The 139,677-nt window shown below is 40.4% G+C and overlaps 4 protein-coding genes across 4 annotated transcripts; 3 read left to right on the forward strand and 1 right to left on the reverse strand.

The window, feature by feature from the left end:
* The first annotated feature begins 4,104 nt into the window (after positions 1-4,104).
* On the forward strand, positions 4,105-28,161 carry LOC128068856 (organic anion transporter 7). The gene is made up of 10 exons (XM_052662095.1): positions 4,105-4,506; positions 5,193-5,296; positions 14,426-14,580; positions 14,684-14,852; positions 16,141-16,264; positions 23,723-23,838; positions 24,513-24,727; positions 26,213-26,321; positions 27,001-27,204; positions 28,101-28,161. Exons 1-10 carry the CDS (start codon positions 4,105-4,107, stop codon positions 28,159-28,161), a joined length of 1,659 nt encoding a protein of 552 aa, XP_052518055.1.
* A 6,734-nt stretch (positions 28,162-34,895) lies between these two features.
* On the forward strand, positions 34,896-79,326 carry LOC128068890 (organic anion transporter 7-like). The gene is made up of 10 exons (XM_052662155.1): positions 34,896-35,297; positions 36,278-36,381; positions 58,299-58,468; positions 58,571-58,739; positions 62,946-63,069; positions 73,788-73,903; positions 74,576-74,790; positions 77,584-77,692; positions 78,152-78,355; positions 79,266-79,326. The coding sequence occupies exons 1-10, from the start codon at positions 34,896-34,898 to the stop codon at positions 79,324-79,326; spliced, it is 1,674 nt and encodes a 557-aa protein (XP_052518115.1).
* Positions 79,327-85,492: 6,166 nt separating this feature from the next.
* LOC128068873 (organic anion transporter 7-like) lies at positions 85,493-100,608 on the forward strand. Its single transcript, XM_052662118.1, has 11 exons — positions 85,493-85,894; positions 86,516-86,619; positions 87,548-87,702; positions 87,801-87,969; positions 89,366-89,489; positions 93,374-93,489; positions 94,702-94,916; positions 98,972-99,080; positions 99,534-99,737; positions 100,152-100,160; positions 100,557-100,608. Exons 1-11 carry the CDS (start codon positions 85,493-85,495, stop codon positions 100,606-100,608), a joined length of 1,659 nt encoding a protein of 552 aa, XP_052518078.1.
* A 21,030-nt stretch (positions 100,609-121,638) lies between these two features.
* On the reverse strand, positions 121,639-125,158 carry LOC128068610 (phospholipase A and acyltransferase 5; the record flags this gene model as incomplete). The annotated part of the gene is made up of 3 exons (XM_052661718.1): positions 121,639-121,731; positions 122,267-122,529; positions 125,050-125,158. Coding segments are annotated over 3 exons (465 nt in total), but the record flags the coding sequence as incomplete, so codon positions are not given.
* Between the last annotated feature and the right edge of the window lie 14,519 nt (positions 125,159-139,677).

The following is a 139,677-nucleotide window of genomic DNA, read 5'->3' on the forward strand; positions in this document are numbered from 1 at the left end:
GGGATATAAATGGGAAAGAAATGAGATTTCTAGTGAAGGAATAATGTTAGGACACACAGAGTTAAAGTCTCTCTTTGAAAATATAATAAAGAGAAGGTAATGGCAACTCACTCCAGTACTCTTGCCTGGAAAATCCCATGGACGGAGGAGCCTGGCAGGCTACAGTCCATGGGGTCACAAGAGTCTGACACAACTTAGCGACTAAACCACCACCACCACCACCATAGACAGAAAGGGTGTTCATTATATTAAATGTCCCACTTGCATAAAATGATGCATACAAAAAGGCCAGGTAAAAAGTTCTCATCTATTTTGAAAGTGAAGTCTCTCAGTCGTGTCTGACTCTTTGCAACTGTGTGGACTGTAGCCCACCAGGCTCCTCCTCCATGGGATTCTCCAGGCAAGAATACTGGAGTGGGTTGCCATTTCCTTCTCCAGGAGATCTTCCCAACCCAGGGGTGGAACCCAGGTCTCCTGCATTGCAGGCAGATGCTTTAACATCTGAGCCACCAGGGAATCCATTCATCTATTTTGAATGGAGGTATAAAAAACAAAACTGTAAATGTAGAAAGCTCAAAACTTACTTTTATGTCTAATAAATTATGAATAGTACACAATGCATGTATTTTCAGATCTTTATGCCTGGATAGGAAAGATTCATGTGTCAGCTGAAACATCTCCTTTAAGTGCGTTCCCTGAGCACTCAATTTAAAACAGCCCAGCCAGTTATAACTCTCCATTTAACATCTTAACTCATTATATCGACAGAACTTACCACTCTCTAAAATAAAGTATATTTTAGATTAGATAAAAAAGGAAATATAATAAAGAAATCAATAATTCTTGTGTTTGCCTCTATAAGATTTGGCAACTTTGCTACCATAACTAATAGAAATATTGAGGGTAGGGAAAATAAGAAACCAGTAAAAGGTATTTTAAAATAATAAAAATGGTGTCTTAGTTTTCTAGTGCTTTCATAATAAATAAAGCTCCCCAACTGAGTGACTTTAACAACAGAAATGTATTTGTGTCATAGTTCTAGAGGCTCAAGCTGTTGGCAGGGCCATGCTTTCCTCTGTAGGCTCTAGGGAAGGGTCTGTTCCAGGTCTCTCCTGGGGAAGAAAACAACATAAGTTAGGAAAGCAGGGAACAATGAAAGTATGTAATAGGACTCTGTTCTTGTGGGGAAAAGAAATGTCTAGGTATTAGTCAAAATATTAACATTAGTATCTATGTGTATTACTACTGCCAAGAGCATTCATGAAGTAAATTTTTCTGTTTCTAACTTTTTATGATGAATTTTTAGTTCAAAATTAATCTGTGTCTATGCTGTTTATAAGAGATCTTCTTCAGGTCTAGGGACATGTACAGACTGAAAATGAGGGGATGGGAAAGGTATTCCATGGAAATGGAAATAAAAAGAAAAGTGGAATACTAATACTTATATCAAACAAAATATACTTTATTTATTTTTATTTTTTAATTAATTTATTGTATTTTTAGTATAAATTTATTTATTTATTTATTTGCAATATTGTATTGGTTTTGCCATACATCGGGGAAAATGTGTACACCCATGGTGGATTCATGTTGCTATATGGCAAAATAGACTTTAAAATAAAAACTGTTACAGGAGATAAGGAAGGGATCAATCCAAGAAGAAGATATAACAATTAGTCACTCAGTCAACCTCATGGACTGTAGCCCACCAGGCTCCTCTCTCCATCGGATTCTCCAGGCAAGAATACTGGAAATGGTTGCCATTTCCTACTCCAGCGGATCTTCCCAACCCAGGGATTGAACCCATGTCTCTTGCATTGGCAGGTGGATTCTTTACAACTGAGCCTGGGAAGTCCCATACACCTAACATATGAGTGCCTCAATTTATAAGGCAAATGCCACTGTGATCAGAGAAGAAAAGGAAATAAAAGCAATCCAAATTGGAAAAGAAGAAGTAAAATGGTCACTGTTTGCATGATCACATGATACTATACATAGATACTATACATAGATCACATGATACTATACATAGAAAATACTAAATATGTTATCAGAAAACTACTAGAGCTCATCAATAAATTTAGTAAAGTTGCAGGATACAAAATTAGTACACAGAAATCTCTTGCATTCCTATACACTAACAATGAAAGATCAGAAAAATATTAAAGAAGCAATCTCATTTACTATCATATCAAAAAGAATGAAATACCTAGGAATAAACCTAACTAAGGAGGCAAAAGACCTGTACTCCAAAAACAGTAAGACACTGGTGAAAGAAATTGAAGATAACACAAACAGATGGAAAAACATACCATATTCCTGGGTTGGAAGAATCAGCATTGCCAAAATGACTATAATACCCAAGGCAATCTACAGATTCGATGCAATCTCTATCAAATTACCAATGGCATTTTTCACGGGAGTAGAAGAAAAAAAATTTAATGTGATAGAATCATAAAAGAGTCTGTATAGATAAAGAAATCCTGAGAAAGAAAAATGTAGCTGAAAGAATCAGGTTCCCTGACTTCAGACTGTATTACAGAGCTACGGTAATCAAAACAGTATGTGGTACTAGCATAAAAAAAGAAATATAGCTCAATGGCACAGGGTAGAAGGCCCAGAAATCAACCAATGCACCTATGGTCATCTAAGCTATGACAAAAGAGGGAAGATTAGGAAAGAATATACAATGGAGAAAAGACAGTCTCTTCAATAAGTGGTGCTTGGAACACTGTACAGCTACATGAAAAATAATGAAATTAGAACATTCTCTAATACCATACAGAAAAATAAATTCAAAATGAATTAAAGACCTAAATGTAAGATGGGATATTGTAAAATTCCTCTAGGAAAATACAGGCAGAAGACTCTGACATAAATCACAGCAATATTTTTTGGTTCCACCTACTAAAGCAATGAAAATAAAAGCAAACAAATGGGAACTAGTTAAACTCAAAAGCGTTTGCACGCAAAGGAAGCCATAAACAAAATCAAAAGACAGCCCACAGAATGGAAGAAAATATTTGCAAATGAAGCAACTGACAAGGAATTTACTTCCAACTATACAATACAGCTCATGAAGCTCAATTAAAAAAAAAAAAAAAAACCACAAAGGAAACAATGAACAGAAGACCTAAACAGACATTTCTCCAATGAAGACATACAGATGGACTAACAGCTTGTGAAGATGCTAAACATCAGTAATTATCAGACAAATGCAAATCAGAACTTGCAATGAGGTATCACCTCGCTCTGGTCAAAATGGCCATCATCAAAATCAAATAACAATAAATGATGGAAGTACCTCTCTCTTACTCACCACAGTCTTACACTTGAAGACCTTATCTTACACACTGCCATATTTCTAGAACACAAAACATCCTCACAAATGTTATCTGAGTGAATCAATAAGCCTGTAACAAATAAAGTGGTAAACACACTAACCACTGGCTTATCCCTCTGTCCTCCATCATTACCTGTCCTGACCCCATTTCAAGTACTTTATTTTCAACAGGAATTCATGGTTTGATTTGACTTGAAGCAGAATAATATAATTTACCCAAAGAAAAATATTGTACCATATTTCACCTGCTATAAATTAACTCAGGACTATTCATTAACTTTTTAAATGAAATTCAATACTAAGCAAGCAAAACACCTACTTTCAGTAATTTTTACAGTAAAATAACATTTCACTTTCTAGTCTGGCAAATGACATGTTCTGAAACAGACTGCAAACCATGCAGCAGGTTTATTTTATTTTATTTACAGATGTGGCGCTCAAAGTCCAATGCCACTTTGGGGCACTGCTGACAAAAAGAATTTTCACAGAGTAGACCTTTAAACAGTTTTGTCAATTACTGGAAGCATCTCAGCAAAGTATTTCTCTGTGACTTTAAAGAAAACAGTTACCAACCTGATCCCGAAACAAGCTGGAGAACTGGCTTCCATGCCCTTGCTGTGGAGGTGACCCAGGACCCACTGAGCTAACATTGAGATCAGGATCAATACACACTTAGTGTGTGACATAGTGAAAGTTTTCCTCTCTTTGAACTCCTCTAAATAGTCATTTTGCTTCCACTTGGGGATCACTGCTCAGCCTCGATGGCCTTTCAGGACCTCCTGGATCAAGTTGGAGGCCTGGGGAGATTCCAGATCCTTCAGATGCTTTTCCTTTGTATCTCCAGCCTCATCACCTACCCTCATATTCTACTGGAGAACTTCACTGCAGCCGTCCCTGGTCATCACTGTTGGGTCCACATTCTCGACAATAACACTGACTCTGCTAATGACACTAGGACCCTCAGCCCTGATGCCCTCCTGAGAATCTCCATCCCACTGGACTCAAACCTGAGGCCAGAGAAGTGTCGTCGCTTCAGCCGCCCCCAGTGGCAGCTCCTTAACCTGAACAGGACCTTCCCCAACATAACTGACCTGGACACAGAGTCCTGTGTGGACGGCTGGGTGTATGACCAAAGCATCTTCACCTCCACTATTGTGACTAAGGTAAGAGGCCTCATTTACATCTTGTGAGGACATGGTCTAAGTCTTTAAGGGTAACTGAGTAACAAATAAGTTTCTAGCCTTTTTAGTCACTATTAGGTGCTCATTCTTCAATCTTTCAGCAAATATTAATTACTTCTTTATTGAATGCCAAACAACTATATATTTAATAAATTTAATGAACTCAGAAACAGATGTGACCTTGCTATTATATGGCTTTTATTGTTAGGAAGACCTAAGATTAAGAAAGTAATTTATGTGATGTGTTTAAAAGATCATTAATGTTCAGCCTTGCTTGTAAATTAGAAATATCAGAGATATTGATGGAAACCTCCAAGCACTGTATCCCAAAGCAGCCATAGAAGAAGATCTGTGATAAAATTCTAGCATCAGGAAACTTTTTAAGACCCTCAAATATTGCACACTATGGCCAAGATTGAGGACCACTTAATATGGAACAAAACAAGGCGTTGTTAAATCTAACAGGTTTAGAGAAGGCTTCCTAAAAGAAGTTATATTTAAGCTGAGACCTGAATAGTAAAAATCAGCTAATGTAAAAAAAGGAAGCTGGAGAGGGAAAAGGGAATAAAATAAACAACCATGCGAATTGTTTAAACTGCTTCAATCAGGTTTCTACTGAGAGGTTATAAATCATGGAGCTCTCCTTTGCTGCTTTCTTTCTCTTCCAGTGGGACCTGGTATGTGAATCTCAATCACTAAAATCAATGGCCAAATTCTTATTCATGGCTGGAATGCTGGTGGGAAGCATCGTATATGGCCATTTATCAGACAGGTGAGTGTCTCTGAATCACAGCTCTCTTTACTCAGGTATTTTCAAGAACTCATAAATATTCTTCCATTAAGAAATATTTATTGCAAATTACACTGTCCTGGGGCTCCCTTAGTCCCCAGGGATCTAAAAACACAAACAAATGGAGAATTACTGTCAGTGTGGTGAGTGCTATTTTATCAGCTGTGAGCGTTGTGTATGGGATACAGAAACAACATCTCCATCAGACATGGGAGCAGTTTTAGGATGAGGTTTGGAGCAGAGGTGCCACATCATAGCTTATAAAGATAAAAAAAGAGGTTCCTATGGGAACAGAGAGGAAGATGTTTCACGTCATGAGATTCAACCTGTGTTCACTCCCTCCTGACCTCTCTTATCTGAATGCTTGTGGATTTTTAGAGTATGGTTATCATGTCCTTATTTCTCAAATATGCTGTTAGACATTCCTATGAATCCTGTGTTATACATAGCATTGTATCTTGGTGGTGTATAAAAAAGTATTTCAGTGGCCTTGATTTTTATTTTTCTAAAACACTACAATAAACATAAAATTTTCAACCATTTAGGGGAATTAATCTAATGACAACTTCTGTCACAATTTGTGGTCTTAGAAATGGAAGTATCCTGTACCTGACAGTGTACTTCTGAATTAGACAATCCAGCCAATTCCACCAACCACCCAAGTCTGTCTTCTCTAAAGGGTATGGGGAATTAAGGTGCTCCTTACCATCTACTAGCATTATGTCATCTATTATCTCAGCTGAAAATCATGAATTCTGAGTGTATGATCTTATAAAAGGTAAGATTATTTAAAAAGGTACCTTATAAAAGTGTTCAGAGTCACAGTGTTCATTTCTAACAGTTCTGTAATACATATGAAAGTGAAAGTGAAAGTCGCTCGGTCATGTCTGACTCTTTGCGACCCCATGGACTATATAATCCATGGAATTCTCCGGGCCAGAATACTGGAGTGGGTAGACTTTCCCTTCTCCAGGGGATCTTCCCAACCCAGGGATTGAACCCAGGTCTCCCACATTGCAGGTAGATTCATTACCAGCTGAGCCACAAGAGAAGTCAGGATATGAAGCATTATTCCATTGATCCATTCAGTAATGCAGAACTGTTAGATTATACATACTATATAAAAGTGTTCAGAGTCAGAGTGTTCATTTCTAACAGCTCAGTTACACAGAACTGTTTACCTTGCAGAAATAAAAATTAAACAATATATCTATGCTGACTGATTTTTGAAAAAGTTTCCAAGCCTGTTTAATGGATAAAATATGCCATTTAGCAAATGGAACAGTGCCAATTAGACATACACACCCAAAAGATGCAAGTAAACATAAAACCATAGCAAATATTAACACAAAATGGATTCGCAACTTTAATAAGAGACCTAAAACCATAAAACTCTTAGGAGAAAACAGGGGTAAATCTTCTTGACTTTGGGTTTGACAATGGATTCTTAGATATAACATCAAAAGTGTGAGTAATAAAAGGAGATATAAATAGGTGGGCCTTCATCAAAATTAAAAACTTCAGCACATCAAAGGGTATTATCCATAAAGTGAAAAGATAATGTGTTTAATGGGAGAAAATATTTGTAAATCATATATAGAGAATAAAGATAGGTGAATAGACCGATGGAATAAGGTTTAATATCCAGACTATATAAAAACTCTTACAGGATTCATGTTAATGTATGGCAAAACCAATACAGAATTGTAAAGTAAAATAAAGTAAAAATAAAAATAAAAAGACAAAGAACTCAATTTTTAAATGAGCAAAAGACTTGAATATACATTTCCTTTATACAGTTATATATATGGAGCATAAGCATATAAAAAGATGCTCAACATGATGTCATTTTAAAAATGTAAGTCAAACCACAATAAAATGCCACTTCACACATACTAGGATTGCTATAATCCAAAAAAAAAAAAAAGGAAAATAACATGCTTTCACAAGGATGTAGTAAAACTGGAATCTTGTACATTGTTGATGGGGAGGTAAATTGGTACCACCACTATGACAAATACTTTTGGAGTCTTCAAAAAATTAAATTTAGAGAAACCATATGACCTAACAATTTCATTGCTCGGTATAAAATCAGATGAGTTGAAAACAGGGACTCAAACAAATAGCTTATAAAACAATGTCGTTGCAACATTATTTACAATAGCCGAAAGGTGAAAACTACACATATCCATCAACAGATAAATGGGTAAAATGTGATATGTACAGCCATAAAAAGAAATAAAGTTCTGTATATCATGCTAAAACTTGTAGGACCATGAAAACATGTAAAGTAAAATGACAGACAAAATATAACAAATATTTATGATCCCACTTACATAAAATATATAGACTAGGAAAATTAGTGAAGAAAAATGCAAATTAGAGATACCAGAAGCTGGGGAGAAAAAGGAATGAGGAGTTATTGCTTAATGGGTACAAAGTTTCTACAGAGGATTTTGAAAATTTTGGCAGTAGATGGTGATGATGGTTGCCTAACATCATGAATGTAATACCAGTGAGTGACCAATATAATCAAAAGTGGTTAAAATAGCCAATCATATTTTATGTATTATACTACAACTAAAAAGAAATATGAGGCTTCCCTAGTGGCTCAGATGGTAAAGAACCACCTGCAGTGTGGGAGACCTGAGTTCAGTCCCTGGATTGGGAAGATCCCCTAGAGAAGGGCATGGCAACCCACTCCAGTATTCTTGCCTAGAGAATCCCCATGGACAGAGGAACCTGGAGGGCTACAGTCCATGGGATTGCAAAGAGTCAGACACGACTGAGTGACTTAGCACACACAGCACAAAAAGAAATATAACCAAAAGAATGAGAAGACAAACCACAAACTGGGAAAATATACTTGCAAAAGATACTTGAAAAAGAATAATTAACCAAAATACACAAAGAACTCTTTTTGAAATTTATTTATCTATTTTTAATTGGAGGATAATTGCTTTACAACATTGTGTTGATTTCTGCCATATATCAACATGAATCAGCCATAGGCATATGCATACAAAGAACTCTTAAAGAAAAATGAACATTCTAATTAAAATATAGTCAGAAAATTTGAAAGACGTCTCCAAAGAAGTTGTACAGATGGCAAATAAACATATGAAAAGATGCTCCACAACATATATCTTTAGGGAAATACAAACTAAAACAATGATATACTACTACATACCTATTAGAATAACAAATATAGATAGATAGATAGACGATAGATAGATAGATAGATACACATCAAATGCAAAGGTGTAGAGCAGCAGGAACTCTCTCTTATTCATAGCTGATGGGAATGTAAAATGATATAGCCACTTTTGAAGACATATTAACAGTTTCTTACAAAATTGAGCACATTCTTGCCAAATAATCTAGGAATCAAACTCCTTGGGAATTACCAAGGAGCTGAAAAGTTATGTCCACACAAAGCCTACCCAGGGATGTTCATAGCAGCCTTATTCATATCTCCTAAGCTAAAACTTAGAAGATGAATGCATGAATAAATGCATTTATTTTAGCAAATGCATACATAAATAAATTGTGGTACATCAAGCCATAGGATCTTATTCAATGCTAAAAGGAAATGAACTATCAAGCCATGAAAAGATAAGGAAGAACTTTAGATATATACTGCAAAGTGAAAGAAGCTAATCGGGAAAGTGTACATACTGTATGAGTCCAACTACATTCTGGAAAAGATAAAACTATGGAAACAGTAAAATGATAAGGGATAGATAGGAGGAAAACAGGGCTTCCTTGGTGGCTCAAATGGTAGAATCCTCCTGCAATGTGGGAGACCTGAGTTCTATGCCTGCATTGGGAAGATCCACCTGAGGAAGGCATGGCAACCCACTCCAGTATTCTTGCCTGGAGAATCCCCATGAACAGAGGAGCCTGACAGGCTACAGTCCATGGCGTCGCAAAGAGTCAGACATGACTGAGCAACTAAGCACACAGCACACACAGGAGGAAAATAAAAGAATAGGCAGAATACAGAGGTATTTTAGGGCAGTGAAACTACTCTTTATGACACTGTAACAGTGGGCACATGTCATTACACATTTGTCAAAACCCATAGAATGTACAATAGCAAGAGTGTATCCTAATGTATTCCTAATGAACCTTGGAAAATAATGACATATCATTGTAGGTTCATTAGTTGCATCAAATGTGTCTATTGGTGCAAGAAGGTAGGGACACTGCATGAGTAGGGGCAGGGTATATTGAGAAATCTCTGTATCTTCCTTTCATTGTTGCAGTCAACCTAAAACTGCTCTAAAAAATAAGTTTTTTAAAAAACACCAAATTAGGAGCACCTAAATACGTAAAGCAAATATTAACAGACATAAAGGGAGAAACTGACATGACACAATAATAATAGGGGACTTCGGCACCTTGGTTATACCAATGGAGAGATCATCCAGACAGAAAATCAATAACGGCATTAAATGGCACATTAAACCAGATGGTCTTAATATATATATATGTATGTATATACATATACATATGTATATATAGATTAGCTCATCAAAAAACAGAATATACATTCTTTTCAAGTACATATGTAACATTCTCCAGGATAAGTCATATGAGAGGTCACAAAACCAGTCTTAGTAAACTTAAGAAAATTGAAATCCTATCAGGCATCTTTTTTGACCACAATACTATGAGAGTGGAAATCCACTACAAGAAAAGAACTGCCAAAAACACAAGGATATGGAGGTTAAACAAAGGCTGCTGCTGCTGCTGCTGCTAAGTCGTTTCAGTCGTGTCCAACTCTGTGCGACCCCATAGACGGCAGCCCACCAGGCTCTTCCGTCCCGGGGATTCTCACTGGAGTGGGTTGCCCTTTCCTTCTCCAATGCAGGAAAGTGAAAAGTGAAAGTGAAGTCGCTCAGTCGTTTCCGACTGTTCGCGACCCCATGGTCTGCAACCTACCAGGCTTCTCCGTCCATGGGATTCTCCAGGCAAGAGTACTGGAGTGGGGTGCCATTGCCTTCTCCGAAACAAAGGCTACTGAACAACTAATGGTTCACTGAGTATATCAAAGAAGGAAAAAAAAAAACACCTAGAAACAAGTAAAACTGAAAACACAGCAATCCAAAATCTATGGGAATCAGCAACAGTAGTACCAAGAGGAAATTTATACAAGTCTACTTCAGAAAACAAGAAAAATCTCAAATAATAACCAAACCTTACACCTCAAGGAACTAAAAAGAAGAACAAACAAAACCCCAAGTTAGCAGAAAGAAAAAAATAATATCAGAACAAAAAATCAATAATACATTAAAAGGATCATACACCATGATTAAGTGGAATTTATCCCAGGGTAGGGATGCAACAGTGGTTCAGTATCTGCAAATCAATCAATGTAATAAAACACATTAATAAACTGAAGAATAAAAATCATATGATCATCTTGATAGATGCAGAAAAACCTTGAAAAATTCAACATTTATTTATGATAAAAGGTCTCAACAAAGAAGTTACATATCTCAACACGATAAAGGTCATATGTGACAAGCCCACAGTGAACTAAAATCATACTCAATGGTGAAAAATTGATAGCATTTCCAGTAATATCAGGATCAAGACAAGGACACCTTCTCTCACCTCTTTTATTCACTTTTATTTACATAGTACCGGAAGTCCTAGCCACAACAATCAAATAAAGAAAGAAAGAAAAGGAATCCAAATTGTAAAGGAAGAAGTAAAATTGTCACTGTTTTTAAATAACATGACACCATACACAGAAGATCCTAAAGATGCTACCAAAAAGCTACTAGAACCCATCAATGAATTTGGCAAAGTTGCAGGATATAAGGAGAAGGCAACAGCAACCCACTCCAGTACTCTTGCCTGGAAAATCCCATGGACGGAGGAGCCTGGTAGGCTGCAGCCCATGGGGTCGCGAAGAGTCGGACACAACTGAGTGACTTCACTTTCACTTTTCCCTTTCATGCATTGGAGAAGGAAATGGCAACCCACTCCAGTGTTCTTGCTTGGAGAATCCCAGGGACGGCAGAGCCTGGTGCGCTACCATCTATGGGGTTGCACAAAGTCAGAGATGACTGAAGCAACTTAGCAGCAGCAGCAGCAGCAGGATATAAAATTAATTTACAGAAACCTGTTATATTTCTATATGCTAACAATGTATACACTAACAATCAGAAAGAAAAATTAAGAAAGCAATCCCATTTATAGTTGCATCAAAAAGAATAAAAATCCTAGGAATAAGCCCAAATGAAGGGGTACAATATCTGTACTTGGAAAACTATTAGCCATTGATGAAAGAAATGGAAGACAACAACAAAAGAGGAAAGATAAACTGTCCTCAAGGATTAGAGAATAAATATTGCTAAAATGAACATACTGCCCAAGGTGATGCCCAAAATCAATGCACTCCCTATCAAATTACCAAAGTTATTTCTTACAGAAATAGAATAAATAATTCTAAAACTTATATGGAAGCATGAAAGACCCCTCAATAGCCAAAGCAATCCTGAGAAAGAAGAGCAAAGCTAGAGTACCATGCTTTCTGGTTTCAAGCTACACTACAAAGATACAGTAATCAAGGTTTTATACGAGCTCAAAACCAGACACACAGATCAATGGAACCCAATAGAAAGCCCAGAAACAAACTCATCACATGTATATGGGCAATTAAAGAATATACAATAGAAAAAGATGGCCCTCCTCAGGAACCAGTATTGAGAAAACATGTCTGACTCTTTGCAAACCCATGGACTGTAGCTCTCCAGGCCTCTGTCCATGGAATTTTCCAGGTGATAATACTGAAATGGGTTACCATTTCCTGCTCCAGGAGATCTTCCCAACCCAGGGGTCAAACTCACATCTCTTGCAGCTCCTGCATTGGCAGGCAGGTTCTTTACCACTGTGCCACCTGGGAAGGCCTAAAATGGAATATTTCTCAGCCATGAAAAAGAATGATATCTTGCCATTTGTGACAACATGGATGCACCTAGTGGGTATTATGCTGAGTGATACAATTCAGACGGAGAAAGACAAATGCCAACTTCGCTAATATGTGCAATATAAAAAGAAAACGATGAACAAAACAGAAACAGTTACGGAAAAAGAGAAAAAACAGGTAGTTCTAGAGGGACAGGGATGTGGGGGAAAAGATAGATGAGGAGACTAAGAGGTTTAAACTTCCAGGTGTGCAATAAATGAGTCAAGGGTATGAAATGTACAGTGTGGGGAGTATAGTCATTAACTATGTAATATCTTTGTATGGTGACAAACTAGACTTACCATGGTGACCATTTTGATATGTATAGAAATACTGAATCACTATGTTGTGTAATAGGAACTAACCTAGTATTGTAGGTCAGTTAGACTCCAAAAGCAAACAAACTCACAGGAAGCTTTGTTACCAGAGGCAGACATGAGAAGAGGGGAAATTGGATGAAAGCAGTCAAAAGGTAGAAACTTTCAGTTATAACTACTAGGGATGCAATGTATAACATGATGAATATAATTAACATGGCTGCATTTTATATATGAAAGCTGTTAAGATAATAAATCTTGAGTTCTCGTCACACAGAAAAAAATTTCCCCTTCCTTTAAATTTGCATCTATATGGGATGATGAATGTTCACTGAATTTATTGTGATAATCATTTCATGACATAAGGCAAATCATTATCCTGTATACCTTAAACTTGTCCAGTGCTGTATTTCAATTATATCACAACAAAATTTCATTGCAGCACTGTTTACAAAGCTAGGACATGGAAGCAACCTAGATGTCCATCGGCAGATGAATGGATAAGGAAGTTGTGGTACATATACTCAGTGGAATATTACTCAGCTATAAAAAAGAACACATTTGAGTCAGTTCTATTGAGATGGATGAAACTGGAGCCTATTATACAGAGTGAAGTAAGCCAGAAAGAGAAACATCAATACAGTATATTAACACATATATACGGAATTTAGAAAGATGGTAATGACAACCCTTGTATACAAGATGCAAAAGAGACACAGATGTAAAGAGCAGACTTTTGGACTCTGTGGGAGAAGGCAAGGGTGGGATGATTTGAGAGAATAGCATTGAAACATGTACATTACCATTTGTAAAATAGATGACCAGTGCGCGTTTGATGCATGAAGCAGGGCCCTCAAAGCTGGTGCTCTGGGACAACCCAGAGAGATGGGGTGGGGAGGGAGGGGGGAGGGGGGTTCAGGATGGTGAGACACATGTACATCCATGGCTGATTCATGTCAATGTATGGCAAAAACCATCACAATATTGTAAAGTAATTAGCCTCCAATTAAAATAAATAAATTTAATTTTTAAAAAAACAAGGTAGAGGGAAGAGAAACAGAAAATCGAGGAAACCAGAATTGAAAGAGACACATGTACCCCAATGTTCATCGCAGCACTGTTTATAATAGCCAGGACATGGAAACAACCTAGATGTCCATCAGCAGGTGAATGGATAAGAAAGCTGTGGTACATATACACAATGGAGTATTACTCAGCCACTAAAAAGAATACATTTGAATCAGTTTTAATGAGATGGATGAAACTCGAGCCGATTATACAGAGTGAAGTAAGCCAGAAAGAAAAACACCAATACAGTATACTGACACATATATACGGAATTTAGAAATAAGGTAATGATGACCCTGTATGCGAGACAGCAAAAGAGACACAGATGTATAGAACGGACTTTTGGACTCTGAGGGAGAGGGAGAGGGTGGGATGATTTTGGAGAATGGCATTGAAACATGTATACTATCATGTAAGAAGCGAAGTGCCAGTCTATGTTCGATACAGGATACAGGATGGTTGGGGCTGGTGCATGGGGATGATCCAGAGAAATGATATGGGGTGGGAGGTGGGAGGGGGATTCAGGATTGGGAGCTCGTATACACCCGTGGTGGATTCATGTCAATGTATGGCAAAACCAATACAGTATTGTAAAGTAAAATAAAGTAAAAATAAAATAAAAATAAGAAAATTAGAAAACATCCCCTAAATTTCAAAGTGTGTATTCTTTTTTTTTTTTTTTTCTTTTCATTTCTACTATACTGTTGTTACTACTACTGTATCTAACCTGTTTCCATTTCTCAGGTTTGGGAGGAGGTTAATTTTCAGATGCTGTTTGCTCCAGCTTGCCATTGCTGACACCAGTGCAGCCTTTGCTCCCACCTACCTCATTTACTGCTCACTACGCTTCTTGGCTGGGTTTTCTACCATGAGCATCCTGACAAATTGTACTGTTCTTAGTAAGTCAAAACTTTGGGTCTTTGACATTTTCCAAGCCTTAAATTTTATTTTTTAAATTCTAACTTTGTCTGAAGTCAAGATCCTGTTTGTGTTTTCTTTCAGTTGTAGAATGGACAGTGCCCCGATTCCAAGTCATGGGAATGACCCTGTCCATCTGTGCTGCTTGCTTGGGCAAGATCATCCTGGGAGGACTCGCTTTTGCCATTAGAGACTGGCGCACCCTTCAGCTGGTGTTTTCTGTACCATTATTTGTCTTCTTTCTCTCCTCAAGGTATAAAATTTCTTTCTTTATCTGAGAAGATCCTAGATCCAAGGTACCAGGAGTTAGGATGCAAGAATTCTGATTGGTCTTAGTCAATATTTGAACACATGCTTAACTAATCTGTGCCCTGTGTACAATTAAAGAAGTAGAACAGTTAGTGTTACAAGATAATACCAAGGACGTTCAGGTAAATGTGAATTTTAGATAAAACATGAAATTTTTATATCATAACCCCAAATATTGAACGGAGCCTAGTTACACTAAAAATCACTCATTGTTTACATGAAATTTCTACTTACTTGAGAGTTCTGCATTTTTATTTGGGATTCCCTGGTGGCTCAGATGGTAAATAATCTGCCTGCAATGCAAGAGACCCGGGTTTGATCCCTAGAACAGGAATATCCCCTGTAGAAGGGAATGGCTACCCACTCCAGTATTTTTGCCTGGAGAATTTCATGGACAGAGGAGCCTGGAGGGCTACCGTCCAAAGGTCGCAAAGAGTTGGGCACGACTAAAATCTAACACTTTCACTACTTTTCTGTATTTTTATTTACTAACCTGATAAAAATATAGTGTCTCGTTAAAGTAAAATTTCAAATAAACAGCAAATACTTGTTAGTATATGTACAAAATACTGCATGGGATGCAGTGGTACTCAAGGTTTACTCATATTCACCATTAATCTAAATTCAAATTTAACTAAACACACTATTTTATTTGCTAAAACTGATACTATCCCTCTGAATAATAGAAAGGGAACACTATGACTCCAAGTCTATATTCTGGCAGTAAAGGTCTCTGAACGTAGAGGTCATCTTCACCGTTTCCTAATTATGGTGAAAGTGAAAGTCGCTCAGTCATGTCTGACTCTTTGCGACTCCATGGACTGTCCATGGAATTCTCCAAGCCAGGATACTGGAGTGGATAGCCTTTCCCTTCTCCAGGGAATCTTCCCAACCCAGGGATCGAACCCAGGTCTCCCGAATTGCAGGTGGATTCTTTACCAGCTGAACCTCAAGGGAAGCCCGAGAATACTGGAGTGGGTAGGCTATCCAGAGGATCTTCCCAACCCAGGAATCAAACCAGGCTGTCCTGCATTGCAGGTGGGTTCTTTATCGACTTAACTATCAGGAAAGCTCCTAGTTATGGTACGAGAGAATATGCATTATATTTTCTGGTGTAACAGAACAAGAGATAGGTATTAGATGGGAGGGAAGAGGTATTTCCGGAAAAAAAAGGTATGTGAAAAAATGAGGAAATGAGAGTTGGTTACAGCTCTGTTCTCTTCTTTGGTCAGGTGGCTGGCAGAGTCTGCTCGGTGGCTGATTATCACCAACAGACCTGAGGAGGGCTTAAAGGAGCTTAAAAAAGCTGCACACAGGAATGGAAGGAAGAATGCTGGAGACTCCCTAACCATGGAGGTGAACAGAAGAGGGGATTGGGATGACGTGACCTGACATACACTCTAGTTGGTGTCCAAGTGAATAAAGGGTGGGAACACAGGTGTGATTGGGGTCTACTTAGCTTATTGTCCTGGTCTTCAATAGCTGCCCACATTGTTTGAGTGACTATTAAGAGAGAGCATGATGATGCTGAAGGGACTGAATGCAGATATTTCACTCAACAAAGGCAGAAAGCACTTCATATGTATGATTGTAAAGACTGTGTATTCGCCGCCCTTTGTGTTATAGAAAGTAAAAACAAAACAAAACAAAACAAAACCGAATCCATTTCTTTCCAATTAACATTCCAATGGCTCTTTTGTCAAGATGGTAAGGCAAGAAGGGCAGCTTAGTGACCATGCAGAAAAGCGCATGTGAAAGTGAAAAGCAGTCGTGTCCGACTCTTTGAGACCCCATGGACTATACAGTCCCTGGAATTCTTTAGGCCAGAATTCTGGAGTGGATAGTCTTTCCTTTCTCCAGGGGATCTTCCCAACCCAGGGATTGAAGCCAGATCTTCCACACTGCAGGCGGATTCTTTACCAGCTGAGCCACCAGGGAAGCCCAAGAATACTGGAGTGGGTAGTCTATCCCTTTTCCAGTGGATCTTCCCAACCCAGGAATTGAACCAGGGCCTCCCGCATTGCAGGTCGATTCTTTACCAACTGAGCTATGAGGGAAGCCCATTATTAACTTTGTCTGCAATGATACGAGAATGGAAAGCATGCTAATAGAGACAAGGAGAAATCATCTGCCCTTGTTAATAGGAAAAAGAGAAGGTTAGGGGCTAGACAGTCAAACAAGAACAATAAAACATTTCTGCAAATTTACTCATTGGCACATCTGATCAATTTTTTGAAACCACTTTATTGAGGTTTTAACATACAAAGAGCTGTACCTATTTAATGTACAACTCGATGGATCTGCAAGTTAGTATACATCTGAACATCATCACCACAGTTTATACAATAAACATATCCATTACCTCTTAAAACTTTCTTCATCCTTCTTTATTTATTATTTTTTGTGATAACACAATATAAGACCTCCCATCACAGCAAATTTTGAGTGCACAGTACAGTATTATAACCCTAGACACAATGCTATAGAGTTCTTTAGGATTGATTTATCTTGCTCAACTTAAACTTTGTACTCTATGATAAATATTGCCCCATTTCTCACAACCCCCAACACCTGGCAAGCACTATTCAGAAACTCTCTGCTTCTTTGAGTTTAACTATTTTAGATTACTTGTATAAGTGATATCCTGTAGTATTTGTTTTTTTGCACATGGCTTATTTTTTGTAGCATAATATCCTCTAGGTTAATCACACTGTGACAAATGGCAAAATTTCTTTACTTTTATTGCTGAATAATATACCATTTTGCATATATATAGATGGCACTTTCCTTTTCTATTCATCCGTGGATGGACATTTGTTTCCATATCTTAGCTATTGGCAATAATGATCCAATGAATATATGAGGGCAGATATCTCTTCAAGATCCTGATTTCAATTCCTCTGAATGTATATCCAAAAGAAGGATTACAGGATAATATATTAGTTCTAATCTCAATTTTTTGAGGAACCTCCATACTATTTCCATAGTGGTCACAGCATTTCGCATTCCCAGCAACAGTGTACAAGGATACCCTGTTCTCCACATCTTCACCAATACTTAATACTTTTTTTATAATAGCCATTCTAACTGGTGTGCAGTGGTAACTCATAATTTTGATTTGCCTTCCCCTAACAATTAGTGATGTCAAGCATTTTTTTAGGTACCTGTTGGCCATTTGTATGTGGTCTTTGCAGAAATGTCTATTCAGTTTGTATGCCCATTTTTTGTTGCCACTCAGTTGCAAAGTCATGTCCAACTCTTTTCAAGCCCATTGACTGCAGCATACCAGGCTCCCCTGTCCTTCACTATCTCCTGGAGTTTGCTCAAACTTATGTCCATTGAGTTAGTGATGCCATCCAACCATCTCATCCTCTGCCATACCCTTGTCCTCCTGCCTTCAATCTTTTCCAGCATCAGGGTCTTTTCCAATGAGTCAGCTCTTCACATCAGGTGGCCAAAGTATTGGAGCTTCAGCATCAGTCCTTCCAATGAAAATTTAGGGTTGATTTCCTTTATTTTTATTTTTTTTAATTTTTATTTTTACTTTATTTTACTTTACAATACTGTATTGGTTTTGCCATACATTGACATGAATCTCCTTACTGTCCAAGGGACTCATCAAGAGTCATCTCCAGCATCTTCTGAAGCATCAGTTATTCATTGTTCAGCCTTCTTTATAATGCAACTCTCACATCCGTACATGACTACTGGAAAAACCATAGCTTTGACTAGACAGAACTTTAATTGAGTTATTTGGGTTTTTCACTACTGAGTTGTAGGAGTTTCCTATATATTCTGGATATTAACCCTCTATAAGACACATGGCTTGCAAATATTTGCTTCTAGTCTGCAGGTGTTTTTTCATTTTGTCGATTATTTCCTAACTTTTTAGAAGCTTTTCAGTTTGATATAGTACCATTTGTATATTTTTGCTTATTACCTGTTCTTTTGGTGTCAGAACCAAAAACTCATTGCCAAGACCAATATCAACAAGCTTCTCTCCTATATTTTCTTTAGCAATTTTACAGTTTAGGTTTTTAGTCTTTAATCTATTTAAGTTGATTTTTTATTTTTCTTAACTTACTTTATTTTAATTGGAGGATAATTTCTATACAATATTGTGGTGGTTTTTGCCATACATTGACATGAGTCACCCACAGGCGCATAGTGTAAGGTAAGTTTCCAATTTCACTTTTTGCATGTAGATATCCAATTTTAATAAACACCATTTATTAAAAACAATCTTGTCCCCATTGTGAATTCCTGGCACAATTGTCAGAAATCAATTGTCTGTATATGCATGAGTCTATTGCTGGGCTCTCTATTCTGTTCTATTGGTCTATATGTCTTTATGCCAGTATCATGCTCTTGGTTACTGTGGCTTTGTTATATATTTTGAAACAAGAATATGTGATGCTTCCAGCTTTGTTCCTGTTCAAAAATGCTTTGACTGTCAGGGGGTCTTCTGTATTTCCATGTGAATTTTAGGGTTTTTTTTTTTCTATTTCTGTAGAGAATGTCAATGGGATTTTGACAGGGATTTATTGAATCTGCATATTGCTTTTTGTTGTATGGACATCTTAACAATACTTGTTTGTTTAATCCATGAGCTTGGAGTCTTTTAAGTTTCTAGTATTTGCCTTAATTTCTTTCTTCAGTGTTTTCGATATGCAAGTCTTTCACCTCCTTGGTTAAATTTATCCCTAAATGCTTTATTGTTTTTGATGATATTGCAAATAAGACTGTCTTCTTAATGTTATTTTTAGATAGCTTGTGGCTGGTATATAGAAATACAGCTGATTTTATATGTTAATTTTTTATCTTGCAAATTAACTGAATTCACTTTTAACAACTTTTTGGATATGTGTTTAGGTTTTTCTACAAATAAGATCATGTTGTCTAAAAAAAAGATCATTTTACTTCTTTCTTTCTGATTTGGATGCCTTATTTTTTTCTTACCTAATTGTTCTGGCCAGGACTTCCAATTCTATGTTGAACTGAAGTGCGATCCTTGTCTAGTTCCAGATCTTAGAGGAAAAATTTTCAGCTTTTCACCACAGAGTATGATGTTAGCTGTGGGCTTTTCATACATGGCCTTTAATGGAAGTTCCTTCAGTACTTAATTTGCTGAGAATTTTGCCATGGAAGTGTCTTGAATTTTGTCAAATGCGTTTTCAGCGTTTGTTGTGAGAATCATATGATCTTTAGCTTTCATTCTGCTACTTTGGTGTATCACATTTATTTGCTTGTACTGAACCATCCTTGCATCCCAGGAATAAAGCCCAGTGGGTAATGGTGTATGATCTTTTCAATATGCTGTTGAATTTGGTTTGCTAACATCTCGTTGCTTATTTTTTCAACCATACTCTTCAGGAATGTTGGCCTGTATATATTTTTTTTCTTTTCTTTCCTAATGGCTTCTTTGTCTCACTTTGCTGTTAGGATCATCGTGGCCTGACAAAATTAATTTAGAAGAATTTCTATCTTCTATTTTTTGGAAGAGTTTGAGAAGATTCATATTAATTCTTTAAATGTTTGGTAGAACTCATCTGTAATGCTATATAATTTTAGGCTTTTATTTCTGGGATTTTTAATTACTGCCTCATGCTGTTTATTAGGTATTCATCTATTGAGGCTTTCTAGTTCTTCTCAATTCAGTCTTTGTAGGTTATATGTCATATACTTGTGTCAGATTGATCCTTTTGCCATTATAAATTACCTTCTTGGACTCTTGTGACAGTTTTCAATTAAAGTCTATTTTATCCATACAAGGTGACTATCCCTGCTCTGTTTTGGTTATCATTTTTATGGAATGTCTTTTTTCATCCATTCATTTAAAGTCTATTCTGTATACTTGTGGTGGATTCATGTTGATGTATGGCAAAACCAATACAATATTGTAAAGTAATTAACCTCCAATTAAAATAAATAAATTTAAAAATTTTTAAATTTAAATAAAGAAATGGAAAGAGCTTCTATATTCATTTTGTCAGGCCAATATGATTCTGACACCAAAATGAAACAAAGATACCATGAGAAAAGAAAAGAAAAAAAATAGGCCAACATTCCTGAAGAGTATAGTTGAAAAAACCATCAACAAGATGTTAGAAAACCAAATTCAACAATTAAAAAGATCATACACCATTACCCAGATGATGTTTTTGAACTGTGGTGTTGGAGAAGACTCTTGAGAGTCCCTTGGACAGCAAGGAGATCAAACCAGGCAACCCTAAAGAAAATCAATCCTGAATACTCATTGGAAGGACTGATGCTGAAGCTGAAACTCCACTATTTTGGCCATCTGATGCAAAGAGCTGACTCATCGGAAAAGACTCTGATGCTGGGCAAGATTGAAGGCAGGAGAAGGGGATGACAGAGGATGAAATGGTTGGCTGGCATCACTGACTCAATGGACATGAGTTTGAGCAGCTCTGGGAAATGGCGAAGGACAGGGAAACCTGGAGTGCTGCAGTCCGTGGAGTCACAGGGAGTACAACACAACTGAGTGACTGAACAACAGCAAACCTGAAGTGATTCTCTTACAGACAGCAGAGAACTTATAGCGGGGATCAAGCCAGGGTGTGCTGGGAAATGTTTAACACTTTAGTTACAGGAAGAAAAAAAGCCATAGGTGTCAGATTTGTGGTGCTGATCAATTGCTGTGATGTGAATATTACCACCATAGTCAGTTTCAAGCCACCAACAGGATGGTAACTGCTTAACAAACCATCTAAAAATTTGGCAAAGGGCTTTTATGAATTTTCACACTGATTCCAGGACACAACTGGGTAAGGGTTCAAACAGGGGCTGTTTCACGCATTTTAATCCAGGATAGTGTTATGAGTGGTATGAATATTTAGAAAAGGCCAGAGACTGAATTTCCAACATCTGCTGGATCATTGAAAAGCAAGAGAGTTCCAGAAAAACATCTACTTCTGCTTTATTGACTATGCCAAAGCCTTTGACTGTGTGGATCACAACAAACTGCAGAAAATTCTGAAAGAGATGGGAATACCAAACCACCTCACCTGCCTCCTGAGAAATCTGTAAAGTGTCGGACTTTATTTTGGGGGGCTCCAAAATCACTGCAAATGGTGACTGCAGCCATGAAATTAAAAGATGCTTACTCCTTGGAAGGAAAGTTATGACCAACCTAGATAGCATATTAAAAAGCAGAGACATCACTTTGCCAACAAAGGTCCATCTAGTCAAAGTTACAGTTTTTCCAGCAGTCATGTATGGATGTGAAATTTGGACTATAAAGGGAGCTGAGCACCAAAGAATTGGTGCTTCTGAACTGGGTGTTGGAGAAGACTCTTGCGAGTCCCTTGGACTGCAAGGAGATCCAACCAGTCCATCCTAAAGGAAATCAGTCCTGAATATTCATTGGAAGGACTGATGCTGAAACTGAGGCTCCAATATTTTGGCCATCTGATGCAAAGAACTGACCCATTGGAAAAGACCCTGGTCCTGGGAAAGATTAAAAGCAGGAGGAGAAAAGGATGACAGAGGATAAGATGGTTGGATGGCATCATCAGCTCAATGGACATGAGTTTGAGCAAGCTCCAGGAGTTGGTAATGGACAGGGAAGCCTAGCCTGCTGCAGTCCATGCAGTTGCAAAGAGTCAGACACGACTGAGTGACTGAACTGAACTAAACTTACATTATCATCCATGATGCAATCCTGCTCCTCTCTTCTAAAAGCCTAAGTCCAATATTTTCGCTACTCAGGTTATAACTGAAAGGATGTTATTGCGTTTGTAGGTTCTCAGTTAAGGTGGCTTTTCACTTCCCTGAATTCCTCATGAAATTATTCCAATTGACTTTATGGTATTTTTTCCTTTGTAGAGATGGGATAAGAATTAAGACTGTATTGTTTGAATAACTGATAAATAGGTATCTGAGATAAATTGGATACAATTCCATATGCACATTTATAGCCTCATGTATGGCCCTGGAAATCCTTGTGAGAGAAATGCTATTATTTTTCTCCACCTCCTCTGCTCCTACTCTGATTCTCTACTCGTTCTTTTTGTTGTTGTTATTGCTGTTCGGTCACTAAGTCGTGTCCAAGTCTTTGTAACTCCATGGACTGTGGCACTCCAAGCTTCTCTGTCCTCCACCATCTCTTGGAGTTTCTCAAATTCATGTTCATTGAGCTGTTGATGTGAATTGAGTTTTATAAATATTTAATTACATTTCTCAAGGTATATACCTAGCATATTGCAAGACTATTAAGTAACTCCATATTATAACCAGTTCTGAATATAAATCATCCTACTCCAAGATCTCTCCTGATTTCATCCTCAGATTTAACTCTAGGCGTCTCATTCATGGAGGCACAACATGCCAAGAATTCCCCAAAAAGTGACTGAACAAAGAACCAAAACAAAAAAACTCAGGAAATGTTCTTTCCCTGAGATAAACAGTTTTTCTGCAAGGGACAGCCAGCTAATAGCCAAGCTTAGTTTCCAGGTCTTTCATGCCCATCTGGCACAAATAGAGCTTTGGACAATTATCCAAGAAAGCCTGATATGATTCCCTTTCTTATCTGCATATCTGACATATAATCCCTTTCTAATGCCCTGCAGCCCTCTCAAATCCTGTGTTTAAGTATTTTTGTTGCTACATAATTTCCTTCAGTCCCTTTTAACTCAGCAATTCTCTATTCATATCACTTTTACACCCATCATTGCATTTTCAATGACTATATTTTCCAGTAGACAGAAAGGGAAGTTGTCTATCTTGTCCTCTGTTGGGGGCCTCACAATGCCTACCACTGTGTGACAACTGAACAGTTTGTTGTTGTTGAAGGTCCTGAGATCTGCCATGCAGGAGGAGCTGGAGGCAGCACAGATCAAGCCTTCTGTGTTTGACTTGTTCCGCACACCCAACCTGCGTAAAAGGATCTGTCTCCTGTCCTTTGTGAGGTGGGCTTCACACAGTGCATGAGAGATGTTAAAATAGTGGAGACATGAATCTACTCCTTATCAAAAGAGCAACATGGTGGGAACAGATCTGAGATAAAACAGAGAAAAAGCCATAATGATAACTGTCGTGTTGTATAGTCAAAGGGTTATGAAAAGACTGACCCAGAGCTAGGTATACAACATAGAGTTCTGTTTATCATATCACCCTACCAAGTTCATCACTGGAAACTGAGGCTAAGAACTTCCAATGTTCTCATGATACAGTGTTGGCTTTAACTCTCTTCACTTGTTTGTTTTCATTTTAATTAAGGTAAGATTACAAACCATAAAATGAAGAATACATAGCCTGATGAATATTTCCATATGTAAATATGCAACCATCACCCAGATAAAGATACAGAAAAACTCTAAATCCCTGGAAGGTTCCATCATGTGTCCTCCACAAAAATACTCCAAATCCTCCTCCAAAACTTAACAATAATTAGGAGCTCCAAATATATAACTATCTTATAATTTTAAAATCATCACTGTATGAGGAAATATTTCATAAAACCTATCATGTTTTTATACTTTAGAACCAACTACTGGCTGCTTGGTTAATAGTTATGATCATCATTTGTAAGACAAAGGCTCTAAACCTTATGGTAAATGTTGTTCATCTTTGTTCACCACAGATTTGCAAACTTCATGTCATTTTTTGGTCTGATTCTCCACCTCCAGTATATGGGAAACAATGTTTTCCTGTTTCAAGTTCTTTTTGGCGCAGTCAACCTCCCAGCCAATTATGTTGCTTTTTTGGCACTGAATCACCTGGGCCGTCAAGTAAGCCAGACACTCTTCCTGTTTCTTCTTGGAATCTCCATTCTGGCCATCACATTTGTGCCTCAAGGTGAGAAAAGAGCACAGGTTGAAATAAGAAAATGTCTTACCCCAGGTATTTGAAGACAGAATCTGAAGCCAGTAGGAAGTGAAGGCTAGGTTCTAAGGATTCTCCAAAACCAGTCTGAGGATTTAGGATAGATTCTGCCATTAAGTGGCTGCAAAATAGTTCAGACAGTTCAGACAACTAGTTGTCTTCATCATATCTGACATGTGTTTGGTAATTGGTACCTGGGACAGCAATTGATTACTTACCCTTTGGCCAATCACACTTGTAACTGTAAATGGTAATATTATGTCATATATCAAATTGTATCTCATGTGAGGACACAATACTGCCACTTTCTCTGTTTGGTCTCTTTCCTATTATGACAGTGTCAGTGACACTTTACTACCTGACTCTATGTATCCACTCATGTGTCCGGAATTAGGTCACCATAACTTCAACCTGGTTCTAGGTTGTCATCTTGACTCCAAGGTATTTTTAATCCCTTCCCTTCAAGCATAGTAGATGTGTAGAATAGGGGAAAATTCATTAAGCTGTTAAGAGCCTCTCTTAAAATCCATGTTACTAAGTTGAATGACCATATGCAATGAATAGGGGAAGCCAGATGGTCACCATGCTTCAGGTAACTTCCAGTGTACTGGTGTTTATACAGGATCCCATCTTGAATATCAGCATCAATGCAAATTTGCTGCCTTTCAACAGAGCCCACTCAAATGTTGTAACACTTTCATGATTTTTTTTTTAATGGGATAGAAAACTGACTGTCTGAAACATCTTTTCAGAGGTTTCCAAAGTCTATTTTCCCCCTAAAACAGGTCCTTATTCTTGAATCTTAAAATATTATTCTAGATCAAGATATTTTCCAGCTTATCTGTTAACATGAGCCCATTCTTTTATGATTCTCTACTGCATTACTAGCCCTATGGCAATATTGTGTAAACACATGAGTTTTAAAGGATATTGATGAGTCTTAACATCTGTCAATAATTGCTCATATGATAGTCCTATGTTATACATGAAAGACAGAGGAGACACTGGCCAGAATAAATGAAAGCAAACCCTTTCTGGGATTTTGTTCCCCCCTCTATCTTTAGGAAACTTCTAAAATCTCTGGTATGCAGATACAGTTGATTCAAATACTCAGGTTTTTAAATTCTCATTTAGGCTGTAATATACAGATAAGTCACATTCCTCAGCTATTAATCTCTGCACATTCTCCACTCCATGCATTTTCTCTACTATGTATTTTCCAGGCAAGAGTGCTGGAGTGGATTGCCATTTCCTACTCCAGGGGACCTTCCCAACCCAGGAATCGAACCCGGGTCTCCCGCTTTGCAGGCAGACGCTTTACCGTCTGAGCCACCAGGGAAGCCCACTGTGTATTTAACACATGCAAATGTTTCCAACTATGTCTTTTTCACTTATAATTTGGGAGATGTTGATTTCTTCAGCTCAGATTTCCTGAGTCTCACTCATCTTCTCCTCCAGAAATGCAGACCCTGCGTATGGCTGTGTCAACTTTGGGAATAGCGGTTTCTTCTATGACGCTCATGTGTTCTTTTGTCCATGGAAATGAACTAATCCCCACCGTTCTCAGGTACACAAGCTCATGGAAGCTCTAGCAGAGTCAAAACAGACCTTTCCCAGCTAATTAAGACTTATAGAAGGAAGAAAACTAATCTGAATCATTATCAAAAGCATTGATTGTAGTAGTATTAATAATAAAAATTAGAGCCAAAATTTTAATCAAATTCTCAATTTTGTTAGGCATGTTAAGCCCTTTAATGTATCATCTCCCTTAATCTACTGAGCCATTAAGGTGCTGTGGGAAAGAGTATTTTTAAATAACAAAGACTTTTTAAAAAACACGTGCACTTGAAAAAATTTGTGGGCAAATAAGAGTATATTTTAAATGTAAAAGTACATCATTAGTCTTCATGTATCTAAATACTGCTGTGATGTCTCCCATGCCTGTACGCATGCTAAGTTGCTTCAGTCATGCCTGACTCTTTGTGACCCTATGGACTGTAGTCCACCAGGCTGCTTTGTCCAAAGGATTCTCCAAGGAAGAATACTGATGGGTTGCCATGCCCTCCTCCAGGGGATCTTCCCAACTCAGGAATTGAACCTGAGTCCTTTACACCGGCAGGTTCTTTACCTCTAATTCCACCTAGGAACCCCATGTGGTCTCCCGTAATCAAAGCAAAATAATAAATCTCATATTACATGTATGGATTTATACCAGATTATCTTTGTATTGTTGTTTTCACTCCAAGGGTAACAGCTTCAGGACTCTTGGGAATTGCTTCTAATATTGGGGCAGCCCTGGCTCCCCTCTTGATGATCTTAACAGTGTATTCCTCCCACCTGCCTTGGATCATCTATGGAGTCTGCTGCATCCTTGGTGGCCTTGTTGTCCCACTTCTACCTGAAACCAAGAATAAGCCTCTACCTGACTCCATTCAGGATGTGGAAAAGGAGTGAGTAAACCCCTGGTTGTCCCTTAGAGTTGCTATGTGATACAGGTCTGTGCTAAGAAGGCCAAGGCATCATACAAGGTCATTGTCACCAGGGGAAGGCTTATATCTAGATGTCTCTAGGTGGTCAGTGCCTTCACTTTAGCTACAGCCTCATCCCTCCCCACAGTGACCTCAGACTCCCCCAAGACTCCCTGGATCACCCAGACTAGCACCAGTAGGCACCAGTAGGTTTAGTGATGAAGAAGTCAAAATTAGGTGCCCTACTGTAACATAAACAATCCCTGAAGGTGTTTTACAAACATGCACAGATTTAAACATCAGATTCTTGCCCCTCAGGCCCAGGCAGCCCTCAGCCCAGTGAGGGCAGTAAGCTCTCTGAGATTACTGGTGTCTGTAGCTCTGTGACCTGCCCTGATCACTAAAGCAGGTCCCTAAGGGAGACCAAGGAGAGGGCAGGAGCCCCTCCTCTATCTAAGATGACAATATATCTTAGGAGAAGGAGTCATGTTGTGCTGCCTGTGAGATTCAGACCATCTGATTTTCACTAGGAATGAAAGTGTTGAAAAAGAGATGAGAAGGATGGTAATTACTGGTATTTTTAAAAGATCAAGAATTTGAAAGGATTTTGAAACTTCTGTATACTTCCTTTGCCTCTTCCAAAGACCCAGTTAGCCATCACCTTGGTTTCCAATATCAAAGCTGCCTTCCCAGATCCTGTCCTGGGAGCATGGCTTTTTTCTTCACAAAACTTACTCAGATCCTCAGGACAGGTGTCAGTGTTTTGATCAATACTCACAGACCAACACAATCCATTTTCTCTAAAGAATTAAGGCATAGGTGCCTTTTCCATGTTTTTTAATCTTGTTCTTTTGTTGTTTTCATTGTATTTGCTCTAGGAGAAAAGACTCAAGAAAAGCAAAGCCGGACGGTACTTTCATGAAAGTGACACAATTTTAAGGAATTCCATTCCAAGCACTATCTGCTAATCAAAGAGCAAGATAAAAAAGAAAAATTGGGGTCATTCCCAAATATTGGTAAAATTTGGAAAACAAATAAATAAAAAGATGTAATAGGAAAATGGACCTCATTTACAATTGCAGTTCTAAATAACTACATACAAAATGCCTATGACTGATCATAATATGAAGTTTAAGGAAAGTCATGATGCTTTTAAAGGAATCATAATAAAACATGTATGTTTCTGGATAGAGAGACAAAACAGCATTAAAAACCATTGATTCTGTTCCAATTAATGGCACAGTCATTGATGGAATAATTATTAGGGGAACAACTTGAAAAATAGTTACAAATTTATCTACAGGTTTATAATAGGCAAGATTCAAAAAATGAAGTTAATGGAGGGAAGGTGGTGCAAGTATTTGAGGCAGTACATGCTGAAATGAAATGCAGATGCATTTATAACTCAAAAGACATCCAGAATAGGCTTGTGGCATGTAGAACACTTGAAATTTGGAAACTGGGACAGCATAAATCACTGATGGAAATAAATGATTATGTAATAAGTATCATTAACTTTGGAAATAAATGACTAATAATTTGAAAAAGTACTCCACATGTTTAAAATGATGAATGGAACAATTAAGTCACATTATTCAATAGAAAATGTGGGTACAAAATCTCAGGATTAAGAAAACTTTCTGATTAGTAAAAACAAATACCAGCAGTTTAAATATAGGTATATTTGACTAAATACTCATTTAAAACCTCTATTGGACAAAACTCTAAAAACTTATGGGATAAATCTAGAAAAATATTAATATTCACCAAAATGATAAAGTACCTTTATGATATTTTATTTTCTTTATCAGTTTCTATATTCTAAGTTTTAAAAGGATAATGCAATATTTTAAAATATTGTGCAGTCATCAAAAATAAACTGGAAAAAGACCAAATAATAATTTTCAAAATGATTACTTATTAATATGTGGGATACTAATAATCATTGAAAGAATATGTAATTCAATATTAGATGGTCAAAAGGCATATACTTTTCAAAAGAAAAAACCCTATGACTAATAAATTTATGAAAATGTACAAAACCACTGGAATTTAAAGACACACAAACTAAATAAAATACCAACTTTTATTTTCCAAAAGAATGTAAATGAAAATTTGTAAATTGATGGTTGAATTAGAAAATAACATATGCCATACAGTTGTGTAAAACAGAATTGTGTCATTATAAGTAGCTTTAAAAATATTTCATTGATTCAGCAATAATTTATTCGGCATGTAAGTCATTAAGCAGTGTGCTAGGAATCTTGGATACACAGACGAAATGAAAAAAAATTAGATATTAGCAGATATTAATCTACATGTGACAGATATTAGTCCATGTGTACTGGTGTGGCATCTTATTTTTATTTTATATGATCAAAAAAGATTTATTTTAAAGTCCTCATTCCCTCCAGGCTGGTGAAAATTGCAAATCAGTTACTTTGGGAAGTTATTTCCATAAGTCTTCCACACCAGGGCTATTTAGCTTCTAGGAGTATATTCAGTGGCAAGGTGATAAGGTGATTACAAGGAGGATTGCACTGGTTATCAGTCGTCTGTTCAAAGAGATTACCAGGTTACTACTGGCCCAAGGGACACTCGGGTGCAGCAACTTTACCATTCACACCATAATGAGATGTTGGAATCTGGGGCTTCTCATCTGACAGCTTAGCTTCTTATACAGATATAGACATAGGAGTCTTCTGTTTCCATGCAAAGAGTCGGGCACGATTGAGTGATGTTACTTCACTTCACTTCACCCCTTAATAGAGACCCTTCAACCATACCCTTCTAAGCCAGGAGGCTGTATATAATTTTTGACAATTTTTGTTTGTTTGTTTCATTTTGTTTTTTTGTATTTTTTTAATCTTTTTTTTTTAAATATAAATTTATTTATTTTAATTGGAGGCTATTTACTTTACAATATTGTATTGGTTTTGCATTTTATTTATTTTAATTGGCTATTTTTATATAAAACATGAGTCTATTAATTATTGAGAAATAGCATCATGAAGTCTAGTCAAAAGTTCTTAAACAGGCATGGTACATAAAGCCAGTGCAGATATAATAGGACAGCAGATGATTTATGTAAAGACATGGCAGGGAAATCTCTGCTGAAAGAGGTTTCCACCAGTATCCTTGCTAACAAGTTATTGACTCTTTATTTTCTCAAAGTTATTGAATGGAATATAGTCTTGTGATGGACCTAAGAAAAGGAAATATGTGAAAACTAGAGAGCTGGTCTGTGTCACCACTCATGCAGTTTAGTAAAGCTGGGGTTGGTTGGTTGGTTGGTTGATTTTTCACCATCCCATGGACACATAATCTTTCTTTCCAGAAGACTCAGAGACATTAGTTGAGCCTTGTTCCCTTTGTTCAGAGTCCATGAGCTGCTGTTGATCACATGACAGAGGTTAAGAGGCTAAGTCACCATTAGCCATTGTCTGCACAGCATGCTCTGTAGGAGCTAAAAACTCTTATATGAGGATATCTCAACTACAGAGCTGCCATTTGTCATCTGTCAATGTTTTACCTCCTAGATATAGTGTTTATTGTTTCACTTTAGATAACCTGTGGTAATAATAAAAAAAACATATCATCCCTCTGGGCAAGATAGATGGGCCACAACAAGAGTATGACTTAATGCATACATCTATTCTTTGGGTCCTTGGTTAAGGGGATGTACATCCTTCAGTGTTACACCTATTGACATCCTTTACAACAACCAGAGTACTACACATATGTAATACATCTAGTGTCACAACACATTCAGCAGTATCAATCACTACTACTTGATGGCCCAAAAGTTCCAACCCACAAAATTACATTAGCAACATCTTACCAAGATGGCAGAAAAAGAAGCCCTAGACCTTCCTTCCCCACAGATTTAACAACAAAATTACAAAATACTTCTCTGAGAAATCCAGAATCCAGTTAAAATATTCATGCACCCCAGATGAGCATGAAGCCAACATCATCAACCAGTAGGAAATTCCTAATACTATCCACCCTCTCTGATCAGAGCTCCTCTATACACCTCACACTGAGGGGCATTTGACTAGAAATCACCAAATTCTCTCTTCTTTCTAGAGAAGAAATTAAAATATTGTAAGTTCAACTGATTTACACCAGGTATCTGGAGAGATTATCATCTATATGAACAGGAACGGATGCCAGGTTGAAGAGGGTGTCTCTGAAAATGCAGACATAAACCTTGCACCAGGATATGCAATACCATAAACAGACACTAGAAGGAGACCCAGCACAGTGATTTACCACAGCACCTGCTAGCCTCAATACTACAATGGGGAGAAGTCCTGAGTAAAAATCAGCCAGCTTCTTCAAACTGGAAATTAGACACAGAAGTCAGAGAGGACATATATCTAGAAAAGGCTTGAGAGGTCTCCAGAATCTCTAGCCAGGCTTTGTTAAAGTCCTCCCTGTATGAGACCAGATTACAGAGTTTGAAAGAGCTAGCTGATTCTTCAGATGTTAAATGGCATTGAAACATGTATACTATCATGTAAGAAACGAATCACCAGTCTATGTACAATACAGGATACAGGATCCTTGGGGCTGGTGCACGGGGATGATTCAGAGAGGTGATATGGGGTGGCAGGTGGGAGGGAGGTTCAGGATTGGGAACTCGTGTACACCCGTGGCGGATTCATGTCAATGTATGGCAAAACCAATACAGTATTGTAAAGTAAAATAAAGTAAAAATAAAATTAAAAAAAATTTTTTAATCTCAATAAGAAAAATAACAAAATATTCAATGAAACAGGCAATCATGACACATTTAAATGAACCACTAAATCTCCAGAAACTGGACCTAAAAGAAATAGAAATACATGAATTGTCAAAAAATGTAAAATTACCATGATAAGAATGCTCAGTGACTTAAAGAGAGCACAGACAATGAAACAAAACTGGGGTTGGGGGAGAAATGTGTGAACAAAATGACACTATCAACAGAGGTGTAAACTGTGAATGAAAACCAGACAAATTCTGGAACTGAAAAATAGAAAAACTAAATTGAAAATTTTATGGGAAGGACTAAACACCAGACTTGACCAGGCAGAAGACAGAATCAACCAACTCGAAGACCGAACTTTTGAAATCACTAAAGCAGAGGATCAAACAGAAGAACAAATAAAGAAAAATGAAGAGAGCTGAAAGGACTTATGGAACACATTCAAGTGGAACAACATGAACATTATGGGAGTCACAAAATAGGAGAGAAAGGAGCAGAGAAGCAATCTGAAGAAATAATAGCCAAAAATTCCCAAGTCCAAGGAGACAAATAGAAAATCAAGTTGGGACTCCAATTGAGATAGGTCTAAAGAGACCTATCCTGAGGGACATTATAAACATATCATCAAAAGCCACAAGCAAAGAGAGAATCTTGAAAGCAACAAGAGAGAAACAACTTGTTATGCACAAGACAGTGCCTCTTAGATTATCAGCAGGTTTTCAACCGAGATCTTGCAGTCTAGAAGGAAGTGGAATGATAAAAATCAATGAAAAATACACTGCGAATCAAGAATACTATATCCAGCAAAACTATCCTTTAAAAAAAAGAAGAAAGACTTTCCCAAACAAAAAATGAAGTTTATCATCACTGGATCAGGCCTATATGAAATGCTTAAAGAAGTCCTACAAGTTAAAGCAAAGGGACAATAAGCAGCAACAGAAAACCATGTAAAAGTCTAAAATCCCTGACAAAGTTAAATATAGAAACAAATATAGAATCCTGTGGCTTGTATTGTAGATGAGTGTCTTTTCATTTGTTTGTATCTTCCTCAATTTCTTTCATTAATGTCTTTATTGTTGTCTAGTTTTTCAGTCATGTCCAACTCTTTGCAAACCCATAGACTGGTCCACCAGGTTTCTCTATCCATGAGATTTCCCAGGCAAGAATACTGGAACGGGTTGCCATTTCTTTTTTCCAGGGGATCTTCCCAACCTAGGGATTGAACATATGTCTCCTGCTTGACAAGCAGATTCTTTACCACTGAGCCACCTGGTAAGCCAGAGATTAGCATGATGTGATGTCTTATGTTTTCCAAATACAACTCTTTCACCTAGCTAAATTTTCTTTTGATGCAATGTTTAAGGTGATGTTTTCTTAATTTTTCTTTCTAACAGATTTTTAATTTATAGAAATGCAACAGATTTCCATATATTAATTTTGCATCCTACAACTTTACAAAATTAGTTTATCAGTTGTTCAGTTTTATAAATCATCACTTCAGGATTTTATATATAGTTTTATGTCATCTGCAAGTAGTGACAGTTTTACTGTGGCCTTTTCAGTAAGGATCCTTTGAATTATTTTCTGTCTGTTTTCTATGGCCAGGACTTCCAATACTATGTTTAATAAAAGTGGCAAAAGTGAGTATCCTTTCTTGATCCCAGTCTTAAAATGTTTTCAATATTTCACTAAGTATGATGATGGCTGTATGTTTATCATATATAACCTTTACTTATGTTCCTTTTCTACCCACTTAGTCAACTGTCTTTATCATAAATGGATGTTGAATTTTGCCAAAAGATTTTTATGCATCTATGGACTTGATCATAAGATTTGATTTTTTTCTATTCTTCAATTTGTTAATGTTGCATATCACATGGATTCATTTGTGACTATTGAACCATCTTTGCATCCTTGAGCTAAATCTCACTTGACATGGTGTATATTTATTTTGAAGTCAACATGAATCTGCCACGGGTGCACATGTGTTCCCCATCCTGAACTCCCCTCCCACCTCCCTCCCCATCCCATCCCTCTGGGTCATCTCAGTGCACCAGCCCTGAGCACCCTGTATCATGCATCAAGGACTGATGCTAAAGCTCCAATACTTTGGCCACCTGATGTGATGAGCTGACTCATTGGAAAAGACTGTGATGCTGGGAAAGATTGAAGGCAAAAGAAGAGGACAACAGGATAAGATGGTTGGATAGCATCACCAACTCAATGGACATGAGTCTCAGAAAACTCTGGGAGATGGTGAAGGAAAGGGATGCCTGGTGTGCTGCAATCCGTGGGGTCTCAGTGTTGGACATGACTTAGCAACTGAACAACAACAATTTTCATTGTGTTGATTTTCATTGATCTGATTTGAACTGAAGCAGTTACTGGAAGAGAAGGATTTCATCATATTTCACTTGTTTTAATTTAACTCAGGATTATTTTCATTAACTCTTTTAATAAAGATTTAGTACTGAGCAAAAATCTGCTTTCACTTCTTTTCACACACAAAAAGTCATAAAGCACTTAACATTTGAGTCTCACATATTTTGAAAAGGACTGTGCATACAATACAGAAGGTTATTTTAGTTTATTTACTAGAGAATCTACAAGTCAAAGTTCAATGCTACTTTGGATCTTGCTGGAAGAATTTTTACAAAGTAAACATGTAACAGATGTGATCATCAACTGCTAGAGTTACTCAGCAAATTATTTATCTCTAATAAATCGCTAATTACTTACCTGACCTTAAAACAACACGGAGAAACAGTTTCCACTATCCTGATGGAAGAGCCAGTTGAGGAGAAAGTGTGGCCAGGATCAATACAAACTTAGTGTGACATTGCAGCTGGAAATATTTTTTCCCTTGAACTTTTCTAGATAGTCATTTTGCCTCCTTTTGAGGATCACCGGCTCATCCTTGATGGCCTTTCAGGACCTTCTGGATCAAGTTGGAGGCCTGGGGAGATTCCAGATCCTTCAGATGGTTTTCTTTTGTATCTCTAGCCTCATAGTGTACCCTCACATCCTACTGGAGAACTTCACTGCAGCCATCCCTGGTCATCGCTGCTGGGTCCACATCTTGGACAATGACACTGGCTCTGCTAATGACACTGGGACCCTCAGTCAAGATGCCCTCCTGAGAATCTCCATCCCACTGGACTCAAACCTAAGGCCAGAGAAGTGTCGTCGCTTCAGCCGCCCCCAGTGGCAGTTCCTTTACCTGAATGGGACCTTCCCCAACATGACTGACCTGGACACAGAGCCCTGTGTGGACGGCTGGATGTATGACCGAAGTTCCTTCTCCTCCACCATCGTAACTGAGGTAAGAGGCCCCATTTACCTCTTGTAAGTACATGATCTGGGTGTTTAGGGGTAACAGAATAATGAACATGCTTCTATCCTTTAGTCACTAGGTAGGTGTTCATTCTTCATCCTTTCAGGAAATATCAATTACCTCTCTATTAAAAGCCAGGCACCTACATATTTAATGAGTCTGCTGTTGCTGCTGCTGCTAAGTCGCTTCAGTCGTGTCTGACTCTGTGCGACCCCATAGACAGCAGCCCACTGTCTAACAAATTCCAAAATAGAAATGAACCCTTCTATTATAGTACTTTTATTCTTGGGATGACCAAAGTCTAAACCAGTAATTTGTGTAATGTGTTTAAAATATTATACCAGGTCAGTAATGTTCATCGTTTGATTGTATATTACAAATATTTACTAGACTGATGAAAAACTCCATTCCCAGACTATATTCTGGAGCAGTCATATTACATCTACTGTAAAGTTCTAATTAGTAAAATTTTGCATCTCCTCAAATGAGTTCACTCTGTGGCCAAGACTGAGAACTACTTAGTTTGATGTAAACTAGAGATTATTAAAACCAACAGATTTAGAGTACACTTCCCTAAGGAAGTTATGTTTAAATGAGACCTGAACTAATGCAGAAAAAAAGAAGCTGAAGAGAGTGATAAAGGCCCAAAATATTGAACTTTGCAAGTTATATTAAGAAGTTTTGACCAGATTTCCACTGAGAGATTGTTTATTTTTTATCAGAGGATAATTGCTTACAAAGTTGTGTTGGTTTCTGCCATACAACAATATGAATAAACCCTAAGTATGCATATTCCATTCCGTCTTGAATCTCCCTCCCACCTCCACATCCTACCCCTCTAGGTTGTCACAGAGCACTGGGTTGAGCTCCCCGCATTATATAGCTGTTTTCCACTAGCTATTTTACATATGGTAATGAGATTTTAAGCTGCTGTGAAGCTCTGCAGTGATGGTGTCCTTCTCTTTCAGTGGGACCTGGTATGTAAATCTCAGTCACTGATCTCAGTGGCTAAATTCCTAGTCATGAGTGGAATTCTGGTGGGAGGCATCATATATGGCTATTTATCAGACAGGTGAGTATCTCTCAATCATAGCTTTCTTTATTCTCAAGTACTTTCAGCTTATAAATTATACTTTCATTAAAGAAATATATATTTCAACTTAGTTTTCAGTTCAGTTCAGTTCAGTTCAGTCACTCAGTCATGTCCGTTCTTTGCGACCCCATGAATCACAGCACGCCAGGCCTCCCTGCCCATCACCACCTCCCGGAGTTCACTCAGACTCACGTCCATCGAGTCAGTGATGCCATCCAGCCATCTCATCCTCTGACCTTCTCCTCCTGCCCCCAATTCCTCCCACCATCAGAGTATTTTCCAATGAGTCAGCTCTTTGCATAAGGTGGCCAAAGTACTGGAGTTTCAGCTTTAGCATCAGGCCTTCCAAAGAAATCCCAGGGCTGATCTCCTTCAGAGTGGACTGGTTGGATCTCCTTGCAGTCCAAGGGACTCTCAAGAGTCTTCTCCAACACCACAGTTCAAAAGCATCAATTCTTCGGCGCTCAGCCTTCTTCACAGTCCAACTCTCACATCCATACAGGACCACAGGAAAAACCATAGCCTTGACTAGATGGACCTTAGTCGGCAAAGTAATGTCTATGCTTTTGAATAAGCTATCTAGGTTGGTCATAACTTTTCTTCCAAGGAGTAAGCATCTTTTAATTTCATGGCTGCAGTTTTATGAAGCATCAATCATAACAATTGAGAAGTCTTTTATTTAACTTTGTTTTTTTTTATTGTCTTTTTTTTTTTTTTTTACTTTATTTTGCTTTACAATACTGTATGGTTTAGCCATACATTGACAAAATCTGCCACAGGTGTACATAAGTTCCCAATCTTGAACCCCCCTCCCACCTCCCACCCCATATCATCTCTCTGGATCATCTGCATGCACCAGCCCCAAGCATCCTGTATCCTGTATCGAAAGTAGACTGGCGATTTGTTTTTTACCATAGTATATATGTTTCAATGCCATTCTCCCAAATCATCCCACCCTCTCCCTCTCCCACAGAGTCTAAAAGTCCGTTCTATACATGTGTGTCTCTTTTGCTGTCTCGCGTAGAGGGTTATCATTACCATCTTTCTAAATTCCATATATATGTGTTAGTACACTGTATTGGTGTTTTTCTTTCTGGCTTACTTCACTGTGTATAATAGGCTCCAGTTTCATCCACCTCATTAGAACTGACTCAATTGTATTCTTTTTAATGGCTGGGTAATACTCCATTGTGTATATGTACCACAGCTTTCTTATCCATTCATCTGCTGATGGACATCTAGGTTGTTTCCATGTCCTGGCTATTATAAACAGTGCTGCGATGAACACTGGGGTACATGTGTCTCTTTCAATTCTGGTTTCCTCGGTGTGTATGCCAAGCAGTGGGATTGCTGGGTCATAAGGCAGTTCTATTTGCAATTTTTTAACGAATCTCCACACTGTTCTCCATAGTGGCTATACTAGTTTGCATTCCCACCAACAGGGTAAGAGGGTTTCCTTTTCTCCACACCCTCTCCAGCATTTATTGCTTGTAGAATTTTGGGTCACTGCCATTCTGACAGGCGTGAAATGGTACTTCATTGTGGTTTTGATTTGCATTTCTCTGATAATGAGTGATGTTGAGCATCTTTTCATGTGTTTGTTCCCATCCATATATTTTCTTTGGAGAAATGTCTATTTAGTTCTTTGGCCCATTTTTTGATAGGGTCATTTATTTTTCTGGACTTGATCTGCAGGAGTTGCTTGTATATTTTTGAGATTAGTTGTCAGTTGCTTCATTTGCTATTATTTTCTCCCATTCAGAAGGCTGTCTTTTCACCTTGCTTATGGTTTCCTTTGTTTTGCAGAAGCTTTTAATTTTAATTAGATCCCATTTGTTTATTTTTGCTTTTATTTCCAGAATTCTGGGAGGTGGATCATAGAGGATCCTGCTGTGACTTATGTCAGAGAGTGTTTTGCCTATGTTCTCCTCTAGGAGTTTTATAGTTTCTGGTCTTACATTTAGATCTTTAATCCATTTTGAGTTTATTTTTGTGTATGGTGTTAGAAAGTGTTCTAGTTTCATTCTTTTACAAGTGGTTGACCAGTTTTCCCAGCACCACTTGTTAAAGAGATTGTCTTTAATCCATTGCATATTCTTGCCTCCTTTGTCTATGATAAGGTGTCCATAGGTGTGTGGATTTATCTCTGGGCTTTCTATTTTGTTCCATTGATCTATATGTCTGTCTTTGTGCCAGTACCATACTGTTTTGATGACTGTGGCTTTGTAGTAGAGCCTGAAGTCAGGTAGGTTGATTCCTCCAGTTCCATTCTTCTTTCTCAAGATTGCTTTGGCTCTTCGAGGTTTTTTGTATTTCCATACAAATTGTGAAATTATTTGTTCTAGCTCTGTGAAAAATACTGTTGGTAGCTTGATAGGGATTGCATTGAATCTGTAGATTGCTTTGGGTAGTATGCTCATTTTCACTATATTGATTCTTCCAATCCATGAACATGGTATATTTCTCCATCTATTAGTGTCCTCTTTGATTTCTTTCATCAGTGTTTTAAAATTTTCTGTATATAGGTCTTTAGTTTCTTTATGTAGGTATATTCTTAAGTATTTTATTCTTTTCGTTGCAATGGTGAATGAAATTGTTTCCTTAATTTCTCTTTCTATTTTCTCATTACTAGTGTATAGGAATGCAAGGGATTTCTGTGTGTTGATTTTATATCCTGCAACTTTACTATATTCATTGATTAGCTCTAGTAATTTTCTGGTGGAGTCTTTAGGGTTTTCTATGTAGAGGATCATGTCATCTGCAAACAGTGAGAGTTTTGCTTCTGCTTTTCCAATTTGGATTCCTTTTATTTCTTTTTCTACTCTGATTGCTGTGGCCAAAACTTCCAGAACTATGTTGAATAGTAGCAGTGAAAGTGGGCACCCTTGTCTTGTTCCTGACGTTAGGGGAAATGCTTTCAATTTTTCACCATTGAGGATAATGTTTGCTGTGGGTTTGTCATATATAGCTTTTATTATGTTGAGGTATGTTCCTTCTATTCCTGCTCTCTGGAAAGTTTTTATCATAAATGAATGCTGAATTTTGTCAAAGGCCTTCTCTGCATCTATTGAGACAATCATATGGCTTTTATTTTTCAATTTGTTAATATGGTGTATTACACTGATTGATTTGTGGATATTGAAGAATCCTTGCATCCCTTGGATAAAGGCCACTTGGTCATGGTGTATGATCTTTTTAATGTGTTGTTGGATTCTGATTGCTAGAATTTTGTTAAGGATTTTTGCATCTATGTTCATCAGTAATATTGGCCTGTAGTTTTCTTTTTTGGTGGCATCTTTGTCAGGTTTTGGTATTGGGGTGATGGTGTTCTCATAGAATGAGTTTGGAAGTTTACCTTCCTTTGCAATTTTCTGGAAGAGTTTGAGTAGGATAGGTGTTCGCTCTTCTCTAAATTTTTAGTAGAATTCAGCTGTGAAGCCGTCTGGACCTGGGCTTTTTTTTTGCTGGAAGATTTCTGATTACAGTTTCCATTTCCGTGCTTGTGATGTTTCTGTTAAGATTGTCTATTTCTTCCTGGTTCAGTTTTGGAAAGTTGTACTTTTCTAAGAATTTGTCTATTTCTTCCACGTTGTCCATTTTATTGGCATATAATTGCTGATAGTAGTCTCTTATGATCCTTTGTATTTCTGTGTTGTCTGTTGTGATCACTCCATTTTCATTTCTAATTTTATTGATTTGATTTTTCTCCCTTTGTTTCTTGATGAGTCTGGCTAACAGTTTGTCAATTTTATTTATCCTGTCAAAGAACCAGCTTTTGGCTTTGTTGATTTTTGCTATGGTCTCTTTTGTTTCTTTTGCATTTATTTCTGCCCTAATTTTTAAGATTTCTTTCCTTCTGCTAACTCTAGGGTTCTCCATTTCTTCCTTTTCTAGTTGCTTTAGGTGTAGAGTTAGGTTTTTTTTTTTTTTTTTTCTTGTTTCTTGAGGTATGCCTCTATTGCTATGAACTTTCCTCTTAGCACTGCTTTTATAGTGTCCCACAGGTTTTGGGTTGTTGTGTTTTCATTTTCATTCATTTCTATGCATAATTTGATTTCTTTTTTGATTTCTTCTGTGATATGTTGGTTATTCAGAAGCATGTTGTTCAGCCTCCATATGTTGGAATTTTTAATAGTTTTTCTCCTGTAATTGAGATCTAATCTTAATGCATTATGGTCAGATAAGATGCTTGGAATGATTTCAATTTTTTTTGAATTTATCAAGCTTAGATTTATGGCCCAGGATGTTATCTATCCTGGAGAAGGTTCCGTGAGCACTTGAAAAAAAGGTGAAATTCATTGTTTTGGGGTGAAATGTCCTATAGATATCAATTAGGTCTAACTGGTCTATTGTATCATTTAAAGTTTGCATTTCTTTGTTTATTTTCTGTTTAGTTGGTCTGTCCATAGATATGAGTGGGGTATTAAAGTCTCCCACTATTATTGTGTTATTGTTAATTTCCCCTTTCATACTTGTTTTGTCTTAGATATTGCGGTGCTCCTATGTTGGGTGCACATATATTTATAATTGTTATATCTTCTTCTTGGATTGATCCATTAATCATTATGTAGTGGCCTTCTTTGTTTCTTTTCACAGCCTTTGTTTTAAAGTCTATTTTATCGGATATGAGTATTGCTATTCCTGCTTTCTTTTGGTCTCTATTTGCATGGAATATCTTTTTCCAGCCCTTCACTTTCAGTCTGTATGTGTCCCTTGTTTTGAGGTGGGTCTCTTGTAGGCAGCATATATAGGGGTCTTGTTTTTGTATCCATTCGGCCAGTCTTTGCCTTTTGGTTGGGGTTTCAATCCATTTAGGTTTAAGGTAATTATTGATGAGTATGATCCCGTTGCCATTTACTTTATTGTTTTGGGTTCAGGTTTATATGCCCTTTTTGTGTTTCCTGTCTAGAGAACATCCTTTAGCATTTGTTGGAGAGCTGGTTTGGTGGTGCTGAATTCTCTCAGCTTTTGCTTGTCTGGAATGCGTTTGATTTCTCCTTCATATTTGAATGAGATCCTTGCTGGGTACAGTAATCTGGGCTGTAGGTTATTTTCTTTCATCACTTTAAGTATGTCTTGCCATTCCCTCCTGGCCTGAAGCGTTTCTATTGAAAGATTTGCAGTTATCCTTATGGGAATCCCCTTGTGCATTATTTGTTGTTTTTCCCTTGCTGCTTTTAATATTTGTTCTTTGTGTTTGATCTTTGTTAATTTGATTAATATATGTCTTGGGGTGTTTTGCCTTGAGTTTATCCTGTTTGAAACTCTCTGAGTTTCTTGGACTAGGGTGATTATTTCTTTCCCCATTTTAGGGAAGTTTTCAACTATTCTCTCCTCAAGTATTTTCTCATGGTCTTTCTTTTGGTCTTCTTCTTCTGGGACTCCTATAATTCGAATGTTGGAGCGTTTCATATTGTCCTGGAGGTCTCTGAGATTGTCCTCGTTTCTTTTAATTCGTTTTTCTTGTTTCCTCTCTGATTCATTTATTGCTACCATTCTATCTTCTATTTCACTAATCCTATCTTCTGCCTCTGATATTCTACTATTTGTTGCCTCCAGAGTGTTTCTGATCTCATTTATTGCATTATTCATTATATATTGACTCTTTTTTATTTCTTCTAGGTCCTTGTTAAACCTTTCTTGCATCTTCTCAATCCTTGTCTCTAGGCTATTTTTCTGTGATTCCATTTTGATTTCAAGATTTTGGATCATTTTCACTATCATTATTCGGAATTCTTTCTCAGGTAGATTCCCTATCTCTTCCTCTTTTGTTTGGTTTGGTGGGCATTTCTCCTGTTCCTTTACCTGCTGGGTATTCCTCTGTCTCTTCATCTCGGTTATATTGCTGCATTTGGGGTGGCCGTTCTGTATTCTGGGAATTTGTGGAGTTCTCTTTATTATGGAGTTTCCTCCCTGTGGATGGGGTTGTATCAGTGGCTCGTCAAGGTTTCTTGGTTAGGGAAGCTTGTGTCGGAGTTCTGGTGGGTAGAGCTGGATTTCTTCTCTCTGGAGTGCAATGAAGTGTCCAGTAATGAGTTATGAGACGTCTATGGTTTGGGAGTAACTTGAGCTGCCTGTATATTGAAGCTCAGGGGTGTGTTCCTGTGTTGCTGGAGAATTTGTGTGGTATGTCTTGCTCTGGAACTTGCTGGCCCTTGGGTGGTGCTTGGTTTCAGTGTAGGTATGGAGGCATTTGATGAGCTCCTGTCGATTAATGTTCCCTGGATTCAGGAGTTCTCTGATGTTCTCAGGATTTGGACTTAAGCCTCCTGCTTCTGGTTTTCAGTTTTATTTTTACAGTAGCCTCAAGACTTTTCCATCTATATAGCACCGATGATAGAACATCTAGGTTAAAGATGAAAAGTTTCTCCACATTGAGGGACACCCAGAGAGGTTCACTGAGTTACATGGAGAAGAGAAGAGGGAGGGGTAGTTAGAGGTGACTGGAATTAGATGAGGTGGGATCAAAAGAGGAGAGAGCAAGCTAGTCAGTAATCACTTCCTTATGTGCGCTCCTCAGTCTGGACCGCTCAGAGATGTTCACAGACTTATACAGAGAAGAGGAGAGGGAGGAAGGAGACAGAGGTGGCCAGGAGGATAAAAGAGGGAAATGAAAAGGAGAGAGACAGATCCAGCCAGTAACCAGTTTCCTAAGTGTTCTCCATTGTCTGGAACACACAGAGATTTACAGAGTTGGGTAGAGAAGAGAAGGGGGAGGGAGGAGACAGAGACAACCTGGTGGAGAAAAAGGAGAGTCCAAAGGAGGAGTGGTCAAGCCAGTAATCTCGCTCTCAGGTAAAATTGGGTACTGAAGATTGGGTTTTTAAATGTACAAAATTGACAACAAATACCAAAAAGCAAAGATTAAAAATCTAGAGTAGAGGTTGGATTTTCAAAAATACAATATTAAAGAAAAGAAGAACAAGAAGAAAGGAAAAAAAGTCACCAGAATTATTAAAAAAAACAACAACAACCACAAAAAATACATATATACGGCATTTGCTTTAAAAATAGGGTCTTTTTTTTGAAAAGTGATAGTAGGTTATAAAAATTAAAATTAAAGGAGAAATAGAGGACTTAAAAATTTTTTAAAGTTTAAAAAAAAGGAGAAGAAAAAGAAAAGAAGAAACAAACAACAACAACAACAAAAGAGAGAATGGTCATAAAAATAATAAAGATATTTTTGGGACTTTCTCTGGTGTTGCGGGCAGTGTGGGGTCACTTCCAAGGCGGTTCCCTCTGTTTAGCTTCTTCTGTTTGCTGGTCTCTTCAGTGTCTGATTTCCGCCCTGACACATGGGGGCAGTGGTGGACACTATTTTTCTTTTAGGCTCAACTTGTTCAGTCGCGCTGTGGGGAGGGAGGGATGCTGCAAACAAATAACACTGGCGTGTGTTTGCAGTGTCTCAGCCCCGCTGGGCCTGCCCCTGCACATGGCACACACCGCTCAGGCTCTACGTTGCTCTGCCGGGAACCGTCTGAGGCCGGCCCTAGGCTGCATGCACCTTGCTGGTCTAAGCCACTCAGGCTCGGCTCTCAGGTAGCCCTCAGAGGCGCAGATTCGGTTGGGCCTGTGTTTTGCGCCCTTCCCAGGACCGAGTAGCTCAGGTGTTTAGCGAGCGCGGTCGCTGCGACTTATCACCTTTCCCTGCTGCTCAGTTTTCTGGGTGTACCGCTGGCGCCGCTTGTCAGGCAGATGATGACTGTCCAGAACCCCAAGAAGTCTTAGTTAGCAAAGAAGCCAGCTTGCAGTTTGGTAAGTAAAGTCTCTCCGGGGCTGCAATTGCCCCCTTCCTGCCCTTACAGCTCTGGCTGCCTGTCACTGGCGGGGGATGGTCTGCAGCTGGCTATTTCTGTTCCATCCTTTGTTGTGTGTGTGGTCCTGGTGGTGTCTTATGTTAGAGCTTTTCGTATGGTAGCTATCCCACAGTCTGGTATGCTAGCCCAAGTTAGTTCGCTCTGGTTACATTCTGGGCATTCCAGCCCAATTCTTAAAAAGCACTGCCGCCTGTGCCTTCCTGCCCAGCCCCCACTTGCTAGTGGCGGATGCAGGCATCTGTGCTGCTTCTCCACTGGGGGAGTTACCATTGGGCTCATAATCTGTTGATTTTAATTATTCATTTATTTTTCTTCCCTGTTATATTGCCCTCTGTGTTTCCAAGGCTCACCACAGACTCAGCAGTGAGAGTGTTTCCTGGTGTTTGGAAACTTCTCTCTTTTTAAGACTCCCTTCCTGGGAAGGAGCTCCCTCTCTACCTCCTTTGTCTCTTTTATCATCTTTTATATTTTTCCTACCTGTTTTTGAAGATAATGATCTGCTTTTCTGGGTGCCTGATGTCCTCTGCCAGCATTCAGAAGTTGTTTTGTAGAGTTTACTCAGCGTTGAAATGTTCTTTTGATGGATTTGTGGGGGAGAAAGTGGTCTCCCCGTCCTATTCCTCTGCCATCTTAGGACAGCCCCCTTTTATTTAACTTTGAATAATCATTGTGTCCATATAGTTAAATATTCAGAAAATTACAACAAAAAAAGAATACTTATTACAATTACTTCAGTATTACAAATACTTCAGTATTCTTGCCTTGAGAACCCCATGAATAGTATGAAAAGGCAAAAATGTAGGACACTGAAAGATGAATTCACCAGGTCAGTAGGTGCCCAATATGCTACTGGAGATCAGTGGAGAACTAACTCGAGAAAGAATGAAGAGATGGGGCCAAAGCAAAAACAACACCCAGTTGTGGATGTGACTGATAATAGAAGCAAGGTCCAATGCTGTAAACAGCAATATTGCATAGGAACCTGGAATGTTAGGTCCATGAATCAAGGCACATTGGAAGTGGTTAAACAGGAGATGGCAAGAGTGAACATTGACATTTTAGGAATCAGCGAACTAAAATGGAATGGAATGGGTAAATTTAACTCACATGACCATTATATCTGCTACGGTGGGCAGGAATTCCTTGGAAGAAATGGAGTAGCCATCATAGTCAACAAAAGAGTCTAAAATGCAGTACTTGAATGTAGTCTCAAAAACAACAGAATGATCTCTGTTTTTTTCCAAGGCAAACCATTCAATATCACAGTAATCTAAGTCTATGCCCTGGCCAGTAATGCTGAAGATGCTGAAGTTGAACGGTTCTATGAGAACCTACAAGACCTTTTAGAACTAACACCCCCAAAAGATGTCCTTTTCATTACAGGGGATGGGAATGCAAAAGTAGGAAGTCAAGAAACACCTGGAGTAACAGGCAAATTTGGCCTTCGAGTACAGAATGAAGCAGGGCAAAGGCTAATAGAGTTCTGCCAAGAGAATGCACTAGTCATAGCAAAAACCCTCTTCCAACAACACAAGAGAAGACTCTACACATGACATCACCAGATGGCTAACACCAAAATCAGATTGATTATATTCTTTGCAGCCAAAGATAGAGAAGCTCTATACAGTCAGCAAGAACAAGACTGGGAGCTGACTGTGGCTCAGATCATGAACTACTTACTGCCAAATTGAAGAAAGCAGAGAAAACCGCTAGACATTTAGCTGTGACCTAAGTCAAATCTCTTATGATTATACAGTGGAAGTGAGAAATAGATTTAAGGGACTAGATCTAATGGACAGAGTGCCTGATGAACAATGGATGGAGGTTTGTGACCTTCTACAGGAGACAGGGATCAAGACCATCCCCAAGAAAAAGAAAAGCAAAAAGTGAAATGGCTGTCTGAGAAGGCCTTACAGATAGCTGTGAAAAGAAGAGAAGTGAAAAGCAAAGAAGAAAAGGAAAGATATACCCATTTGAATGCAGAGTTCCAAAAAATAGCAAGGAGAGATAAGAAATCCTCAGTGATCAATGCAAAGAAATAGAGGAAAACAACAGAATAGGAAAGATTAGAGATCTCTTCAAGAAAATTAGAGATACCAAGGGAATATTTCATGCAAAGATAGGCTCAATAAAGAACAGAAATGGTATGGACCTAACAGAAGCAGAAGATATTAAGAAGTGGCAAAAATACACAGAAGAACTATACAAAAAAGATCTTCATGACCCAGATAGTCACGATGGTGTGATCACTCACCTAGAACAAGACATCCTGGAATGTGAAGTCAAGTGGGCCTTAGGAAGTATCACTATGAACAAAGCTAGTGGAGGTGATGGCATTCCAGTTGAGCTATTTCAAATCCTGAAAGATGATGCTGTGAAAGTGCTGCACTCAATATGGCAGCAAATTTGGAAAACTCAGCAGTGGCCACAGGACTGGAAAAGGTCAGTTTTCATTCCAATCCCAAAGAAAGGCAATGCCAAAGAATGTTCAAACTACCGCACAATTGCACTCATCTCACACGCTAGCAAAATAATGCTCAAAATCCTCCTGCTGAAGCCAGACTTCAGCAATATGTGAAATGTGAACTTCCAGATGTTCAAGCTGGATTTAGAAGAGGCAGAGAAACCAGAGACCAAATTGCCAACATCTGCTGGATCATCAAAAAAGCAAGAGAGTTCCAGAAAAACATCTATTTCTGCTTTCTTGACTATGCCAAAGCCTTTGACTGTGTGGATCACAATAACCTGTGGAAAATTCTGAAAGAGATGGGAATACCAGAGCACCTGACCTGCCTCTTGAGAAACCTGTATGCAGGTCAGGAAGCAACAGTTAAAACTCGACATGGGCCAACAGACTGATTCCAAATAGGAAAACGAGTATGTCAAGCTGTATATTGTCACCCTGCTTATTTAACTTATATGCAGAGTACATCATGAGAAATGCTGGGCTGGAAGAAGCACAAGCTGGAATCAAGATTGCTGGGAGAAATATCAGTCACCTCAGATATGCAGATGACACCACCCTAATGGCAGAAAGTGAAGAAGAACTAAAGGGCCTCTTGATGAAAGTGAAAGAGGAAAGTGGAAAAGTGGGCTTAAAGCTCAACATTCAGAAAACGAAGATCATGGCATCCAGTCCCATCACTTCATGGGAAATAGATGGGGAAACAGTGGCTGCCTTTATTTTGTTGGGCTGCAAAATCACTGCAGATGGTGATTGCAGCCATGAAATTAAAAGACGCTTATTCCTTGGAAGGGAAGTTATGATCAACCTAGATAACATATTCAAAAGCAGAGACATTACTTTGCCAGCAAAGGTCCTTCTAGTCAAGGCTATGGTTTTTCCAGTGGTCATGTACGGATGTAAGAGTTAGACTGTGAAGAAAGCTGAGCGCCAAAGAATTGATGCTTTTGAACTGTGGTGTTGGAGAAGATCTTGAGAGTCCCTTGGACTGCAAGGAGATCCAACCAGTCCATCCTAAAGGAGATCAGTCCTGGGTGTTCATTGGAAGGACTGATGCTGAAGCTGAGACTGGAATACTTTGGCCACCTGATGTGAAGAGCTGACTCATTTGAAAAGACCCTGATGCTGGGAAAGATTGAAGGCGGGAGAAGAAGGGGATGACAGAGGATGAGATGGTTGGATGGCATCACTGAGTCAATGGACATGAGTTTGGGTAATCTCTGGGAGTTGGTGATGTACAGGGAGGCCTGGCGTGCTGTGGTCCATAGGGTTGCAAAGAGTCGGACACAACAGAGCAACTGAACTGAATTGAACGGTATTACAATTACAATATTGTAGGACTTACGTAATTGCCCCAGGGATATAGATACACAAATGGAGAATTAACCAGTGTGATAAATGCCATTTTGTCAACACTAAGTTCTGCATACAAGATACAGAAGCAACATCTCCATCAGACCTGGAAGCGTTTCTGGACAGAATTTAGAGAGGGAATGCCATAACATGTAATTTGAAAATTAACAGCTATCTATGGGAACAAAAAGATGTTCCATGACATGGGATTCCACTTCTTTGCAGACATCATATGGCTAAAAGTGTTTTTATCCTTGGCCATGAGTATTGTATTGATTTGTTCCTAAGCTCTGTTAGCTGAATGGTTATGGATGCTCAGAGAATGGTCATCACATCATAGTTGCCCATGTGTGATGGGTATATATCCTATTAAACTAAACATATGGGTACACAGCAATGTGTCATTAGTGGTCTATTGAAAAAGTATGCCATAATTTTGATTTTTGCAAAAACAGTTCTCTAAAGATAACTTTGACAACCATACAATTAATCCAATAACTGCTGTTTCAGTATCTTTAAGTCCTGTGACAGTACTTCTTCTGAAATAGACAATCATTGCCACCACTGAAGTATGTCTCCCACAGACACATTGGAGAACTGAGGAGAGTCTTATCACCCATCTGCATAATGGTAACTGTTGCTCAGCTAAAAACTATGAAACTGGAATTAGTGAAGCTCAGTCGTGTCCGACTCTTGCAACCCCATGGACTATACAGTCCATGGAACTCTCCAGGCCAGAATACTGGAGTGGGTAGCCTTTCCCTTCTCCAGAGGACCTTCCCAACCCAGGGGTCAAACCCAGGTCTCCCACATTGCAGGCAGATTCTTTACCAGCTGAGCCACAAAGGGAGCCCAAGAATACTGGAGTGGGTAGCCTATCCCTTCTCCAGCGGATCTTCCCGACCCAGGAATCAAACTGGGGTCTCCTGCATTGCAGGCGAATTCTTTAACAACTGAGCTATGAGGGAAGCCCCTATGAAATTGGAATATATCATAATAAATGTAAATTTGATAACAGTTCAGAATCAGAGTACTCACTTTCAACAAACCTGTAACCCAGGCATCTGTGAAAATGTCATGAGAAAATGCAGAGATCAATATTCTTATTGAGTTATAATTGACAGATACAACGATATATATTTATAGTGTACAACATGATGTTTTGACATATGAATACAATATGAGCTACATTACCTGTATGTATTGAATTGGTCATACTATTTTTATCCTTCTTTACGTTAATGTGATGTATCACATTAATGATTGTGTATGTTGAACTATTCTTGCATCCCAGGGATAAATCCCACTTCCCACTTTATCAGTTCAGTTCAGTTCAGTCACTCAGTTGTGTCCAACTATTTGTGACCCCATGGACTGCAGCACACCAGGCTTACCTGTCCATCACCAACTCCCAGAGATTACCCAAACTCATGTCCATAGAGTCAGTGATGGCATCCAACCATCTCATCTTCTGCATCCCCTTCTCCTCCTGCCTTCAATCTTTCCCAGCACCAGGGTCTTTTCCAATGAGTCAGTTCTTCACATCAGGTGGCCAAAGCATTGGAGCTTCAGCTTCAGCATCAGTCCTTCCAATGAATATTCAGGACTGATTTCCTTTAAGATTGACAGGTTTGATCTCACTGTCCAAGGGATTCTCAAGATCTTCTCCAACACCACAGTTCAAAAGCATCGATTCTTAGGCGCTCAGCTTTCTTTATGGTCCAACTCTCACATCCATACATGACTACTGGCAAAACTGTAGCTTTGACTAGATGGACATTTTCAGCAAAGTAATGTTTCTGCTTTTTAATATGCTAAGTTTGTTGTAGCTTTTCTTCCAAGGAGCTAGCACCTTTTAATTTCATGGCTATAATCACCATATGCAGTGATTTCGGAGCTCAAGAAAATAAAGTCTGCCACTGTTTCCATTGTTTCCCAATCTATTTGTCATGAAATTATGGGACTGGATGCATGATCTTAGTTTTTTGAATGTTCCATTTTAAGCCAGTTTTTTCACTCTCCTCTTTCACTTTCATCAAGAGGCTCTTTGGTTCCTCCCACTTTATCAGGGTGTATGATTCTTTAAGTGTACCATTAAATTAAGCTTGCTAATATTTTGTTGCTTCATGATTGGTTCTTAGTAGGTTGTATGTTTCTGAAATTTATCCATTCCTTAAAGGCCATCCAGTTTGTTAGCATATAATTATTTGTAGTACATGCTTATGATCCTTTGTATTTCTGTGGTATCAGTTTTAATGTTTCCTCTCATTTCTGATTTTATTCATTTGAGTTTTCTCAATGAAGAAGTCTAGTTTTTGGTCAGTCTAGCTAATAGTTTGTCAATTTTGTTGATTTAAAAAAAACCCTCTGCTTCATTGATATTTTATATTTTCTAATCTCTATTTTATTTATCTCTGCTCTGATCTTTGTTACTTCCTTCCTCTGCTAGCTTTAAGTTTAGTTTCCTGGTTCCTTGAGGTGTAAAGTTGGGGTGCTAATTTGAGTTCTCTCTTTTTTAACATAGGAATTTATTGTTATAAACTGTGTTAAAAATTGTTTTAAAATGCTTTTGCTGCATTCCATGGCTTTTTTTATGTTGTACTTGCATTTTCCTTGGTATCATATTTTTGTTTCTCTTTTGATTTCTTCTTTGATCCATTGATTGTCCTGGAGAGTGCTGTTTAATTTCATCATGCTTGTGAATTTTCAGTTTCCTTTTGTTATTAATTTCGAATTTTATAATAAATAACTTCCAATTTCCAAAGAGGTTGGAAAAGATACTCGATATAATTTTGTTGTTGTTTAGTTGCTAAGTCATGTCCGACTCTGAGACCCCATAGACTGTAGCACACCAGGCTTCCCTGTCCTTCACCCTTTCAGATATGACTGCAATCTTCTTAAATTTGTTAAAGCTTATTTCACGACCTAACTTATGATCTATCTTTTATGTGCACTTGAGAAGTATGTATATTCTGCGGTTGTTACATAGGATGTTCTATATATTCTATTAAGTTCCTTTAATCTAAAGTGTACTTCATATTTTCTATTTCTTCCTGATTTATTTTTAGGAGACTACTCCTGTCTAAGAATTTATCCATTTCTTCCAGGTTGTCCATTTTATTGGCATGTAGTTGCTTGTAGTGGTCTTTTACAATCTTTTGTATTTTTGTGGTGTCCACTGTAACTTCTTTTTCATTTCTAATTTTATTGATTTGAGTCCTCTCTCTTTTTTTTCTGATGAGTTCAGTGAAAGGCTTATCAATTTTGCTTATCTTTTTGAACCAACTCTTAGTTTTATCTTTGCTATTGTTTTCTTCAATTCTATTTTATTTACTTCTTCTCTAATCTTTATGATTCTTTCTTTTTACTATCTTTGGATTTTTTGTTGTTGTTGTTGTTCTTCTTTCTCTAGTGGCTTTAGGTGTAAGGTTATGTGGTTAATTTGTGATTTTTCTTGCGTGCTTAAGCAAGATAGCATTGCTATAAACTTCCCTCCTATAATTGCTTTTTCCACAACCCATAGGTTTTGGATGGTGATGTTTGTTTGCAGATGACATGATTTCTATACATAGAAAATTTTAAAGGTGCTAGAGTTGAACTATGAAGAAGGCTGAGCACCGAAGAATTGTTGCTTTTGAACTGTGGTGTTGGAGAAGACTCTTGAGAGTCCCTTGGACTGCAAGAGATCCAACCAGTCCATTCTGAAGATCAACCCTGGGATTTCTTTGGAAGGAATGATGCTAAAGCTGAAACTCCAGTACTTTGGCCACCTCATGCAAAGAGTTGACTCACTAGAAAAGACTCTGATGCTGGGAGGGATTGGGGGCAGGAGGAGAAGGGGACGACAGAGGATGAGATGGCTGGATGGCATCGCTGACTCGATGGACTTGAGTCTGGGTGAACTCCGGGAGATGGTGATGAACAGGGAGGCCTGGCGTGCTGCGATTCATGGGGTCGCAAAGAGTCAGACACGACTGAGCGACTGAACTGAACTGAACTAGAAAACTACTAGAGCTCATCAACGAATTCAGTAAAGTTGTAGGATACAAAATTCATACACAGAAATTTGTTGCACTTCTATATGCTAACAACAAAAGAACAGAAAAAGAAATTAAAGAAACAATCCTACCTAAGGAGAGAAAAGTGGCAAGAATACACAGAAGAACTGTACAAAAAAGATCTTCACCACCCAGATAATCATAAAGGTGTGATCGCTCACACTCACCTAGAGCCAGACATCCTGGAATATGAAGTCAGGTGGGCCTTAGGAAGCATCATTATGAACAAAGTTAGTGGAGGTGATGGAATTCCAGTTGAGCTATTTCAAATCCTGAAAGATGATGCTGTGAAAGTGCTGCACTCAATATGGCAGCAAATTTGGAAAACTCAGCAGTGGCACAGGACTGGAAAAGATCAGTTTTCATTCCAATCCCAAAGAAAGGCAATGCCAAAGAATGCTCAAACTACTGCACAATTGCACTCATCTCACATGCTAGCAAAGTAATGCTCAAAATTCTCCAAGCCAGGCTTCAGCAATACATGATCCGTAAACTTCCAGATGTTCTAGTTGGATTTAGAAAAGGCAGAGGAACCAGAGACCAAATTGCCAACATCTGCTGGATCAACAAAAAAGCAAGAGAGTTCCAGAAAAATATCTATTTCTGCTTTGTTGACTATGCCAAAGCCTTTGACTCTGTGGATCACAATAACCTGTGGAAAATTCTGAAAGAGATGGGAATACCAGAGCACCTGACCTGCCTCTTGAGAAACCTGTATGCAGGTCAGGAAGCAACAGTTAGAACTGGACATAGGAAAAGGAGTACGTCAAGGCTGTATATTGTCACCCTGCTTATTTAACTTATGTGCAGAGTACATCATGAGAAACGATGGGTTGGAAGAAGCACAAGCTGGAATCAAGATTGCTGGGAGAAATATCAGTCACCTCAGATATGCAGATGACACCACCCTAATGGCAGAAAGTGAAGAAGAACTAAAGGGCCTCTTGATGAAAGTGAAAGAGGAGAGTGGAAAAGTGGGCTTAAAGCTCAACATTCAGGAAACGAAGATCATGGCATCCAGTCCCATCACTTCATGGGAAACAGATGGGGAAACAGTGGCTGCGTTTATTTTGTTGGGCTGCAAAATCACTGCAGACGGTGATTGCAGCCGTGAAATTAAAAGACGCTTACTCCTTGGAAGGGAAGTTATGACCAACCTAAACAGCATATTCAAAAGCAGAGACATTACTTTGCCAACAAAGGTCCTTCTAGTCAAGGCTATGGTTTTCCCAGTGGTCATGTATAGATGTGAGAGTTGGACCTGAATAATTGATGCTTTTGAACTGTGATGTTGGAGAAGATCTTGAGAGTCCCTTGGACTGCAAGGAGATCGAACCAGTCCATCCTAAAGGAGATCAGTCCTGGGTGTTCATTGGAAGGACTGATGTTGAAGCTGAAACTCCAATACTTTGGCCTCCTTATGCGAAGAGCTGACTCATTTGAAAAGACTCTGATGCTGGGAAAGATTGAAGGCAGGAGGAGAACAGGACAACAAAGGATGAAATGGTTGGATGACATCACTGACACAATGGACATGGGTTAGGGTGGACTTCAGGAATTGGTGATGGACAGGGAGGCCTGGCGTGCTGTGTTTCATGGGTTCACAGAGAGTCAGACACGAATGAGTGACTTAACTGAAGGAGACAAAGACCTACACTCTGAAAACTATAAGACCTTTATGAAAGAAATTGAAGACAATACAAAGAGATGAAAATATATACTATGTTCTGGGATTGGAAGAACCAATATTGTCAAAATGATTATACTAGCTAAGGCAATCTACAGACTCAATGCAACCCCTATCAAATTACCAATGGCATTTTTCACAGAACCAGAACAAAAAAAAATCTTAAAATGAGTATGGACACACAGAAGACTCCAAACAACCAAAGTAATCTTGAGAAAGAAAAATGGAGCTGGAGGAATCAGCTGTGGTCATCAAAACAGTATGGTACTGGTACCACTAGATAGATAAATCAATCAATATGGAGCAGGATAGAAAGCCCAGAAATAAACCCACACACTTATGGTCAATTAATCTACAACAAAGGAGGCAAGACTATACAATAGAGGAAAGACATAAGTGGTGCTTGAAAAACTGCAAAGCTCCATGTTTTAAAAAGATGACATTAGAACATTTTTTAACACCATACACAAAATGTAAAATCAAAATGGATTAAAGACCTAAATGTAAGACTGAATACTATAAAACTCTTAGAGGAAAACATACGCAGAACACTCTTTGACATAAATCACAGCAATATCTTTTTTGAGCCATATCCTAGAGTAATGGAAATAAAAGCAAAAATAAACAAATGAGACCTAGTCAAACTTAAAAGCTCTTGCACGGCAAAGGAAACCATAGACAACATAAAAAGGCAGCCTTTGCGATGGGAGAAAATATTTGCAATAGATGCAACCGACAAGAGATTAGTCTCCAAAATTTACAAACAGCTCATGTGTCTCAATATAATAAGAAATTTAGAAAGATGGTAATGATAACCCTGTATGCGAGACAGCAAAAGAGACACAGATGTACAGAACAGACTTTTTGACTCTGTGGGAGAGGGAGAGGGTGGGATGATTTGGAAGAATGGCATTGAAACATGTATAATATCATATAAGAAACAAATCCCCAGTCTAGGTTTGATGCAGGATACAGGATGCTTGGGGCTGGTGCACTGGGATAACCCAGAGGGATGGTATGGGGAGGGAGGTGGGAGGGGGTTCAGGAGTGGGAACTTATGTACACCCGTGGTGGATTCATGTTGATGTATGGGAAAACCAATACAGTATTGTAAAGTAAAAAAAAAAATTTTTTTTTAATTAAAAAAAAAAAAAATCAAAAGAGCAAACAACCAAACAATGGGCAGAAGACCTAAATAGACATTTTTCCAAAAAGACATATAGAGAGTCAGGAGGCACATGAAAAGATACTCAACATCACTAATTATTAGAGAAATGCAAGTCAAAACTACAATAAGATATTGCCTCACACTGGTCAGAATGTGTAGTCTTAGTCAATCAGTCGTGTCTGACTCTTTGCTACCCCACGGATTGTAACCTGCCAGGCTCCTCAGTCCGTAGGATTCTCCAGGCAAGCATACTGGAGTGGGTTGCCATTCCCTTCTCCAGAGGCCCTTCCCAACCCAGGTCTCCTACATTGCAGGTAGATTGTAGTCAAAACGGCCATCAACAAAAAAATCTACAGACAATAAATGCTGGAGAAGTTGCAGAGAAAAGAAAACCCTCCTATACTGTTGGTGGGAATGTAAACTGGTATAGCCTCTATGGAGAATAGTGAGGAGGTTTCTTTAAAAACTAAAAATATAGCTATTATAGGATCTAACAATCTCACTCCTGGGCATACATCAGGAGAAAAACACTGTTCAAAAGGATACATGCTCCCCTGTGTTCATAGAGCACTATTTACAATAGCCAAGACATGGAAACTATTTAAATATCCATCAACTGTTGAATGGATAAAGATGTGGTTCATATATACAAAGGAATACTACTCAGCAACTAAAAAGAATGATAATACCATTTGTAGCAATGTTGATGGACCTGGAGATTATCATATTAAGTGAAGTTAGTCATACAGAGAAAGACAAATATATGATATTGCTAATATGCAGATGGTGATTGCTGCCATGAAATTAAAAGACGCTTACTCCTTGGAAGGAAAGTTATGACCAACCTAGATAGCATATTCAAAAACAGAGATATTACTTTGCCAACAAAGGTCCGTCTAGTCAAGGCTATGATTTTTCCAGTGGTCATGTATGGGTGTGAGAGTTGGACTGTGAAGAAAGCTGAACACCGAAGAATTGATGCTTTTGAACTGTGATGTTGGAGAAGACTCTTGAGAGTCCCTTGGACTGCAAGGAGATCCAACCAGTCCATCCTAAAGAAGATCAGTCCTGGGTGTTCACTGGAAGGACTGATGCTGAGGGTGAACCTCCAATACTTTGGCCACCTCATGCGAAGAGTTGACTCATTGGAAAAGACCCTGATGCTGGGAGGGGTTGGGGACAGGAGGAGAGGGGATGACAGAGGATGAGATGGCTGGATGGCATCACCAATTCGATGCACAAGAGTTTGGGTGATCTCTGGGAGTTGGTGATGGACAGGGAGGCCTGGCGTGCTGCAATTCATGGGGTTGCAAAGAGTCAGACACGACTGAGCTGAGTGAACTGAATTGAACTGAACTGAACTGAATATGCAGAATCTTAAAAAAAAATGATACAAATGAAGTTATTCACAAAACACTGACTTACAGAATGAACTTATGGTTTCCAGTGGGGAAGGGTGGGAGGGAGGGATAGACTGGGAGAAAAAATATATATAGTTCATTATTTTCTATTGATTTTCCATTTCCATTTTCCACTGTTGAAAGTGGTATTGAAGTCCCCTGCACTGCTGTCTATTTCAGCCTTCAGATTGTTAATATTTGCTCAGTATTTTATTTTGCCCTTCTCTTAATTTGTCTTTCTCTTTCTCTTCTTCTTTTGGGACATCCATAATGAGAACAGCATTTTATTTGTTGGTGTTCATAATCCAACAGGCATTCTGTACTCTAATATTTTTTCTTTGTTCTTCTCTGATTGGAAAATTTCAAATGACTTGTCCTTGAGTTCATAGATATTTCTTCCAATTTATACATCTTTTGTTGGTGCTCTGTATATTGTTTCACTTACTGTATTCTTCAGCTTTAGAATTTGGTTCATATTTATCATTTCTAGCTCTCTGTTCAACTTCTCATTTTGTTCATGTATTATTTTCTTAATGTCATTGAATTGCCAACCTGCATTCTCTTGTAGCTCATTGAGTTTCCTTAAGACAGTTTCCTTGAATTCTTCATGAAGCAGTTCAAAGACATCCACTTATTAGAGGTCAGCTGCTGTCAAACTATTCTGTTTCTTTGCTGGTGTCCTGTTTCCTTGATCTTTTATGTTTCTTATAGTGTTGCATTGATGTATGCACATTTCACAGAACAATTACCTCTTCCAAACTTTATAGACTAGATTTGTTGGAGAAAGACCTTCACTTGTGGGGAAATGAGCAGGTACCAGCTGGGTGGGATGTGCCAATTCCAGCTGTGAGGAAGGTCCAGTAGTGTAGTCTCCATGCAGCTCCGCCAAGTGAGCGCTGCATTGGGAGCAGCCCTCTAATATTATTGGTGCAAGGGCTGTTATGTGTATGGATGCCTACCACATCTTTCCTCAGAGTGTGCTGGTCATTTTGCCCTTGATAGGAGGTGTAATTGTTGTTGCAAGGTTCACAGCCTGCACTGAATGTTGGGTAGATCCTCCTCTTTGCTCCGTGACAGTCATAGCCCTGTCAAGGGTGGGATCTGATCCCCAGTTGTTGGCATAGAAGCCCTAAGGGTCAGATTCCATAACGCTCCATTGCCCTTAAGTGCAAGCTTTGTGCCAAAGGAAGTGAGTCCTATAGCAAGTGGGGCCCATGTGATCACAGTGAACTTATGTACCTCCCATGCAAGCATTCACAGTTCTGCCCAGTAGCAGCCCAAATTTTCATCCCTGCTCTGTTGTGTTCATCCTGACATAGTACTATAGTGGCTCTGGGAGCTGGCATGCTGAAGCTGCAGGGATCAAGGTGGCTGTCCTTCTGCCTGGGACTTGGGGGCCTGCCTCTTTAAATCCCTCTTTTAAAATATTTGCTTCTGTGTTTCTTTCTTCTCCATCTTATCAAATTCCTCTCAAAATTTTCCTCTCTGCTTCTGTCATGACTGTCTTCTATATTGTTTTAGAAGGAAACCTGTTGCCCAAAGCCAACAAACCCAAAGTCAGCAAGGAGGGTCTCATATGCAACCCATCAGCCACTGTGATGGATTTATTCCACAGACATTGTTTTCAAATAAGTTCTGTTGTAAACTGTGTGAGCCTAAATTAGCAAGTACAACTTTAGATTCCCTGAGTGTAGGTTTTATACAGAATCCCTATGCTAAAAGCATGTGTTAGTAGAAGGGACAGTTATGATATTTTAAAATTCCAAAATATTGCAACCTGCCTATATGATTTGAAATGGTGTCGACCCAATACTAGTAACAGAATAGAGAAGAGGCTTTGATACATTCAGTTTCTGTTTACACACAGGAAGTTTTCTTCTCAGATCTGCCATTTATTATTGATTCTTTAAGGATTCAAAGTGCTTTCTTTTTGCTAGTTTTTACAAGAGGTTGTTATTGTTCCTGTTTGGGAGGAAGTTTATAATCAGGTTGTGTTTCCTCCAGCTTGCCATTGTTGATACCTTTACAGTCATTGCCCCCAATTTCATCATTTACTGCTCACTACGTTTCTTGGCTGGAATGTCTGCTACATGTCTCCTGACAATTAATGTTTTGCTCAGTAAGTCGATGCTTTGTATCTTCAGTGTTTTCCGAGTCTTAACTCTGACCTTGAAATTCCATGTTTACTTGAATTAAAATTTCCACTTGTGTTTTCTTTCAGCACTGGAATGGACAGAGCCCCGATTCCAAGCCATGGCAACAACACTGTTGATGGCTGCCAGTAGTCTGGGACAGACAATCTTTGGAGGCCTGGCTTTTGCCATTCGAGACTGGCACACTCTCCAGCTAGTGATGTCTGCACCACTCTTTGTTTTGTTTCTGGCCTCAAGGTATAAGCCTTCTTTCCTCCTTTGTCTTGTGAGAGTCTGGGGTGAGAATGTACATGGAATCAGATACAAGAATTCTGTTTGGTCCTGGTCTATCCCTGAGTATTGAAGAAGGAAATGGCAACCCATTCCAGTATTCTTGCCTGGAAAATTCCATGGACAAGAGCCTAGTAGGCTACAGTCCATGGGATTGGAAAGAGTTGGACATGACTGGGTGACTTTCATTTCACTTCATACCTGAGTATGTACTCTCCTTATATGTGCCCTATGTACAATTCAAGAAGCAAAATTGGTAGAGTTGCCAGATAAAATTAAGGACACTCAACGAAATTTGAATTTAAGATAACCAGCTAATATTTTTGTGAAATTATATCCCAAATATTGTAAGATACATAATTATACTGAAAATTGTTCATGATTTATATGAAATTTCTAACTGGGTTCTGTATTTTTGTTTGCTACTGAATAAAACACAAGAAATCCCATTATATCCAAATTTCAAACAAGCAACAAATAATTTTTTATCTAAAATATTGCCAGGATTGAAAGAGACACGTGTATCCCAATGTTCATCTCAGCACTGTTTATAATAGCCAAGACATGGAAACAACCTAGATGTCCATCAGCAGATGAATAGATAAGAAAGCTGTGGTACATATACACAATGGAGTATTACTCGGCCATTAAAAAGAATACATTTGAATCAGTTTTAATGAGGTGGATGAAACTAGAGCCGATTATACAGAGTGAAGTAAGCCAAAAAGAAAAACACCAATACAGTATACTAATGCATATATATGGAATTTAGAAAGACGGTAACGATAACCCTGTATGCAAGACAGCAAAAGAGACACAGATATATAGAACAGTCTTTTGGACTCTGTAGGAGAGGGAGAGGGTGCGATGATTTGGGAGTGACATTGAAACATGTATAATATCATATAAGAAACAAATCACCAGTCTAGGTTTGATGCAGGATATGGGATGCTTGGGGCTGGTGCACTGGGATGACCCAGAGGGATGGTATGGGGAGGGAGGTGGGAGGGGGGTTCAGGATTGGGAACACATGTACACCCGTGATGGATTCATGTTGATGTATGGCAAAACCAATACAATACTGTAAAGTAAAAAATAAATAAATAAATAATTTTTTAAAAAGAAAAGCGAAAATAAAATAAAATAAAATATTTCATGGGGCATAGTTCTAATTAAAAATTTACCTTTTTAACTTGAAGTTCAAATTTAATTAGGCACACTATTTTTACATGCTAAAACCAGCAATCCTAAAGACAGAGGACAGCAAAGAATCTTCTTCTGGGAATTCTGTCTTTTGAGGTCTTTCCATCCTTACTAATAAGACTTAACAAATATGATGCAAACAGAATTGATACAAAAACATTATCCCTACAGAGAAAACATCTGAAAGTGAGCTAGCCTCCATTACAATCTGTGATTATAGGTATGACTTTGCAAGAAAATTATGTGATACAGAAGATATGGACATTTTTCATTTTTTTAACTGATATTGGAGAGGAATGGGAAGCAAATTCACCTCCACAACTTCGTAAAGAAAAAGCAGCATGGTTACTCTAGTTTAAATTAAGTCAGATTGGATCCGTTCAGTTCAGTTCAGTCACTCAATCGTGTCCGACTTTTCATGACCCCAAGGACCACAGCACACCAGGCCTCCGTGTCCATCATCAACTCCTGGAGTCTGCTCAAACTCATGTCCATTGAGTTGGTGATGCCATCCAACCATCTCATCCTCTGTTGTCCCTTTCTCAAACCGCCCTCAATCTTTCCCAGCACCAGGGTCTTTTCAAATGAGTCAGCTCTTCGCATCAGGTGGCCAAAGTATTGAAATTTCAGCTTCAACATCAGTCCTTCCATTGAACACCCAGGACTGACCTCCTTTAGGATGGACTGGTTGGATCTCCTTGCAGTCCAAGGGACTCTCCAGAGTCTTCTCCAACACCACAGTTCAAAAGCATCAATTCTTTGGCGCTCAGCTTTCTTCACAGCCCAACTCTCACATCCATACATGACCACTGGAAAAACCATAGTCTTGACTAGACAGACCTTTGTTGGCAAAGTAATGTCTCTGGTTTTGAATATGCTATCTAGGTTGGTCATAACTTTCCTTCCAAGGAGTAAGCATCTTTTAATTTCATGGCTGCAATCACCATCTACAGTGATTTTGGAGCTCCCAAAGATAAAGTCAGCCACTGTTTCCACTGTTTCCCCATCTATTTCCTATGAAATGATGGGACCGGATGCCATGATCTTCGTTTTCTGAATGTCGAGCTTTAAGCCAACTTTTTCACTCTTCTCTTTCACTTTCATCAAGAGGTTCTTTAGTTCTTCTTCATTTTCTGCCAGACGCATGGTGTCATCTGCATATCTGAGGTTATTGATATTTCTCCCGGCAATCTTGATTCCAGCTTGTGCTTCCTCCAGCCCAGCGTTTCTCATGATGTACTCTGCATAAAAGTTAAATAAGCAGGGTGACAATATACAGCCTTGACGTACTCCTTTTCCTATTTGGAATCAGTCTGTTGGCCCATGTCGAGTTTTAACTGTTGCTTCCTGACCTGCATACAGGTTTCTCAAGAGGCAGGTCAGGTGCTCTGGTATTCCCATCTCTTTCAGAATTTTCCACAGGTTATTGTGATCCACACAGTCAAAGGCTTTGGCATAGTCAATAAAGCAGAAATAGATGTTTTTCTGGAACTCTCTTGTTTTTTCAGTGATCCAGCAGATGTTGGCAATTTAATCTCTGGTTCCTCTGCCTTTTCTAAATCCAGCTTGAACATCTGGAAGTTCACGGTTCATGTATTGCTGAAGCCTGGCTTGGAGAATTTTGAGCATTGCTTTATTAGCGTGTGAGATGAGTGCAATTGTGTGGTAGTTTGAGCATTCTTTGGCATTGCCTTTCTTTGGGATTGGAATGAAAACCGACCTTTTCCAGTCCTGTAGCTACTGCTGAGTTTTCCAAATTTGCTGCCATATTGAGTGCAGCACTTTCACAGCATCATCTTTTGAGATTTGAAATAGCTCAGATTGGATGGTTTTTATCATTTGTTCTATGCACACTCTGAGAGTCCCTTGGACTGCAAGGAGATCAAACAAATCAATCTTAAAGGGAATCAACCCTGAATACTCATTGGAAGGTCTGATGCTGAAGCTGAAGCTCGAATACTCTGGCCACCTGATACAAACAGCTGACTCACTGGAAAAGCCCCTGATGCTGGGAAAGATTGAAGACAGAAGGAGAAGAGGATTACAGAGGATGAGATGGTTGGATGGAATCACCAATGCAATGAACATGAACTTGGGCAAAGTTCAGGAGATGGAAGGGGACAGGGAGGCCTGGTGTGCTGCAGTCCATGGGGTCGCAGAGGCAAACACAACTTGGCAACTGAACAGCATGCACAACTTTGCCCTTCTCTTTAAAAAGACTTAGAGTTATCGTTACCATCTTACTAAATTCCATATATATGAATGGCAATTACACCCCTCTCCCTAAGAAGGCTGTTCAGAAGATTATTGTCTGAAAATGACTCTCCCTCAGAGAAATGATTACAGATATATTAATAATATAGTGAGGTGAGTTCATTTAGACTGGAGGATGTAGTCTCTCTCAGGCTCATCCATTATGTCACTACATCCTCATGACAATTCTACAGAGTATGTGGGGACTGCTTCCTTGTTACACAGATGATAAAATCAAGGCAGCTATAAGTAACTCTCTTCTGTAGCCAGATTCCATCATAACTGGTAGGAGCAGGAGTGATTCCCATCTGTGTGAGACTTTGGCATACATAAAACACTTAAGGGCCCTTATTTTAGAAAAATGACACATTATGAGGAGACATTTCTTATGCCCTTAAGAGAATCTTGGCAAAGGCCTGCACAAGTAAGGATCCCTCATGTTTCAGCTTCATGAGCTCCCTGGTAAATTTGCCTCTGGTTGAGAAGGGAGTCAATATGACTCCAGCCTGCAATCTCAATAGTGAAGGTAAACGCCACAGAGAGGTCATCTCATTTTTCCCTAGTTATGGCACAAGAGAATGTAAATTTATAAATTTTGGTATAATCCAACAAGCAGTAGGCATCAGACTGGAGGGGAAAGTCATCTCTGGACAAAGGCTATGTGCAAAAAGGACAAGTGAAAGTTGACTACACTTTTGTCCTACTCTTCTTTTTTAGGTGGCTGATAGAATCTGCTCGGTGGTTGATTACCATAGACAAACCCAAAAAGGGCTTAAAGGAACTTCAAAAAGCAGCCCACAGAAACGGAAGGAAGAATACTGGAGATACCCTAACCATGGAGGTGAGGAGGCTGGGAGTTGGTTACAGAATGCAAGAAAAACATATATGTTATTCTTTAAATTATTTATATGTCATATATATCATTCATATCCATAACAGGAAGGGAAAGCAAGATCACAGTGGTGGTTATGAGGCTTCTTACCTCACTGTCCTATTTCTCAACGAGTATCAATGTCGTTTGTGTTGGCATTGGCTGAGAACACGTTGCTGCTAAAAGTAGACACAGATGTTTTACTTAACAGAGGAAAAGATCACTAATTATTAACAAGTGGAAAGACTGAGCATCGGCCACACATTAACTTGGTAAGAGAAAGTAACCAAAACTAATTTATTCTTTCCAGTTCAATGTTTTGATAGCCTTTTTTCAGGGCAACAAGACCAGAAAGAAGGTTCCACGACTGTGCAAAATAGAGCATACGGAACTTCATATTTCTGTTCATTCACTCACAAACACTTTGATCCATGAAATCTACTGAGTGCTTACCTATGGCAAGTTTGGTTCTATCCCTGGAAATATGACAGTGAACACAACAATACAAATCTCTGTTTTGTGAAATTGACAGTCAACTTACCACAAGTCTCAAGGGTAGAACTGAATAGGTATGCCTCAAAGAAGTGATTTTCTTTTTTATTTTCCTTCCTAGGTAAGTAAAACATTGTAGACCATTAAGTGATTCATTCATCATATCATGCACATACATAAAATACTTATCAAAAGATTACAGTGTGTGAGACACGTTACTTGGTCATGAATAACAGAATAAGCCAGGATTCCAGCCTTCCAGAATCTTTCATATAGATATGAGGGGGAAAATAACAGATATTTTTAAGTCTAAATATTGCAATGACAGGGGACAGAAAGATTTCTATTGAAGACCCTGAAAAAAGAGTCTACCTTCATTTTCTGGGAAAAAATAATAATTAGCTGGTTCAGGAAGAGAAATGCAACATTTTTGGAAGCATATTCAATGACATATCTAATGAAAATTTTTATACTCCCCAAAGAATGCAGAGGCTCTTTTTAAAAGAGATTTGAATAAGGAGAAACAAAATGCTTCTGAGAGTTAAGATTCGACTGAAGATGGGGGAAAGTAATCAAAGGATGCTCAGTTGTGTCTGACTCTTTGCAATTCCATGGACTGTAGCCTGTCAGGTTCCTCTGTCCACGAGCTATTCCTGGCAAGAATACCAGAGTGGGTTGCCATTTCCTTCTCCAGGGGATCTTCCTGACCCAGGGATTGAAGCTGTGTCTCTTACATCTCCTGCTTTAGCAGGTGGGTTCTTTACCACTGAGCCACCTGGAAAGAAATCAAAATTTCTCCCATAATGAAGTCATTACACAGGGATAATACCCCTGAGGGTCCTTGATATGTTGGAGAATGTTGGTACACACTTCTGAAATAAAAAGAAAACCTCTAAATTGGTATTGACCTATGATTCTTTTAAAACTGCATTGATATAACCCTCATACAAAATTAAATTGTACTAACTTACTTCTGAGGAACTATCTTTATAGTCAAGCCCAAATCTAACATTTTGCCTACCAGTTTGGCCCAGTACAGAGAATGAAAGATTTGATCTTACAAGGGCCAGGTACATAACAAAAATAAGTGATACAAGCAGGAAGTAAGACAAGAATAAAGCATTATCAAAGTGAAAGGCAGCTGACAATCACCTCAGTGCCAGGGGAAGAAAGGGAGATTTGCACAAGAGAAACAACTGAAACTTGGTTTACAAAATGGATTCACTGCATGAATGACTAGTCAATATTGTTTAATTTTATTTTTTTTATTTTGTAAAAATAATTTAGAAATTTGTTGTCTTAATCTTGTTTTAACTTCATCTGATGAATTGCCTGACACACAAACTTCAATCATTACTTAAATTTGTTCCACTTATATCCACTCAAATGTCATTTTATCTTTTAACAAGAGTATAATTGTTTTACAATATTGTGTTAGTTTCTGCTGTACAATGAAGTGAACCAGCTATATGTATACATATATACCCTCCATCTTGGACCTCCCTCCCACCTTCCATCCTTCCCACTCATCTAGATTATCACAGGCACCCTGTGCTATGCAGCTATCTATTTTATACATGGTAGTGTATATATCTCAATCCTAATCTCCCAATTCATCCACCCTCCCCTTCCTCTACTGTGTACATATGTCTGTCTTCTACATCTGCATCTGTATTCCTGCACTGTGAATAAATTTATCTGTACCATTTTTCTATATTTCACATATATGCATTATTGATTACTCCAGTCTTGAATGTCTGACAGCCCAGTATATAACACATCTCCTTTCCCCAAAACACATACAACTTAGGTACAATTTTAAGATCACAGAAAGATAGAAAGCAAAATCTTTGTTTTTCACTCCAGTGAAAATTGAAATAATAGATGTGACTTTAAATATCTAGCAGCAGAGTGTCATCAGCAAGATGAAGGGCTAGGAGAGGCCAACACTTGTCTTCCCCTTAAAAACAATAAATAAACAGCTTGTTGTTGCTGTTTAGCCACTAAGTTGTGTATAACTCTTTTGCAACCCCATGGACTATAGCCCACCAGGCCCCTCTGTCTGTCTGTAGGTTTCCCAGGAAACAATGCTGGATTGGATTGCCATTTCCTTCTCCAGGGGATCTTCCTGACCCACATTCCCTGCATTGACGGGCAGATTCTTTACACTGAGCCACCAGGGAAGCCCAAAATAAACAATTACCAACTGAAAAAAACAGCTCTGGAAAAGGCTGGAAAACAAAGATGGTGTGATCACTCACCTAGAGCAAGACATCCTGGAATGTGAAGTCAAGTGGGCCTTAGAAAGAATCACTATGAACAAAGCTAGTGGAGGTGATGGAATTCCAGTTGAGCTGTTTCAAATCCTAGAAGATGATGCTGTGAAAGTGCTACACTCAATATGCCAGCAAATTTGGAAAACTCAGCAGTGGCCACAGGACTGGAAAAGGTCAGTTTTCACTCCAATGCCAAAGAAAGGCAATGACAAAGAATGCTCAAACTACCGCACAATTGCACTCATCTCACATGCTAATAAAGCAATGCTCAAAATTCTCCAAGCCAGGCTTCAGCAATACGTGAACCATGAACTTCCAGATGTTCAAGCTGGTTTTAGAAAAGGCAGAGGAACCAGAGGTCAAATTGCCAACATCTGCTGGATCACTGAAAAAACAAGAGAGTTCCAGAAAAACATCTATTTCTCTTTTATTGACTGTACCAAAGCCTTTGACTGTGTGGATCACAACAACCTGTGGAAAATTCTGAAAGAGATGGGAATACCAGAGCACCTGACCTGCCTCTTGAGAAACCTATATGCAGGTCAGGAAGCAACAGTTAGAACTGGACATGGGCCAACAGACTGGTTCCAAATAGGAAAAGAAGTATGTCAAGGCTGTATATTGTCACCCTGCTTATTTAACTTTTATGCAGAGTACATCATGAGAAATGCTGGGCTGGAAGAAGCACAAGCTGGAATCAACATTGCCGGGAGAAATATCAATAACCTCAGATATGCAGATGACACCACCCTTATGGCAGAAAGTGAAGAGGAACTAAAAAGCCTCTTGATGAAAGTGAAAGAAGAGAGTGAAAAAGTTGGCTTAAAGCTCAACATTCAGAAAACGAAGATCATGGCATCCAGTCCCATCACTTCATGGGAAATAGATGGGGAAACAGTGGAAATAGTGGCTGCCTTTATTTTGGTTGGGGGGGGAGGGGGGCTCCAAAATCACTGTAGATGGTGATGGCAGCCATGAAATTAAAAGATGCTTACTCCTTGGAAGGAAAGTTATGACCAACCTAGATAGCATATTCAAAAGCAGAGACATTACTTTGCCAACAAAGGTCCATCTAGTCAAGGCTATGGGTTTTCCTGTGGTCATGTATGGATGTGAAAGGAGTCGGACTGTGAAGAAAGCTGAGCGCCAAAGAATTGAAGCTTTTGAATTGTGGTGTTGGAGAAGACTCTGGAGAGTCCCTTGGACTGCAAGGAGATCCAACCAGTCCATCCTAAAGGAGATCAGCCCTGGGTGTTCTTTGGATGGAATGATGCTAAAGCTGAAACTCCAATACTTTGGCCACCTCATGTGAAGAGTTGATTCATTGGAAAAGACTCTGATGCTGAGAGGGACTGGGGGCAGGAGGAAAAGGGGATAACAGAGGATGAGATGGTTGAATGGCATCACCGACTCAATGGACATGAGTTTAAGTGATCTCCGGGAGTTGGTGATGGACAGGGAGGCCTGGCATGTTGCAATTCGTGAGGTCGAAAATAGTCGGACATGACTGAGCAACTGAACTGTTTGACTGGTAAGGACAAAACAGCAGAAACGCAAAAGTCAAAAGGATATCTGCATAGAAGAAGTGCAGGAAACATTTTAGCTGCATCACCCCGTGCTCCAATCCAGAGTAGCTTGGTGACAGGAGGAGTCCCCGTGCAGGGATCTTACCCTATGAGGAAATGGAGAGCAAGATACTTCTGCAAGCCTCAACCCTCATGGACTTTTACAGACTTTGCTTCTGAGGACTCACATAGGCTTCACCTATGCTGATCAGACGTCAGAGATACCTGGAGTCCTAGATACTGCATTTCTTCTCCAAGGCTGGCACTGTCACTGTGGTGAGACCTTTCCCCAGGAACCCCAGTCACTGCTTTGTCCAGCTCTCTGTGATCAAGATTCCACAGAATTAAATATCCTTTCATGACATAAATTCTCAAAAAATCAGGTATAGAGGCAATGTACCTAAATATGATAAAGGCCATATAGGACAAACCCATAGCTAACATCTACTCAATGGTGAAAAGTTAAAAGCCTTTCTTTAAGACCAAGAACAAGACAAAGATGCCCACACTCATCATTTCTATTCAACATAGTTTGAAATCCTCACCATAATAATTAGGCAAAAAATAAATAAATAAAGCCATCCAGGTCAGAAAGGAATAAATAAAATCAATTCTGCTTGCAAATGATATGATCTTATGTACAGTGTTGACATGAAACAGACTGCTTGATATTTCTCCAGTAAAAATGGGTTTATTCAGGATCAATAGAGAATTGCATTTCAGGTGAGCAACCATGGTGAGCCATATGCAAGCTGTGCATAGCAAGGGAAAGAAAACACCTTTATAGGTAGGAAAAAGCAGTTAGGAAATCTTTTATAGTTAACAGAGAGTCCATAGCTTCATTGGTTTGTCCTTGCCAGGAAAGAAAAGGAGTCTTTCTTCTTCCTGTTGGGCTCTACTACTATCACAAGACATAGAAGCTCCCCCTTCTAATCTCTTGATTCTATTTAATTGAAGTTTCTGTTTATTAAGTTTATACAATAGAAAATCCTAACAATTCCATATAAAAAGCCTGTTAGAACTGATAAGCAAATTCAGTAAAGTTGAAGGATAAAAAATCAATATTAAAAATTAATTATATTTCTATACACTAACAACCAACTATATGAAAGAGAAATTAGGAAAGCAAACCCATTTACAATAGTAAAAAAACAATAAAATACTTAGGAATAATTTAAGCAAGGAGGTGAATATTTTCTGTATACCGAAAACTATAAAATACTAATGAAAGAAACTGAAGACAAAAATAAATGGAAAGATATTCCATTATTGGATTGGAGTAATTAATATTATGAAAGATTCATACTATCCCAAGTAATATACAATCTCTCCCCAAGCAATCTCTATCAAAATTCAAATGCATTTCTCTTTGAAGTAGAAAAAACTATCCTAAAACTTGTGCGGTACCACAAAAGACCCTGAATAGCCAAAGCAATCCTGAAAAAGAAGAACAAAGCTGGAGGTGTCATACATCCTGATTTCAAACTATATCACAAAATTGTAATAATCAAAATAGTATGGTGCTGGCATAAAAACAGGCACAAAGGATGGTGGATCAGATAGAGAGCCCAGATACAAACCCATACATAAATGTTCAACAAGATTTTAATAAGGGAACACACAATGAGGAAAGAATAATATCTCCAATAAATAGTATTGGGGAAATTGGATATTCATATGCAAAAGAATGAAACTGAGTCCCAGTCTTACACAACTCAAAAAAATTAACTTCAAATAAATTAAAGATTTAAAGGTAAATCCTAAAAGCATAAATTAGAGATACCAAGGGAACATTTCATGCAAAGATGGGCTCAATAAAGGACAGAAGTGGTGGGGACCTAACAGAAGAAGAAGATATTAAGAAGAGGTGGCAAGAATACACAGGAGAACTACATAAAAGATCTTCATGACCCATATAACCACGATGGTGTGATAACTCACCTAGAGCCAGACATCCTGGAATGTGAAATCAAGCGGGCTTTAGGAAGTATCACTACAAACAAAGCTAGTGAAGGTGATGAAATTCCAGTTGAGCTATTTCAAATCCTGAAAGATGACGCTGTGAAAGTGCTGCACTCAATATGGCAGCAAATTTGGATAACTCAGCAGTGGCCACAGGAATGGAAAAGGTCAGTTTTCATTTAAGTCCAAAGAAAGGCAATGCCAAAGAATGCTCAGACTACCACACAATTTCACTCATCTCACAGGCTAATAAAGCAATGCTCAAAATTCTCCAAGCCAGGCTTCAGCAATATGTGAACCATGAACTTCCAGATGTTCAAGCTGGTTTTAGAAAAGGCAGAGGAACCAGAGATCAAATTGCCAACATCTGCTGGATCATGGAAAAAGCAAGAGAGTTCCAGAAAAACATCTATTTCTGCTTTATTGACTATGCCAAAGCCTTTGACTGTGTGGATCATAATAAACTGTGGAAAATTCTGAAAGAGATGGGAATACCAGACCACCTAACCTGCCTCTTGAGAAACCTATATGCAGGTCAGGAAGCAACAGTTAGAACCGGACATGGAATAACAGACTGGTTCCAAATAGGAAAAGGAGTACATCAGGGCTGTATACTGTCACCCTGCTTATTTAACTAATGTGCAGAGTACATCATGAGAAACACTGGGCTGGAGGAAGCACAAGCTGGAATCAAGATTGCCGGGAGAAATATCAATAACCTCAGATATGCAGATGACATTACCCTTATGGTGGAAAGTGAAGAAGAACTAAAGGGCCTCTTGATGAAAGTGAAAGAGGAGAGTGAAAATGTTAAAGCTCAACATTCAGGAAACTAAAATCATGGCATCTGGTCCAATCACTTCAAGGCAAACAAATGGGGAAACAGTGGAAACAGTGTCAGACTATTTTTTTGGGCTCCAAAATCAGTACAGATGGTGACAGCAGCCATGAAAGTAAAAGACACTTACTGCTTGGAAGGAACGTTATGACGAACCTAGACAGTGTATTTAAAAGGAGAGACATCACTGTGTCAACAAAGGGCCGTCTCGTCAAGGCTATGGTTTTTCCAATAATTATGTATGGATGTGAGAGTTGGACTATAAAGAAAGCTGAGTGCTGAAGAATTGATGCCTTTGAACTGTGGTGTTGGAGAAGACTCTTGAGAGTCCCATGGACTGCAAGGAGATACAACCAGTCCATCCTAAAGGAGATCAGTCCTGGATGTTCAATGGAAGGACTGATGTTGAAGCTGAAACTCCAGTACTTTGGCCACCTGATGCAAAGAGCTGACTCATTTGAAAAGACCCTGATGCTGGGAAAGATTGAGGGCAGGAGGAGAAGGGGACAACAGAGGATGAGATGGTTGGATGGCATCACCGGCTCAATGGACATGGGTTTGGGTGGACTCCAGGAGTTGGTGATGGACAGGGAGGCCTGGTGTGTTGCGGTTCATGGGGTCGTGAAGAGTCGGACACAACTGAATGACTGTACTGAACTGAACTGAAAAGCATAAAACTCCTAGCAGGGAGAGGTGGTGGAAACAGGAAAAGAGCTTCTTGACATGAGTCTTGGCACTGTTTCTTGAATAAGACATCAAAAGCATAAGCAACAAAAGCAAAAATGAAAAGGTAGGACTGCATCAAACTAAAGAGCCTCTGCACAGCTGAGAAAACAATGAATTGAAAAGGCAGTTTACAACTTGGGAGAAATTAATGTATGGCAAAACCACTACAATATTGTAATTAGCCTCCAGTTGAAATAAATTTATATTTTAAAAAATAATTTTCCAACCATATATCTGATTAAGGGTTAATATTAAAAATATATAAAGAAAATGTTAATTTTCTCAAAAGTGAAAATAATTCAATTTTAAATGAGCAAACGATCTGAATAGACATTTTTCTAAAGAAGAAACAAATGGCCAATAGGTATGTGAAAAGGTGCTCAGCATAATTTAGGGACATGCAAACTAAAACCCAATGAAGTATTATCTTACACCTATTGTCAAAAAGATAAAAGATAACAAATGTTCACAAGGATGTTGAAAAAGGAAAACCTTACACACATTGTTGATGGGAATGTAAATTGGTACAGCCATTGTGGCAAATGCTATGGTAGTTTCTCAAAAAATTAAAAACTGAACTACCATATGACCCAGCAATTCTACTTCTGGGTGCATATCCAAAGGAAATGAAATCAGTATCTTGAAGGGAAATCTGCACATCCATATTAATTTAGAAATTTTCAGAATAGACAAAATTTAGAAATAGTCTAGACATCCTTCAAAAGTTAAATGAGTAAAGAAAGTGTGAGAGACACAGACATATGCAATGGAATATTATTCTGACTTTTAAAAATATAAGGAGATCTTCCCATTTGCAGCAATATGGATTCACCTGGAGGGCATTATGCTAAGGGAAATAAGCAAGGGAAATATTTTATGATATTATTTACATGTGCAATCTTGAAAAAAGAACTGTTTCTTGGAAACACAGAACAGAATAGTGGTTGCAAAGGGCTAGAGAAAAGGAGAAATGGGGAGACATAGGTCAAAATGTAAAAACCTTCAGATATAAGTCTGGGAAACTAATGTACAGCATGGTGACTATAGTTAATGATAATGGTATCCAATGAATGCTTCGCTGGTAGCTCAGATGGTAAATAATCTACCTGCAATGCAAGAGACCTGGGTTTGATCCCTGGGGTGGGAAGATCCCCAGGAGAGGGGAATGGCTACCCACTCCAGTATTCTTGCCTGGAGAATGCCATAGATGAGCCTGGTGGGCTACAGCCCATGGGATTGCAAACAGTCAGACACAACTAGTGACTAATACACTTACATCCTATGAATGAATAAAGATGTGGTATATATGCAATGGAATATTGGCCATAAGAAATGAAATATTGTCATTTGTAGCAACATGTATGGACCCTGAAAATAGCATACTAAATGAAGTAACTCAGAGAAAGACAAATTACTTATCACTTATACACAAATTCTTAAAAATATATATATGATACAAATGAATCTATTTACAAAACAGATTCACAGACATAGAAAACAAACTTATGGTTACCAAAGGGGAAAGGTGAGGTGGGGGGTGTAAATTATGAGCATAGAATTAATAAATACACACTATTATATATGGGCTCCCCTGATGACGCAGGCAGTAAAAAATCTGCCTGCAATGCAGGAGACCCGGGTTAGATCTCTGGATCGGGAAGATCTCCTGGAGAAGGGAGTGACAACCCACTCTAGTATTCTTGCCTAGAGAATCGCATGAGCAGAGGAGCCTGGTAGACTACAGTCCATGGGGTTTCAAAGAGTCAGACACAAACTGAGCAACTAACACTAACACTAATATATATGAAATAGGTAATCAGCAAGGGTTTACTGTATACTTTATAACACAGGGAATAATATTAAGTGTTTTATAATAACCCATAATAAAAAGCAAAACCCATATAAAAACCTGAAAATTTTTATACATATGATTATATGCATAATATATGTATAGATCACTTTGCTGTAAGTCCAAAACTAACACGATATTATAAATCAATTGTATTTCAATTAAAATTAATAAATAAAAAATTTTACTTAATAAGTTAATAAGGATCTCAGCCGTACTAAATGTAAACTGATAGGCACATTTGTGACTACAAATCTCTGTGAGAAAGGCATTATTTTTTATTCTCCTAATATCCTAATCCTGATTCTCTGATTTATTTATCTGCTTATTCTTCTTTTGAATGACAAGGACACTGAGGCTAAAAGATATTCAATTCACCTCTCAAGGTACATACCTGGAAAATGGCAGAGCCATTGTGTAACACCAGGTAATAAAGTGTGGGCATAAAATATACTACTGCAAGATCTCCTCTGATTTTGTCCTTAGATTTAATGCCAGGCATTTCATTCATGAAGGCACAACATGCTAGGATTTCCCTTAAAGAGGCTGACTCGTAGACCAAAGTTAAGGCTGTCACAAGAATTAGTCTCCTTCCTGAAAAAAACGTTTTTTCTACCAAGAGCAGCCAACTGAGAACCAAGCTCAGTTTCCAGACTTTCAGGCCCCTCTCATAAAAATGAAGCTTTGGACCTAAATTTAAGTAACTCTTCCTTTAATGCCTTCCTGACCTGAATCTATAATCTTGACACCCCTTTTTATTCCCAAAAGGCAAATTGAGTCTCATGTCAAAATGCCATTGCCACTGTAAAGTTTCCCTTTAACTCCATGATTCTCCATTCATAACGCTGTACACCTGTCATTACATATTCAGTGTCTATATTTTCCAGTAGGGACAAAGGGAAGTCATCTACCTGGTCCTCTGTTGGGAACCTCACAAAGCCTACAATTGTGCGACCACTGAACAGTTTGTTTTGTTGAAGGTCCTGAGATCTGCCATGCAGGAGGAGCTGCAGGCAGCACAGACCAAACCTTCTGTGTTTGACTTGTTCCGCACACCCAACCTGCGTAAAAGGATCTGCCTCCTGTCCTTTGTGAGGTGGGCTTCACACAGTACATGAGGGATGTTAAAATAGTGGAGATGTGATTGTATTTGTTATTTCAACATCTACAACATGCCAGAGGGACAGATTTGAAACAAAGTATGAGGAAGTTAAGAATATGGTTGCTATGTTCGGTAAAAGTGAAAAGGTTATGAAAAGGTAAGCAAAGAAGTAATTATACAATGATAAGTTCTGTTTGTCATACACCCTACCAGGCTCATCACTACAGATGCTGAGAATGTCAATCATGGCACATGATTGGCTATAAGTTTCTTGGCTATAAGTTTCTTCACTTGTTCTAATTTTAATTAAAGTAAACCTACAAATAGTAAAATGAACAAATAGATGCTATTCAATAAATAATTCCATATATAGATAGCCGTCACCCAGATCAAGGTATAGAAAAAAAGCTAAAATTCTAGAAGGCTCCATCATATCTCCTCTACAGCAAAACTCTCTCCCCGAAAGTGTAATAATATTTATGACCTCCATCATCATACAATCATTTTATGATAATTTTAAAGTGATAGTCTTGCAAGGAAATATTTCACAAAATAGACCATTCCTTAAGAGTTTATCGCCAACCACTGCCTGTCTGGGCCAATATTATTGCAATTGGTAGGGCCTATAGTCTAAACTTACGTGTCTTTCACCTTTGTTCACCACAGATTTGCAAACGTGCTGACCCATTTTGGCCTGACTCTCCACCTCCAGCACTTGGGGAGCAATATTTTCTTGTTCCAGATTCTCCTTGGCATAGTCACCATCCCAGCCAATTACACCGCTCTTTCGGCACTGAATCACCTGGGCCGTCGAATAACCCAGATGCTTTTCATATATCTGCTGGCAGTCTCCACTCTAACCATCACTTGTGTGTCTGAAGGTAAGAAAAGGCCAAATATTCAAGCAAGAAAATGTCTTCCCCGCCCTCATTTCTCATGAATTATACTGGTCACACCTATTTCAAGCAAGAAGAAGATGGAGATTGGGTTCTAACAATTCCCCAAAACCAATCTGGAGTTTTAGTACACGTCCATGCTAAGTCACTTCAATCTTGTCTGACTCTTCGTGACCCTATGGACTGGGGCCCACCAGGATCCTCTGTCCATGGGATTCTCTAGGCAAGAATACTGGAGTGGGTTGCAGTGCCCTCCTCTAGGGGATCTTCCTGATTCATGGTTTGAACCTGCGTTTCCTGCCTCTCCCACATTGACAGGCAGGTTCTTTACCACTGGTGCCACCTAGGAAGCCACAGGTGTTTTAGTACATATTCTGCTATTAAGTTGCTGGGGAAAGAGCCAAAGATCCGTCAAGGTTGGCTCTGATATAACGTCCAAGAAGTATCTGGAAACTGGTACCATGTATTACTGGCAGTTTCTCTAAGATAGCATTTGATCACTTGGCTTTGCTTAGTCACGCTTCCTTTGGGTGTTTGCTTGCTTGCTTGATTTTGGCCATGCGGTGCAGCAAGCAGGAATCTTCGCTCCCTGACCAGGGAACAAACCCAGGCCCTCTGCAATGGAAGTGCAGAGTCTTAACTCCTGGATGGCCAGGGAAGTCCTGCCTTTTTATAGTAAGTATGAAGGGTCTAGGAGCTTTGCTGGTGCCTCAGCAGTAAAGAATCTCCTCGCAATGCAGGAGACGCGGGTTCAGTCCCTAGGTTGGGAAGATCTCCAGGAGAAGGAAACAGCAACCTACTCCAGTATTCTTGCCTGGAGACCCCCATGGGCCTGGCAAGCTACTGTCCATGAGATCTCAAAGAGTTGGACACGACTTAGCGACTAAACAACAACAACCTGGAGGGTCTAGACCTTGTAACCGCATGTCACGCAAGGACACAATACTCTCAGTTCCTCCCTTCAGGCTCTCTCTCTCTCTCTTTTTTTTTTTAAATTAACTTATTTATCTTAATTGGAGGATAATTACTTTACAATTTTGTGATGGTTTTTTGCCATACATCGATATGAATCAGCCTCAGGTATACATGTATCCCCATTTCTGAACCCCCCCCCCCACTTCCATCTCCCTCTCTACCCCATCCCTCTGGGTTGTCCCAGAGCACCAGCTTTGAGTGCCCTGATTCATGCAGTGAACCATGACATTTTATTCCGTGATTCTGTCTCCAACTCTGGTTCAGGGGTGTGGTCTTGACCTCAAGAAAACAAGAATTTCGTATCTTCAGGCAGAGAAGAAATATCCATTAGGAACAAGTCATTGTAGCTAAGGGCCCCTCTTAGAATCAATTTCACTGAATTAAGCAATCATGTGTAATAAATAGGGGAACCCAGATGATCACCATGCTTCACCTGACTCCCAGTGTGCAGTTATATATTTTACATGATACTTGATAAGCAAGTTCCTCTCATCTTTTTTTTATTATTATTATTATTATTGGAACATAATTGTTTTATATTGTGTTAGTTTCTGCTGTACAAAAAAAGTGAATCAGCTATATGTATACAGAGATCTCCTCCCTTTTGTAGCTCCCTCCTACAGACCCCCACCCCACCCATCTACCTCATCACAGAGCACTGAGCTGAGTCTCCCGTGCTATACAGCAACTTCTTAGTAGCTAGCTATTTTACACCTGGTAGTATATGTATGTACTATAATATAATGTATTAATATAATATATGTATTAATCCTAGATTCCACACATATGCATTAATATACAGTACTTGTTTTTCTCTTTCTGACTAACTTCACTCTGTATGACAGACTCTAGGATCAGCTATATCACTACAAACGGTCCAACTTCATTCGTTTTTATGGCTGAATAATATTCCCTTGTATATATGTACCACCTCTTCTTTATCCATTCATTTGTCTGCTGATGTACATTTAGGTTGCTTTTATGTTCTAGCTCTTGTAAACAGTGCTGCAACCAAATTGGAGTAGATGTCCTTTTAGAATTATGGTTTTCTCAGGATATATGCCCAGTAGTGGGATTACTGGGTCATATGGTAGCTCTGATTTTAGCCTTGCTTCTCTCTTCATCTTGAACAGCATCAGCAGAGCAAGTTTGCTGCCTTACAATCAACGTCGCTCCAGTGTTGCAATATTCTTGTGAGATTTTCTGTAACTGGGTGGAAACTGACTGAACCTTGCCTTCAGTGTTTCCTGAAGGCTAGCATTCTTTCCCTTGTGAAGGTCCTTACTCCTGACTTTCTAACATTATTCTAAATCTAGTTGCTCTTCAAATTGTTCATTAACATAGCAGCCCTGCCCTTTTATTATATTCTTCTGCAATATAAGTCCCTTGTAAATATTGCATATGCACCAATGTTTCAGACCCATGAGGATTTAAGTGATGATCATACCCCTCAGAAACTGCCAACAAGAGTTCTGCATTCTACCTCAAGGGTAGAGGAGACACAGAACAGAATTAGTGCCAGAGAACATCTGCTGGTCTCACCTTCTTTTTCCTCTTCTGCAAATCTCAGACATTCAAGGAGAATTGATGAAATAACCCAGACCATTTTATTCATCATGAGTCGTAAAAAGTAGATAAGTCACATTTCTCAGTCTATTAGACACCGCACATTTTCAACCCCTGTGCAGCTTCTCTACAATGTATACTTGCAAACACCTCCATTCAGATCTTATTTACTTATAATTACAGGAATGCAATTGCTTCAGCTCATATTTCATGTCTCACTGGTCTTTCTCTCTCCAGAAATGCAGGCCTTGCGTATGGCATTGGCAGCTTTAGCAATAGGAGTTTCTTTCGCCACATTTGCCAGTAACTTTTGCCATGGAAGTGAGCTAATTCCTACTGTGCTCAGGTATACTGAAATCTCATGGATACTCTTTCAGGATCAAAACAGACCTTTCTCAGTTAACTGACATTTATTGAAGGAAGAAGAGAAGATTGGTTAGTTATCAAAGCAATCAACTATAATTATAAAACACCAGCAATTTATAAGCAAATTTAATTAAAGCAGACTTTGTTAGGCACTGGGTGATGCCCTTAAATGCATCATCTTATATAGTCTTCTGAACTACACAGAGGATAGATGGCATGAGTAATGGTATATTTTAATGATCAAACTGTGTTTTAATGCACTTAATGTACTTGAATTTGAAAAAATCACTTATGACTAACAGAAAATTTCAAAAGCAAGCATATGTCATCAGCCTTCTCTACTGCTATGCTATCTCCCATAATCAAAGCAAAATAATAAATCACAAATTATATTGTAGATTTGTACTTGACTTTCTTGTATTATTGTTTATACCCCAAGGGTAACATCTGTGGGAATCATGGGAATTGCTTCTAATACTGGGGCAGCCCTGGCTCCCCTGTTGATGATCCTAACGGTGTATTCCCCTCACCTGCCCTGGATCATCTATGGAGTCTTACCCATCCTCGCTGGTCTTGTTGTCCCACTCCTTCCTGAAACCAGGAATAAGCCTCTGCCTGATTCCATCCAGGATGTGGAAAATGAGTGAGTAAACCCTCTACATGTCCCTTGGGGGAGCTGTGCACTCAAGGTTTGTGATGAAGAGGGCAAAACGTGAACTGAGACACTGTCCCCCAAACAAGCTAAGATCTAAGCTATTTCCAGGTGATCCGCACCTTTGGTTTAGCTATAGTCTCATCCCTCCCCACAGTGACCTCAGACTCCCCCAGGCTTCCCTGGATCACCCAGACCAACATCAGTGTGCACCAGTAGGTTTAGTGGTGAAGAAACCAAAATCAGATGCCCTGGTGTGACATACGCACCTCTGAAGGTGTTTCACAAACAGGCACTCATTCAAACACCAGATTCTCATCCCTCAGACCCTGGCAGACCTCAGCCCAGTGAGGGCAGTAAGCTCTCTGAGACTGTTGGTGTCTGGAGGTCTGTGACCTGCCCAGGTCACTGAAGACCTGAGGGAGACCAAGAAGAAGACAAGAGCCCCTCCCCTCCCACAGACGGCAATGTATCTCGGGGGAAAGAGTCCTATTGTGTTGCCTGTGAGATTCGGACCATCTGACTTTCCCTGGAAATGAAATGTTACAAAAAGAGAGAAGAAGCGTAGTAAATATTCGGATTTTAAAGTGATGACTGGGAAAGGATTCTATGACTTTCTGTGTTCCATTTGCCTTTTCCAAAAACTTTTGACCAATGCAATGGTTTCCAAAAGTAAAAGTAGAAACTATCGAAGCTGCCTTCCCAAGGTTTGCTCTGGGAGTTTGGTCCTTTTCTTCACAAGATTCATTCCAACTCTCAGGGCTGAGGTCACAGTTTTCACCCAAGCTGGTGAACAAAAGATTAGCTTATTCTAAAAAAATAAACATGTAGGGCATATAGGCTTCTTCCATGTCTTTTTATTGTTTGTGTTTGATTACTGGTTTATTTGTATTTGTCCTAGGGAAAAAAGCTCAAGAAAAACAAAGCAGGAAGATACTTTCATGAAAGTGACACAGTGTTAAGGGATTCCAGGAATGAACTGTTAACCAAAGGGGAAGAAAAAATTGGTGTCTTTCCTAAATATTAACAAAATTTGAAGAATAAATAAAACAAACAATATGATAAAAACATTGATATATGGCAAAACCAATATAATATTGTAAAGTAATTAACCTCCAATTAAAATAAATAAATTCATATTTGAAAAAAATAGATCCCATTTACTATTGTTGTATTAATTGCTAAATATTCAATACCTACAACCAATCATTGTAAGAGGTATAAAAGAAAATACAATTATAAAAAAATATTTATATTAGAATGTTTATGTAATGGTAGAAACCTAGTATGCTTCTAGATAGTAAAATTATTAGTCTTAAAAGCACTAATGTTTTTTGCAGTTAGTTGGTAGAATAACTGGTAGAGGAATTACAATTTTAAAAAACCTATATATTTTGAGATATTAAATCTTGTTTCAAATACATTTAGAAATTAATAGTAGACAAGATGATTCAGAAAAAGATGATTGCAGAGTGGATTGAGCTGCTTGTTAAGTAGAGAAGCATGTGCAAGTCTTTAATATTGTAAGCTATAATAGTAAAAAAAAAAAAAAATAGTGATAGCGGATGCATTTTCAAATAAAAAGAAATCCAAAAACAGACCATAGTATTTAAACATTTAAAATATCATAATTTGGGTATAAGTCAATAGAGGAAATAGAGTACTGTGCAAAAAAATAGCATTAACCATGTTGTTGCTGCTGCTGCTGCTGCTAAGTCACTTCAGTTGTGTCTGATTCTGTGCGACCCCATAGACGGCAGCCCACCAGGCTCCTCCATCCCTGGGATTCTCCAGGCAAGAACACTGGGGTAGGTTGCCATTTCCTTCTCCAATGCATGAAAGTAAAAGGTAAAAGTGAAGTCGCTCAGTCCTGTCCAACTCTTAGCAACCCCATAGACTGCAGCCTACCAGGTTCCTCTGCCCATGGGATTTTCCAGGCAAGAGTACTGGAGTGGGGTGCCATTGCCTTCTCCAAACCATGTGGTTAGAAGTTGCTAATAATTTGATCACATAGTAAACCAGAAAAATCTACCTGAATAAAGTTAAATGGAACAAATAAACAAGAGAGATGATCATACTGCTTTCTTTCTGTTTTGAATGACTTTTATCTCATTTTCTTACCTAATTGCTCCAGCTGGGACTTCCAGTACTATGTTGAATAGAAGTGTCAAGAGTGGACATTCTTGACCTGTTCCTCGTATTAAAGGAAACACTTTCAGTTTCCCCTGTTAAGTACAATGTTAGCTGTGGGCTTCTCATAGATAGCCTTTAGTATGTTCAGGCAATTTCCTGCTAGTCCTGTTTATTAGTGTTTTTATCACAAAAGGGTGTTATTTTTGTGAAATTCTTTTTTGCATTCATTGAGACGATCATTTGATTTTTATCCCTCATTCTCTTAATGTAGCATGTCACATTATTGACCTGATGTGTTGAACCATCCTTACATAACAGGGTTAAATCCCATGTCGTCATGATGTATAACCCTTTTAACAAGCTGTCAAATTATTTTCTAACATTTTGTTGGGAATCTTTGTGTCCACATGCATCAGGAATACTGGCCTATAACATTCTTTTCTTGTATTAATAGTATTTTAGCTTTGGTATCAGGATAATGCTAACCTCAAAATAATAATTTGGAAGTGTTCCCTCTTCTTCAGTTTCTGATAGAGTTTTGGGAACTTGTGTTAATTCTTTAAATGTCTGCTAGAATGCATCTGTGAAGCCATCTGGTCCCGAGCTTTTCTTTGTTATAACAAAGTGCGTATGTGCTCAGTCATGTCCGACTCTTTGCAACCCTTTGGCCTCTAGCCCTCCAGGCTCCTCTATCCATGGGATTTTTCAGGCAAGAATACTGGAGCGGGAACTCCTCCAAGGGATCTTCCTAACCCAGGGATCTGACCCATGTCTCCTGAGTCTTCTATGTTGACAGGTGGATTCTTTACCAGGGAGCCATCTGAGAAGTCTGGCACCGAGGCTTGGGTGGTTCAGCTGGTAAGGAACTTGCCTGTCAATACAGGAGATGCTGAAGGAAATCAGTCCTGAATATTCATTGGGACTGATGCTTAAGCTGAAGCTTCAATACTTTGGCCACCTGATGTGAAGAACAGACTCATTGGAAAAGACCTTGACACTGGGAAAGATTGAAGGCAGGAGAAGGGAATGACAGAGGATGAGATGGTTGGATGGGATCACTAATTCAATGGACATGAGTTTCAGCAAACTCTGAGAGACGGTGAAGGGCAGGGAAGCCTGGTGTGTTGCAGTCCATGAGGTCACAAAGAGTAGGACAAGACTGAGCAACTGAACAACAACAACCCCATCCTGAAGCTATGCTATAGCCCAGCAAGAGCAGCCTCATCAGAACAAAAGGAGGTCCATCACCTTCTTTTTACAAGGGACTTATGAGTTACGTTTCAGGAACAGATCAAACATTAGAATAAAAAATACTCCCAGTGCCTTAATCTCTCAGGAAATTAGAAAGCTTTGGGGCCAGGAGCCAGGTACAAAGACCAAAATATATACTTCTTACCGTATCACAATGTCATATTAAATCACAAAGAAAAATCAGTAATTTCTATGATGGAATATGATGACATATTCCAATCTACAACCTCTAACCATCTAAAGAAAATCAAAAATTCATGCAATTTTAAAAAATTAAAAGACTTTCCCTTCTGAAACTCGCAAAGCTACCTCTGAAGTATCTCTTTGTTGAAAGAGGAATAAATCAACTGAAATTTCAGACTACTCAAAAATAAAAATAATTAAAAGACTAAAGACAGGAGATACAGGGTTTTTAAAAAATAGTAATCAAACACAAATTATAGCACTAAATATTTCTCTCACAAATAATAAAAGAATGAAAATAATGAATGAATTTCCAGCCAAGAAACTACAAAAAGTAAAACAAAACAAAACAAATCACAATAATAGACCAAAGACAAAAAGGATTCAAGTACAGTACAGAATAAAGAACGCACAATTAATACATATTGTATATCTGAAAATATTTATCAAATACAAAAGTGCTAGCTAAAGTAATCAAGGAAAAGGGAGAAAGTGCAAATGTAGGAAACATAACATGAAATGAGTAACAGAGCAAATTGGGAAAAATCACCAGCTAGACGCAGAGCTTCTGCTGGTGGTGGCCAGGCAGAGTCCCTGCAGGTGCCAGCGGTGCACCACCCTCTCTCCACCTGGTGAGAGGTGTACGCAGTGGACAGCAGCCCACACCAGCCAGTGACAGAGGCGTCTCCCTGCAACACCCACACTCCAAGGACTGGAGCTTCACCTTGCACTGTGTCCCAATGGCCACAGGCTCCAGAACTGACCTGGCCACTGCCTCTCCCATGCTCTCCAAGCCGGCTGAACCTGACAACTGCTGCACCCCCAGCTTACCCTCACCACCACCACCACCTGTAGTCACTACAGTGACCAGAGCAAGCAGGAGGGTGAGGCGCAGTTAGTGAGTGGTCCTTGGCATCCAGACTACTGGATTGTCCAACTGGAGGACAGAGCCAGAGGAATTGGCCAATGGTGCTGCCATGATGGCTATTTGGAAAGAGGCTGGAGTGCAGGAAAAAGTTAGTACCTAGGGAATATTGGAGAACCAAGACAGAAAGGCCAGAACACAAGTGTATGTTCTGTTCTGACAGTCACTGAACTATGAGGAGATTGGAAATGTTCTACAACTCAGGGGTCCCCAACCTCTGGGATCTAAGGACTGATGATCTGAGGTGGAGCTAATGTAATAATAACAGAAATAGAGTACACAATAAATGTAATATGCTTGAATTATCCCCAAAATCATCTCCCCCCCATCCATGGAAAAATTGTCTTCCACAAAACCAGTTCCTGGTGCCACAAATGTTGAGAACTGCTGCTGTAACTGTAGGATAGAGAATGGTTCAAGGGAGTGGATGCAGTCAAAGTTCTGGAATGTCACAAACCTGCACTTGCGGTGTATATGCAAAGCAAAAGCTTGGTTGTTGCCAGCCAGTGGAAATTCTAAGCCCTGGTCCCACATGACCCACCTTCAAGATAACAAAAATATGTCTACAGCTGCAGAACATTCCTCTGAATAGTGTAAGATAAAGTCAGTGAAGAGGCTGTCTACCAAAGGTACAAAGGAGAGGGAGTGGGGAGGTGCAGGTGGGTATGGAGGTGTTGGGGGGATGCATTTTTTTCAGTTGACACTTCATAAGGTAACAATTTTATTTTACAAATTCCAGTTGGTGATTATTTCTCAATTATCCAATACTATTTCGACAAATTAGAGAGGCCTCTGCTAGTACCAAGGCTCTGATTCCTCATAGAGTTCAGGTGAAGAAGAGAAGTCTGCCCTGGATCCCTTCATGGTCACCAAAACTGTTGATTGAAATATCATATGGTATAATATGAGAGTTGTGAGTTAAAGTTTTATTTGGGACAAAATGAGGGCTATAACCTGGGAGACAGCATCTTAGGTAGCTCTGGGGGAAGGTCAATATTATATATGGTTTTAATAAAGGGCAGTAAATGCAGTCAAGCACACATTTTGGCAGAGGCTTGTTGCTAGTCACAAGGAACAGGTTTCAACATTAATAATTTTAGTGCTTTTCTAGACGTGAGGAGATGCAAGATTTTGAGCTCATAAAATCTTCTGAAAATATCTAACTATCTAAAGGTGTAATTAGATATTTGCCAGTTTTTCCCTTGAACAGTGTTGATCTCGACTCCAGAATACTTTCAGGGTGTGCTGGAGATCAGCAATTGCAGTGGCTAATAAGTTAATTCTTACAGAAGCAGATGGCAAGTGCCAATTTTTAGTTGGTAGCTTCTATTAATTTGCTAGAGTGGCTTACTTAACATAAAAAAGAGAGCTTTGTTGCTCTCAACACAGGAAATTCCAAGGTTTTAAGAGCTCTGTGCCAGGAACTAAGATGAAGACCAGATATATATTTCTAATCATATCACAATATTACAGTGAAGGAAAAAATAAGCACACTAGATAAAACTGAGATTTCTATCACCTTTAGCTACAGTTGGGCTTTTGTGGTGGTGATAGAGATGTTCTATAGAGATAATAGTGATGGTTGCACAAATTCTGTGATAACTATAACTCAGTGAGATGTACACTTTAAATAGATGATTTAGATGGCATGTAAAAGCTATCTCAATAAAACCATAAACAGAGAAATTTTAACAGATAATTTAGTGCTAATCAATAGTGTTATGACATTTTATCCTGTATTTTCTCTGCAATTCTTCCCCAGAACATTGTTCATGTGCCATATGAATTTTATGATATCAGAGTATAATTATTTATTTCTCCTTTACTCACCAGACTTTAAGAGCTGTGACGATGTTGTTTGACATAATGTTGTATTTCTAAAACTAGAACAGAAAAAGATCCTCACAAATGTTATCTGAAATGATCAATAAACCAGTAAAAATAAGCCTCCATATGAGCTGACACAAACTAACCTCTCTGGCCTCCATTACTGCCCACTCTGCCTCGATTTTGAGTAACTTATTTTCAGAGTGAATTTATGGTATGATTTGAACTGAAACAGAATGCCACTTACCAAAATGGGAAGGGTTGCATCATATTTCACTTGTTTAACTTGATAGAGTTTTAATTAACACTTTAATTAAAGTTCAATACTAAACAAGTAATACACTTTCTGTTCTTTTAAAAACAATCAAAAGCATTTCACTCTTGTGTCTCACAAATTACATTTTCTGGGAAGAACTGTAAATCGTTTAGCAGATTTATTACAGTTCTTTTAGCAAAGTCCAAAGCCCAATATTGTAATTCAGAGTCCAACACGGACTTCGTGGTATTGCTCAGTACAAAACTTTCACAAAGTACACTTTTAACAGATTTAACTGTCAACTGCTAAAGTTACCTCAGCAAAATATTTCCCTCCATGAGTTAATGAAACCAGCTACCTTCCTGACCCTCCAACAACTTGGAGAAGCAGCTTCTATGGCCCAGCTTTAGAGGTGAGACAGAGCCAATTGAGGAGAAAGTGTAGTCAGGATCAACACACACTTAGTGTGACATTGCAGCTGGAAATATTTTTCCTTTTGAACTTTTCTGGATAGTCATTTTGCCTCTTCTTAGGGGTCACCTGCTCAGCCTTGATGGCCTTTCAGGACCTCCTGGATCAAGTTGGAGGCCTGGGGAGATTCCAGATCCTTCAGATGGTTTTCCTCTGTATCTCCAGCCTCATAGTCAGCCCTCACATCCTACTGGAGAACTTCACTGCAGCCATCCCTGGTCATCGCTGCTGGGTCCACATCTTGGACAATGACACTGGCTCTGCTAATGACACTGGGACCCTCAGTCAAGATGCCCTCCTGAGAATCTCCATCCCACTGGACTCAAACCTAAGGCCAGAGAAGTGTCGTCGCTTCAGCCACCCCCAGTGGCAGCTCCTCCACCTCAATGGGACCTTCACCAACATGAGTGAGCTGGACACAGAACCCTGTGTGGATGGCTGGGTATATGACCGAAGTACCTTCTCCTCCACCATCGTGACTGAGGTAAAAGTCTTCATTTACCTCCTGTGAGTACATGGTCTGAGTGTTTAGTGGTAACAGAGGAATGAACATGCTTCTCTCCTTTAGTCACTAGGTAGGAGTTCGTTCTTTGTTGTTCTGGCAAACATTACTTACATCTCTATTAAATGATGGATTCAGAAATAGCCATGAACCCTGCTTTCACAGTGCTTTTATTCTTAGGAAGATCAGGTTTAAGCAAGTATTACACGATATTTGGTAGTGAGTTAGAAACATCTGGAAGTTTAACAAAAATCTCTATACCCAAGACTACCTCAGAACTATCATATAAGAACATCTGTGGCAAAATTCAGGCATCGATAAATTCTTAAAACTCAAATCGCTGCACTCTGTGGCCAACATTTAGAACCAATTAGTATGCAGTGAAACAGGGCATTAATAGAACTTACAGATTGAGAGGAAGCTTCCCCAAAAAATTAATGTTTAAACTGAAGTCTGAATGAGAAGATCAGCTAATGCAGAAAGGGAAGATTAAGAGGAAGGTAGAGGCCTGATATTAAATTTGCAAGTAATATTAAGGTGTTTCCACTGAGGACTTATAAGATGCTATAGAGCTCTCCTCTACTGGTTCTCCTTCTCTTCCAGTGGGACCTGGTTTGTGATTATCAGTCACTGAACTCAGTGGCTAAATTCCTACTCATGGCTGGAATGCTTGTTGGAAGTGTCATATATAACTATTTATCAGACAAGTGAGTATCTCTAGATAATAGCTCTTTTTATTCCTGGGTGTTTTCATCAATTCAAGAATCATTCTTTCATTAATGAATAAATATAGCAAATTTCACCATCCTAGAGCTACCCCGGTCTCCAATCTTTTAGAAACACAGAGAATTAATCAGTGTGGTGAATGCTATTTTTTCAACATTAAGTTTTGTACCCTAAACACAATAATGATATTTCCATCAGATCCGGAAGCACAGCAGGACAGGATGTGGAAAGGAGGTGCTGTAACATGCAGTTTAGGAGCATGAGAAAGAGTTATCTATGGAAACAGAGAAGAAGATGCTTCATGGCATGAGACTCAGCCTGTTTGAAGACACAGATATGGAAAATGACTTTGTTGGGCCTTGGTTAGGGCTGCCACGTTCAGTCCTTCCTGGACTCTATGGGATGAATGACTGTGGCTTCTTAGAAAATAAGTCTTAGAAAATTTAGAACATTAAAATCATAACAAGAATCTTTTCTGACCACAGTATGAAACTAGAAATTAAAAAACAGGAGGAGATCTTTCACATCAGGCTAGCCTTAGCCTGCAGAGTCTTAGAGTCCCTAAATCCACTGTTCTAGACGCTAAAAAAACTTCTTACTATGCTAAATATATCTGTTGGCACAAGAAATATTTATGGTGTGTGAAAATTTCTAATATTGCAGCCTGTCTTATTTGGTTTCAATTGGTGTTGAAGATTCACTGGTAACAGAGTAGAGAAGACACTTTGTCATGCTCAGGTTATGAACAAGAAGGCTGCTTCTGAGATCTGTTGTTGATTCTTTTAGGTTTCAAGTGTGAAGTTTCACTTGTTAAAACATTCCCTAAGGTTTCACAATGTGCCCTTTCTTCACGTATGATTATAATATATTGCTATCGGTTCCATATTCTGACCTGTACTTGTTTCTCAGGTTTGGGCGAAAGATGACTCTCGGGTGGTGTTTGCTCCAGCTCACCATTGCTGACACCTGTGCAGCCATTGCTCCCACCTTCCTCGTTTACTGCTCACTGCGCTTCTTGGCTGGGCTTCCTGTCCCAGCCATAATAGCAAACACTACTATACTTGGCAAGTCAACACTTTGGATATTGTACATTTTGACTTGACTGTGATGGTGACATTCCACCTTGGCTGGAGGTCAAAGTTCTGTTTGTATTTTCTTTCAGTTTTAGAGTGGACGGTGCCCCAATTCCAAACCGTGGGAACGGCACTAGTAATCTGTGCCAGTGGTGCTGCGCAAATGCTCTTAGGAGGTCTGGCTTTTGCCATTCGAGACTGGTGCACCCTTCAACTGGTGTTCTCTGTGCCATTATTTGTCAGCTTTCTGTTTTCAAGGTATAAGCTCTCCCTGAGTATTAGAAGGTCCTAGAATGAAAGAAGCATGGGAATTCCCCAGCAGTCTAGTAGTTAAGACCCCCACCTTCCAATGCAGGGAGTGCAGGTTCAATCCCTGGTCAGGGAACTAAGATACCACATGCTGCAGGGTGTGGCCAAACATTAAAATAAATAAATAAAACTTGTGAAAAGTAAAAGAAAGAAAGAAGCATGGAATCAGGACAGTTGAATTCTGTTTGGTCTTTGCTCAACCCTTGAGCATGTACTCTACTAATCTGTACAATTCAATAGGCTAAATAGACAGAGTTGCCAAATAATATTATGGACATTAAATTTGAATTTCAAATAGGCAACAAATATTGTTGTATAATAATATGCCAAATGTTACATGACATATAGTTACAATGAAAAGTATTCATTGTTTGTGTGAAATTTCCATTTATCTGAGAGTTCTGTATTTTTACGTGCTAACTGGGTGAAATGTAGGCTATCTCATCAAATTCAAACTTCAGATAAATAACAAATAAAATTCTAGTATAAGTATGTCCAAAATATTTCTTGGAGTTATTCAGTTTGTTTGATTAAAAATTTAACTAAGCACAGTATACTTTTATTTGGTAAAATTGCCACATCTCCTGAATAAGAGGGGAGCCAATAAACCTCCTGTCTGTGTCATCCTTACACTTTCTTTGTTATGGTACAAGAGGAATAATTTTATATTTTCTGGTATAATCTATCAATGATGAGTATTAGATGGAAGGAAAAAGGTATCTACAGGGGAGGAAAAACTTCCTTCTACCTTCTTACATTCTGTGGGTAGCCTTGGACACAAGAGAGATTAGCAGGAGAAATGCACACAAATGTATTTAATATTTTTACATGTATAAATGAGTCTCCAGAAGGAAAATTAAAACCCAAAGAAGCCATTAAGCCCTAAAGCTTATATGCCTTTTTGCATTAAAAGCAATCAACTGTGAGTATGTGACAAGACAAAGAGGAAAGGGCAGTAATTTATGGAATAGTGACTAGAAAGCTTATGGAAAAACTAAGGAAAAGGAAGAGTGGTTTCAGCAAGTTTGTTTGTACAGGTCTGTTTTGGCGTCACTTCCCAGTCTTTGGTGATAAGACTGTTCTTCCCTTCCCGACACAGAAAGGGCATCTTTCTCAGGGGAAAGTTTATGACCTACTTTTAGGTAGAAAGGGGAGGTCAGAGAGTTCTCTTCCTGGATCTTCCACTTCTCAAGTGCAGTGCCTTCAGCTCAAAATTATCAATATAACAAAGCATCATTTTTTTTTTTTTTTTGTATAGCACATTCCAAACCCCTTCATGTTTCTGGACAAAAGTTATGAAAAACAGGAAAATGTGAGTTAGTTGTACTCTGTCCTCTTTGATTAGGTGGCTGGCAGAGTCTGCTCGGTGGCTGATTATCACCAACAGACCCGAGGAGGGCTTAAAGGAGCTTAAAAAAGTTGCGCACAGGAATGGAAGGAAGAATGCTGGAGATACCCTAACCATGGAGGTGAGGAGGCTGAGAGGTGGTTATGGAATATAGGGAAGATATAACCTAACATCTATAGGTAGTTAGTATCTATAAGAATGGCAGGTAAGATCACAGGTGTGGTTGTAGGTCTTCTGACCTTATCATCCTGGTTTTCGAAGAGTGTTAACATCATCTGAGCTAAAATTAGAGAATGATATGCAGTTGCTAAAGGACTGGACACACATCTTAGTCAACGGAAGCAGAAAGCACTGAGCAATAATAATCATGAAGATTGTGTATTGGTCTCACTCTGCGTATGAGAAAGTAATTTTTTTTATTTTTTTATTTTTTTTTTACTTTATTTTACTTTACAATACTGTATTGGTTTTGCCATACATCAACATAAATCCGCCATGGGTGTACACGTGTTCCCAATCCTGAACCCCCCTCCCACCTCCCACCCAACACCATCTCTCTGGGTCATCCCAGTGCACCACCCCCAAGCATCCCATATCCTGCATCAAACCTAGACTGGTGATTCATTTCTTATATGATATTATACATGTTTCAATGCCATTCTCCCAAATCATCCCACCCTCCCCTTCTCCCACAGAGTCCAAAAGACTGTTCTATACATCTGTGTCTCTTTTGCTGTCTCGCATAGAGGGTTATTGTTACCATCTTTCTAAATTCCATATATATGTGTTAGTATACTGTATTGGTGTTTTTCTTTCTGGCTTACTTCACTCTGTATAATAGGCTCCAGTTTCATCCACCTCATTAGAACTGATTCAAATGTATTCTTTTTAATGGCCGAGTAATACTCCATTGTGTATATGTACCACTGCTTTCTTATCCATTCATCTGCTGATGGACATCTAGGTTGCTTCCATGTCCTGGCTATTATAAACAGTGCTGCAATAAACATTGGAGTACATGTGTCTCTTTCAATTCTGGTTTCCTTGGTGTGTATGCCCAGCAGTGGGATTGCTGGGTCATAAGGCAGTTCTATTTCCAGTTTTCTAAGGAATCTCCACACTGTTCTCCATAGTGGCTGTACTAGTTTGCATTCCCACCAACAGGGTAAGAGGGTTCCCTTTTCTCCACACCCTCTCCAGCATTTATTGCTTGTAGACTTTTGGATTGCAGCCATTCTGACTGGTGTGAAATGGTACCTCATTGTGGTTTTGATTTGCATTTCTCTGATAATGAGTGATGTTGAGCATCTTTTCATGTGTTTGTTAGCCATCCATATGTCTTCTTTGGAGAAATGTCTGTTTAGTTCTTTGGCCCATTTTTTGATTGGGTCATTTATTTTTCTGGACTTGATCTGCAGGAATTGCTTGTATATTTTTGAGATGAGTTGTTTGTCAGTTGCTTCATTTGCTATTATTTTCTCCCATTCTGAAGGCTGTCTTTTCACCTTGCTTATAGTTTCCTTTGTTGTGCAGAAGCTTTTAATTTTAATTAGATCCCATTTGTTTATTATTGCTTTTATTTCCAGTATTCCGGGAGGTGGGTCATAGAAGATCCTGCTGTGATTTATGTCGGAGAGTGTTTTGCCTATTTTCCTCTAGGAGTTTTATAGTTTCTGGTCTTACATTTAGATCTTTAATCCATTTTGAGTTTCCTTTTGTGTATGGTGTTAGAAAGTGTTCTAGTTTCATTCTTTTGCAAGTGGTTGACCAGTTTTCCCAGCACCGCTTGTTAAAGAGACTATCTTTAATCCATTGTATATTCTTGCCTTCTTTGTTGAAGATAACGTGTCCATAGGTGTGTGGATTTATCTCTGGGCTTTCTATTTTGTTCCATTGATCTATATTTCTGTCTTTGTACCAGTACCATACTGTCTTGATGACTGTGGCTTTGTAGTAGAGCCTGAAGTCAGGCAGGTTGATGCCTCCAGTTCCATTCTTCTTTCTCAGGATTGCTTGGGCTATTTGAGGTTTTTTGTCTTTCCATACAAATTGTGAAATTATTTGTTCTAGCTCTGTGAAAAAATGCTGCTGGTAGCTTGATAGGGATTGCATTGAATCTGTAGATTGCTTTGGGTAGTATGCTCATGTTCACTATATTGATTCTTCTGATCCATGAACACAGTATATTTTTCCATCTATTAGTGTCCTCTTTGATTTCTTTCACCAGTGTTTTCTAGTTTTCTATATATAGGTCTTTATTTTCTTTAGGTAGATATATTCCTAAGTATTTTATTCTTTTCATTGTAATGGTGAATGGAATTGTTTCCTTAATTTCTCTTTCTACTTTCTCATTATTAGTGTATAGGGAAGTTTTGGCCACAGCAATCAGAGCAGAAAAAGAAATAAAAGGAATCCAAATTGGAAAAGAAGAAGCAAAACTCTCCCTGTTTGCAGATGACATGATCCTCTACATAGAAAACCCTAAAGACTCCACCAGAATATTCCTAGAGCTAATCAATGAATATAGTAAGGTAGTTCTCTTTTTAATTTTTTATGAACCTCTACACTAATTTACATTCCGACCAATAGTATTTAAGAGTTCCCTTTTCTCCACATTCTTGCCAATACGTGACATTTCTTATCTTTTAGATGATAGCCATTACAACAGAATATATATCACTGTTATTTTTATTTTCATTTCCCTAATGATTAGGGAGGGGCTTCCCTGGGAGCTCAGCTGGTAGAAAATCTGCCTGCAATGTGGGAGACCTGGGTTCCATCCCTGGGTTGGGAAGATCGCCTGGAGAAGGGAACAGCTACCCACTCCACTATTCTGGCCTGGAGAATTCATGGACTGTATAGAGTCGGACGTGACTAACTTTTCACTTTCACTTTCAGTGATTAGGGATGTTGGACACTTTTTCACGAATCTATTAGCCATCTGTATATCTTCCTTGAAAAAAAAAATGTCTATTCAGACACTCTTCTCATTTTTTAATTGGATTGTTTGGCTTTTTGCTATTGAGTTGAATGAGTCCTTTACATCTTTCAGATTTTAATCCTTTATCAGATACATAATTTGCAAATATTTTTTCACATTGTGTAGGTTGTCACATTTTGGGGGGTTTTCCTGGTGACTCAGTGGTAAAGAATTCACCTGCAGTGCAGGAGATGCAGCAGTAGCAGCAGGTTCAATCCCTGGGTGGGGAAGATCCCCTGGAAAAGGAAATGGAAACCCACTCCAGTATTCTTACCTAGGAAATCCTATGGACAGAGGAGCCTGATGGGCTAAGTCCATGGAATTGCAAAGAGTCAGACACAACTCAGCAACTAAGTGCACACATTTTTTTATTCCTAGTCATCTTTTTAATGAGAAAGAAATCGAGGCTTAGAGATGACCTATTACCTTCATTAAAGTGTATATTTAGCATTTAGCAAAGCCATTGCATAATGACAGGTAATAAAGTCTGGGTGTAAATCATACTACTCCAATATCGCCCCTGATTTTTGTCCTCAGATTTAATTCTAGGCATCTCATTCATGGAGGCAAAACATGCTAGGGTTTCCCTGAAAGAGGTTGACCCAAGAGCCAAAATTAAGTCTCTCAAGGAAATTATTCTCCTCCTCCCTGGAAAAAAAATTCTGCCAACAGCCACCTGAGAAGCAAGCTTAGTGCCAGACCTTCATGCCCCTCTGGTACAAGTGAAGCTTTGGGCCTAAATCTAATAACTATTCCTTTAGTCCCTTCCTGACCTAAATCTATAACCTCGACTTCCCTTTTGATGCCCAGCAGGCAATTTGAGTCTCTTATTGAAATTTCCTTGTCACTGCACAATTTCCCTTTATCTCCCTGATTCTCCGTTCACAGCACTTTACATCTTCATTACTCATCATTACATCTTCAGTGGCTATATTTTCTAGTAGAAACAAAGGGGAGTCATCTGTTGGGGGCCTCATACTGCCTACCATTGCATGACAACTGAATAGCTTGTTGCTGTTTCAAAGGTCCTGAGATCTGCCATGCAGGAGGAGCTGGAGGCAGCACAGACCAAACTTTCTGTGTTTGACTTGTTCCGCACACCCAACCTGCGTAAAAGGATCTGTCTCCTGTCCTTTGTGAGGTGGGCTTCACACACTGCATGAGGGATGTTAAAATAGCGGAGACATGATTGTATTTGTTATTTCAGCATCTATAACATGCTAGAGAGACAGATTTGAGATAAAGCATGAGGAAGTCAAGAACATGGTTGCTATGTTTGGAGAAAGTAAAAGGGTTTTGAAAAGACAAACACAGAACCAATTATACAATGAGGAGTTCTATTTATCACATCACCCTAAAGGCTTATCACTAGAGATGTTGCAGAGAATGTCAATCATGGCACAGATCTTGGCTATAAGTTTCTTCACTTGTTTTCATGTTAATTGAAGTAAAAATATAAACAAAAGTAAAGTGCTCAGATGCATGCAGTTCAATGAATAGTTCCATATGTAAATATATAACCATCACCCAGATCAAGGTTTAGAAAAAAAGCTAAAATTCTGGAAGGCCCCATTATGTCTCCTCCATAACAAAACTCCCTGCATTCCCCCCAAAAGTGTAATAAGAATTATGACTTCCATCATTATATAATTATTTTGTGATAATTTCTAAACTGTCACCTCACAAGGAAATGGTTTTTATAAAGTCCTCAAGATTTGTTTTAACAAGATATGTTAACACAGGCAAACTTGGAAATGACCGTCATGAAGGAACTTTTATTCACAAATCCCTAGAAAGAGGAAGTATGTGACAAGCCAGATGGGGCCATGCAGGGAAGCACCTGGCTGGGTCAATCAGAAGATGGCCCCAAACCTTTATTGGGGTTTTGTGGGAGGGAATGAGAGGAGATTATATGCTGAGGGTTGGACTGTTTGAATAATTTCAGCAGAATCTGTGATATAGAGATGGCTCTGAGTTGTTCAATGCCTGACCCTGGAGTTATTTAGGACAATGAGAATATTGGCTTGGTGTGAGAGTTTGATAAAGGGGATGCTAGGGGGTATGGGCCCTGGATTGGTGGTTTGTATATCAAAGGTGCACTCACAGGGGAGCAGTTTGCCAACTTATCAGTGAGCGCTGGAAGAGGCAGACTCTCCACGATCAAGGCCCCATCTGCCAGAGAATCAAAAATACAGAAAATTTTACAGCATAATCAAAATTGAAATATTCTACAAATCAGACCATGTCTGAATACTCTAAAACCAAGCCTTAGCTTCCTGGCAAAATATCACTATTTGTATGATTGGAGAATCTAAACTCATGACATCTGTCTTTCCTTTTTGTCCACCCACAGACTTCTAACCACCACAACAGTTTTTGGCCTGTCCCTCCACCTCCAGTTTGTGGGGGAAAACATTTTCCTACTCCAAATTCTCTTTGGCGTAGTCCAACTTCCAGGCAATTATGCTGCAGTTTTAGCACTGAATCACCTGGGTCGCAGAGTAAGCCAGATGGTCTTCATATTTCTGCTGGCTGCTTCCATTCTCTTCCTGATCTTCATACCCCAAGGTGAGAAAATAGCTCAGCATGAAAAATAGGTTTCTCAGCATCCTCCCCTCAGGGACTATATGGATCACACCTAACTAAAGCCGGAAGGAAAGGCAGCATTGTGTTCTAAGGATTCCCTGAAACCAATCTAGGGGGTTAGTAAAGCTTCTGCACTTATGTTGCTGGGAAAAGAAGTATCAGAAGGAAGTAATTTTCCTCTGCCCTTTTAAGTTCTTCTGTCTGGACTAAGAATTAAATTGACATGAGATGAACTAACAGGAGAAAATCAAAAGTTTAATAATGTGTATAAACATGGGAAAGTGAAAGTGTTAATCACGCGGGAGGATCTGCGACCCCACGGACTGAAGCCTCTGTCCCTGGAATTCTCCAGGCAAGAATACTGGAGTGAGTAGCCATTCCCTTCTCCAGGGGATCTTCCCGACCTAGGGATCGAACCCAGGTCTCCCATATTGGTGGCAGATTCTTTACTGACTGAGTCACGAGGGAAGCATAGACCCAGGCAAAACTGAGTAACCTATGAAAATAGCCAAAGCCCCACCTTCAATACCATCTTCAGCTAAAAGCAAAAGAGAAAAATAGCATATTGAAGGGTAGTGGTTTGGAACTTCAAAGGGGAGGAAGGTGATTCGCCTGGAGATGGAAAAGATGTCTGGTAAACAAATGTTCGTTTGGCCATGTAGAAACAGTGGGACATAGAGTGGATGCAGGTCTCTAGGCCCCACCGAGTTTCCCCCACCATACCTAGCCCATGTTGTCTGCAGACATTTCTAGTGTTAGGTCTATTCCAAGACTAAGCCCTTTGCCTAAATTCTTTCATCAGCTAAGGAGGAGGTAAAAAAAAAGACTTCCTGAGTCTTCTATTTCTCAAAACTAACCAACCTAAATTAACCTTCAGGCCAAAGACATGCATTTTGGGGTGGTGAGTTTTGCTCCCTTACAGAATCAAACATAATTAAAGTCAGCACAGACATGCGATTGTATTCATAACATCTGAGAAATATCTGGAAACTGGTGCCATCTGTGACTGGCAGTTTCTCTAGGACAGCAATTAATCACTTAGTGGTGGTGGTTTACTGACTAAGTTGTGTCCAACTGTTTACGACTTCATGGACTGTAGCCCCATAGACTGCAGCCCACCAGGTTCCTCTGTCCATGGGATATCCCAGGCAAGAATACTGGAGTAGGTTGCCATTTCCTTCTCCACGGGATCTTCCCATCCCAGGGATTGAACCTGTGTCTTCTGCATGGCAGGCAAATCCTTTATCCCTGAGCCACCTTTGGCCAATCATACTTTACACAGTAAGCAAGGAGGGTCTAGACCTTGTAATAGTCTCTCATGTGAAGACATAGTACTGTCACTTCCTCTGGCTGGGCTCTTTCTTGGTTCTATCGCTTCACTGAATAGAGATCAGTATCCTCTGATCTCTATGTAACTACTTATATGTCTCAAGTCTGGTCACCATTAGGGCAACTCTAGTTTAGGGGTGTCATCTTAACGTCAAGAAAATAAAATTCCCTGTCTTCAAGCAGTGAAGAGAACAGTAGGAACAAGGCAGAAAGCACTCAAGAGCCTGTCTTATGATCTATTTTACTAAACTGAACGATCACATGTAATGAAGAGGGAAACCCAGGTGTTCACATGCTTCACCTGACTCCCAGTGCAGGGATGCACTTTATGGGATCCCAGATTGTTGGGGTTCCACTGCTCACCTTGAATATTAGCAGTGATGCAAGTTTGCTACCTAATGACAGAGCCCACTCCCAGTATTGTAGCACTCATAATGGAGCACTACTCATAATGGAGGACAGGTAGGCATAGAAAACAGACTCTCTGAAATTTCCCTTCTGTTGTTTCCAAAATCAGGCTATTTTTCCCAATAGAGATTCTTATATTTGATTAGTGAAACATTCCTAGATAAAGACACTCTCCAGATTATCCATTAATACAGGAATCCTGTCCTTGTATTGAAGGACCTAAGCTACTCCATTTTGTTAACAGAAAAACTCCATTTTGTAAGGTTCCAGGAAAAGAGCCTTTGAAAATCCAAGAGCCTTTGGAAATCCCCTGACCTCTCCCCACCACCCTCGAGCCAATCAGACCCCAGACCAAAATCTCCTGACCTAATGTAGTCTACCTAGGTAATGGGAACCAATCAGAACCCGTGGCCAGCCTGGGAAAATAAAAACCAATCAGAAACCAACACCTAACCCTTCCACAGAAGGTAACCAATTAGATGTCTCCAAACCCGGAAACTCCCGTTTTTCAAATTTCTCATGGGAGAATACCCTATATAAGCAATGTAACCCAGAACGCATCGGGTGGGAGCCCCAGCTCGAGCTTGGTAATAAAAACTCTCTTGCTTTTGCATTGGATATCGGCTCCCTGGTGGTCACTGGGAGATTTCGCGACTTGGGCACAACAGTATTCATCTCTTTTGCCAATACTAGTCCATGTCAATATTGTGAAAGCTCCTAGGTTTTAATCTGTTGAGAGATGGATGAATCCTACACCCCTCAGTTATTGCTCACATGACCATCCTGAAAGGTTGTTGTTGAATTACGACGACGGGATTCTTGGCCTCTGGAGGAGAAGAATTCAATCTGGGGCCAGAGATGAGGCTTGATTGCTCAGAGCTTTTGTGTAACAAAGTTTAAAATATAAAGGAGATAGAGAAAGCTTCTGACATAGGCATCAGAAGGGGGCAGAAAGAGTACCCCCCTGCTAGTCTTCAGCTGGATGTTATATAGTCACCAGCAGTCTGTTAATGAAAGAAAGGAATGTCTCAAAACTTAGAATGGCACCAGACCCCTCACCCATAGGATGTATTTTGGGATAATCTTTGCTCCAAATGGTTCATCTTGGGCCAGAAAAGGATTAACTTGAATCTTGAAGAAGGGTAGAGCACCATACAAATAGTGTTATTTACATAGATTAGAGGAACAATATCAGAGTATAACATACTGGTTTATCAAGGAGGTTCTGAGCCCAAAAGGCAAACAGACTTGAAGACAGAGTTTGTGGTAAATGCATAGTACATTAGCATAGCTTAAGATAAACATTTCCGTAAGAAAAAGGCAATGGTTAACTTCAAGTGAAACCAGGTGTCATTATGGCAACACAGAATTTTAAGAGAAACCTCCTTTTAAATTTGTATAGAAAAGGAAAAATTATCTCGAGTTTGTTTCCTCCAGCCTCTTACGAGAGATAAAATGTCTGACACTTGCAGGCTATTTCCTCCGTTTGGAGACCCCTGGCCTTCCTGCCTGTTACCCTCTCAATCCTACATTCTGCCTGAAGGGCAGAGGAGACACTGGAGAAAATAAATGAAATCAAGTTCTGCTGGTCTCACCTTCCCTCTCCTTTTCTGGCAAATCTCAGAGAGGCAGGGACAGTTGATAAAATAATTCAGAGCCTTTTATTGACCAGAAGCCATACATTTCTCAGCCTATTAGACACCGCACATTTTCAGCCTCTGTGTAGTTTCTCTTCTATGTATTTTACACTTGAGAACAGCTCCAATAGGGTTCCCTGGTGGCTCAGAGGTTAAAGCATCTGCTTGGAATGAGGGAGACCCGGGTTCAGTCCCCCGGGTTGGGAAGATCCCTTGGAGAAAGAAATGGCAACCCACTCCAGTACTCTTGCCTGGAGAATCCCATGGAGGGAGGAGCCTGGTAGGCTACAGTCCATGGGTTCGCAAAGAGTCAGACACCACTGAGCGACTTCACTCTCACTTTCACTTTCATTTGATCGGGCTTCCCAGTTGTGCAGTGGTAAAGTCTCTGCCCGCCAAGGCAGGAGACCCAGTTTCCATCCCTGGGCTGGGAAGATCCCATAGAGTAGGAAACATCAACCCACTCCAATGTTCTTTGTCTGGAAAACTCCACGGATAGAGGAGCCTGACAGGCTACAGCCCATGGGGTTGCAAAGAGTCAGACATGATTGATCACAGATGAACAGTGTGTTACAGGCTCTATCTCTATCTCATTTGTAATTATGGGGATGCTGATTCCTTCAGCTCAGATTGCCTGAGCCTCACTGGTTTTCTTCTCTCCAGAAATGCAGACCCTGCATGTGGTCACAGCAACTTTGGCAGTAGGAGTTTCTTGTGCCGCATTGTCCAGTTGTCTTTCTCATGCATTTGAACTGACTCCTACTGTACTCAGGTATGAAAATTCATAGATACCCTTTCAAAAACAGACCTCTGCCAGCTAACTGACACTTACTGGAGGAGGAAAACTAAGATTGGTTAGTTATGAGAAGTAACCAAGTGTAATAACAAAAACCTAACAATTTTTACCCAAAGTTTATTTAAAGTTTTTGCCAGACACTGGGTGAAGTCCTTATGTGTGACATCTCATGTGATCTTCTGAACTACAGGAAGGGAAGATGTCATGAGTAACGGTAATTCTTAATAATCAAACTGGGTGCACTTAATTGCACTTGAACTTGAAAAAAAAATTGCTAGCAAAGTAAAGAGAAAATTTCAAAAGGAAGCATATGTGGTCAACCTTCTGCACTGCTATGCTGTCTCCCATAATCAGAGTAAAGTAATACATCACAAAATTACATGTGTAGGTTTTTCCCTGACTTTCTTGGATTATTGTTTACACCCCAAGGGTAACAGCTCTGGGAATCATAGGATTTGCTTCTGCTACCGGGACGGCCCTGGCTCCCCTCTTGATGATCCTAAGTGTGTATTCCCCACACCTGCCCTGGATCATCTACGGAGTCTGCTCCATCCTCGGTGGCTTTGTTGTCCGACTCCTTCCTGAAACCAGGAATAAGCCTCTGCCCGACTCCATCCAGGATGTGGAAAATGAGTGAGTAAACCCTCAGGGTCTGTGACGAGGAGGGCAAAACATGAGTTGAGACACTGTCCCCCACACAAGCTAAGATCTAAGCTATTTCCAGGTGATCCGTGCCTTTGGTTTTGCTACAGTTTCATCCCTCCCCACAGTGACCTCAGACTCCCCCAAGCGTCCCTGGATCACCCAGACCAACATCAGTGTGCACCAGTAGGTTTAGTGCTGAAGAAGCCAAAATCAGATGCCCTGGTGTGACATACACACCCCTGAAGGTGTTTCACAAACAGGCACTGATCCAAACACCAGATTCTCATCCCTCAGACCCTGGCAGACCTCAGCCCAGTGAGGGCAGTAAGCTCTCTGAGACTGTTGGTGTCTGGAGGTCTGTGACCTGCCCAGGTCACTGAAGACCTGAGGGAGACCAAGGAGAAGAAAAGAGCCTCCCCTCCCCCCTCGACCCCCCCCCCCCACCCTCCCCACACACACAGTATATCTCGGGGAAAGAGTCTTATTGTGCTGCCTATGAGATTTGGACCATCTGACTTTCCCTGGAAATGAAATGTTACAAAAAGAGAGAAGAGTAGTAAATATTGGAATTTTAAGTGATGAAGATTGGGAAATGATTCTATGACTTTCTGTGTACCATTTGCCTTTACCAAAAACTCCTTTGACCAATGCAAAGATGTCCAAACTCCAACACTTGGGGCAGGGCTCATGGTTTATAACCAAAACTGTATGGCAAAGGATAAGCTTGCTCTAAAGAATACAAGACATATATGTTTATTTGATATTTTTCCGTTGTTGGTTTCATTGTACTTTTTCCATGGGAAAATGTTCAAGGGAAGCAAAGCAGGAAGAAACCTTCATGCAAGTGACACAGTTTTAAGGAATTCCATTAACTAATTGCTGATTCTAGAGCATAATAAAAGGGGAAAATGAGGTAATGTTTACATGCTGGAAATTTTTGTAAAATAAATAAATATGTAATAGAAAAAATTGATTTTTACAATTATGGAACTAAATTATGAAATATAAAATACCTCTGATTAACCACAATAAGAAATGTGGAGAAAACCATAATATTTTTAAAAGATTTTGCATATTTGTATGATTGTAGATAATTAGCATGTCTCTGAATAAGAAGGCAGAATGGAACTGAAAATAACTTAGTCTTCCCCTAATTAATCAGTAGAATAATTGATGTAGTAATTACAATGATGAAAGTGAAAGAGGAGAGTGAAAAAGTTGGCTTAAAGCTCAACATTCAGAAAACGAAGATCATGGCATCCAGTACCATCACTCACATGGGAAATAGATGGGGAAACAGTGGAAACCGTGTCAGACTTTATTTTGGGGGGCTTCAAAATCACTGCAGATGGTGACTGCAGCCATGAAATTAAAAGACGCTTACTCTTTGGAAGGAAAGTTATGACCAACCTAGATAGCATATTCAAAAGCAGAGACATTACTTTGCCAACAGAAGTCCATCTAGTCAAGACTATGGTTTTTCCAATGGTCATGTATGGATGTGAGAGTTGGACTGTGAAGAAAGCTTGCACCAAAGAACTGATGCTTTTGAACTGTGGTGTTGGAGAAGACTCTTGAGAGTCCCTTGGACTGCAAGGAGATCCAACCAGTCCATCCTAAAAGAGATCAGTCCTGGGTGTTCATTGGAAGGACTGATCCTGAGACTGAAACTCCAATACTTTGGCCACCTCATGCAAAGAGTTGACTCATTGGAAAAGACCCTGATGCTGGGAGGGATTGGTGGCAGGAGGAGAAGGGGACGACAGAGGATGAGATGGCTGGATGGCATTACCGACTTGATGGACATGAGTTTGAGTGAACTCTGGGAGTTGGTGATGGACAGGGAGGCCTGACATGCTGTGATTCATGGGGTCGCAAAGAGTCGGACATGACTAAGCAACTGAACTGAACTGGTCTGGGGGCTGCCTGAAATATTGGTCTCTGATTCACCAAAGATCTTGAGGCAGGAAAAGGAGTATAACTCAGATCTCAGACAGAGAAAAAAAGAAACTAAAAGTGATGGGCAATGGTTATAGAAGCTCAGGGGGCCTATAGATCTATAGATGCATGAGGCAGAGATCACTGGTGGAGAAATACAATAAGCCAGCCCAAAGTTCTGAGGGGAAGCTGCGGTGAGACTCTTGGCAAAATTAAATAATTTAAAAGCAGCAGTGTATAGGGGAGATTGATAAAGCCATATGAAGACCCACACAGGATACATTCTCAGGAATGACCTGAACTTAAGCTTAAGCTTCCCCTTGAGCTGGTTTTAAGGCTCAAAACACACACTCTGCTAACTAGTGAAGAACATCCCAAGCAGAAAGCCAGTGCATAAAGATTTAGAGAGGTGGCTGTTTCTTCAAATGCCCAATTATCAACAAAACAAGTTCTACAAAGTAACAGAAAAACATGGCACAATCAAAGGAAGAAAATGGTAGCAGAAATTACCCCCTGTAAACACAGGCATCAGACATACCAGACAAGGACTTTTAAACGACTGCCTTAAAAATGCTAAAAGAGCTAAAGGAAAACATGGAGAAAGAGCTAAACGCTATCAGGAAAACTGCATATGAACAAGTTAAGGACAGGAGATCAGTTCAGTTCAGTTCAGTCGCTCAGTCGTGTCCGACTCTTTGCGACCCCCTGAATCGCAGCATGCCAGGCCTGCCTGTCCATCACCAACTCCCGGAGTTCACTCAGACACGCGTCCATCAAGTCAGTGATGCCATCCAGCCATCTCATCCTCTGTCGTCCCCTTCTCCTCCTGCCCCCAATCCCTCCCAGCATGAGAGTCTTTTCCAATGAGTCAACTCTTCACATGAGGCGGCCAAAGTACTGGAGTTTCAGCTTTAGCATCATTCCTTCCAAAGAAATCCCAGGGTTGATCTCCTTCAGAATGGACTGGTTGGATCTCCTTGCAGTCCAAGGGACTCTCAAGAGTGTTCCCCAACACCACAGTTCCAAAGCATCAATTCTTCGGCGCTCAGCCTTCTTCACAGTCCAACTCTCACATCCATACATGACTACTGGAAAAACCATAGCCTTGACTAGCCGGACCTTAGTCGGCAAAGTAATGTCTCTGCTTTTGAATATGCTATCTAGGTTGGTCATAACTTTCCTTCCAAGGAGTAAGCATCTTTTAATTTCATGGCTGCAATTACCATCTGCAGTGATTTTGGAGCCCAAAAAATGAAGTCTGACACTGTTTCCACTGTTTCCCCATCTATTTCCCATGGAGTGATGGGACCGGATGCCATGATCTTCGCTTTCTGAATGTTGAGCTTTAAGCCAACTTTTTCACTCTTCTCTTTCACTTTCATCAAGAGGTTTTTTAGTTCCTCTTCACTTTCTGCCACAAGGGTGGTGTCATCTACATATCTGAGGTGATTGATATTTCTCCCGCCAATCTTGATTCCAGCTTGTGTTTCTTCCAGCCCAGTGTTTCTCATGATGTACTCTGCATATAAGTTAAATAAGCAGGGCGACAATATACAGCCTTGATGTACTCCTTTTCCTATTTGGAACCAGTCTGTTGTTCCATGTCCAGTTCTAACTGTTGCTTCCTGACCTGCATACAGGTTTCTCAAGAGGCAGGTCAGGTGCTCTGGTATTCCCATCTCTCTCAGAATTTTCCAGTTTATTGTGATCCACACAGTCAAAGGCTTTGGCATAGTCAATGAGCAGAAATAGATGTTTTTCTGGAACTCTCTTGCTTTTTCCATGATCCAGCAGATGTTGGCAATTTGATCTCTGGTTCCTCTGCCTTTTCTAAAACCAGCTTGAACATCAGGAAGTTCACGGTTCACGTATTGCTGAAGCCTGGCTTGGAGAATTTTGAGCATTACATAGAAATTATGAAAGGGAACCAAGCATAAAATCTGGAGCTGAAAAATACAGCAACCACATTGAAAATGTGAGGATTTTGTGCAACCAATAATATTTAAAACAAAAAAAAATCCAAATTAAAAATGTGCAAAGGGGGTTTTCCTAGTGGTCCAGTCGTTAAGAATCTGCCTGCCAACGCAGGGGTCACAGGTTCACTCCGTGGTCCAGGAGGATTCCACTTGCCATGGGGCAACTAAGCCTGTGCACCACAACCACTAAAGCCCACTTGCTGTAGAGTCCATGTACCACAACCACTATCGTGCTCTAAGCCTGAGTACCACAACCACCAAGCCTGTGTGCCCTAGAACCCATGCCCTGCAACAAGAGAAGCCACAGTGATGAAAAGCTCTTGCTCAGCTAGATAGTAACCCCTGCTCACCAAAATTAGAGAAAGCCCACGTGCAGCAATGAAGATCCAGTGCTGCCAAAAGTAAAATAATTTAAAATGTGCAAACGATCTGAAAAGACATTCTTCCAAAGAAGGCACACAAATGGCTAGTAGGCACACATATGAAAACATGCTCAACATCACTAATCATCAGGGAGCTGCAAATAGAAATCACACCTGTTAGGGTGACTGTTACCAAAAAGAAAAAGGATGTATTGGTAGAGATGTGAAGTTATCTATTGCTGCAAAACTATCACTCCAGTATTTAGCAGCTTAAAACAAGAAACATTTGTCTTACACAGTTTCTGAGGATCAAGAATTCTGAAGAAAAGGACAAGCACAGAGACAGAGGACACATATAAGTTATGTTAGAAGTGTGGTTCAAAGCCCCAGTCATCTACCAATTATTACACTTCATTTCCCTTCACACCAGGCACCCCAAGCCCACCCCCACCCCCACCCCCACCCCAGGTATCTGTCATGACTGGAAGACAGTGGAAGAAGATTATTGGGCTAGGTTCACATGAGGAATGACTCAAATATGTGTACAAACCACAGACTGTTACTGAACTATTGGCCCACACTGGGTGACCTCAAGGAAATTCTCTAAATGGGCAGAGATTCAGGCATGACATCTGATCATCCACTTTGTGTGGAAAGAAAAGTAGCCTGCGTAAGATATATTGTATACGAAATACAGAGGTTTTCAAATGGCTTAGCTTGTTGGTGATTTAGTCAGTAAGTCATGTCCGACTCTTGTGACCCCATGGACAGCAGCCTGCCAGGCTCTTCTGTCCATGGGTTTCTCCAGACAAGAATACTGAAGCGGGTTGCCATTTGCTTCTCCAGGGGATCTTCCCAACCAAGGGATTGAACCCAGTCTCCTGCATTGCAGGCAGATTCCTTCCCAACTGAGCTGTTAGTCTGGGCCTAAACACAGAAAGAATGGATGATAGATGAATAGGAGGACTGGGCAGGAGGCACTTATGGGAGTGGCATGAGTTGTGAAGGTCTTTGTATCATTTTTATCACCCACTAGCTAGACACCAAACAGGATAGATGAGGCACTAAACAATGAAGTAACCAAATGACTTAGAGTTAATGCCCACCATTCTCTGTCACCAGCCTCTCCAAGGTAAGCAAAATTGGCTTCCAACTAGAGGCAGGGATTGAGACTAGGTACAACCTCTGAACTAGCTGTCATTGCTGCCAAATGTCTAAACTGCAAGCAATAGAGTGTCACCAACATGGCACTTTTCCTCAAGGAGACCAACCAGTACTTTGATGACAAATTGATTAGATTAGATCCCTTTCATTTCTAGAGGAGTAGGGGACACCTTGAATAAAGTTAACTTGCATTCTGGGTTTAAGGATTTCTCTTTTTTGCTTTCATGCCCTCAACCAACCCTCAACTATCCGAAGGCATTGAGAATGGATGGTCAGCCAAATATTGGATTTTTTTAAATATAAATTTATTTATTTTAATTGGAGGTTACTTACTTTATAATATACATTTCACTGAACCAGGAGACACACATGGAAAGAAAAGAAGCCTAGCAGTGAATTCATGACCATGGGATGCCCTAGGTCTATCACCCACTCTGCTACCCAGAAGGTGCCAGTCCCAAGGGCAGTGGAACAGCTTTGTGAAACTGCAGTTGAGATGATATTCTGCCAAAATGGGAAGCTTTTCTCAGGATGTAGTATATATTCCAAATCAATGACCAGTATATGGTGCTTTGTTCGCCCACAGGTATTTACCCTGAGGACAAAACGCCAGAAGTTGAAATGGCTCAATTTATCAAACTCTCAGTTCCCCATATGGGAACTCTGTTCTTTCTCTCACTTCAAATCAAGTATCTGTGAGTATATAGGTCCTGAGAGTCCCTTGGACTGCAAGGAGATCCAACCAGTCCATTCTGAAGGAGATCAGCCCTGGGACTTCTTTGGAAGGAATGATGCTAAAGCTGAAACTCCAGTACTTTGGCCACCTCATGCGAAGAGTTGACTCATTGGAAAAGACTCTCATGCTGGGAGGAATTGGGGGCAGGAAGAGAAGGGGACGACAGAGGATGAGATGGCTGGATGGCATCACTGACTCGATGGACGTGAGTGTGAGTGAACTCCAGGAGTTGGTGATGGACAGGGAGGCCTGCCGTGCTGCGATTCATGGGGTCGCAAAGAGTCGGACATGACTGAGCGACTGAACTGAACTGAACTGATACAGAATGGAAACATTTCCATCAGGAGACACCGGGAGAAACTCAAACATAAAGTTATGCCTACCCCTAACTCACATCAGATTTCTGGACTAAGAGGCTAGTAGGTAGGGAAGGTAGTCACCAATCGAGATTAATAGACCCTGATAAGCAGCAGGAGGTAGAGCTGATCTTTCCAGTGTGCTTACGTCATTTTTCTCTGCTATCTGTGTTCCGTTGGGACATCTCTTAGTATTGCCCTGTGTAATTTTGACTATAGAGGGACATGAAAATTTGCCAGGACCTGAAAAGAGCATGGTGAGTAGGACCTCTGATGCCTCAGGGATTGGGTCTGTATCATTCCTCCTCATATGCAGCCCAGACCAGAAGGTTGAGAGATGCCTAGAATGAATTGTGCAGGAGAGAGATGGTGAGTAACATTTGCCAACCTGATACCAGCTACAATGGTGATATCTGCGTGTAGATCATCACTCTAAATCTCTCTTATAACTTCTCCCTAAAGGAGCTGTTCCCTGATAGAGGAATTCTTACAAATCAAGTGGATCTGTGTGGCACAAGTTGTGGGCTGTAATGGAAGCTCTGATAGGTGTGATGTATCACCTAGACCTCCCTTTCAGGGCCAAAATAGCAATTCCCTAATGCTGTGAGTTTGGGCAAGTGATAGCTTATAGCCTCCATTAGAATTGATCTAGGTCAAGGGGAACTATTGATAGCTCAGTTGGTAAAGAATCCACCTGCAGTGCAGGAGACCCTGGCTCAATTCCTGGGTCAGGAAGATCCACGGGAGACGGGAAGGCTACCCACTCCAGCATTCTTGGGCTTCCCTTGTGGCTCAGCTGGTAAAGAATCTGCCTGCAATGCGGGAGACCTGGGTTCAATGCTTGGGTTTGGAGGATCCCCTGGAGAAGGGAAAGGCTACCCACTCCAGTATTCTGACCTGGAGAATTCCATGGAGAGTCGCAAAGAGTTGAACACAACTGAGTCAATTTCACTTCACTTCACTTCACAAGGGGAAATATATCCCCAAGGTTACATCCATCTAGTGAGGGGAAACCTGTATCTATTGACTAATCAATGTGTAGTTACAAAGTTTCCCACTATGGTTTAATTCCAGACATTTCTGAAGAGCCATTCCATCTGCCCATGAAATCACTTAAGAGCTATCTATTGTGATTCAACATGAACCTCTCAACAATCAAGCTTCTGTTGCACACTTATGGAATGTAGGTCTAAAAGAATGCTGCAATAAACCTGTGTGCACATTTGTACCTTGGAACTTCTTTCTCAAGAAACCAGCCTGTGGAGTCCTGGCCCAAGGCCACAGGTGTGAGGCCTTTCACCAAGGCCACTGAGGCAAAGCCAAGAAACAAGTGTCACCTCCAGCACTGACTGAGCCCCTTGTAAGCATTGCCAAAGGTCCCCCTGATCATCACCAGCAGGTTTCCTGGCCCCAAAGTAGGCAAAACTGCCCATCCCAATAGTCACCCTATAGTACCCTAACCAATCACCTAATGCCAACCTTGAAGCAGGAATTTTCTTTGCCTTGTGGCTATAAAAATTGGCTACTAACTCACAAAAGGACTTCCTCTGTAGCTCAGTTGGTAAAGAATCTGCCTGCAATGCAGGAGAACTGGGTTCGATTCTTGGGTCGGGAAGATCCCCTGGAGAAGGAAATGGCCACCCACTCCAGTATACTTGCCTGGAGAATCCCACGGACAGAGGAGCCTGGCAGACTACAGTCCATGGGGTTGCAAGAGTCGGACATGACTAAGCAACTAATACACCACCAACCACAACCCGCAAAACTATCACTTCTCCCTGGTCTGTCAGAAGGTTGGGCCACTGCATTGGCAGTGTCTTCATTATCTCTGCTCATTGCTCTAAATAAATTCACCCCTTCTGAAATATTCTGTGTCTGGAAATTCTTTTTCAGAAAATCTGAGTCTTTCTGACTCAGACTGCCACAACACAACCCAAGGCAAATGTTAATAATAATGTATTCATGCGTATGCAATGAAGCAGCCCAAGTTAGCAGGAACATGATTACTTCAGTTTGGGCTGGAACCATATTAAGTCAAGTAACACTAAAATTTTCTCTCTGATCTTATTATGATGATAGGAAGATGTTTGGTAAGTAGAATTCACTGGATTTGGAACTGACTGAGCCTTGACTGAGCATAAAGGTATTGTAAAGACTTTTGACTTGGGTAACTGGGTGGAAGGGAGTACTATTTACAGAGATAACCAAGAGGAGCAAGTGATAGCAAGAGGTGGCACATCAGAAGGAGATAGTAGTGAGGAATGAAATATTCCTGCCATATCAGTAAATAAGACAGTCACAGCTATCAGCAATTGAGCCGGTGAGCCCTGAGGGAATTCAGGAAGAAAAGAACACCTGCCATCTAGCAGCCATCAGACTGTAGCCACTCCCTACTGTGAGCCCTGAGAAAAGGAAGCTCAAGAGTTGAAAACAGGATCAGTTCAGTTCAGTTCAGTTGTTCAGTTGAGTCTGACTCTTTGCAACCCCATGGACTGCAGCATGCCAGGCTTCCCTGTCCATCGCCAATTTCCGGAGCTCACTCAAACTCATGTCCACTGAGTCAGTGATGCCATCCAACCATCTCATCCTCTGTCATCCCCTTCTTCTCCCGCCTTCAAACTTTTCCAAAATCAAGATCTTTTCCAATGGGTCAGTTCTTCACATCAGGTGGCCAAAGTATTGGAGTTTCAGCTTCAACATCAGTCCTTCCAATGAATGTCCAGGACTGATTTCCTTTAGGATGGACTGGTTGAATCTCCTTGCAGTCCAAGGAACTCTCAAGAGTCTTCAACACCACAGTTCAAAAGCGTCAATTCTTCAGTGCTCAGCTTTCTTTATAATCCAACTCTCACATCCATACATGACTACTGAAAAAACTTAACTTTGACTAGATGGACCTTTGTTAGCAAAGTAATGTCTCTGCTTTTTAATATGCTATCTAGGTTGGTCATAACTTCCCTTCCAAGGAGCAAGCATCTTTTAATTTCATGGCTGCAGTCACCATTTGCAGTGATTTTGGAACCCAAGAAAATAAAGTCTGTCGCTGTTTCCATTGTTTCCCCATCTATTTGCCATGAAGCGATGGGACCAAATACCATGATCTTCGCTTTCTGAATGTTGAATTTTAAGCCAAATTTTTCACTCTCTTCTTTCATTTTCATCAAGAGGCTCTTTAGTTCTTTTTCACTTTCTGCCATAAGGGTGGTGTCATCTGCATATCTGAGGTTATTGATATTTCTCCCGGCAATCTTGATTCCAGTTTGTGCTTCATCCAGCCTGGCATTTCTCATGATGTACTCTGCATACAAGTTAAATAAGCAGGGTGACAATATAGCTTTGACATACTCTTACCCCATTTTGGAACAAGTCTGTTGCTCTATTTCCAGTTCTAACTGTTGATTCTTGACCTGCATACAGATTTCTCAAGAGGAGTCGATGTCTTTCTGGAACTCTCTTGCTTTTTCAATGAGCCAATGGGTGTTGGAAATTTGATCTCTGGTTCCTCTGCCTTTTCTAATTCCAGTTTGAACATCTGGGAGTTCACGGTTCACATACTGTTGAAGCCTGGCTTGGAGAATTTTGAGCATTACTTTGCTCATCTGTGTTCAGATGAGTGCAATTGTGCGATAGTTTGAACATTCTTTGGCATTGCCATTCTTTGGGATTGGAATGAAAACTGACCTTTTCCAGTCCTGTGACCACTGCCGAGTTTTCCAAATTTGCTGGCATATTGAGTGCAGCACTTTCACAGCATCATCTTTTAGCATTTGAAATAGCTCAACTGGAATTCCATCACCTCCACTAGCTTTGTTCATAGTGATACTTCCTAAGGCCCACTTGATTTCACATTCCAGGATGTCTGGCTCTAGGTGAGTGATCACATCATCGTGGTTATCTGGGTTATGAAGGTCTTTTTAATATAGTTCTTCTGTGCATTCTTGCCACCTCTCCTTAATATCTTTTGCTTCTGTTAGGTCCATACCATTTCTGTCCTTTGTTGTGTCCATCTTTGCATGAAATATTCCCTTGGCATCTCTAATTCTCTTGAAGAGATCTCTAGCCTTTCCCATTCTATTGTTTTCCTGTATTTCTTTGCATTGATCATTGAGGAAGGCTTTTTTTATCTCTCCTTGCTATTCTTTGGAACTCTGCATTCATATGGGTATATCTTTCCTTTTCTCCTTTGACTTTTGCTTCTCTTTTCTCAGCTATTTGTAAGGCCTCCTCAAACAATCATTTTGCCTTTTTGCATTTTTTTCTTAGGGTTGGTCTGGATCACTGCCTCCTGTACAGTGTCACAAAACTTGGTCCATAGTTCTTCAGGCACTCTATCAGATCTAGTCCTTTGAATCTATTTGTCACTATAATTGTAAGGGATTTGATTTAGGTCATACCTGAATGGTCTAATGGTTTTCCATACTTTCTTCAATTTAAGTTTGAATTTGGCAATAAGGAGTTCATGATCTGAGCCACAGTCAGCTCCTGGTTTTGTTTTTGCTGACTGTATAGAGCTTCTCCATCTTTGGCTGCAAAGAATATAATCATTCTGATTACAGTATTGACCATCTGGTGATGGTCAATTTCTACACATGATGTCCATGTGTAGAGTCATCTCTCGTGTTGTTGGAAAAGGAGTTGCAGGATACTGGCCTCAGATAGCTGAGGTGCATATCAAAGGAATGATTTCAGTGAACTCAGATCGTTGCATATCTGGTTTTCTTTAATTTACAAAAACTTTTGACATTTGAACTACCTGCCCTTGGTTGCAAAACTTCTACATAACCTGGCTCCTCCCCTCAGCTCCTCAGAGCAGTTCTCTCAGAGTTACTTGAAGTGTTGTCTCCCGGGCTTGCAGTCCTAAAAACTCCCACCGAATAAAACATAACTCTCAACTTGTGGGTTGTGAGTTTTTTTAATAATTTTGCTTGTTTGTTGTGCTGGGTCTTCAATGCTGTGTGGCCTTTCCTCTAGTTACGGCAAGTGGGGTCTACTCTCTAGCTGCTGTGCACAGGCTTCTCATTGGAATGGCTTCTCCTGTTTTGGAGCATGGGCTCTAGGGCACGTGGGCTTCAGGAGTTGCAGCTCCCAGGCTCTAGAGCACAGGCTCAATGGTTGTGGCGCACAGGCTTAGCTGCTCTGTGTCATGTGGGATCCTCCTGGATCAGGAATCGAAACTGTGTCTCCTGCACTGACAGGTGGATTCTTTATCCCTAGTCACCAGGGAAGTTTCATGAGCATTTTTTAAAGTCTACAGTAGGCAGATACATTTCTATTTCTCCTATTAGTTTGTCTAGCCATTCCTGATATCTTCTTTGCTGGCTCTATCTTCTCAATGCTCTACTTAAAATCAGAGTTCTAAAAGCTCACCCTTAGCCTTCTTCTCTTTTCATTTTGTATGATCTTCTCTGATGCTCCTGATACTGATAGGTACTTAGTATGTGCCTATACCGGCTATATAAATGGAAACAGTGACAGACATTTATTATCTTGGTCTCCAAAATCACTGCAGGATGGTGGCTGCAGCCATGCTATTAAAAGATACCTGCCCCTTGCAAGAAAAGCTATGATGACCTTAGACAGTGTTTTAAAAAGCAGAGACATCACTTTGCCAACAAAGGTCCATATAGTCAAAGCTATTGTTTTTCCACCATTCCTGTACCTATGTGAGAATTGGACCATAAAGAAGCCTGGTGTGCTGCAGTCCATGGGGTCACAAAAAGTCAGATATGACTGAGTGACTGAACAATTATACCTGCTAAGTCTATGGCTTAGACTCACTATTTTGTCTAAAGAAGTATTTCAAATCCCAAGTAGAAAACCCTACATAGATGTCCAAAAAAAAAAAATAATAGAAGGAAAGCAAAATTTTGCCCTTCCTGTATTCTGAATTTAGACAATGTCAGTCCAATGCACAAAAAAGAAACTGAGGAGTCAGTTTGATTTCTTCCCTTTTCCTATTCCTAAATTCAATATTCAATGATTTGGCAGGTGACCAAGATGGTGGAGGAGGAAGACCCAAAACTCACCTCCTACATGGACACACCAAAATTACTACTACTAGAACAAATATCTATGCGAACACTCTGAAGACTAGCAGAAAAGACTGTCCACAACTAAAGACATAAAGAAGGAACTACAGTGAGCCAGGAGGAGGGCCAGAGATATAATATTGTCAGGATGCAGACCCCCCAGATCAGTGAGGGCCTAGGGAGGACTGTCACAAATGGGAGGACTGTCACAATTGTAGAGCTCTTCCTCAAGGAGTGAGGGGTCCAAGCCCCGCATCAGGCTCCCTAGCCCAACGGTCCTGCACCAGGAAAACAAGACCCCAAAAACATCTCATTTGAAAACCAGTAGGATTATATATTCCAGAGAAGGCAATGGCACCCCACTCCAGTACTCTTGCCTGGAAAATCCCATGGATGGAGGAGCCTGGTAGGTTGCAGTCCATGGGGTCGCTAAGAGTCGGATACAACTGAGCGACTTCACTTTCACTTTTCACTTTCATGCATTGGAGAAGGAAATGGCAACCCACTCTAGTGTTCTTGCCTGGAGAATCCCAGGGATGGGGGAGCCTGGTGGGCTGCGGTCTATGGGGTCGCACAGAGTCAGACACAACTGAAGTGACTTAGCTTAGCTTAGGATTATATTCAAGAGAACCAGAGAGCTGTAGGAGACAGACTCTGCTTTTAAATTGTGCATGCAACATCTCACAAGCCCCAAGTCCTATCACAGAAGCACAGAGGCAATAGTTTGAAAAGAGCCTGGCTGATCTTGAAGAGCCTCCTGGAGAGGCAAAGGGAACTGGGACTCCCTCCTGGAGACACTGGCAGCTGTCAGTTTGGGGAGCTTGTTCTATCTCAGTAACACTGGAACTGGTACAATCAAAGAATTTTGAAATCCTTCCTCTAGCCCATTGGCACTGGTGACCTGGCCCCACTCTCCAGCAAGAAGAGGACCAGCAACGGACAAAGAGGAGCTCTATTTCTCCCACACTATCTCCCTGGGCCCCGGGCACTTAGAAAATCAAAAGAAGATTTGAAGAAGCAAGTCTCAGAAAGGCAGGGGTGGGGATCCCTCTGGAGCCCCAAAAGCAGGAATTTGGAATTTTTATGCTGAACCCTTTAAAATGACTCAGACCAACAATTTACCTTCTGCACATCTCTTCAGCCAAGTTTCAAATTCCCAGGAGAGAAATGGTTGCTCAGAATGATTCTCTGGCAACCTCATACATGTTTCCTATCCGGTTGACCCTAGCTGTGAATGATAAATCCAAGGGCAGGGATACCCCATTTAAGATAAGTCAGTTTAGTTCAAATGTATTCATCCATGGCCAGGAATACACAGCTCTTTTATAAGCAGCCAGGGGATAAGCTCTTTTTTCTCTGAATAAATGTCCTTCCCTCAATTCCTCCTTTTGTTGCTGTTCAGTCACTATATCGTATCCAAATCTTTGTGACCCCATGGACTGCAGCACACCAGGCTCTTCTGTCTTCCACTATCTCCCAGAGTTTGCTCAAATTCCTGTCCATTGAGTCGGTGATGCTATCTAACAAACATCCTCTGCCACCTCCTTTTTTTGCCTTCAATCTTTCCCAGCATCAGGGTTTTTCCCAATGAGTCGGCACTTTGCATCAAGTGGCCAAAATATTGGAGCTTCAACTTCAGCATCAGTCTTTCCAATGAATATTCAGGGTTGATTTCCTTTAGGATTGGCTCGTTTGATCTCCTCACAGTCCAAGGAACTCTCAAGAGTCTTCTCCAGCACCACAAATTGAAAGCATCAACTCTTTGGCACTTCCTCCTATTGGAAGGACTAATTTATTTCTGGGTAGTTATTATGATGCTGTATTGACAGGGCAGGAACAGCTTCATTTTCCATGCATATGAGTTTCATACAATCTTAATCTTTATGTATTAGAACATTAAAATTCACCTTTGATAGACTGCTCTTTATACACCAATGGTTAAGCATCTGGCACTACCGAGCAACTATTATGAGATGAGATGGTTGGATAGCATCACCTACTCAGTGGACATGAACCTGGGCAAATTCTGGGAGACAGTGAGGGACAGGAAGGCCTGGCATGCTGTAGTCCAAGGGGTGGACTTATAAGTGCGCAAACTCTGCTGTAGAGTCAAAGATGGTGGTGGTGCTGCCAAAATGGAATTGCTAGTCTGGCAGGCAATATAATAGTTGCTGTTGTTCAGTCGCTGAGTTCTGTCTGGTTCTTTGCCACCTCACTGGCAAACTCCAGCAGACAGTGAGGGACAGGAAGGCAGGGTGTACTGTAGTCCATAGGGTGGTAAAGATTGACTGGTCTGATTTTCTTGCTGTCCAAGGGACTCTCAAGAGTCTTCTCCCCAGTTCAAAAGCATCAATTCTTCAGCACTCAGCTTTCTTTATGGTCCAACTTTCACATCCATATATGACTAATGGAAAAAACATAGCCTTGACGCTATGGACCTTTGTCAGCAAAATGATGTCTCTGCTTTTTAACATGCTGTCTAGGTTGGTCAAAGCTTTTCTTCCAAGGCGCAAGCATCTTTTAATTTCATGGCTGTAGTCCACCTGCAGTGATTTTGGAGTCCAAGAAAATAAAGTCTGTCACTGTTTCCATTGTTTCCCCATCTATTTGCCATGAAGTAATGGAACCAAATGCCATGATCTTAGTTTTTTGAATGTTGAGTTTTAAGCCAGGTTTTTCACTCTCCTCTTTCACCTTCATCATGAGGCTCTTTAGTTCCTGTGTCCTTTCTGCCATTAGGGTGGTATCATCTTCGTATCTGAGGTTATTGATAATTCTCCCTGCAATCTTCACCCCAGTTTGTGCTTCATCCAGCCCAGCATTTCTCATGATTTACTCAATATAGGTTAAATAAGGAAGGTGACAATATACAGCCTTGACGTACTCCTATCCCAATTTGGAATAAATCTGTTGTTCCATGTCCAGTTCTAACAGTTGCTTCTTGACCTGCATACAGATTTCTCAGGAGGCAGGTAAGATGGTCTGGTATTCCCACCGTTTTAAGAATTTTCCACAGTTTGTTATGATCCACACAGTCAAAGGCTTTAGCGTAGTCAATGAAGCAGATTTTTTTCTGGAATTCTCTTGCTTTTTCTATGATCCAATAGATGTTGGCAATTTGATCTCTGGTTCTCTTGCCTTTTCTAAATCCAGCTTGTACATCTGGAAGTTCTCAGTTCAGGGGCTGTGGAAACCTAGCTTGAAGGATTTTGAACATAACCTTGCTAGCATGTGAAATGAATGCAATTGTGTGGTAGTCTGAACATTCTTTGGTATTGCCCTTCTTTAGGATTGGAATGAAAACGGACCTTTTCCAGTCCTGTGGCCACTGCTGAGTTTTCTAATTTTGCTGGCATATTGAGTGCAGCACTTTCACAGCATCGTCATTTAGGATCTGAAATAGCTCAGCTGGAATTCCATCACCTCCGCTAGCTTTGTTTGTAGTAACGCTTCCTAAGGCCCACTTGACTTCACACTCCAGGATTACTTACCTGTGTTTGGAAGATGATAGCTCAACCACACCAAATATCCTTTCCACACTTTTCTTAATATTAGTATCTGGCTGGGTCCTCCTGTTTGGTGTCTGGGTAATGCTCTTAGACAAGCTCCACCCCAGCCCCACCCTTCCAGAGACCAGCCTTGCAGATTAGAAATCCTGAGTGTGAGCCCCTAAAAGGTAATTTCTTCACTGTTAGAGCACTGTTTTCCTATTGCCCTGTGAAGTCCCAGGGCTGCCCTGGACAGCCACCCACCAAGCACAGACATATGGAAGAACAGAACCCTCAGTGTCTGCATGTGAGCAAGATATACTGAAACTTCTTGCTTTATCCCTGAGCCTAGATGGCAGTGAAACCTGCTCCTGATACAGTGTGCCAGAATGGGCTCCCTGAGACTCGAGAGCACCCAGGCAAGCTCTGCCGCAGCCACAGGGAGTCAGGCGAGGGGCAAGGGGCGGTGGGTGGTGGGCGGTGGGGGGGCGGGGTGGCATGTGACTCTGCGCAGCATCAATCCTGGATTTGCATCAAAGAGGTACAAAAAGAAAAGATTAACTTTTCTCCCACCACTTCCCAGTAGAGAGGACACACTTTGTTGCTTCAGCCCTGAGACAGATACTGTCCGTCTCCGTATCCTGCAGGGACTTCCTGTCCAAAGGTATCATGCCTGTGTACTTAGTCACTCAGTCACGTCCTACTCTTTGCGACGCTATGGACTGTGGCCTTCCAGGCTCCTCTGTCCATGGGATTCTCCAGGCAAGAATACTGGAGTGGATAACCATTCCCTTCTCCAAGGCATCTTCCCAACCCAGGAATCTAACCTACGTCTCCTGCATTGCAGGTGGATTCTTTGCAGGCTGAGCCACCAAGGAAGCCCAAAGTTACCATAGATCAGCTCAAAAATGTATCCTACTCATGAATATCCGTTAATATTCATCCAACAGCCAAAGTCTGATATAAAGATTATGTGCAATTGATTTTGCCTTCGCAGTGGATGAGGAACCCTTTGTCCCTGCCCCACATAGGCTTTTTCATTATGCATCTTCTGGCCTTAATTACCCTCTTCCCGCATTTCATTATAATGCAGCTCTTGATCTCAAAGTCCTTATTTTGCCAAGTGGAGACATTACTGCTATAAACATTTACCCACGTAAAGGACTGGGCAAAGCTGGGTGAGTGGGTGCAACCTGTTCACGGTGGGCACAGAGTCTGTGACGGAGATAATGAACACGTAGAGCCACGGGGTCACTGATGGTCATCAGGAGGCCGGGATTAACAGATACACAGCACTCTATATAAAATAACAAGTACTTACTATACAGCACAGGGGAACTCTACTCGATATTCTGTAATAACCTATATGGGAAAAGAAGCTGAAAAAGAATGTGTGTATTAACTCACATCAGTCACGTCTGACTCTTTGCAACCCTATAGACGGTAACCTGCCAGGCTCCTCTGTCCATAGGATTCTCCAGGCAAGAATACTGCAGTGAATTGCCATGCCTTCCTCCAGGGGATCTTCCCAACCCAGGGATCGAACCCGAGTCTCATGTCACCTGCATTGGCAGGCAGGTTCTTTACCACTAGTGCCACCTGGGAAGCCCCGAAAAAGAACAGATGCATGTATTTTATATAAGGGAATCACGGTGCTGTACACCTGAAATGCAACATTGGAAATCAACTATACCCCAAAATTAAATAAAAATTAAAATTAAATGAAATTCACTCTAATTAAAAAAAAAAAAACAAAACAGTGCCTGGAACAGGGTGAGCACTCTGCTGTCACTATTATTACTTTACTCCCATGAACTGTTGGGAGCCTGTCCCTAAAGGCTTCGGGTCTAGCATACGCCCTCCCCCAAGGCTAGCCGGTCGTGAAGTTTTAGACTCTGCTTCACCCACAGCTGCTCCATTTTTCCTGTTTCTGGCATTGGGCAGTTTCATGATATTCTGCCTGCAGGGAGGGTTCCGCTGCTCAGGCAAAGCTTGGAAAGCACTCCTCTGGAAAATCCCCTGAAGACAGACCTCCCTTGTCTTTCCAACTCAGACTGTCTCCCCACCACCTTGGTCACAGCTCACAGGCTCCCGCGAAGGTCGGGCCCTCCTGCATCGATATGGAAAGGCCAGGAACCTGTGGCTTCGGTCGAGTTTTTTTTTTTTTTCTCAGTCGATTGTCTTTTTCAAACACCCTTCTTTTGAAACACAACTGGAAGAATCCAAAATTACTCATTTACAAGGCATCCCCCCACACTGCTACAAACTCACACAGGCTTTACCTTTTAAGTTGAACTTGAAGCAATTTTTCTGAAAACATAAAAATTATCTTTTTTATATTTAACCTAGAAAACTGAATGTCTTTTAATATCCACCACCATAATTTAACAAATTTTTAAAAATGAACCACTTTCTCTGCACCAAGAAACATCACCGGCACGGTCAACAAATAGCTGCCTTCTCATTAAATCGTCTGCTCGGCTGGCTGACAACCGGCTGGCTGGCTTCAAAAGCACAGGGAACAGACCCTTCCAGAGAACAGAACTTTGAGTTTGAACTCAGCCTTTTTAGAGTTTGTTTAACCGTGTATTGTTTTGCTACAGCGTTAACAGAAGTTTCAGTAGGAATAGCCTGGGGTCAGACTGTATCCAGCACCCCTTCTCCTTATGTTGTGCTTGACTATGTGTGATATAAAAATCCAAAATAAATAGCTAAAAATCCCAGTCCTGCAGAATTGAGTCAACTTTCCCTTTAAAATCTTTACTTTTTTGAATGAGCTCCCCTCCTGCAGGCCGGCAGGAAATCCGGTTCTGTCCCACAGTATTCCAGAGGACCCCCACGGAATCTCTGGTCAGCTTGCTTCTGATGCACTCCCTCTGGGGGTCCCTGAGACTCTTCTTCCGTTAGCTGCAGCCCTCTCAGGTGCTACAAACCATGCACACCGGCGCCTTCCTGTATGTGCCACACCCAGCAAAGACAAGGCTTGTGGATAACAATAAGTGATTATAGGCATAAGACAAAAACTTAAAACCAGGAACCTGGGAGCAGCTTATCTCTATTCCCACTATCAGTCGGGGGGTCCCTTCCATTTCTCCCCTCAGGCTCTGGCCTGCTGCCCCAGTGGTGGGGATTCATTCCCATTGTGTCAGTTTGCATGCCTGACTGGCATATTTCCCCTCCTATCTCCCAATGCCTGGCCAGCAAAACCAGATTCCTCTGTTGTCACAGTAATCTCTGCAGAGGTTATTTGGGGTTTCCCAAAGTCCGTCTTTCCTCCGTCATCAAGCAAAATATCTGGGTTGTGCCTAGGAGCTGCCAGCCTATGAGTCGCTTAGAATGGGCCTCCCCACCATTAACAACACAGCACATTCGTGTTTTTTGTTCCATGTGATAGGCCAAACGAACCAATGCCATCACTGTTCCCACTTGCCCGCAGCTGCCAAAGCAAAAAAGAACAGACACTAAAAAAAAAAAAAAAAAGAACACAAACCAATAGTTAACATCTCAGAAATATCTGCTTTCATATGGCTTTCCCTTGGGATCTCCTCTCCAATTGTGGGTATGTGTTTTACATCTACAAGACTAAACAGGCTCACCCAAGTGCTTTCCAGGTGGTACTAGTAGTAAATAATCCACCTGCCAAGGCAGGAGACGCCAGAGATGCAGGTTCGATCCCTGGGTTGGGAAGATGCCTAGAGAAGGAAATGGTAACCCACTCCAGTATTCTTGCCTGGAGAATACCATGGACAGAAGAGCCTACCAGGCTATAGTCAAATGGGGTTGCAAAGAGTTGGACACAACTGAGTGCTCACACACGCGCACACACACACACACACACATACACACACACATACACACACACACAGGGGGGAGGGGTCCCACTCAAAGCAGAGTTCTTTTTACCCTAGAATGCAGGAACTGCTACAAGTTTTTAATGACACTTTAAGAAACCCTCCCCTCCTCATCTGCAAAGTGTGAGGAGTGCCTCCTAGAGCTCACGACTTTATGGACAGCTTGGAAGCAGGGGGAGCCCACTGACCAGTAGGTGGTCTCTAACCCATGCTCCACTGTGTCTTGCATCCCTCCAACCATCTCAGAACTACTCACTGCCATCCCAGACCACCACTCCTGGGTTCAGACAAAGGTGGGCAGAGCCAGGGCTTGACACATGGCAGACATTCCAACATGTTTGTTGGATGAACTGAGGAACATAAGCCCTGAAGATACTTCTGAGGGTCTCTGCCCCACCTAGTACAAACCAGAAAGGACCCAGGGAAGTGTCTTTCTGTTCCAAACGTAAGCAAGAAATAGATAAGTGCCTTATTTCAAAGTTACTAAATACATCCTGGCGTGAGAGAGTTGTTTGTTAATCAAACAACACCCTGTTCCCTCGATTAATGATTAATATGGTCTGTGAGTTCAAAGTGACCTTCAGATCAAAAGGTTTACTAATCTATCACTGAGTTCATTCAAAGCTAAAATCTATAAAGTATAACCCTGACAGTTGGGTTCTCCTCTAAAGGAAGTCTCCAGCCTCGACCATATCATGAATAAAGAGACTGAAGGGAGGGATACTGGGAACTCCAGTGATGCTGGGGAGCAGGGAGGAGGAGATGGCAGCCGGGGCAACAACTTTATCCTAGTCATGATTCACAGAGATGGGGTGAGCTCCACTCACCAGCACCTGAAACTGTTGTGCCAAGCAGAGAGAGAGGCCCTTCAGGCAAGGCAGAGGGGAATCAATCAAAGACACACATCCAGACTCCAAAATCTAGGAGACAGGAAGAGTCAGTGAAGCTTGGATGGCTAAGAACAAAACAGAGCAGGGGAAACTGAATGGTTTCACCGCAGGTCTATTTCTTCCAAACGAGAGAAAGACTCACAGAAGATCTTAACGGACCTGATCTGAGATGCTCTGGGGGCTCCATTCCCCTCTCTTCCAAACTCTCATGCTTCCTAGGCATTTTCAGAGTCCTTCTCTGGCTTTCTGGGGTGGCTTCAACTCTCTGCTAGCACTGACGATCTCCAGCCATCATTTTAGCTTTACAGGCATGGCCGCATTCTTCAAAGCACAAAAATCACTCCTTTCTCTCCCTCATTCACACCAAAGTCCATTGATTAAATTATTTTAAATATTCCTCTGAAATTGGTGAAGATGGAGATTTCTAAATTTTCTGGTGCTTATGAGGCAGAAAAAGCAAGATAAAGGGTCTCGTCAAATTAAACTTTACATTGGGACACTTTTTAGACAATAAAGAATAAAGATGATGTATAATTTTTAAAAGAAAATATTTCTTGGGATATTTCTGTGGCTTCTGGATGAAGGCACAGTTGGCCCTGAGCAACAAGTTACAGGTTTCCTTAAAGGCTTTCTCCCCTGAACCGCTCTGGCAGTGGGGGGAGGGGGGGGTGCGGGGAGGGTGTCTGAAAAGGGCATTAAAGAGAACTTCTGAAAAGAGTTCTTTGTTCCTAGGAACATTCAGCAGATCTTCCAGGATGTTAAAAAGCATCACAGACTAGGTTCATCCTAAGAAGTAACTAAGTTCCCTTTCCTACAAAAAAAAAGTTAAGATGAGTATGTGAAATGCTTAGCTCAGTGCCTGGTGTCTAATAGATACATAACAAATATTAGGTTCTTCCCACCCTGAGAGTCCAGGGGCCTATGACCACATATATTGGATGTATTTCTGGAGGGGCAGTTGGGTACATTCTAGATTCTTCCAGAAGCTCACAATTTTCTTATAAGGGGCCATGGAGAGAGGAAGGCAGGGGAGAGAAGGAGGCCCGGGTTCTCTCTGCCAGCTCGGCCGCTCTTCCTCTGCCTGGGGTTTTCAGCACCTTCAGGCTGTCGCTGGTTTGGGTCTTATGCTGTCCATCACGGCTGAGAGCACCGCCCCTGCCGCCTTTGCTCCCTCCATCAGCACATGCTCCACCTGCAAAGGAGACCAGCTCACAGGACCCTCAGTGAGGCTCCTAGGACCCCGCCCTGCCACACCCCTACCTCACCACCCTCTTCAGGAACTGGCCTGCCTAGGAGGAAGCAGCCCAAAGATGCTAGAGCCGCGAGAGACCTGGACAAGCCAGGATTGTCCGAGATGGACATCAGAGGCAGGAGGCAACCTGGGCTCCTAGTTCTCTTGTCCCCCAGAGCCATTCAGCCCAGGGTCTGCCTGTAGTGTGGCAGTCAGAAGGGCACAGCCACTGAGTCCCTTATTCTACGTACAGGGAGTCTGAGACGTGGGGAGGGGAGCTCCCTAGGACACGGTCACACAGGGAGCAGTTTCACACAGACCTGGGCTTAGGTCTCCTGAACGCTCAACCCAGGCTCCTTGGGAGGACCTCCTATCACCCCCTTGCTCCCCGGCATCTTCTTTTCACATGCAAGTGCTCGTGAGACGGGAGACCCCTCACACCAGGGCCTGAGCCTGAAGCACTGGAGCAAGGACTCCCGAGAGTGGAATGCCACACCTGCTGGCTCCTGGGCACGCCGTATCTCAGGTCGTTGACAAAGTGCTCGCAGTTCCCCTCGATCAGGCTGTACTGCACAATCTTGTTGATCATCTTCTTTGTCCGCTGGATGATCTTGTCCACAGGCAGGGGCAGGTACGTCCCATCCAGCTTGTTGTTGACCTTCCAGGAGCAGCCGTGCAGCACGTCCTCCAGACGACTGTATTTCACCACTGCCCGGTTGCTGAAGACAGAAGTGATGCTGCCAGCCTCAAATTCCTCACCTGGCAGCCAAAGACAAGCCAGAGTTGGGAGCTGCAAGGGGCCACGGTACAGAGCCCCCGGCTCACTCCAGGGGCTGGGTGAATGGCTTCTCTTAGGGCCCCAGTTTCACTGTCTCTAACAGGCGCAACAGAGAATGGGAGTGGGGCTAAATGAGACGCAAAGGGCCAGCTTCCCCAAGAAACCTTCTGCCCTGTTTTCTGCACTCCCCACTTTCAACCCTCACAGCAATCTCTTTCTCACCAAGCTCTGGAAGCACCTTATAGTGTGGTCCCAGATTCTATTCTGTGTACTGACTCGACCAAGTCCTAGGACTTGCTTTCCTTACCAGAACCCAGGGTGACAAGCACCCTTACATGTAAGAGTCATTGGCTCCTGGGGGAAGGATTATGGCTTCCTGCCAGGCCTCCCCCTGCCGCCCCTGCAGGGGCGCAGGCAAAGCCAAGAGGCCATGCCTCAAGAAGCCAAGAGGACTCTAGATGGGACCCATTCCAACTAGCTTCCATGAAAGCCATTCTCCCTTTCCACTCAAGCATTAGGATTCTCCTTGAGAGTTTATTTTAAAACAGGGTTCCACAGCTTTGAAGAAAGAAACATTTGACGCTGCTGTATTATCATACCCAGTCCTTAGAGGAGAGCCTCAGAGAGGGTCAGAAACCCACTCAAGGCCAGGTAAGTGGCAGTTTAATACAGGACTGTCTTCCTGCTACAACCATATGGATATTTAAACATGGGAACCCTCCCCGCTGTAAGTTATGTGAGTGCAAGAAATGTCCCGTTTTCTTTGCGAAGCATTTGAAGTCTATCTGCTGATTTCACAAAAGCTGGCAGTAGGCAATTCAGCTTCAGGGAACAAAAATGGCAGAATTCATTTTTAGAGGAAGATCTGACGGGGAGGGTAGGGACATAACTGTTAACATATCCCTATAACAACTCTGGTTGTACCAGAAGAAGTTTCCTGGATTTAGCCTGGAAAGAAGAGGGGAGATGAATGCGATGTGAAATGATTTTCCATTTTTCACATAGGCATCCAGACAGGAAGTGGGACAGGCAGTCGGATGAGTGGGGAAGCAAAGCAGGAGAGAGGGACTCTGCTCTGCGGGAAGGTCCCAGCCAGGTGAGAGGCTGGGCCAACCGAAGGGGACAGGACACGGGCAGGAGAGCCAGTAGCTCAGTCATGTCCGACTCTTTGCGACCTCATGGACTGCAGCACACCACGACTCCCTGTCCATCGCCAACTCCTGGAATCCACTCAAACTCATGTCCATTGAGTCGGTATGATCAAGGTGTGCCCATAGGCATTTGGTATCAGTGCCCTTCTGTAATCTCAACTTGAACAGGCAGTACTTGCGCAGGAGGCAAAATGCCAGAGGTGTCAAAGATTACACAGTGGAGCCCCATGCCTCTCCGTCTCCAGCTCCCCCAGGGACCATCTCCTGAGGACACCATGTGACAAATGGTTCTAGATGTCCAGTTTTAAGCTGTTTCACATTCCGTGCTGTAATCTTCTACTATTACCATTTCCACCCCCATCAAACCTCAACTAAAATTTAATTAGTCACCTGTTTAATCTCAGCCCTGTGCTCATGCTGAAATGAAAGGAGAACAGTGTCCACACTGAGGGTGAAGCCACCTGGGATGGGTCGGAAAAGCAGGGAGATCCAGTGAGGGTGGAGCTGCCAAAGGTGACCAGGAAGCCGGAAGCGGCATTTGGGGACAACGGGAAGGAAGTGGGCAATCAGAAGGCATAAATATCTGCACCCCTCCCAGGGAATCCTCAGAAATAGAGGAAGATCTTGAACTAAGCTGTGTCTGACTTTGCGACCCCATGGACTAGAAGCCCCCAGGCTCCTCTGTCCATGAGATTTTTCAGGCAAGAATACTGGAGTGGGGTGCTATTTCCTTCTCTGAGGGATCTTCCTTGCATCTCCTGCTGGGCATACGGGCTCTTTACTACTGAGCCACCTGACATCTCTATTTTAAAAGAAAAGGTGGTCTAGGTGGTCAGGGAACTTAGGGATGTTCTTCACACTTGCATCTGTCTTAGGGCTGGACACTCAGTGGTTTTTGATGGACAGAGACCAAGCTCAATCACACAGTAAATTAAGGTCCAGTCATGCTTCTGGTGTTTTATTGCTGAAGTAAGGTAGCAGCTGAGGGACACCATAATTAACTGTCCCTCTTATGCTGCTAACTTCAATATCAATATTTCAATAGAGCAGTGGACCCCAGCCTTTTTGGTACCAGGGACCATTCTCATGGAAGACAACTTTTCCATGGGTCAGGACAGGATGGTTTCGGGATGATTCAAGCACATTAAATTTATTGTGCACTTTTTTTCTGTTATTATCACATTGTGACAATTTGGAAATGTGAGCGATGGGGAGCCACTGTAGATACAGATGAAGCTTTACTCATTGGCCCCCACTCACCTCCTACCGTACTGCCCAGTTCCTAACAGGCCACGGACCTGAATCGGTCCATGACCCAGGGGATCACTGCAATAGAGTATCCGCTCTTACTTGGGGGAGCCAGATGAACCACACAATCGTCTTCCACATAGATGGCCCAGTGCTCATAGCCAATCCGAAAAATTTCAATCAGGTCTCCAGGTCTGGGTTTTGGTTTATCCTATGATGGAAAAACAAAATAAAATGAGACTTCATGTGCCCAGGGAACTGCAGAGATCCTGTTTGGGGATCAGCTACAACTCCGTGTGAAGACACTGCCTTTCATCACATTACAGAAACCCAGGCTGTAAGAGGATCTCTCCACACGAATGACTGAAGGACCCACCCACTCCTGCCACCATCTTAAAGCCACAGAGGCTGACAGTGCCAGCTCCAAATGCACAGCTCCATATGCACGCACGGCCTTCAGTACGTGATGGAACTCCTGTGCACTTTCTCCTTGACGCTGAGCATCATGCAAACTTTTTCAGTAGAGGGCGCTAGAGAGACACTGCAAGAGGAAGGAGATCTCCCGCAGGTTCTGGCTTTGTTAGTGCTGCTGCTGCTAAGTCGCTTCAGTCGTGTCCGACTCTGTGCGACCCCATAGACGGCAAGTCACCAGGCTCCCCCGTCCCTGGGATTCTCCAGGAAAGAACACTGGAATAGGTTGCCATTTCCTTCCCCAGTGCATGAAAGTGAAAAGTGAAAGTGGAGTCGCTCAATTGTGTCCGACCCTTAGCGACCCCATGACTGCAGCCTACCAGGCTCCTCCATCCATAGGATTTTCTTTTTTTTTTTTTTTTCTTTTCAAAGAGCTGGTCCTTTTTTTTTTTTTAATTTTTTTAATTTTAAAATCTTTAATTCTTACATGCGTTCCCAAACATGAACCCCCCTCCCACCTCCCTCCCCATAACATCTCTCTGGGTCATCCCCATGCACCAGCCCCAAGCATGCTGTATCCTGCGTCAGACATAGACTGGCGATTCGATTCTTACATGATAGTATACACGTCAGAATGTCATTCTCCCAAATCATCCCACCCTCTCCCTCTCCCTCTGAGTCCAAAAGTCCGTTATACACATCTGTGTCTTTTTTGCTGTCTTGCATACAGGGTCGTCATTGCCATCTTTCTAAATTCCATATATATGTGTTAGTATACTGTATTGGTGTTTTTCTTTCTGGCTTACTTCACTCTGGATAATCGGCTCCAGTTTCATCCATCTCATCAGAACTGATTCAAATGAATTCTTTTTAATGGCTGAGTAATACTCCATTGTGTATATGTACCACAGCTTTCTTATCCATTCATCTGCTGATGGACATCTAAGTTGTTTCCATGTCCTGGCTATTATAAACAGTGCTGCGATGAACATTGGGGTACATGTGTCTCTTTCAATTCTGGTTTCCTCGGTGTGTATGCCCAGCAGTGGGATTGCTGGGTCATAAGGTAGTTCTATTTGCAATTTTTGAAGGAATCTCCACACTGTTCTCCATAGTGGCTGTACTAGTTTGCATTCCCACCAACAGTGTAGGAGGGTTCCCTTTTCTCCACACCCTCTCCAGCATTTATTGCTTGCAGACTTTTGGATCGCAGCCATTCTGACTGGTGTGAAGTGGTACCTCATTGTGGTTTTGATTTGCATTTCTCTAATAATGAGTGATGTTGAGCTTCTTTTCATGTGTTTGTTAGCCATCCGTATGTCTTCTTTGGAGAAATGTCTGTTTAGTTCTTTGGCCCATTTTTTGATTGGGTCGTTTATTTTTCTGGAATTGAGCTGCATAAGTTGCTTGTATATTTTTGAGATGAGTTGTTTGTCAGTTGCTTCATTTGCTATTATTTTCTCCCATTCAGAAGGCTGTCTTTTCACCTTGCTTATATTTTCCTTTGTTGTGCAGAAGCTTTTAATTTTAATTAGATCCCATTTGTTTATTTTTGCTTTTATTTCCAGAATTCTGGGAGGTGGATCATAGAGGATCCTGCTGTGATTTATGTCAGAGAGTGTTTTGCCTATGTTCTCCTCTAGGAGTTTTATAGTTTCTGGTCTTACATTTAGATCTTTAATCCATTTTGAGTTTATTTTTGTGTGCGGTGTTAGAAAGTGATCTAGTTTCATTCTTTTACAAGTGGTTGACCAGTTTTCCCAGCACCACTTGTTAAAGAGATTCTCTTTACTCCATTGTATATTCTTGCCTCCTTTGTCAAAGATAAGGTGTCCATAGGTGTGTGGATTTATCTCTGGGCTTTCTATTTTGTTCCATTGATCTATATGTCTGTCTTTGTGCCAGTACCATACTGTTTTGATGACTGTGGCTTTGTAGTAGAGCCTGAAGTCAGGCAGGTTGATGCCTCCAGTTCCATTCTTCTTTCTCAAGATTGCTTTGGCAATTCGCGGTTTTTTGTATTTCCATACAAATCTTGAAATTATTTGTTCTAATTCTGTGAAAAATATGGCTGGTAGCTTGATAGGGATTGCATTGAATTTGTAAATTGCTTTGGGTAGTATACTCATTTTCACTATATTGATTCTTCCGATCCATGAACATGGTATATTTCTCCATCTATTAGTGTCCTCTTTGATTTCTTTCATCAGTGTTTTAAAATTTTCTGTATATAGGTCTTTAGTTTCTTTGGGTAGATATATTCTTAAGTATTTTATTCTTTTCGTTGCAATGGTGAATGGAATTGTTTCCTTAATTTCTTTTTCTACTTTCTCATTATTAGTGTATAGGAATGCAAGGGATTTCTGTGTGTTGATTTTATATCCTGCAACTTTACTATATTCATTGATTAGCTCTAGTAATTTTCTGGTGGAGTCTTTAGGGTTTTCCATGTAGAGGATCATGTCATCTACAAACAGTGAGAGTTTTACTTCTTCTTTTCCAATTTGGATTCCTTTTATTTCTTTTTCTGCACTGATTGCTGTGGCCAAAACTTCCAGAACTATGTTGAATAGTAGCGGTGAAAGTGGGCACCCTTGTCTTGTTCCTGACGTTAGGGGAAATGCTTTCAATTTTTCACCATTGAGGATAATGTTTGCTGTGGGTTTGTCATATATAGCTTTTATTATGTTGAGGTATGTTCCTTCTATTCCTGCTTTCTGGAGAGTTTTTATCATAAATGGATGTTGACTTTTGTCAAAGGCCTTCTCTGCATCTATTGAGATAATCATATGGTTTTTATTTTTCAATTTGTTAATGTGGTGAATTACATTGATTGATTTGTGGATATTGAAGAATCCTTGCATCCCTGGGATAAAGGCCACTTGGTCATGGTGTATGATCTTTTTAATGTGTTGTTGGATTCTGATTGCTAGAATTTTGTTGAGGATTTTTGCATCTATGTTCATCAGTGATATTGGCCTGTAGTTTTCTTTCTTTGTGGCATCTTTGTCAGGTTTTGGTATTAGGGTGATGGTGGCCTCATAGAATGAATTTGGAAGTTTACCTTCCTCTGCAATTTTCTGGAAGAGTTTGAGTAGGATAGGTGTTAGCTCTTCTCGAAATTTTGGGTAGAATTCAGCTGTGAAGCCGTCTGGACCTGGGCTTTTGTTTGCTGGAAGATTTCTGATTACAGTTTCAATTTCCATGCTTGTGATGGGTCTGTTAAGATTTTCTATTTCTTCCTGGTTCAGTTTTGGAAAATTGTACTTTTCTAAGAATTTGTCCATTTCTTCCACGTTGTCCATTTTATTGGCATACAACTGCTGATAGTAGTCTTTTATGATCCTTTGTATTTCTGTGTTGTCTGTTGTGATGTCTCCATTTTCATTTCTAATTTTATTGATTTGATTTTTCTCTCTTTGCTTCTTGATGAGTCTGGCTAATGGTTTGTCAATTTTATTTATCCTTTCAAAGAACCAGCTTTTGGCTTTGTTGATTTTTGCTATGGTCTCTTTTGTTTCTTTTGCATTTATTTCTGCCCTAATTTTTAAGATTTCTTTCCTTCTACTAACTCTGGGGTTCTCCAATTCTTCCTTTTCTAGTTGCTTTAGTTGTAGAGTTAGGTTATTTATTTGACTTTTTTCTTGTTTCTTGAGGTATGCCTGTATTGCTATGAATTTTCCTCTTAGCACTGCTTTTATAGTGTCCCACAGGTTTTGGGTTGTTGTGTTTTCATTAGTTTCTATGCATATTTTGATTTCTTTTTTGATTTCTTCTGTGATTTGTTGGTTATTCAGAAGTGTGTTGTTCAACCTCCATATGTTGGAATTTTTAATAGTTTTTCTCCTGTAATTGAGATCTAATCTTAATGCATTATGGTCAGAAAAGATGCTTGGAATGATTTCGATTTTTTTGAATTTATCAAGTTTAGATTTATGGCCCAGGATGTGATCTATCCTGGAGAAGTTTCCATGAGCACTTGAGAAAAAGGTGAAATTCATTGTTTTGGGGTGAAATGTCCTATAGATATCAGTTAGGTCTAACTGATCTAATGTATCATTTAAAGTTTGCGTTTCTTTGTTAATTTTCTGTTTAATTGATCTGTCCATAGGTGTGAGTGGGGTATTAAAGTCTCCCACTATTACTGTGTTATTGTTGATTTCCCCTTTCATACCTGTTAGCATTTGTCTTACATATTGCGGTGCTCCTATATTGGGTGCATATATATTTATAATTGGTATATCTTCTTCTTGGATTGATCCTTTGATCATTATGTAGTGGCCTTCTTTGTCTCTTTTCACAGCCTTTGTTTTAAAGTCTATTTTATCGGATATGAGTATTGCCACTCCTGCTTTCTTTTGGTCTCTATTTGAGTGGTATATCTTTTTCCAGCCCTTCACTTTCAGTCTGTATGTGTCCCTTGTTTTGAGGTGGGTCTCTTGTAAGCAGCATATAGAGGGGTCTTGTTTTTGTATCCATTCGGCCAGTCTTTGCCTTTTGGTTGGGGCGTTCAACCCATTTACGTTTAAGGTAATTATTGATAAGTATGATCCCGTTACCATTTACTTTATTGTTTTGGGTTCAGGTTTATACACCCTTTTCGTGTTTCCTGTCTAGAGAATATCCTTTAGAATTTGTTGGAGAGCTGGTTTGGTGGTGCTGAATTCTCTCAGCTTTTGCTTGTCTGTAAAGCTTTTGATTTCTCCTTCGTATTTGAATGAGATCCTTGCTGGGTACAGTAATATGGGCTGTAGGTTATTGTCTTTCATCACTTTAATTATGTCCTGCCATTCCCTCCTGGCCTGAAGAGTTTCTATTGAAAGATCAGCTGTTATCCTTATGGGATTCCCCTTGTGTGTTATTTGTTGTTTTTCCCTTGCTGCTTTTAATATTTGTTCTTTGTGTTTGATCTTTGTTAATTTGATTAATATGTGTCTTGGGGTGTTTCGCCTTGGGTTTATCCTGTTTGGAACTCTCTGTGTTTCTTGGACTTGGGTGATTATTTCCTTCCCCATTTTAGGGAAGTTTTCAACTATTATCTCCTCAAGGATTTTCTCATGATCTTTCTTTCTGTCTTCTTCTTCTGGGACTCCTATAATTCGAATGTTGGAGCATTTCATATTGTCCTGGAGGTCTCTGAGATTGTCCTCATTTCTTTTAATTCGTTTTTCTTGTTTCCTCTCTGATTCATTTATTGCTACCATTCTATCTTCTATTTCACTAATCCTATCTTCTGCCTCCGTTATTCTGCTATTTGTTGCTTCCAGAGTGTTTCTGATCTCATTTATTGCGTTATTCATTATATTTTGACTCTTTTTTATTTCTTCTAGGTCCTTGTTAAACCTTTCTTGCATCTTCTCAATCCTTGTCTATAGGCTATTTATCTGTGATTCCATTTTGATTTCAAGATTTTGGATCATTTTCACTATCAATATTCGGAATTCTTTCTCAGGTAGATTCCCTACCTCTTCCTCTTTTGTTTGGTTTGGTGGGCAACTCTCCTGTTCCTTTACCTGCTGAGTATTCCTCTGTCTCTTCATCTTGGTTATATTGCTGCATTTGGGGTGGCCTTTTTATATTCTGGTAATTTGTGGAGTTCTCTTTATTATGGAGCTTCCTCACTGTGGGTGGGGTTCTATCAGTGGCTTGTCAAGGTTTCCTGGTTAGGGAGGCTTGTGTTGGAGTTCTGGTGGGTGGAGCTGGGTTTCTTCTCTCTGGAGTGCAGTGGAGTGACCAGTAATGGGTTATGAGACATCCAAGGTTTTGGAATAATTTTGAGCTGCCTGTATATTGAAGCTCAGGAGTGTGTTCCTGTGTTGCTGGAGAATTTGCGTGGTATGTCTTGCTCTGGAACTTGTTGGCCCTTGGGTGGAGCTTGGTTTCAGTGTAGGTATGAAGGCATTTGATGAGCTGCTATTGCTTAATGTTCCCTGAATTCAAGAGTTCTCTAATGTTTTCAAGCTTTGGATTTAAGCCTCCTGCTTCTGGTTTTCAGTTTTATTTTTACAGTAGCCTCTAGACTTCTCCATCTATACAGCACCGATGATAAAACATCTAGGTTAAAGATGAAAAGTTTCTCCACATTGAGGGACACTCAGAGAGGTTCACTGAGTTACAAGGAGAAGAGAAGAGGGAGGGGGTAGTTAGAGGTAACTGGTATGAGATGCGGTGCGATCAAAAGAGGAGAGAGCAAGCTAGCCAGTAGTCACTTCCTTATGTGCGCTCTATAGTCTGGACCACTCAGAGGTATTTACGGAGTTATACGGGGAAGAGGAGAGGGAGGAAGTAGACAGAGGTGGCCAGGAGGATAAGAGAGAGGAATGAGAAGGAGAGAGACAAATCCTGCCAGTAACCAGTTCCTTAGGTGTTCTCCACCGTCTGGAACACACAGAGATTCACAGCGTTGGATAGAGAAGAGATGGGGGAGAAAAGAGACAGAGGCCACCTGGTGGAGAAAAAGGAGAGTCCAAAGGAGGAGAGAGTGGTCAAGCCAGTAATCTCGCTCTCAGGTAAACTTGGGTAGTGAAGTTTGGGTTTTTAAATGTACAAAATTGACAACAAAAACCTAAGAGCAAAGATTAAAAATCTAGAGTAGAGGTTGGATTTTCAAAAATACAATATTAAAGAAAAGAAGCAGAAGGAAAAAGGAAGAAAGAAAAAAAAAAAACAAGAATTATTAAAAAAAAAAAAAAACCACCAACAACCATCCAAAGACTATATATGGTGTTTGCCTTAAAAAAAAAAAAAAAAAGTCTTTTTTTTTTAAAATAGTAATAGTAGGTTCTAGAAATAAAAAATTAGAGGAGAAATAGAAGACTTAACAATTTTAAAAAGTTAGGGGGAAAAAAAAAAAAAAAAAGAGGAATGATTTTAAAAATAGTAAAAATATACCTGGCCCTTCTCTGATGTTGTGGGCCATGTGGGATCACTTCCAAGGTGGTTCCCTCTGTTTAACTTCTTCTGTTTGCTGGTTTTTTAGGCTCACTAGTTCAGTCGTGCTGTGGGGAGGGGGGATGCTGCAAACAAATAGCACTGTCGTGTGCACACAGTGTCTCAGCCCCGCTTGACCTGTCCCTTCTCGCGGCACACAAACCGCTCCAGCTCTACGATGCTCAGCCAGGAACCGTCTGGGGCCGGCCCTAGGCTGCGTGCACTTCCCCAGTCCAAGCCGCTCAGGTTCGGCGCTCAGGCAGCCCTCAAAGGCACAGATTCAGCTGGGACTGCGCTTTGTGCCCTTCCCAGGTCCGAGTAGCTCAGGAGTTTGGCGAGCGCAATCGCCGCGGCTTGTCACCTTTTCTGCCGCTGCTGCTCAGCTTTCTGGGTGGACCACTGGCGCCCCCCGTGAGGCAGATCGTGACTGTCCAGCACCCCCAGAAGTCTTAGCAAAGAAGCCTGCTTGCAGTTAGGTAAGTAAAGTCTCTCTGGGTCTGCAATTGCCCCTTTCCAGTCCTTACGGCTCTGGCTGCCTGTCCCCAGCGGGGGATGGTCTGCAGCCAGCTTTTTCCGTTCCGTCCTTTGTTCTGTGCTCGGTCCTGGCGGTGTCTTATGTTCGAGCTTTTCGGGCGGTAGCTATCCCACAGTCTGGTTTGCTAGCCCAAGTTAGATCGTTCTGGTTGCGCGTGGGGCGTTCCTGCCCGATTCTTACAAAGCACTGCAGCCCGCGCCTCCCGCGCGTCCCTGCCCTGCCCCCACTTGCTTGTGGCAGATGCAGGCGTCTGTGCTGCTTTTCCGCTGGGGGAGTTACTGTTGGGCTCGTAATCTCTTGGTTTTAATTATTTATTTATTTTTCCTTCCTGTTATGTTGCCCTCTGTGTTTCCAAGGCTCGCCACAGACTCGGCAGGGAGAGTGTTTCCTGGTGTTTGGAAACCTCTCTTCTTAAAATTCCCTTCCCGGGACGGGCTTCCCTTCCCGGGACGGGCTTCCCTCCCCACCTCCTTTGTCTCCTTTTTCGTCTTTTATATTTTTTCCCTACCTGTTTTTGAAGACAATGGTCTGCTTTTCTGGTTGCCTGATGTCCTCTGCCAGCCTACAGAAGTTGTTTTGTGGAGTTTGCTCGGCGTTGAAATGTTCTTTTGAGGAATTTGTGAGGGAGAAAGTGGTCTTCCCGTCCTATTCCTCCGCCATCTTTACAGTTTCTCCGTCCATAGGATTTTCCAGGCAAGAGTACTGGAGTGGGGTGCCATCGCCTTCTCCCAAACTCTTAATTCTTGGGATAAATCTCACTTAGTAATGATGTATAATCCTTGGCATCACTGACTCGATGCACATAAGTTTGGGTGAACTTCGGGAGTTGGTGATGGACAGGGAGGCCTGGCGTGCTGCTATTCATGGGGTCGCAAAGAGTCCAACAGGACTGAGTGACTGAACTGAACTGAACTGAACTTTTCTTTGCCTCATTTTAGTATCAGGGTACTTTCGTACTGGATAACACTGACCTCAGAATGAGTTGGGAAGCATTTCCTCCTCTATTTTTTAGAGTTTATGAGGCATTGGTAACTTTTCTTTTTTAGAGGTATAGTAGAATTCTCAAGTCAAGCCATCTGGGCCTGAGTTTTTCCTTGTGAAAAGATCTTTTATTTACAAATTCAATTTACTTGTAGGTCTGTTCAGATTTTCGAGTTATTCCTGAGCTAGTTTTGTAATCTGTGTCTTTCTAGGAGTTTGTTCATTTCATGTATGTTTTCTAATTTGTTAGTATAAAGTTGTCCATAATATTCCTTTACTATCCTTTTAATTTCTGCAAAATTGGTAACAAGCTCCCTCTTTGTTTTGATTTTGGTAATTTGAGCTTTCTCTCTTTTTTTCTTGGTCAATGAATGTAGCAAAAGTTTTGTCCATTTTGTTTATCATCTCAGAGAACCAACATATGGCTTCCTTCTACTTGCTTTGAGTTTAGCTTGCTTTCCTTTTTCTAGTTTATCAAGGTAAGAACTTGGATTCTTGATCTGATATCTCTGTTCTTTTTTAATATAGGCATTTATAGCTTATATAAAGCACTGCTTTAACTGCATCTAATAAAATTTGATAGGCTGCTTTCATTTTTATTCAACTGAAAATATCTTCTAATTTGTATATTTTTATTTCACCCATGGATTATTTAGAAGTATGTTTTTTAGTTTCCAAATGCATATTTCCCAAATTTCATTGTTATTGATTTCTAGTTTAATTTCAGGTGAACAAAGAAATATTTTGTATGATATCAATCCCTTTAAATTTGCTGAGACTTGCTTTATGGCCTAGAATATGATCTCTCTGGGGGAATATTCAAGTCTGCTTAAGAAGAATATGTGTTCTATTTTGAGCAGACTATTCCGTAAAAGTCAGTTAGGTAAAGTTGATTAATATCATTGTTCAAATCTTCTATATGTTCACTGATTTTCTGTCCAGTTATTCTATCCAGTATCAAGAGTAGAGTATCTAAGTCCCCAAATATTATTTCTGAATTGCCTATTTCTCTCTTCAACTCTGTTAGCTTTTCTTCATGAATTCGGGGCTTATATTGTTAAATGCATATGTGTTTACAATTGTTATATCTTCCTGATGAATTAATCTTTTATCATCAAAACTGTTCCTCTCCTTAATAAAATTTCTTAAAAGTCTGTTTTTTTATATTAGTATAACCACTCCAGCTGTGGTTCTGCTTGCATCTTTCTACATCCAACCTATTTATGATCTTGAATCTAAAGAGTGCCTCCTGGGAATTCCCTGGTGGTCCACTGGTTAGGACTCAGCACTTTCACTGCCATGGCCCCAGGTGTAATTCCCCATCAGGGAACTAAGATCCTGTAAGCCATGCAGCCAAAATAATAAATAAATAGTTTGTCTCCTGTAGGTGGCCTGTAACTGGATCTTGTATTGGCAAGTCAGACGATCCTTTTTGGGACTGTTTGAGTCACAAACTGCTGTGAAACTGTGGATTCAAATTCCCATCTGGAGTCCTTGATCCAATATAAGCTCCATGACTTTAAAATTAGTTAGACTAAAAGCTAAAATATATATTTATATTCCTTTACAATAATAACCTATGTAATTACCTTTACTGGTGCTTTGTATTTCTTCATGTAGATTAGTTACTGTCTGGTGTGACTTCCTTTCAGCCTGAAGAACTTTCTTTGCTACTCCCTTTCAGGTAAGTCCTCTAGCAACACTTTCTACCAGTCTTCACTTATCTGAGACTTCACTTTATTCCAGCTTTATTTTTGCAAGATAGTTTATCAGACATAGGATTTCTGGTCGACAGCTTTCTTTTTTCCTTTTGTCAGTTTTCATACGCCATCCCACTGCTTTCTGGCCACCGTCATTTCTGACCAAAACAACAGCTATCAGTTTTATTGTGGTTCCTTTGTACACGATGAGTTTTTTTTCTCTCTCTCTCTTGTGGCTTCAAGACGTTTCCACTGTTTGGATTCTGATTCCCCCAGAGCTGGCGGTTGCTGCTACTTGTTTGTTTGTTTAGAGGCCTGCCTGGGTTAATTCTGCAAAGTCTGTTTCCCTCACAGTATTCAACCCCTGGTGCACCTGCTCCAGTTTTGTTTTGTTTTCTTGCTTTTATTTTTAAGTCTGACATGGGCAGTAACTGGTCAGAGGCTGACACACCTCTTGGGCCAATAGGGCATCACGTTTTTTCCTATGGAGCTTGGTGTGGTTTGGAGAATTCATTCAAAGTTCTAAAGTTGAAAAGTCTGTGAGCTGTTATGTAACACTTTCTGCATTCACAAGGCCTCATGCTCCTCCAGGAATGGAAGGACAGGCCCCTCCAGTGTCTGCTGACTGTATGTGCAGCCTATGCACCCCTTCCAGACCAGCAGCTTTTCTAGGCCCTCTTTAACTGTCTCAGTACCTGCATGTCTGTATTAAATTTCTGGCTGGTCTGTTAATCTATCACTTGTCCCAACAAACACTGCAACCTCAAGCTAGCTGCAATTTTGGCCTTCCATGATGTTTGTCACTTAGGTAACTATTGTTTTCAACAACATCCCTGGGCATGGAATTTTCCGCATTCTGTTTCAAATAAAGTTTCCCTCTGTGGCCACTGCCAGTCCTCCTGGCGTGTCCCACCCACTTTCCCACCACAGAGCCGGGGAAGGTAGGGGATGGAGGGCATACAAAGACACTACGGATCTCCATTGCTCTGAGATTCCAGGATTCAGTAGACTTTCTGGATTTAATGTGTATCAACTTACTGTATGCTCTTGGTCAAATTCCAGAATTTTATTATTTATTGGTTGTGCTGGGTCTTTGTTGCTGCACAGGCTTTTCTCTAGTTGCAGCAAGCAGGGGCCACTCCTCCTTGCGGTGTGCAGGCTTCTCATTGTGGTGGCTTCTCTTGTTGCTGAGCATGGGCTCTATGGAGTGTGGCTTCAGTAGTTGCTGTTCCCAGGCTCTGGAGCACAGGCTCAACAGCTGTAGCACACGGGCTTAGATGCTCCGTAGCATGTGGGATCCTCCTGGACCAGGGATTGAGCACGTGTCTCCTGCATTGGCAGGCGGGTTCTTTACCACTGGGCCACCAGGGAAGCCTCAGAGTCTTTAAATCATTGCATTTGACAGTTTCATCCAGCTTTATTTTTGCTATTTGGGGAGATTTTCTGAGATCCTCAGCCATTTCAGAAGTCCTGCCCACTTGAGGGAATAAATTTTTATGGGCACAAACCAGACCATTGACTCAGCAATACTACATGGAAGAAATTGTGGCGAAGAAAGATAAAGTGCTTTGCCAAAGTCCTTTGCAAGCCAGCTGGCAGAGCTAGGACCAAAACCAGGTTTCTACCCCCTGACCAAACCAACTGAAAGAGAAAATACAATAGCAACTGAGTTCCCACTAGAGGGCGCCCCAAACCAGCCCTCCCGTGTGGACCATGAAATCACTATCCTTGCTGAATTTTCCTGGAATAACTGCCATTAAGAAGACAGAACAATTTATTCTGATGCTAGTCTAAGCCAGAAAAAAAAATCAAAAGAAATCCACATGCTGGCCATCAAGGATGTTTAACAAGCTTGGTACAAGAAACAGAAAGTTTCAGCACTGAGGGAAGTGGATTTTAGAATTTTAACCCACCTGCAACATTGCCACTGGATAAAGGTTGTTGTTGTTCAGTTGCTAATTCGTGTCTGACTCTTTGCCACCCCATGGACTGCAGCACTCCAGGCTTCCCTGTCCTTTCCTATTTCCCTGAGTTTGCTCAAACTCATGTCCATTGAATTAGTGACGCCATTCAACTAATTCATCCTCTGTCACCCCCTTCACCTCCTGCCCTCAATCTTCCCCAGGGTCAGGTCTTGTCTCCAGCATCAGGTAGCCAAAGGATTGTATCAGATGGCCAAAGGATTGTAGTTTCAGCTTCAGCACCAGTCCTTCCAATGAATATTCAGGGTTGAATATTCTGAATGAATTGACTAGTTTGATTTCCTTGCAGTCCAAGGGACTCTCAAGAGTCTTCTCCAGCACCACAGTTCAGAAGCATCAATTCTTTGGCACTCAGCCTTCTTTACAGTTCAACTCTCATATCTGTCCATGACTACTGGAAAAACTATAGCTTTGACCATACAGACCTTTGTTGGCAAAATGATGCCTCTGCTTCTTAATATGCTGTCTAGGTTTGTCATAGCTTTTCTTCCAATCAGTAAGTGTCTTTTAATTTCATGGCTACAGTCACTGTCCACAGTGATTTTGGAGCCCAGGAAAATTAAATGTCACTGTTTCCACATTTTCCCCATCTATTTGCCACGAAGTGATGGGACTGTATGCCATAATCTTTGGTTTTTTGAATGTTGAGTTTTAATAGGGGTAGGAAGGTGAAAACTTGAATGGAATTTACAACAGACTTAATAGTCACCTAGAGTCACCTGCTTAATAGTCATCTGCTCTCTTGCTGAAGTTTCTCCCACTATAAACTGATTGTATTGAGCTTTGGGTCTCACCTTTGGCTGCACATGGAAATCCCTTGCAGAGCTCTTAAATATTAAGACTGATCTGGAGTATGGCCTGAGAACCAGAGTTTTAAGAGCTCCTTGGGTGATTCTAATGGCAACCAAGGTTGTAGCCATACTGGAAGCTTTTCCAGAGTCTCATCCTCCCTTTATCCTTGACTTTACCCAGTCCCCAGCACTTCATGAACCTCAGGGAACCAGTCTATGGAGGTTGACCTCCAGTCCCAGCTGGTGCTCCAGTCGTCAAATCCAGATTAAGCTTTCTCTGCCCTTTTACTCTCTTTGAAATAAGCTGTCACTTCAAAATCTTCCATCCATCTTGTTATATATTTCCTTTGCACAGGCTGGCAGCCCAGCCCTGGCCCTTCTCCCAGAGATAGGCACCTGTTTAGAAAAACCAGTCTTTCATAAGGCCCCTAGATGATAAAAGTTTCTGAAAGTCTTATAACTCTGAGGGGTGATACAAGGAAGTGGGTGGAGGGCTTATTTCTGCCTACAGCAGAGGCGAGGGTTCCCTGAGGCAGGCCCTTATGTATGGACAGTCTCTTTTTAGTGACCAAAAGCAATGGGAAACACAAGTTAAAGTCAAAGAAACAGATCCAATAGGAGTCAAAATTGGCTCTTTCCTGTAACAATCTGTACACATGTGTTCATAAGCAGCTTTATTTGCAACAGCCAAACACTAGAAACAACCCAAATGCCCATCAATGGGTGACTGAATGAACAAATAGTGGTCTATCCATATAATGAAATACTACTTAGTAATAAAAAGAAATAAACTATTGATAACATGCAGCAACATAGATATAACTTAGAATAATTAAATGAAATTATGCGAAAGGAGAGAGACACAAAAAAGCCCATACAATATGATTCCATTTATGCAATCCTCTAGAAAATGCTGACTAATGCATAGCAACAGAAAGCACATCAGTTGTTGCATGGGGATGTGAGTGGAAGAGGGAGGGGTTTACAGAGGAGGACAAAGAAAGCTGTGGGAGTGATGCAGATGTCTGTGCCCCTACCAGGGATTGAACCTGCACCCTTAGCAGTGAAAGCACAGAGTCCTATCCATTGGCCTGCCAGGCAATTCCTGGTTATTCGTTTTCTTGATGGTGGTGATGATTTCATGGGCGAATACACATGTCAAATCATACCCAATTGTATACTCTGAATATATGCAGTTTATCGTATGTTGGTTATACCTCAACAATGCTCAGTAAACAGATCCATAAAGCTGTTTCTAAACAATTTAAACGCATCAGTTCAGTTCAGTCGCTCAGTCGTGTCCAACTCTTTGTGACCCCATGAATCACAGCAAACCAGGCCTCCCTGTCCACCACCAACTCTCAGAGTTCACCCAAACTAATGTGCATCGAATCAGTGAT

This window comes from Budorcas taxicolor, chromosome 25 (genome assembly GCF_023091745.1).
Source record: "Budorcas taxicolor isolate Tak-1 chromosome 25, Takin1.1, whole genome shotgun sequence".
Lineage (NCBI taxonomy): Eukaryota > Metazoa > Chordata > Mammalia > Artiodactyla > Bovidae > Budorcas > Budorcas taxicolor.

Bases quoted from the DNA above. Each gene is read 5' to 3' on its own strand.
- LOC128068890 (XM_052662155.1), top strand. From the start codon at position 34,896: ATGGCCTTTCAGGACCTTCTGGATCAAGTTGGAGGCCTGGGGAGATTC. The intron at 58,740-62,945 runs GTATAAGCCTTC...CTTCTTTTTTAG, and splicing joins GTTTTGTTTCTGGCCTCAAG to GTGGCTGATAGAATCTGCTC. The intron at 74,791-77,583 runs GTAAGAAAAGGC...TTCTCTCTCCAG, and splicing joins CATCACTTGTGTGTCTGAAG to AAATGCAGGCCTTGCGTATG.
- LOC128068856 (XM_052662095.1), top strand. From the start codon at position 4,105: ATGGCCTTTCAGGACCTCCTGGATCAAGTTGGAGGCCTGGGGAGATTC. The intron at 14,581-14,683 runs GTAAGTCAAAAC...GTTTTCTTTCAG, and splicing joins GACAAATTGTACTGTTCTTA to TTGTAGAATGGACAGTGCCC. The intron at 26,322-27,000 runs GTACACAAGCTC...TTTCACTCCAAG, and splicing joins CTAATCCCCACCGTTCTCAG to GGTAACAGCTTCAGGACTCT.
- LOC128068873 (XM_052662118.1), top strand. From the start codon at position 85,493: ATGGCCTTTCAGGACCTCCTGGATCAAGTTGGAGGCCTGGGGAGATTC. The intron at 86,620-87,547 runs GTGAGTATCTCT...CTTGTTTCTCAG, and splicing joins TATAACTATTTATCAGACAA to GTTTGGGCGAAAGATGACTC. The intron at 94,917-98,971 runs GTGAGAAAATAG...TCTTCTCTCCAG, and splicing joins CCTGATCTTCATACCCCAAG to AAATGCAGACCCTGCATGTG.